Raw genomic sequence first — 144,179 nt, 5'->3', positions numbered from 1 at the left:
CAGCGCCGAACCTTGATGGTCACCTAGTGAAACAGCAGCTACAAACATGCATTCGTGCTTGATATTCCCCCTCAAAACACAAAACAACCTGTATCGCCAGAAGGGAGGTCAAAACACAGTTACCAGATTCACAAGTGCTGCAATGAACGTGGTGGTGTAATAAATGCTTGTGCTCCCGAAGCCTGGGGCAGACTGATCACTGCTGGAGATGAAAGCAGCATTGTTTGGACTCACAGATCTATTTTACAGTACCCGGCAGTGTAAGAGGGTCTTGTGCAACAGAGATTTAATGTTGGGCGGTAGAAGTGCAGTTTCATACGGTACCTTTGCCCGTAAGCTGGCTACATGTGCTTGGTAACTTCAGTGTGATGAAGGACAGTCCTTTGTCACATTGCAGCCTGTGACCATTAGCTAATGAGAACCCAGATGCCTGGACAATATTCAGATTTAAGCATCCCAAATCTTAGTTGAATCAGCGCAAAATCTGTCATCCTTAATATGCTGTAGTTTTGTGTAAGAAGGCTACAAAACCAATTTGAGTTTCTACCAGTTCAAGATTCTTCCTAGATAGTCCGTTTGAAAATTAGTATTTTCTCCAGTATTAGTTGCACTCAGCTATAATATATTTTTCCTACAAGCACAAAAAGGAGCTGATTGTTCCAATGTAGTGGGAACAATTGGAGCTAAGGAAAGAGGGAAGTCATGTGGTAGAGATTATAATTAGGCAAGCTGAAAGCAGTGGCCATTTTAATTATGCACCAATATATTTTTCAGTATAACTAAGACAATATGCCTGTCTTCTCCCAAACAGTTTAAGTATATACTGCCACTTTGTAAGACTTCCACGTACAAAACTGGAGATGAAATTAGGGATGAGAAAACAACTGAAATTCAGTTATTTGGATTTAAAATTTATCTGTCAAGCAACACATGCTAATAGAGAATCTTTTCTAATTTTCCTATTCCATTTGAAAATAAATGCCATAAAAAATTATGAAGCTTTAAAACAATTCACTTCTGTTTTTCTTATTCTGTTTACTTTATTTTCTGACAACCAGACTGGCAAAAATAATGGATGCTGCGATGCCAAGAAAGAGCAATGCTCAAAGATGTACACTGAAGGCACAGCTAAGCACAAAAAAGTGGGTCATTCTGCAATGTCTGGCAGATGGGCAGTGGCTAAAGCTGACATCACCAGGGCATCGTTTGTATTAGAAATGGCTTCAAAGCGGCATCGATATTGACCACATCCTACTAATGGCTGTACTTCTTACGTTTCTCGCACATGTGATCCACTTCTGCCTACCAAGAGCTCTGAATAACTAGCTTCAGCAGCAAAACCATGAAGTACTCTTTAAACTGAGCCACAAAACTGGTCTTGTTCGTAGCTACGTTAATAAAAGAAAGATGTCTTGTGGGTACAGCTCTGATTCAGCAGGGCACTTAAGCACATGCTCACGCCCATCGTGATTTAGGACAGCACTGGTTAAACTTGAGAGAAGCAGAAGAAAAGCTTGCCTTCTTTTGTTGAATCTGAATCTTAATTGTATGTTGAATGTTAGCTCCAGAGGCCAAACTTTGATCAGAAGTTTATCATAGAGGTAAAACCGTGTCATGAAGGGGAAGGGAAGGGAAGGGAAGGGAAGGGAAGGGAAGGGAAGGGAAGGGAAGGGAAGGGAAGGGAAGGGAAGGGAAGGGAAGGGAAGGGAAGGGAAGGGAAGGGAAGGGAAGGGAAGGGAAGGGAAGGGAAGGGAAGGGAAGGGAAGGGAAGGGAAGGGAAGGGAAGGGAAGGGAAGGGAAGGGAAAAGGGACTTTTGTGGAATTATTAATTGTGGAAACTTCTGAAACATATGTCAGAAATCAGATTCCTCCATCAGGTCTGGGCAGATTTAGAAGTGAATTAAATGTAATGTAACGTCCGTCTCCTTTTTCTCTCCCAGTGAACCAATACGCACATTTGGGGATATGCTAAAATAATGAAGACTGATGTTTTCCATTTCTCATTATCCTCCTGCTGGAACAAGTGCAGAGCACAACACGGAAGCACTAGAGGGACTCAGCTGCCTTTGATGGATTAAAAAAAACCTCTGCACATGTTTCCTCTTGAGTCTTTTAATTTATAGTTTTATTTATTTGTGCTTTTAGAGGAATAATAGTTGATATCAGAAATGAGAGCCCCGAGAGTGACATGTGAATTCAGCTCCAGCTGGAGCAGATCCAAGGGGACACTAACAGCTGCCTGGCAGACAAGAAGGTCAGATGCATTAAAGTGTATAAATGTAAAAATCCTGCATAAAATAATTCAGAGTCTGATGTAAGCTAGTAAAAGCCAGGCAATTCAGAGCTAATGCTGCCATTTGCATATGGACAAAAATTTGTATAAGCGTGTTTCCAAAGCTCAGTCTGAAGTAATGGATATTACCCACATAAGGACATTGGCTTTGGTGAGGCTAAGTCATATACTTACAACTTTATTCCAGGTTTTAAATTAGATTCCTGTTGGTCTGACTTTAAAAATCAGTAGATTGCTATTATTTAAGCCTGTGACACAGATGTTCCCAGCACTGCATGATAGCTTTAACTGCGAAGAATGAATGAGCAAGCTCCTGCCTTTGGGGTGTAGGGCAGAGGAGAAGGAGGCAGAGACTGACACTGTCCTGCTGAAGACACCTCCGGTGCTGGGAGGGCTGGAGGCGGGGCTTTGCAACTGGACTCTCCTGCTGGCAGATGGGCTCTTGAGAGTTTGGGGACAAAATGTTCCTGGATGACACGGACCAAATATTTGTTGGGAATTTGACAGGTATGTGAGCGCTTGAAACAGTCTCTGGGTGGCTTACAGCAGTACAGAAATTTCACTTTCTGGTGTTGAGAGGGACATGTAAAGACTTGAAGGAGAAAATGAAGATATTAGCAACATCAGCTAGTTCGAAATAAGCTGGTGACATCATCTTGGTGCCAGCTGTGCTTCGGGGTTTTGCAAAGCAGCCTCTTTAGCCAGGCTCCCCTTCCCCAGCTTCAGGTACTGGCATTTCCCTTGGGCTTCAAGGCCACTGCTGAGCCTCAGACCGATCGAAACCCACTCCGTCGTGGGGCCAAGCACAATCGTACGCTGGCCACAGCCAGAGTGAACCTGATCTGAGCTCAGAGCTATCGAAATAATTTGCATGTTTGGCATCATTGATTCTGCACATTGCTGGTTTCTCTCAAGACACATGTTCTCACTGGTAGCATGCAAATCATTTGTTCAAAGCACAAAAAATAAAGCCAAGGTTTGCACGCTGCATTCCCTAAAGGTACTAGGAGAGAGCTTCCCATTGGAAATGGTTGATCTGATGACCGCAGACTACCTAATGCGGAGCAACAAAGCTGCCTGTAAAGATGAATAGGACATAGCTTCCAAGAAGAGAGATAGCAGGTCCCAGTCATGCAGCTCAAACAGCTTTGCAGTGGCAACACTACAAAGGACCTTGTTAAATCAGGAGGGGGCGAAATCTAGTTTATTATCTCCAGCAGAGACCTGGTTTAGTGACTTGCCCTGAAGAGGAACATTGCGTGAGAGAATAGAAAATACAATTTCATAAGGTTACTGTACTTACTGTCCAGGTGTTTTCTGCTGTTAGTTCTGGGGAAGAATCACTTTTCTTTTTAATGTCAGTGATGATGGAGAGTCCTTTGGCAGAACTGGGTTGAAGAGTGAGGTTTGACCTGGTGTTATCCAGACAGTCCCATGAAGACCCATGAAGATCTGGCCTGTTGTGTAGCAATGCTGGGAGATATGTAGTGGAAAATAAAAAGATGGTGGATTTTTTCAGCTCCAAGAAAATGGATCCTACAATTTGCTTTCAATTTCAGCTGGATGCCAGGAAAGTGCTTCAAAGAATGGAAATCATTTACTACTCAGGACCTGAACTACTAAAAGATAAGTGTTTGGCACATACGTTTTTGGACTCTAGAGGATAATTTTTAACTTACAGGCATGCTGCTTAGCTGCTTTTTGACACAATTCACATGGCCATGGGTTTTTTCATCTACCTGAGTATCTGACATCCTGAATGTCAAGTGGCCTAAAGGTACTTCATGTGGAGCTTGATGTACATTCTAGCCAGCCTGTTCTCTTCTTGCTTCGGGTCTGCCTACGCGTCTGACTAGTGAGAGCTTGTTTGCTTTTGCTAGGGGCTGTTTGACAGACTCATGCAAGACCTGCCCAAGTAAGGCTTGCTCTTAAAAGCATTGCTGGCATAGTAATGTCATTGAAGAACATGGAAAAGAAAAACACAACCCAATTTGTTACAGCTGTAACAGCAAAAAATCCTAATGAAGAGGCATTTATACTGGCCTAAGTCCTTTATTCTATTCTGAGAACTGATCTAAGCTGTACCAACAAGGAAATTTCATTCGCTGATCTAAGTTAGGTTTGCACTTTCACATGTACAGAAATAGCTCCACTGGATAAAGCCATGTTGGCAAACCCAGTTACGTACAGACAAGCATTAAATAGCTTTCTCTTGCGTGCTTTAGGAAATCAGTCTCCCTCTCCTACTTGGTTTTCATGCTGGATGGGAGAAAAAGGGAGGCAATGATTCTGTTCTCTCTACTGCCTCTGCTGCTCAGAGGTGCAGGAGATCACAAGACCAGCGCTCCTGCTTTTCTCCCTCATTTCAAACCACAGTGTGATGAAGCTGCAAAGCAGGCTGGCTGTCACACATCTCCTCTTACATGTCCCCATGCCCCTGCTAGTTATCCACTGCCTTTAAATATTTGGGCCATCAGAAGCCTGGGGGAGATTTCAAATTATTTCAGGAACAGGGTAGCACACAAGGTTTGCTGATGCCTCCACCAAAACTGTCTTAATGGACATAACTTTAGGCAAATAAGCATCCAATATGCAGGAGAGTCAAAATTTCATGTCACTTGCCATTTCAGCTGGCTGAAGATAATAAAACCCACCCCCTACGCTTCTCAGCAGGGTCTGTGATGGGAAAGCTGACAAACTCAGAAGACAAAGCACAGTCAGCAGCCCTTTAAAATCTGAGAATGGCAGCATTATTTTTGGAAACAATAAATGCTATTTTAAAACAATTTAATATTACAGTCCTTTGAAATCCAAATGTGAAGGCCGTGTCATGCAGAAGCAACAGTTACAGCAGTCTCATTTAAGCTTAAATTTAACATCAAATAGTCATTACAGGGGAGCTTTGTTCCCTAGCAATAAGATGTCTGCACATTACAGATGCACGACTTCTTCAAAGAACTGCCAGATTATGGGATTACTCTAAGGAAAATTTCGCAATGGCGTTTGATTCCTTCCTGATGAAGTGATTTTCCACAACACTTTGCTCTTATGGCATATTGGCAGATGAAGATAGACTGGGGAATGAAATGCATTTTTTAGTACTACAAAGTAACGATAAATGCAAACCTCAGCATCTTGGTTAAAGAGTCCAGACCTATGGATACACTTATAACAGTAAAGCCACGTGAGGTCAATGTGATTTCCTTCATAAGCAGAGTAAGGTCAGTCCGTTCCTCTTAGCAAAGTCACAGCAGGGAGGTTTGGGTCCACAACTGTTAAAGTAACAATCATGAATAGAAACACTTATCAAGCAGAGTTTGAAATATTCCAAATCTGTCCAAATTGTATGCAGAGCAACGATGGCACAACCACAGGGAAAAAGCAGGAAAATGCAGAGCTATACCACTTTCGTCCGTCACAGGCAAAAGGAGGCAGCCCCCGCTCTGAGAGAGCTGTGAGGAGCCCAGCGGCTGTTTGGGCAGGCTTCTTCCATGCCAAGGACACAAAACAGCTTTGTTGAGAAGGTGCTCCACATCCCCTGAGGGCAGGAAGTCCTTGGGACAGGGAAGAAGATCCAGCCCGTTCACAGACTCCTTATCCTGCTGAAGGAGAGGAAGCAATGGAAGCTGGGGTCAGAATTTGGCCCATTTATTAGCTTTAATAGTTCGCTAGTATTTAATTATGGGCCATCCCAGCTGAACAAGACTACAGATAAGGCTTTTGACTTGCAAAAATCTTCTCACAGGCAGCTCTGACCAGAGAGACACACAGGGGAGAGAGCTGGTCTCCAGAAAAACCCAGTTCTTAGCACTGACATTTTCTTTGCAGTTAAGTATGGATCAGAGCCTTTTTTCCTCCTGTTTCTCAAACCGAAGGGCTGTTCCCAAGGTAACTCCACTGCTCTGGGGGAATGGCCATGTCCTCGTCTCCCAGCCAGCGACGTGCTGGGGAAGCCATGAACGTGAGCGAGGGTCAGGCATCCCAGGCCAGGAAGTTGCCTGCATCTTCCCTGCTTGGTCCATGCTGATTAGTTTACTGCGACCCAGGTGGCAAATGCAAGAAAAACGTCTTGGAAGAAAAGACTGCGTGGGACATGTTGACTGCAGCCCTGGAATTAGCTGCAGCTGGTTGAATTTGGGGCAGTGGCTTTCTCTTCCTTTCCCTGCAAAATGCTTTGTACTATAGTGCTACAATAATCCAGCTAATTACAGGACAATGTTTGCTGTATGTGATGGAGGTTAAGACACATTGTGATGCAGTCTTTAATTACTAAATTTCCTGCCTTTTGGGTACTTATCTTCACGGCCTTTGTGTTCTTTTATGTGTATAATAAGTGGTGAAATGATGATGTTAGTGAGTTTAAGGTTGAGAGGTAGAGTATTATTTTAAGTGGCTTTATCAGAAACAACTATTTTTGAGAGCAGGAATCTTTCCTTTTTTGTTTGAAATGTAAATATTGTGCAATGGTGCATGTGTTGCAAGTGGCAGAAAGGAATTCTGAAAAGCTGTTAGCAAATGCTAAAAGAAATACCGAATAACCTATTTGTAGTAGCTGGAGTAGAGTAAAGATAAAATATCCCTTATTGTTTATACTAATCTATAACTTTTTTCCATCTCAGTAATTGCACAAATAAGCAAGCATTCTATTTATATTGTGTTTCTTAGTTTAAAATTGGAGAAGGTTATTTTTTTATTTGCCAAGGGCTGAGTAGATCTTTCAAATGTGATGGACTCTACATTAACAAATGTCCTTGTGTTATTCAAGCACGACGGTAGAGCATAAAATCCTGTCTCTGTGTGTTGTACAATAAGCAGCTATAGTATCTGGGCCATATGGTCTGCTCTTTTTTCTCCATTCCCTTTCTGCATTGAAAAGCTTGCTTTCTTTTTATCTTTTTTTTTTCCTTCATCCATGAAATGTGCACTTTTCTTGGGCAGAGAGAGTGCTAGAATAAAAGGAGAGAGAGAACAAGTTAATTTATAGGGTGAGATAATGTGATATATGTTTTGAAACAAAATTCAAACTCCCGGTTGAAATTAAGGATGAGTTTTACTTCAAAATCAATGAGATAACATTAGTCCCTGCAGCCCCCTAGAAGAAATAAGCTTTCATTTTTCTTCCTTGTGTCTTAACCGATCCCACCTCTTACCTTCCACTTTCTCCTGTTCCTGAAAGGAGAAGATGTATTTTCGTTACACAGCTCTGTGCTCTGTAACCCTTCTCCTCCTCCTCCACCACCTGCAATAAATGGTGACCCAGGGACCTAGAGATGGGGTTGGCAGGGCTCTCAGAGAGGGCACCGCTGTTTTTTGTGTGCTCTGCTGGGCCCAGTCCCCTTCGTCCCCTGCCCAGGGAGAAACGGACACGGTGCTGGCATGGGGCTAGTGTCTCGGAGGCGCCCCTGCAGCCACCCCTGCCTGTTCTCCCCTTCTCTTCTCAAAGAGGGTGGACCACCTGGTTTGCTGTAACTCTGTCGAGTCAGGAGGGACAACATCAATCAGGTGAACAGAGACGTGGATGAAGCAAAGAGAACCCAAACGGGCGATACCCACACCAGGATACTCTCCACATCAGCCAAGCCAGGGCTGACTCCTCCTTTGCAACTACGGGCACGTGCACTTTATCTCGTGCTTCAGCAGCCCCAGAGGGAGCAGTGAGCCTGAAGCAGAGGCTGTGCAGAAGTGTCCGAGGGATGTGTTTGGTGGCTCATGCAGCAGGGTGAGGCTGGCTGAGGAGTCAGGGGGCCATTTATGTAATAACCTGAATTAATTAAACCCAGCAGTCAGTTTGCTCTTCAGACAAAAGTATTAACGCAGAGATGTAGGTAACTATCGCAGATGGATGGACATGAAGGACTTTTTTTTTCCTGAACAAAAAATGCTATGGATGTTTAAAAAATTTTAAAATACCTGCGGGACAGAAATTTCCACAAATGCTCCAGAGCAGGATGTGATGCCTGTGAACAAAGAGTTAAATCAGCTGCAGGGTGAGGGGTGTGGGGGGAGGCTCCCTTTCCTCACACAAGCACTGGTGGGAGGATCTAATTAAATGGCTGCTTGGAAAGTGTGGAATAAAAGACGGTTTTGGGGAATCTTATCTATATATTCAGGATTATAAAACAGACTAGGCCTTAATGTGCTGCTTTTCTGTCCATTTTTGTTGATGCTATTTTAGTTTCCTACTAACAGATCTTTCTGTCAGGAGAAAAGCCTTGTTGACAGTGAATACCTTTTGCTTTTCCAGTCTGCAATTTGCACTATGCAGATGGCTAGTGGACATCACCTCTCAGATCTCTTGCAGATACATCTTTACGACTCCAGTCATCTGCTATCCGACATGTACAGTAGGTTCGTTTGAACTTGTTACACGATATTGCCACGTCTCAGGCTCCCTCTGCCAACTTGTATATGGCATTAGTGACATACTCACCGTGGCTCTGAGCAGTGTGCTGAGCGCACCGACAACTTACATGACCATCATAAAATAAATGCTCCAGTTCATCAACCCCAGACTGAGTGGTGCTGGCATACTCATTAGCCTTAGGTCAAATAGCATGAACAGATCTTCGGGACACGGGAATTCCCTTCCTGTGAGAGTACAGCACGTAGCACCGAGATGCCTCAGCCCGTAGCTGGGAAGCTCAAATTGTAGTAAAAATGAAGGTAAAATGTTTGTTGATGCTAAGCACCCATTATGACTGTCCCAGGACATGTAAAACTGAGATTAATTGAGCTTGAAGCCCATGGCTATAGGAGCAAATCAGACTCGATGGTTCACATCTAGGAGCTTAACTCTGGAAAGACAGGTCTGTGTGCCCAAACTGCTGATGAGAACTGCAGGGCACTTTAACGTCTGTACAAAAGAAGGAAAATATAGTGCTTGTTAGAAAACATGGGCTTACCAAACAACCTCTGGATAGTCCTGCCTGTTGAGAAGATGCTGTGAACACCTTCTCAGCAATGTGTTTAGGTGCCTCGTGGAGAACTGCAGTTCCCAGTATGCTCAATGGAGAAAGATGGGCATGTTGGAAGAAGATGGAGGTGGCTGAGGAGGCGTAGTAATTCAAACCATCAAGACTTCTGCTTCCCCTCGTTTATGTCCCCTTTTCCTCAGATCACACTGCTCAGGTAGCTGCAACAGGTAGCTGCCTCCAGTCAAGTTCAGACATGCAAATCCCTGCCTCCTTTCACAGAGAAGGGTCAAACATCGATGCCTCCATGACATTGGACCCCATTCCCCTCTCCTGCTGATATTAAAGGTATGATCTCAGAAGCAAGGGAGAGAGAAATATGACACTGTAGAAAGTCTGAGGGCTGAATTAGGCCATAGTGTCTTCAGTTTCCTTTCCCTAATTCTGCTTGCTTCAAAGGTGTGAAAGTTTGGCAAAATGAATCCTTTTGGAAACAACTGCAGAAAGAACGATTTTTTTAATTGACACATGAAAGCCAAGTTTGTCCCAAAACCTCATGCAAAATACTATGCTCCTTCAAAGACTAACCCCAGTTCTCCTTCTGGTTCAGAGTTGTCTAAAAATAGACAAGCCCATGGAAGGATTGTGGGCAAGCAGTGGGGATTGCACCACGTGTATGGTTAGACAGGGTTTTTTTTTTTCCAGCACTGCTTTCTTTTTCCAGTAAATACTATAAATTAATAATGTGTTAATACTTGTGAAAAGAAACCTTTAAATGACATGAGAGTCTACAAAATAAATCAGACCTGGGAAAGGGAAATGAAAACAATTTTTCACACCTTGTATAATGTGACATGACTTGTAACGTTGTGTCACATCACTCACTACAAAGTCTTAAGCCAATACTGAATGGTTTTTACTGTAAAAACTCTTAAATTTGACTCTTTTTTAGCTAAGTGAAATAAGTAAAAACTAAAAGATATATAGACATGAGTAAGAGACCTCTGAGGTAATCTTAAAGATATATCAGTTATTGTCCTAAGCTTCATTAATAGTATATTTGCTTGATTTAAAGGAATTTTGTCTCCATATTTTTAGATCTAGCTAAACAGCATGAAGTCTACAACATAGGCCAAGCCAGGTATGAGAAGAAAGGCCTTTTCATGGTTCTTATAAAATCTTTCGACTTGCAGTGTCCATGGTGATTTTTTCCTTAAAAGGTACCAGAATTTCCAGCTACAAAGGTTTGTGAAAGGAATGCAGAAAGCTTAGTTACATAATTATTCTCCCCTTACCAGTGCTTATAGAAATTTCTAGCTATTTTCTTCATCACTTGGTCTTCCACAATTTTCCAGTGCATTCATTTTCAAGTAAGCTTCTATCCATGCAGTATGGCAAACTGATTTTTCAAATCTGCATAAAAGCATAGGAAAGTTCAGGGACACAAAATCTATTTATTAACATTTTGCTTGGTAGGCTAAAAAACATGAATAGAAATGAATCTTCTCAGTATCAAGCATGTCCTAAGGCAGCAGCTTGCAGAATAATAAGTTAACCATATCACTGGTTCTAATTTTAGGTAATTGAGTACTTATTTCACAGTCCTCTTCTTCTTGGGTCAGAGTGGCTTGTATGCACACATAGCAGAGAGTCCTTGTAACTCCTTATTCCTTGCCTAAATCCCTTCTCCCACCCAGATGTCTCTGAGGAGGTAAAGAAGGTTCTGCCACCTCTGCCCATGGTGGCTCTCCTTTGCAAGTCCTGTGTATGGTGAAGCCCCATATGTTTTCCCTCCTGCTGTTTGACTGACAGTTTCTGAGCATCCTCTTTCCTGTGCTCCTCTGGCTTTTGCAGTGACTGACCGATTACATTAGAAGTTTTGGTTTTACCCTGTGTTTCAGACAGCAATTTCCATTTTCCCTCTGGATTCTTTGGAGATAAGTAACCAGTGCTTCCTTTGACAGGGCTCATTAAGTGTTATGAATCGATTCAGTGTGTTGTCTGATATTTTAATGAAAATTTGTTTCAGTTTCCACATCTGTGTGTGAAGAAGGAATGAATACATGAGCTGAGGTTTTCTGCTTACAAGTCATCACAGTAGGTTTCCAAAGACCAAATCATGCTTTAGTCACTGAATGCATGTGCCATTCAGGGAGTTCACTCCTTCCCAAATATACATCTAGGCTTTCATACTACTGCCACTGCAGAAAATTCACTCATCTTTTGTGCTTGCATGCTTTCAGGCATGAAGACAGAGATGGAGCTGTTCTCACCCAGTTGCAGTTTGGGAAGCAAGTCTTTTCAATCCTATCCTCCACACATAAACCAAATGAGATAATGGACTTGTAGATGTATCATTTATATCAGTGGTTTCAAGGAACTGTGATGGATCAGCTTCATGTCAGGTGCGCTCAACATCAGAGAAACCAGTTTTTGTTCATATTGAAAGTAAGTGAAGATTTTATTGATGTTGTCTTGGTAGTTTTCAGTAAGGGGATAAATTCTGATCTTGCCTTAGTGTAACTAATATTCACATTTTGGAGGATTACTGTGACATTTGACGTATCTATAGATTTATTTTTAAATTTATCTACTCCTCTCACCAAAGTCCTTCTGGGTTTGTATGTTTGGGGTGGAGAGGGAAGATCATGTCAAAGATTCCAGCAGAGTACTCTTCTATCTACCATGTAGTCCATGCAATATTAATTTGTATCTCTGCAATTTCTGTAAGTTTCAGATGACTACACATTGCTAGATATTATTTCTAACAGAAACAGAGTAATAAATAGTCGACTTGTTGGAATAAGAATACTAGTAAGGACCTCTTAGAGGAGGAAAACTGTCATAACAGCAAAGAAACTCAATAATGATTCAAGTTAACACAAAATAAGGATGTTGACTTTCCCTAAAGTGTATGGGCAGTCTCTGAGGCACAAGAGTCAAGAGGCAGTTATTAAAGAGAAATATGCAGAGAATGGCATTCTCCCTTCACATCTCTTATACAGCTTGAAATTGTTATTTTATGCTTCCTTATGCTAGTTTTTGTTCATTGCTGACCGTCATTTCTCACTGACCTCAGTGTGCCGGCTGGTGTAAAGAGCAGATGGAGGAAGCTGGACTCTGGAGGTCAGGCGTCCTTGTGGATGTTCTCGCTCACGGTCCTCCCTTTGCCCTTTTCTCCATCAATGACCCAGAGTTGTCAGATTACTTCTTAGCTTTTGCAAAATATCTGAAAAGATTTGGAGTAATTGAAACTCCTCTAGACTCTCAAATTTCCACTTTGAAGGTAGGCCTATTATAGACTTCAGTGAGAGAATAACTTATCACTGGCAAAATAAAATTCACAGCCATTGCCTATTGTCTGTAGTGCTATTTTGATTATGTTTTTGAAGATAATGGCTGTCAGTCAGAAAATCTGACAAGTTTCCACAGATCGCGTTTCTTTATCAGCAGCAACACACTCCAGTTCTGTGATTGCATTTTCCTTTGATTTTTGTGGTCTGCAGAGGGAGTGATTCCTGGAACCTTTCCCTATTACCTTTCCATAACCTCATCACTTCTTATGTCCAGCTCTACTTCTGAACATATGTTTATGCTTTGAGATATAACGTGAGAATAGTTGTAGTCATTATTCAGCCCGGGTGAATTTCTTGATAATTAATGTTTTGGTTTTTAGAAGATAAGTTGCCTATGAGGCCATATCTATTTATAAGCTCTCCTCCACCTCAGACTTCCTAAAATTGTTATCATGTGAAAAAGACCCTTCCTTTTGATGTGGTAGCCATGTGCATTAGGGGGAAAGGTTTGTATTTCTGCATTTCCTCTATTTCTGCACCTCTAGTTCCTGAGCCAACTAAGGGTTTCATGTGCAAAATAAATAACTAAATATCTTTTTAAAGGACTAGGGAGTAAAAGTCTTCACTGCTAGTTAACCTTGGGAATAATATCACACAGATACAAGGAAAAGAAATAATTTTCAGTCCAGAAATCTACATGCTCAAATTATGTACTCACAGGACTCATATATGCAAAACCCACTGCTATAAATTATTCATCTCAAGAGAGCACTGTTCTTGGAAGGATTGCTAGACTGGGCTTGCAGTGGCTGATACTTTCTGCTTACCTCACTCTTAATTTCTTCTAGACCAAAAACTTGTATGCTAGCATGCAGATGGCACTAAAACAACTTAAGGGATGAATTCGACTCAGTGGAATACAAGCTTGTATAAGGTCAGTATTACTTTGCTGTACTTGAATGCAACTTCTTTGAGTATGCTGACTGCTGTAATTCTGTTGCTAAGAATGTAACCAAATTCAGGACTAAGATTGTTTAAAAAAAAAGATATGGGGCTTGTAAGGCTTAGGAAGTAGAGTGAGCACTCAGCGTAATACTTTGTTAGATATATAAATGCATTGCAGAGATTTGTTTATTCTAGTATCTCTTATGGTGTTTCTAGTCAAAGAGCAGAAGGTAACAGTTCTCGTAATGTCTGCTTAATGTATTTCATCTGAGCTAGCAAGAAGAGAAGTCCTACCTTGTTTAGGATTATGTTCTTTCTCAATTATTGCAAGGCTGACAGTGACATCCTCAAAAGAGTAGCCATTAGAAGGCTATGAGGTACTATAACAGGCTATATGTTTTACTGCAACAAAAAGTCAACTCAATTTCAGAGGCTACTTATAACTCTATCTGAAAACTGAAAAATCTCATGTATCACCTAGGAAGTGAGTGGGAAAGATGACTAGGGCATATATTAAGAGATAAATGGCATTCAATGACATTTCCTGAATGGTAAGAGTCAGAGAACACCTCTATACCAAGCTGTCTCTCAGAAAATAACCACTTTTAAAATAAATTACAAATTCCAAATAAACTATGGCAGAATGGTCTGTACTACAGTATGTGGCATCTCAATTCATCGCTCTCAAGAGAACCATACTCATTCATAAAGACCCCATCTTATTAATGTTGTGATCCTTCAGTAGTAAAACATGGCATCTGTCGTGTATTATTGTTTCATTCTTACAGCACAATCAATACTCTAATCTGTTATGGTGTTTTCAGATCAGTGTTATTATTTTCTGAATAAGCAAACAGCAAAAATGGAGAGGAAATGGAAGAAGGGAAGTGTTCCACAGAGAGAAACATTTTACAAACAGCAGTGGATCATCCAAGCATGCTCTCTGCTGTGCTTCAGGAAAACAAGTCGTTTACCAGATGTTTCAAATTATGTGTAAAATATAAAAGAGCATATCGGGGAAAACGTATTTAATGCTAGAATACTCTTCTGTCTATTGTAAGAAAACTAAATGTGAAACATGAGCTAGCTCAAAAATATTAAAATGCATCCTATTTTACCCTTGCAATATATAGCTATATCTTTGTCAAATTATTCATTTTCAGGATCTGAGGAGATTTTTAGGATTGCCACATTTTTCTAGCTGTCAAAAATGAGCTTATTCCTTTTTTTCATTTTGCTCTCTTTCTCATTAACTTCCCCCCCCACCCCAATATTTAACATTTTTTTTCTAGGATGGCTCTTTTAAGCAGTTCAGAGATGTGGACATGTACAATAATTTGGAACTAGATGATCTTTGAGGTCTCTTCCAACCCTAACCATTCTATAATGTCTCGGATGAATGTCAAAAGACAGAGATCTTCTGCTGTGCCAGCATGCACAAATGGAGAAGAGTCCAGACTGTGGAGATTACAGAAAGGGTGTCTGCTGCACTGAGTCTACTAAAATCAAGACAGCATAAGTGTAATTTAAACTAGTCCAATCCAATAAATTTATTTTGTAGGGATTCTTCATTACTACAAGAGGGGAGAAACAGGGGTCAGTGTGAAAGCTGCCAAAGAAGTGGGAATGTTATGTCCTGCAGTGCGAATTATTACTTGAGACTCTTTCTTTTTGTTTTGCTATAACTGAATGCAAAATATTTGATTGAAATGGAGGTTTCAGTCCTGTGCACACCTAGCCTACAGCATCTCTGATCACATTTCCCAAGTAACAAGCAAGTTATAACAGCGCACAGCAAAACACCCAAAGTCTGTTTTTGTATAGATTTGTGTCTTGGAAGGTGAGCTCCTGGGTATCTTCTGACGTTCAATAAAGACAACTAGAAATTCACAGTGTTTTTCTGTATATTATACAAGAGACTGGAGAGCAAAGAAGAGAAAGACCATATCATCTCGCTTCTCAAAGTACCAAAAGGATTGCATTAAGATGTTCACCATGTTCTCTCTGAGCAAAACATCAATCCCCACCCACGAAGGACATGGGCATGGGAAGGTGCTGCATGCAAAGAGGCTCAAAGCACTATCTAGACATCACTCTTCACGGTCCCCCGTGAAGTGACATTGCAGTGACATCAGTATGCACGTGCTGAGCAGAGGCTCGAGCACAATGGAAGCTCGTATGATTGCTGTAAAGGCGTGCTGAAATTGCTGTGCTGAAAATGAGAAGACAAACAACATGTCCAAAGGGGCCTCAGCCTGCCTGGGAAAGACGTAACTCCAGTTGAAACTAGGGGAGTAGAAAGAGTGGTAGCAGAGCATCTGGAGGCATTACCAAGTGTCTTCCAGAAACACTGTGTGAGGTGAGTTATGTTTTTTCTTAATCTTTTATAAACCTTTCCTGAAAAGATATTACTTAAAATATGGCTAACATCTCTTGAAGTAATAAACTTTCCTTTTGGCTATATGATTGAGGTACAGCATTTGCTGATTTGCATAGGAGCATTATTTCTTATAAGCGGAGCTGGCAATGCTGCCAGTACTTACATTTGGCCAACAATTTCCCTTGTAAAATCCTGCTTCTGCTGGGGTAAATTATTTTTCAGTGCTCTGAAATTTCTTATGCCAGGCCTCTGCCTCAGGGTGAACACTTGCAGTTTTATTGTACAGTTACTGATGTGTTTTTTTAACATTTCTGCCAAAGAAAAGGTCATCTGTTCTCAAGATAATTGTGGCATGATGTGTTTTCCCATGTCCCTGAATTCTTACAAGTGTTCTACTGGGACAGGACAAGATCATCATGCTTTGTAGCAACAGCTTGACTTCTGGACTGGGAGAGCCATGTGTGTGTCTGTAGAAAAACTGCTTTGCTCATGAAATTTTGCCCAAATGTAGTTAAATGCATAAGCCTTTGAAGCATCACTTTTCTGCTATGCTAATTTGAAACTCACTAGGGTTTCTTGGCGAAAGCTCTGACGCTCCATCTCCATGGTCTCAGAGGTTCAGAGCTGGATGCAACATTGCATCCAGCAGTTTTCAGGGCTTGATGTAGCAGCAGAGCCAGGGCTGGAGCAGCCAATGGCTCTCCTGGGTCTCACAATTGCTCTGTCAGCCCTGGGATCATCTGGCCTCAGGGTGGGGAACACAGGCACAGGCTGGATCAATGGCTCCTGGGCAAGAAAAATGACAGAGCTGGTTTGACAGGGAATTCTGCTTTTTCTGAGTCAAACCAAAGCCTGGAGGCTTTTGAAAAGTTCTAGAATTTAGGAAAAGCTCTAGAATTTAAGAAAGTGAGGATAAAACCATTAGTTTCTCAAACCCCTCTGCGAGGACTAGATTTAAAACCTGGGCTCTGAAAATGCCCAGGTTTAGAATAGCTCAGTTACAGTCCCAGAAATTAAGCGTACTGCTTAAAATCATGTCAGTTCCTGCCTGCCTGCCCAGAAAGGTTATATATTTTTTTCTAATTGCAAGTGCTGGAAGAATTGTTTTACAATGTTTTCAGTTTAATCAGTTCAGTAAATCAGTAAATTTGATTATATTTATCATGGATGCAAGGCAAACTTTACAAGATAAACTTTCTTGCTCTTTGAGGTTATAAAGGACCCTGTGGCTTGAGAGTGAAGGACAGAAGTAAGAATACTCAAGGAAATGGTTCAAGTCCATAAAGATGCTAATAAGTTCTTCTGGGGTTGTTGAAGACCACTGCCCTCACACAGATATGGTAAGGGAAGAAAATTGTCTGTCTGACGTAAATATAAATCACTGAAGAGAGAGCAGGCTGAATCAAAATGTTTTCCAATGTACAAAGATATATATCAAAAAACATATCTAATCAATCCGTCTCATTACATTAGAGATGAAGTAAGTCATATAGTCAGAGGCATTCATAGGCCTGATGGAGAATTTGTCCAGTCTGACAATTTACCATGGATTAATACCCACAGTCCTTGTGGTCCCAGAAGAACCTAATGATTTGTGTCTGAGGGTTTTTTTTTTTTTTGGATGTGAAACAAGTGCAGCGGTACTTCTAACAAACGGGAGATATGTGAGAAGAGTCCAATTGTTTTGGGAAAGGAACTTAGACTGACTTCATATCTGTTTTGTTGTGTCTTTTCAAAAAGGAAAGCAAGAAGACCACCATGTTAGAACGCTTTTGGGGAAGAAAAATGCTTGTATCAAAGGGAACTGCTGGAACAGTTAGCAGAGATAGGACTTGGGCTGTCAGAAACCCCTGGTGTTTGCCCGAGGTCCGTTCAGCTGGCCACCTTGGACAGTGCCACCATTTGCCCTGTGACCTTTTCCACTCTCCCAGGCAACATCAATCCCGGTGAGAAATGGGTGTAAATCAGTGTCCTCTAAAAGAGAATATTGCAAGAAAACAGGCTTCAGGCACAAATTAATTTTAATTTAGCTGTTGTAACCCATTGTTTCAGAGAACATGGGAACTGCTGTGTTACATAGAGACCTGTTCTATTCTGATCACAGCCTGACTGTATAACTCACACTGATAAATAGCTTCTTTTATACTAAACAGCTGTGGGAAAGGCTGCTTCCCATGCTGGCCACATGCCTGCTAAATAAAACCCAGAGGAAATTGGCCAGGCAGTTCTGCATGCCATTGTGAGAGAGGTTAAGGTTCAGCAATGACCTCTGGTCCCTTGCCCCTTGAACTGATGGGGCTAGATGCACCATGAAGTTGGCATACTAAGCCCTTGCTTTGCTATAGGAGTGCCTTGAGCAGTTAAGTTATTCTTTAAAGGGAGTAGCTATCACAACTTTGGAAATGTGTTGGAGATGGCCAGAATTCTGCTTTTCCTTCCCCATCAAAAACAGAGGTTGCGAAAACGCAGAGTAAAAAAAAACCCAAACATTAGAATTGTTACAATCTAGAATCTAGACTGAAATATTTTTTCAAGCTGGTTGATTTATGGAGGGAAGTTTTATTAATAGTAACTTACCAGTTACATAATTGGTTGCATGCAGAAATCTGTAAAATTATAGACCAATAATCTTTTTTAATAAATGTATTCATCCTCATAAAATAACCAATGATCATCTGTGAAGCAAATACTAACTGCGCTCTGAAGACAGATTTCAGTGATGAATGATCCAATTAACCAGACTGCAGAACTCTTTTAAAACCTTTTTTTCACTCTTGGTGAAGTACCTTGGTGGTTTCACAATGTGCTGTATAACAAACCTATCAAAGGGACTGCAAATAGAAAAGTCACATTGCAGTATGATTTTGCAGTTCAGTGTTTGATGGTGGAGAACAATGTGTGCTCAGACACATTCAGTGTACCAGGGAGGATAGAAAGAATTTCAGAGAAGGAAAGAAGTACTGTTGTGAACTTCATGACAACTCAGACCTCTGATTCTTTAAGTACTTTGGGACCCATTTACCTTTATACACAAGTAAATCCATTTAAGACAAAAACGCAATAGCTGGAGCTAAACTTTTGTATAAATTTTGCGATGATTTGGTGTATATCTCTATGTGGCTACTCCTGAAGTTGGGTACTTGGAAGCAGTAAGTGAGAAATTCTGTTTCATTCAACTTGGAAGATGTAAATCGAATTTAATAGTTTATGGCTCTTCAAAGAAAGGACGCCAAAAACTGAGGAAGGGAGTGTCTTATTTGAACAAAACACAGATTTACTTTGCCTGCCCTTGTGCAAACTTTCCTTGACACTTCATATTAGCAAATTGTTTTTCCTGCAGAGAAGTGCAAAGAAACTGAAAATTTTAAAGAGGTTATTTATGGAAAGTAAATACAGAAATCCTTAGTACAAGAGCTTGCTGAGATGCCTGATTTTAAATGTCACTCAAGTCTTAAAAGAAAAGAAAAAGCCTACTTTATATGTCAGCCTAAACACAGACCAAAGAGGGCCGTTAGTCATTGCAAGTAATCTTGTAAGAACTATTTACTTGTGTATTATTGGTGGTAAATTTTATGTATATATGTAAAAAGTGATCGTATTCTAGACAAAAAAAAAAAAAGTCTAACTAGAGCAATTTCAGATCATCACTTGTGTCAGTGTAATGCTTCATTCAGCAATGTTACCCAATTAGTTAGACATCAGAGAATCGCTAGAAATGGGAGTTCTCATGTCCTTCTCCACCTGTCCTTGTTTTTGTGGGTATTAGTCAGACCTTAAACAATGTTTGTGTTTTTTATCAAAGCTAAGCTCTCAGGCAAACAGGAAGAGGGTGTAGTAAAAAGTGAACATAAACCATACACTGGAACTGCTGGCATCCAGAAATTTTATCAGCCTTTTCTTTTTTATTATGTCTGTATTTGCAATATACCTATCATTTTTCCTTTCATTGCTGTCTCTTGGTGCTAGTAAATACTATATAACACAGGGTATCTTCAAGTCCAAATTGAAAATGGTTATGCAGCAATTCTTTTGTTTGCATGTCCTTTATGAATTTGCAGAGTTTGTGTCAGATACAGTCGACTTGCAAGTGATGGCTTCAGGAGAATGAATATCACGAGGAAAACTCAGTCTTCATCTACATTTATCCAGCCAAATAACAAACAAATTTTTCCTCTATATGTGTTTCATGTACATTCTTAGAGTAAAAAAGCTCTACAGTTAATGTGTGTGATATAAGAATTTGAAAGCAAATCAACTGATACAAAAGCAACATTTCGACTTCAAAAAAAAAGTCACTGATTGGCAGAAGCATTCATTGAATCCCTTAGCGAGGCAGCTTTTCACTGTGGTTTTCTCATACAAAATATGGATACTGTAGAGCAGACCAAATTCCCTCGGAGGCTAGAAATAATTTGGGCCTATGAAGAAATTGCTTGGGTAGTAAAGACATTCAGCACTTTGCCATCTCTTAATTTGCCTCTAATTTTGTCTCATCCTATTTCTCTGTGAAGAAAACTATGCAGTCTCCCAGATGCTTTTTGATTTCGATGCAAGACAGACTCTGCCACAGTCTCTTTCTCTGAAGACGAAGCATTATTAGCAATACTTTTCTCGCCCGTTTTGTTTGTTCAGATTTATAACTGATTCTAGGTTTTTTTTTCAGCTCAGTTGAAGCCAGCATATAGCACTGTCATCTAAACAGAGTCCTGCTCCTTCATCAGCATATGTGCAATTACAAACAACCTGCTTTAAGCAGCATTGGAACTTGGTTAAGTTACTAGCATCTCGAAAATCATATTAAAAAGTTGGCCCAAAAATACCACCCACCTCAATTGGCTGAAAACTGTCGTCCTCTCCAGTTTTACATATGCCCTTTTTACCTCAGCGGGAATTGCACTTGGTGACAAATGGCACTCAGAAATGTCTGGAGCGATTTCTCTCGATTTTGTTGTGCTGAAAATGATTTTGCTCTCAAGGATGTGCGTTATTTGCAGGACACCAGATCTGTGCTAGTGTAAGTCCTGAGGTCAGACCTCACGTTACCCTTCATTTTCTCCCAGATGCTTTGCTGTTTTCTCGAGGTTGCTGCTACCACTTTAAAAACAAGCATCCCAGGAATTTTCTTTTGAAACAGCCTTCCCCTCTCCAAATCCAATTATACTATTTCAGCTGGGTCATTTTCAACCCCTGCCGCATTTTTGGGTTTTTTACTTGAATTTATTAAAAAACGTGGCCCTGCCGTGGGGAAAGCGAGGGGAGTTTTCACCACGCTGACTCACGGCTCTGCTCCAGAGACCCTCACGGCTCCGGAGTCTGGCGGGTTCCCTTTGGAAATCATGGGTGGGCGAGACAGAGGCAGCCCCGCACGGGCCCAGACATGGTACCGGCTCCCCTCAGCCGGCCGTGGGCTGTCCAGCTCAGCCCCCGCAGGATGAAGAGCCAGCTGGGCAGACCTCAGCCACCCGGGGCTGGAGGGGAAGAGGTAGCACCAGGAAATCTCCCACCTTCGTTGAGCAGAGCTCACTGGGCTGCTCACAGGGGTGCAGAGAGGCAGTGACAATCCTGAACTGGATTTGTCATCCACGATTCTGGCAGCACCTGAGCCTGGGCTGCACTCTGTGTAGGGATATGGCTGGGAGGACTTGATGGGGCAGACTTGGGGAGAATCCCAACAGGATGAAGGAAAATTATGAAGGATGTGGAAGTGGGAAAATTAACTTTGTTATTCATGTTAATTTAGATAATGGGGTATGTTTCACTTTAGCAACAGGAGAAAAAATTCAGCACAGTAGATGCCCTGGTAACATTGCGACTACCCCACCATCTAAACTTTGAAATTAGCAAAAGCAATTTGGAGTTAAGGTTGACATTTAGTATTGCCCTTTAATCACTTTTGCATCGTTTTGGAGCGGAGGGCACAGTGTCAGTGCAGTAACCCCAGTGCCACAGATGCCATGAAATGTGTCCCACAAGCAGTGACTCTGCCTTGTGACTGTAAAATGGCACACCTGCTCACTTGAGGTGCGCGATCTGCGAGAAAGTACCTTCAGAACTGGCATAAGAATGTCATAGGAAAACATTTCAGTTTAAAAGGAATAAATATGCAAGACTTTATTAATTTTTAAAAAAGCCTCTGAGGCACTTCCATAACAATTTCTCTCTCTAATAATGCCACTCTCAAGTGCCAATTAGCATTTGTGTTGCAGCCATGTGTAAAGACCCTCTCATTATGGATAGTGAACGGGTACAATAACGAACCATGTTGTCTTCTTCAGAAAAGAGGACATCTGTTCTTAGAAAACATTAGGAGATTTTCTAATATAGTAGAATTAAATGCATTCCCTAGCTTCAAAATAAAGTCCAACATATTCTTGTGCAATTTGTGGGTTTGCTATCTGCAAAATGCTGTTATCTGCGTTTAAATGAGGATTATTTAACATGGATTTATTTTTAGTGACACTCTTAAATTTGTCTTTCAAAGACTTCTCAGTCTTTCCTAATTTAGTGCTCTGGGCGGCCACAGTGGATGTCAATGAGGTGCTTCGTGCCACCAGGCATGAAGTCCCTGCCGAGCTCCCTGCGAGCTCCCAGCTGCGCAGGGCGACCATGGGCGCTGCACAGGCGGAGGTTCTGCGGGAGCCTTTCGGTAAGCCTGGAGGCACCAGTGGGCTCCTGCAGAAGGATGTGTAAGTTGGGAGGATGCCATTTCTCTACTCGAGGCGTCTTTTTGTCAGAGAGCACTCGGCAAATGGCTCGTGTAACGTTTTGCGTTGCAGCAGGGCTTTGCAGTCAGCGCTGCCTTGCTCGGCAGAAACAATGAAACAAATCAATCAGAGAGGCTTTCAGAACCAAAACACACGTTCATTTCTGTTGTGAAATCCCGTTTAAATTTCCTTAACAGTTGTGCCACACACAGCGAGGGAGGGCGAAGATGTCTCTTCCTGACAGCTATCACTGTTTCAGCGCAGTGTTTTATCTCTCTACAGCTGGAAAGAGGCTCAAAGTTTATAAAATGCCTGAATCTGGGTCAGGAAATGTTTCTGCTTATTGCAAGCTGATTTTCCTATCTGATATATGCTGGAGGTGTTGGGAGCAAGATGTTGCTGCACAGCTGCTGAGTCGTTGCTCTCCCTTCTGATAATGAGCTGTTTGGAGGCCAAGGAGAAAACTCTGGGGCAAATCTGCTGTGCAGGCGAGCAGCCCACTGTAATGACTGATATTTTCCTGTACTCCTGTTGTCATGTAAGAGTTTAATGTGAAGGAAGAGAACACGCATCACAAACTTGTGTATCTGAAGAGGCACCCGCCAGCACACAGGAGGGAGGAGGACTTCATGCAAGACACCGGGAGTGCAACTGATCAAACAGTTGTGGGTGGGGTTCCTTGGTGTCCAATATTACTTGACCCCTTTCTTCCTCTCATACTACTACATGGCAGCATGATAAGCACCTCTCCCCATTAATGCTAATTCTTACACCACAGGGAGATGGATTTGATCTGACCCTTTGCAAATCCTGGAAAACGGTGCGTTAAATAAGCCCAGGTGGGGGTTTGGGCAGTGGGAAGGAGATACAAGCTCAGCTGTAGCTAGTGGCTGTCTTAGAAATACCTTTCAGGTCATAAGCCCTGTCCTTGGGGGGTCTGACACTCTCTTTGCCAGGAAAGATGGTCACAGTTTTACCCTCTGAGCTGTGGGGAATAAACCCTGGCAGCTTCTCCTGCTGTTTTCCCAGGGAAGACCATGAGGCAGTTTTGCATCTGTGTTCCTCAGCATTTAATCCCTTCTAGACCTTATCAGTGTTGGAGCTGGGGCAGGCGTTGGATGAGGAAGAAGAGCTACAGTTAGTGAGGCATGAAGTTTTCCTCTGCCTCTACACTGCCAGCATTTCGGGTTAGTACTGGGCTTAAGGGAGTCATGCTCAATTCTGTACCATGGAAGCAGACGTTCTCACATACAGCATTTACAGTTTCCCCATCCCTGTTGTCCTCTGAAGTTTGTTCTTATCGTCCCAATCAGTATTTGCTGCTTCCCATCCTAGAGGCAGCTGTATTTCACTACTGAGTGAGCTGCGTGTTTTTATTTCAGTTCATTCTGTACAGCATTTACTCTTGAGATTAAAAATACACCAGAAATCAAGATTTGTAATGTTGTTGTGATTGTCTTCCTTTTCATAAATTGCAAGCGGTAAATCACTTAGTCTCATTTAATAAATCATGTCATCTAAAAATCTGGTTTGTTTATGCTGTTTCTTAGTTCACCTTGGCTCCCTTTTGATTTTAATCATATGAAAATGCTCAAAGTCATATACTGGCTTGAAAATGGGACATTTTTCAAGAAGAAATCTTTATTGCTGAGTCTAACATGAAATACTGCTGCATATGGGTGTTTGGTAGCACATATATTAGAACATCATGTTGAAACAGATATTTTGAACATAAGGGAGTTAAGAGTTGAAATCTAAAAAATCTTTTACTTGTTTTTTATTATTACTTGTAAAGCCAAATTATCTTTTCAAAAGCTGTGGCATGGAAATGCAAGGAATCATGTTTTTTTCCTCTTCCTTTTATTTCCCCCTACTCTTGGATACGGTCACACAAAATCTGTCTTTGGATCAGTCCCCTTCACTGATCTGGTAAGGTTAAAGTATAATACAGGTTACCGGTGCGAGCAAGAAAGCTGTACCAGAGAGCAGCCAAAAGACAGTGAGGGTGCTCACTAGAATTCAGAAAACTCAGATGCACCAAATGTGAGAAGGACATCTGAGCCCCAACTTCCCAGCTGCCCTGCTTTCGGTTGCGGAGGATTGCCTGCAGTTTTGTGAATGGAACGTGAACTGTGTGCGTGTGCCTGTGTGCCTGGGTGTCTGTGTCAGGGTTTTTTGTTTATGAGCTCTGTCACTGTTTCCATTTCAGAAGAAATAAGATAAATCCTTTTGACATTCAGGCTCTTTCTCCTCTTGGCTGTAACTCATGGTGAATACTTCAGATTTGGCAAAGAGTTTTGTCTGCCCTAAAACTACGTTTCTCGACAAATAAATTATTTGCTGGTAGAAGTTTGCCAACACTAGTCAGGACTGCAAAGGTTTTTACACTTTTCAAACCTGAAGAAGAGCCTGTGTGGATTTTTTCCAGCTCTCTATTGTTCTAGTAAAAGATAGGGCTTCTCTCAACAAGCCTTTCCTACTATCATAGATCATCATGGTTCTGCATCTGCATATAAGTAATATTATGCTTGCCTTTATTTCTGTAATGTGACTTGAAAATGTTTATCACACGCTTTACTTCAGCATTTTAGAAGAGTGGAATTTTTTTTTTTTAAGATTTAAGGAATAAATAGGTGATAGTTTATTACCATAATCTGTTAGCCTCGGTAAGCAAATGGCTCTTGAAAAATGATTCCTCTAGGATGTATATGCATTTTATGGTTTTCTGCATGCTTCAGAAAGTTAATGTGAGAGTTGCTCTTTGCATCATTAAAAAGTCAGGGCAGGACCATCCACTTGCCACTGTTAAAATGTTCTACATTGGGCAGCAAATTCTTCGGGCAGGAACACAACAGGGGAAATAGATCTGTGTTACCAATTTCTCATACTTTTTTTTTTCTACTTTCTTTTGAGAATTCTCATTGAAGTCTTTATCCCTTGACAGATGCAACATTTTCCACCTCCATTCTATGTGAGATAGAAGACATGACACATGTGATAGGAGTAAGCTTTCAGAGGAGAAGCTTGTTAGTTATGCAAAGCTGAGGAATCTATGGAGAATGATGATGTATTCTGTGCTAGCTGAGAAAAGCCAGAGGTTGCCTTGATTCTGCCAAACCATGTCGTGTAACAGGCACTAGGCTAGGAATGTGATGGAAGCAGCACAGCAACCAGAGGCATAACTTTTACGAATTTCAAAGGAATGTCCTGCATGGTCATTTTTTTTGTTTTAATTGTGACAGACTAATGTCTCGCTTGCTGTAAGCTGGATGAAGCTACCTGCAGAGTTTTCAAAAGGAGGACCACTACAAGCCTGTCTGTGAAAGAAAACAGAACTGGAAGACAAGAAAAAATGAGAGAGTAAAGAAGCTCAAGTGCTGACTCCTTGGATCTGTTGAGAAATACCCACACATGGACTCATTTTCATTAGCTGTTTCTTTCCCTTTCTTGTGCAGTAACAGGCTTCTTCCAGAACAATCAGTTTGCTGAGATTGTATCCAGGACTTTCTTCTGCTGTTGCCAGAGAAATCTGGGTTCAACAGTAGCAGAAACTCTTAAAAGAATGTCAGGTTCAGGTCCTTAATCAGGCTTTCTGAGCTTTGGGTTGTGGGTTTTGAGGTGGTTTTTTTTCTTTGTTTTAAGTGCATCTTAAAAGGATTCTAACTTTTAGAGTGAAAGCCTTGAGAAATATGTTTCATCTGAAAGGCAAAAATGCATCTGTAGAAATCTGACCAGTGTTTTACTAGACTTCATAATACAGTTATTTACCTGCAGCCAATAACAACATTGTGTATATTATTTTGGATGCGAATATCAAGAGCTCTGAAAGAGCAGAATAGGACATTGAGACAGCATTGAATGTTTTGTGGGGCTTTGGTTGTTGGAGTTTTTTGCTGGGAATAGATAGAAATTAACTGTTTGAGCAGATGCTCTGTTTTCTTAATTTTTTAGATATAGATACTTCTATGTTCAAAAAAAACCCAAAGTCAACTCCGTTCTCTTTTTGAGAGAGTAGAGGGGAAAAAAGAACAAGAGCTGTACCACAGTGTTGTGACAGTCCCTATCATCTCAGTGCTTCTGCTCAGTGACGTTTGTTGGCCATGTTACTGGGCAGTGAGCGTCAAGGGAGACAGCAACACCTCTAGCACAGAAAAGCCCAGTTGCCATAAAGTAATTTATTCACTAACTAATGGAAACTGGGGTGTGAGTTAAAGTCATAGGTGGCCCTTTGTTCAGATGTGAGACAGAGAATGAATGCCTTTACTTTTCTTTCTGACTTCAAAGTACTTCTCAGAAAAAGTGTAAATAAACTGCTCAAAAATTAGATTAAGGCACAGGGGTTCAGGTGATTTTTTGACTTAATTTTCAGACCAAGTGTCGATTTACCACTCACAATGAACTTCAGTAGAACTTAAGTGTCTCGAGCTCACTACTCAAAAGAAGGTTGAGCAAATTTGAAAATGTTGGTTGGTTTCCCATCAGCAGCACTGGGACAGCAAAACCTTCCTTAAGTAATCAATCAAAGCACAGCATGGCCATCATTAGCTGTTCATGTATAGCACCTCATTCAGTAGCACCTTGGTCTCGGGTGAAGTTAGTAACAACAGTGCTGCTGTGGAGAGATTTGTGAGTTCTGAAAGGATCATCTGGGCTTTCTGAGGCAGCGTCATCTGCTATTGCCAAGTAGGAGGTTTGTCAGACTAATCACTACCAGTGATGGATGCTCTTTGTAGCTATTTTTAGCAAAGCGATCTGAACACAGGATATTTGGTAAACATCAGCATCCGATGTTAATTTTATCAAAATAAAAGCTCCTGCATGATTTGTACAACTATAAATAAAGCAAAAGGTTCCTCTGCATTGAAATTTGATTCATTATTTGCTTGAATGACTGCACAAGCAGCGCAAAACCCCTGGCCATGAATAGGAAGCATATGATAAGAAAGACAGATGTTCTATTCACTTCTGCTCATCGGCATCTAATTGCTGAGCTGGTTGCTCTTCAGCCTCTCTTTCAGGTAGTTGCATTGAAAGTTACTGGTAGCAGCATAGCTTTTAAATCAAATACGAAAAAAATACTTTACTTGCAGGGTGGACATCTGGATTTTCCTGCTCAATTTTCATCTAGGCCCCTCAAATTGCTGGCTGGTTGTATATTTTGAAATATCCAGTCACAATTGCATTCTGTTATTTCGACCTGTAACCAGCAAATCACGATAGTGCAATCTCTGCACGGCGAAGAGCAGAAAAGGAAAGTCCAGGGGAGTGCTCAGGACAGACAGGCGGTTCACGGGTAATAAATTCCAGCCCAAGGCATCCACGTGCAATGCACAGAGCTGCTGAAACGCGCCCGGCCGCTGTCTGCTCAAGGGTGGCTGCAAACGGCTGCAAGGCGTTTAGCCATAGGGCAGAAAAAATGGTGGGAAGGCACAGGCGCACACACAGCTCTGTGGCGACGCATTGGCCATTTTAGCCTTCTTCAGCCCGTAGGATCCGCTGCGTGTTACGGCGAACTGAACCCACTCGTTCCTCTAATTATAGCCAGTACGAATTTAATTAATCTTAAGAAACACACACATAAATACAACCTTTATAGGCACACGAGGCACTTCTAGGTAACAGTTTCAGCTTAAGAATTTGACTTTTTGTTGGGTTTTTTTTTTTTTTTTTTTTTTGGAAAGAGTGCACGTGCAGCATTTTTATGCCCCGAAAAGAAGGATGCTGTAGGAGAAGGGTATTAGTTCAGAGTTACGGTGCCGACGTCCCCGGCTCCGCAAGCACTTCGTTAAAATCTCTCTAGAATCGCCGATTAAACACAAAATTCCGACTCCAGGAACGCCGGTCGCCGGGAGCGCACGCGCGGGCGGCTCCGCCAGGGGGCGCTGCGGCCGGCGGCCGCTAGGGGGCAGGCAGCGCGCGCTTCAGCCGCCGCCGCCGCGCGCCGCCGGCCGGGCGGGCTCCGGGTCCCGGCGCCCGCCGCCGGCGGAGAAACACGCCTGTGTTTACTCCGGTCTTATCTACTTCAGCCTTAATTTTGGCTAATAAGTCGAGTGTGACGTGTAAACCGCCTTTAACGTGCCGAGCGTTTCAAAAGGCCGTCGGAGTAATTTTCACTTCAGCTGTTGAAGAAAACTGCGATGAACGTTCCATACGTTGAATAAGTTTAAGTGCACGTTTGCAAAGGGTGAATAAATTAATTGGGGCTTCCAGTTGTATTGAAACATTTAATTCACTCGATGGGAAGGCAATCCGTTCATATATTTTTTCAGCAAATCTTTTCCCACAATACAAAAAAAAAATCTGTGATTTCGGATCTGGTATTGCTGTGTCTCCAGGCACGATAACAAAATCTGGTTTTTATATTACTGTGTACCAAGACAGAAATTAGATAAATCAGTTTTATTGGTGGTTGTCTGATGTGAACGCACCATCTGACTTTGCTGGGGCAGATCTGAGGCCTCGGCTGTAGCTCAAGGCTGGTTTCTGTATTCCCTGCAGGAAGCAAATCCCAGGCTGCTCTGCAGAGGCAGCCCAGCCTCTGCCCCACTGGGTTGGCACAGCCCCACTGGATGAGCAGCGGAGGAAGCCCATGGCCACCCCCAGGCATCTCTGAGCCCAAAACCCGTGGGTCAGGATCTCTGCAGGGTCCTGATTTCAGCTTGCAGTGGTGCAGAGGAGCAAAGCGGAGGAGCATCCCACAATGGAGGCTGGAGAGCAGTTCTCCTCCGCGTCCACTAGACCCTTCTAACCTTTCACTAACTCTTGGCTCCAGGGTTGACGGCCGCTGCTGATGATCCCCACCTCAGATGGCTGATCCCTTCCCTTGACAATGCACCTCAGTAGGGGATAAGGGACAAAGGGATGGGAAGCTCACTTTTCCTCCCTGTTGGGGATGTGGTCCATGGGGCTCAGTGACTTGGCATGTGGCAGGACCAGGCAGAGGCTGGCCACCCCATTGGCTTCTCAAGGACACCTGTCTGGCCCATTGTACAAGCACTAAGCTAACATGAAAGTGTCTGGAAGTGACACAGTCCTGGGTTGTTCCCTGGCACCTTCCCTCCCTCTGGCCTTCCTTCTCCAGTGCCACTCAGTGACAGATAGCTGCCCCTTGGGACACGAGCTGCCTGTCTCTGCAGGATCCAGCCTGGTTCACATCATGCTTGCAGCAATAGGGACCCACCAGGCTGCAGCTTCAAAGAACTGGTTCAAGGAAAACATTTAAAATGGAAAAATAATGCTAAACGACGAGGTGTATTGATTTAAGATAGATTCTGAGATATGCATTTTCAATATCAATGAGGACATTCATGATTAAATAACATGGCCTCCAGTTTAACATAGCCACTGAATTCCTCTGAATTAGCCACTGAATTCCTCTGTATTAATTTGTGCTTCAAGTTCAAAATGAGGTATAATGAGCTATAAAAGTGCATAATTAGATGGCTCATTTCATCTCAGAGAAGCTGGTCCTATCAGCCTCCTTAGCCCAGCTAAATGATTTGTCTAATTAAGTATAATAGCTGATTAGCAGGCATGGACTTTTGGGGGTTTGGTTTACTTGCTCTATAGGGTCACACATAGTAAAAACTTGGGTATTCTATATTCTTTTCAATTTTATTTTGTTTTGGTTTTGTTTGGTTTGGGGTTTTTTTTGAACCACTGGTAGTACTACTGCTGGGGAAAATAGAAGCTTTTAAAAGAATAACAGAGTAAAACATTTAGCAGTATCCCTCTGGGACACCGACAAGGTGCACGTGAGCTTTGAAGGGGCTCCTATTTTGAGTGCTGTGACTGCTCTCTGTAATGTGAAGGCTTAGGAAAGGGTTTAGAGTAAAGGCCCTTCAAAGCTGAGAGGCAACTTTTCCCTCTTTCAGTTTTAGAGTAGATTATGGGTTTATTTATTTGTTTGGTGCATCTATACTGCAAAATAATGCATGGGGGCTTGTTCTATGGTAGTTAAGTTTATGTGAAAGGTTATGCCTTTCTGTCAGTTTATATACACTTTCCCAAGCTCAAATTTCGAGAATGGCGTATAGAAAGGCAGTTCCTTTAAGATTTTCCCATGGGGAAATTAAATCCTAAAACATTGTGTTCTGTCCCTATTCCAATATTTTGTCTATATTTTCTGATCTAGTGAAAGAAGTCCCTGACTGTGGCAGAGGGGGTTTGGACTACCTGATCTTCAAAGGTCCCTTCCAACCCAAACTGCTTTACGATTCCAAGATCTACTTTGTCTTTTTTTTCTTCTTAACTATCATTTTTGAAAATATACTTTTCCAGCTCTTTTTAGACTCAGTTACCATTTGTGCTAAGTCCTTATCTTGTTTGAGCATGCTTCATTGCATGTAGACTAAAGAAATAACCAGATGTTTCGTAGCCATTCTCTGCACTTGTTAGCAGTTCAACATTACCCTTCCAATCCGTTTCAACAGGTGATAGACTTCCTGTAACACGGTAGTTAGCGTCCAGACAGAGTTCATGGCCATCTTAGGTACTACTGCCTATTTTTTAACTGAAGTAAACAAGTAATTCTGTGTATTGAGACACTCTTGTCTTTTAAGAAGCCTGCAGAACAGCAGTAATTCTTTTTGCTCTTGGGTCATCTCGTCTTCTGTCTCTCTAGCTAATGTATGAGCTAGCTTTTGAACTATCCATTATTGTCAGGAGCAAACAGAACTGACTAGAAAAAAATAATCATTGTGTAGCAAATTTCTCTGTCCCCCCATCTCCCCAAAAGTATTTCATGGAGACTTCAAGTATTTCTGAATCCAAAGATGGAAAGGAATACTTTATAATTTGCTTTGACAAACTGAAAATGAAATATTTTGACTTTTCAGTTTGAAACAATATTTGGTAAAATAACCTCAAAATGTTTTGGTTTCACCTTCCCACCCTCACTAACTGGCTGGTAAGGCTGCCCATCAGTCAATCTCTGCCTTTCTTCCCCAACATCTATTCTTGTCTGCAGATGATCTTCTCTGGAGTTGTAGAAGAGGTGGCTGAGTGACAGATGAAACCCACTGTCTTGCTGGAGTGGTGATTTCTTCCATACAAAGACATTCAGGAATAACTTAACATCGGACTAAACAGCTAATTCATCAAAATCCTATTCATCAATCTACATAAGGGCTGTCAGGACCATCTCCATGAAGGTGCTATCAGCATTGACTCAAGGGAAACTGAGAACTCATTGCTGAAATACAAACTTTGTCAATGGAGCTGGGTGTCCCTGGTATATACACAGCAGTGGTAATATTCAGAGGACTGATGTATTCTTTCTGCAGTGCTACAGAAATCTTCAGAAAAAGTTTAGCAATAGGGACGATGGCAAGGACACACCTGAAAGTGTTAGTGGTCTGTTGGGAAGCACCTTTCCCCTGTCCACCTCTCTTCACTGCCAAGAGCAATGCTAGTACTGATTGTCAGTTATGAGAAAATTGTGCAATGAATGTAACTATATTTGTAATGTTCTTAATATTTGGTAATTATAACACCCATTTTCAAGCTTATTACATAGGAGATGTGCCTACAGAAATAAACTGCGTAATCACTTACATGGGACTATACTGACAGACAGATAGTGAAGACTTGGGAGTGTGAAGCTATTTCCTTACTTGCCACCCAGTCAAGAACGTTTGATGCTTGTTGTGTACTCCCAAATGCTTGGTCCGGTCTGTACTGAGAGTACTCTGGTAATGTGTCTCCTTCTTCTTTTTAGGAAATGGCTCTACAGCTCAATAAGATGTTTTAAGTTTTCTCACAATAATTGCTTTCCTCTTCTTGGCACTCCAGTTTCCATCAGCAGAGCTGAGAGAAGTCCTTCCACACGTTTGTATAACTTGGCAAGTGCAAAGAGACGGCTTTGTTCCAAACCGGGAGGAGAAATAAATGCATTGCTTAACCAAAATCTCTTTGCTCAAGGAAGAAATTGGCAGTTTGAAACTGTCAGGTCACATCTAGTCCCATTGAATATTTCAGAGGGTTGCTTATATGACTGACTTCTAAACAAGTGGTTTGATAATACTCCCAGTATAAAATTCTGATGGATGAGCATAGATCGTTTTAAACATAATGAGACGGATGTTAAAGATAAAAATATTTTTGATAGAGAATTTGATGGGATTGTGGAGAAAAGTTAAAACTAATTAATTTGATTCTACTCACATTGAAAATGAATGTAAGGATATTTTCCACAGCTGTTTGTTAGTAAAATGACTGATTAATTTGATCAAAATGGAAAGCTTAGGGAGGGAAAAGGAAATGGAAAAGGTAACATATACTTCTGGGGTACATTTTCAAAGACTATAAGCTGTTTCTCATCGAAAATTCTGCAAAACTCCCTTGCTCATTTCTGAAAATCTTTTCTCCTAGTTTCAGATGAAGGTTGACTTTGCTGTCTTGAAGCCTACACACACAAAAAATGATCCTTGTGTTACAGGAGGGTTATTTTTATAAGCCGAACTACTCTCTCGTGTTCGGCTGATCACAAGAGATGCTGTGCCGAGCCCTGTGGCCTTCCTTGCAGAATGTCTGATATCTGCAACTGCTTTCTTCTGGCAGAGAAAAGCGCAGTAGAAACTGTGGATTTAGTTTTCACTGAGACCAATGAAAACCCTCCCACTGATATCAGGACTAAGGATGAGGCCCTAAATTAGTTCAGTGCAAGAAAAATGAACGCACATTAGTAGGTAGGTATGGTAAATTTAATGCCGTATCGGTGGAGACAAATAAAAAAATCAAGCCTCTTTAATTTCATCAGTTTTCCTTCCTGAAGAGTATACATTTTCCAGCTTCCCTGCAGCAAGGCTGATCTGCTGTGTTTAGCATATTACCCACACCAGTGGATCCATGTATTTGAGCAATAAGGCGACAACATTCAAACCTATTACTGCAGCGATCGATAGAGCATTAAACATCACCTCTTGTTGCAGTGAATGCCGAATAAATACCACGAGTCTGGTGCAACCTCAGCTGGTAAATAGTGACCACTGAATGCCTTCAGGTGAAATGCCTGATCTAAGGGGCTGCTTTAGTTATGGGCATCTCTGCTAGTGGTCAGGGGAAGCAGTCTGATGGGTCAATGGGAGATGAGCAGAGTAGAGCTTTGCTGTAGAGAGCAGAGCTTTGCTGCTGAGCGCCAAGTGCGGGTATGACAGCGCGTACGTGGGCTAAGCATGCACCTGGGCTGTGTGACCGGCCAGGGCAGGGATGTTGAAGACAGATTTCACACTTGCCTCCCACACCTAACCAGTGGCTATGTGATGGGAGGCTGGGAGTGCCACACGTTTTGGTTCCTCAAGCCAAGTAGGAAATCATTTGAAGGCTCTGGTGTTTGTAAATGTTTGCCTGCCTTTCTAGGATGGGTTAACTACAGAGACTACAGCCTAACGGCCTTATGTGAGCAGTGGCAAGGTGTGCCTGCTTGCCTCGGCCATGTCAGCATCTCCATACAGGCAGTCTGCATGACACAGCTTTATCCCATTGCTCTTTCCTGTCTTGTGAGACAGAGAGATTTGCATTCCAGCTGGCAGACTCTGTTTCCAGTGTTTCTACTGCTATAGTTTCTGTCTTTCAAAATAGTCTTTTCTGAAACTATTGTTGTTTCTTTGGAAATAGTTAGACTGATATTATCAACAAGTACTAATATACGTTTGGATTTGGATATTCACTGCATTAAACGAGAGCATTTAATATTCTGTTGATTGTTTCTGAAGATGCAGCTATTCTGTACAGCTATTTCTTTAAAACAGTGTGTTTCTTTGTAGTCACATCATGCACATATTTAATGGCACACGACAGCCTCAAGGTAAACACACGGGGCAGTTTGTGCAATAATTATTGATATATAGCAAAAAATTTTATTACATTACTCATTCAAAAATCTTACAGTTACAAAATGAATCCTTTATAAAATGTGAAGATACTCTTCCCTTTACTGAAATATTGCTGAATGCTTAGTGTTATCTGGCATTGGACTCCAGTGGGAAGCTACTGGACATTTCAGAGAGACTGGCATTTGTTCAGGCTTTAGTGCTTTTGAAAAGCTTCATCGGAAAAGACCCACGTGCTACTTAGCCAGGTGGAGCTGATCCTGTTCTAAAGTTTCTATTCAGAGAGGGCATGAGCAGAATCAAGTTAGAGCCACTTGTTTTGGGTACCTACTACTGTATTGAGGTATTTACACACCTACCATAGCATGTGTATTGTTGGAGTTCTTTCATTTTCCGTGTGCTTCACTTTATTTACACTGTCATCTACCCTACTCAAAATTTTTAAAAAACCCTTATTAATCTTAATATTGATACAGTTCTCCTGAGTGATAGGTGACATTAAGTGAGACAATTAGGGCACTAGATTGTAGCCCTGGCAACTGGTGCTAGGTGATAAGGTAGCCCTGAGCAGGCTCTTGCTCCAATTGTTCTCCAGAGAGCCCTTCCAACTCAAATTATTCTGTTTTTGTGATCTTATGTTTATTTTCCCCATGGACAAATTTTATTCTGACCTCTGATTTAGGATTTTTGTTTATGTTTAAGCATTGTGATTATTAAGCACTTTATATTTCTTTCTAAGTATTGCTGATTTTCTACAATTTAAGGAGAAGATTCATTACTTCTACATATAGGTAAAATTGACATCTTAAATATAGACATTATTAATAAGAAACTTAAAGCAGTTAAACTGTAGCAAAACTACAGTTGAAAAATCCCAGGTTGGTTTGAAACTCAGAGACTTCTTTGTGTTCTGTTGTGTGTTGGAAAACCAAAGGTTTTTCAGCATATAGAGAACCATTTTTACAAATCAGATGGACTGTACAAGCACAATGACAGTCTTTGTTTCTTAACAAAGGAAACTGATGTCGATATTCACTTAGACTAAAAGTATCTGAAAACTTACCTGGCAAACACTGGGAATCTGGTGCCAAGTTTCTCCCTCCTTCCTTCTTGGGAAGGTGAAACTACTCCCAAAAATCCCCAAGGGACTTTTGCACAGTCTGCTGCTACATTGCCTGAGAAAGTAGACAGCAAGGAGCTAGCCTTTCTAGCTAGGAGAGAACAGGTAGAAGAAAGATACTTCAACTATGATTCATTTCCTGGATCTCCAGCAGGTTGTTTTAAGGTCCTTTTCTTTCTGTACACCTTCTCCCTTCCCAGGAGTGCTGAAGGGTAGGTACATGAGGCTCAGGACCCATGAACCAGAGCAAATTGCCTGGGGAGGTGGTCATTCTGAACCCATACCATTTACTCTGAGTTAACTGCCAAACTTCTGGTGAAGACACTGACTTTAAGGCTAGGCACGCATTCATGCCTGCAGGGAGACACGTGCCTTCCTGTCTTGCAGCGATATTTTTCTGTAGTTTGTTGGTAAACTCTGAGTATGGGACGTCTGCAGAGCAGAAGGGTATCTATACTGCATTGCGTATCAGGCTCCCTGATTATTTTTTGAAATTATTTGATAATGACATTTTAATTTCACTGGTGTGCCTTAGCTCTTCTTATGACTTTTTTTTTTAATTCCATATTCACTTTGCCTGTGAGTTTACAGACTTTTATTATATTGCCTTCCAGTCACCTCTCCTCTAAGCTGTGCTTCCTCTCTCCAGTGATGTCAACAGTACCATAGCAGTGTCCTCTCGTTTTGTTCTACCTTCTTTCCTGAAATTTTCTGATGGTGTAATCACATTTTGATCAATGTGCAGCAATGAGATATATTTAGAGAAACTTCTGTACCATTTATAAGGTCTCCATGAAATGACTATTTCTTTCTTGAGGACCTATCATTACATATGTACTGTTTGACACGTACATTTGACATGTACTTTGCTTTATTTGCATTGAATGCCATCTGCCATTTTTTAAAATCACTATACTATGGGATTTCTCTGCTGCTCTTTAACTACATCAAAGTTGATTTTTATATCTTTAATGAACATTGTCACTTTACTATTCGGTCTCTTTTCAGGTCTCTTACCTCCGTGTTGAACTTCACAGAGTCTCCGCATTTAAGCTTGCTAGGCTCGGCTGGCTACAGAGTGTCTTGTGGAGGAGAGTCCATTTAGGCTACTTGAAGGAGTAAAGAAACATTTTATTAATTCCATATTGAAGAACTTTTCTGGCCCTTTTCTCTGTTTTACCTGAACATCAACAAAATGAATTTAGCAACTTCATATTTGAAGGGAAATTAAACATTGTAATCTGCAAACATTTGGAATATTTGCTAACAGGGGAAGTGCAGTGGTTGTTGCATGCTGCTCCTTTAGTGTCATCAAACAGCATCCCTTCAATCACACGACTACATCCCTTTTTCTTGGCTGGCTGTGAGCCTTGAACCCTCTCCCTCCTTGGCTGGGCTGCACCTTCCTCCTCCCCACTTGCAGTTTCCAGCCAGGATGAGTTCAGCTGGTCCAGCCTCAGCTGCAGGTCCTCCCTTGGGAGCTACGACAATCAGTCAGGTGTGGCCTAGACAGCTTCTTCAAAACAGGACAATAAAATCAGCATGAAGTGAAAGACCAAGGTTAATAACTTCTTTTTCCTAAGCTGAACTTTATAGCAACAGCTAAGGCAGATTTGCCTTGTCCCTCTTCTGCCTCCAAGCTTGCCACTGTCTCCCCTGGCAAAACCTCTCCAGCCTTCTGGGTTATACCTGCAGCCTCCTCTTTTCTGCAGAGCCAGTTTTTAACAGATCACTTTGACCTTCTTTCTCTCAGGTAAATCAGGAGTCACAGGGCAAGACTGAGGCTTCCTCTGTGGTTATAAACATCGAGTTATTAGACAAAGGGGAAGGGTCCTTGTGGAGTCCATTGTTTTACCTTCCCTAGGGGGGTCATGCAGGCAATCCTGTACAGCTGCCTTTCATTTAACTCATTTCATTTTGGCAAAGGGTTCTGCAACACTTGACAATGCAATCAGACCAGACACACTATTCCTAAAAGTGCCAGAGATTCAGAGCACACTTTCTTGGTTCACCTCAGTGCATTCAGGAAATCACGCTTTAGTTTTGTAAGCATATCCGCTGTTTGGTTGACAGTACTGTGATTGATTCCATCAATTTTACTGAGTTTCATGGCTTCACTTTTCGCTTTTTTATCATACCTCCCGGATGATGTGGATATGAGAATCACATTTATAAAAATGAAAATTTCCAAACCTCATGAGTCTGGAAGGAAACTGGAAAGTAAGAACACATTTCAATGTGTAAAAGGAAACAGAAAGACCAGAAAGTTACTAATATACCTAAAATAATCACGTTTTCCTTCATGCAATAAAAGCATGTGGCCATAGGAACATACAAATTCACAACTTGGAATTCGCAAGACTGAAATAAGATGTTTCTTCGAGCTGGGTGTTGGGCTTCGTTTGCCTGTTCAGAAGACAAAAAGAAAGTGAGATATTTGGCAATGCAAAGCTCTATTACGGAGGGGATTTTGTTTGGGTTTTGTTTTTTTTTTTTTTTACAGTTCATGTTGGTCTTATGCAGACAGCCCGAGATGAATTAAACATAGGATTATTTTTATTCCTTTAGTGAGAGATGTATCTGAGGAGACTGGAAAGAGAAGTACTTCAGGAGGCTACAGAAAGAGGGCATTGCAATGTCTGTCGATTGATAGCCAGTCCAGAAAGTAATTGCATTGAATGCTCATAAACCTCCTCAAAATATCACTTGAACAGAGGGAAGAGACAATAATGATTAACATTTGGTTGTCCAGACTACTATTTCACTGTGGCTTCTTCAGTATTTTCTTGGGAGGTCTTACCTGTATTGGCTTAGGTTAAGGTATTGAAAATGTTTCAGACATGCAAGTTATTACTTCTGCTAAAGGAAAATTGACTCTATTATTTGAAGGCTCCTTCCTATTACTTTTTTACCAGTCATTAAAGAAAAATACAGGCAGAAGAATTTAAAGAAAAATACTCAGGAATACAGCTCCAGAATACAAAACCGAATCTAAACATTTGAATGAACAGAATTAGATGTTATGATCTCATTTTTTAGCTGTATGTGGATATCTCTATAATAAATAGTCCATCAAACTATTTTCAAAACCTATACTTTTTTACAAGCATTGTAATATGGATTTTTTTTTTGTAAACACACTAGCAGTGTAATATAATAAAGTGCAGTAATATGTGCAGATTATTGAAGACTTTTCGTAACTGGACACACATAGAGCTTTTGGAGAAAGTCAGTGGTGTCACAGCCATGTCAGAATTCACTGGTCTGTCTCTTAATTTTTATCTAAGAAATCAATTTTATAGACAATAAGAAAATCCTTGCAGCATACATTTGTGGTAGTATGTGCACTGTGCTAGTGGCAAAAGCCAGCCTCTAGTCTTACAGTAGGATAGTATCAGAAGCATTATTTGATTTTTCTGAAGTGCCTCTGTATATCATCCCTTGATGTCCAAGTCTAACATAGCCATTTATGGCATTGCACACTTTTTCCAGGAGATACTTTTCCTGCAGAGAACTCTCTCTGGCATTATAATGCAATGATAGATTAACGACCTTCCATAGTGTTTCTGCAAGTCACAGTCAATGTAGTTTCAAATATGGAGAACTGATATTATCCAACCTCCCGCTTCTTGTCAGTTCAGGGAAATTTTGTTGTTGGTTATTTATGAGGACTTGCATAATCAGGGTGAAAAGGAAAGGAATTGAGTATCTGTGTGAATGCAAAGCAGGAACAAGAAATATTGGGTTTTCACTGGACTCCACCTGTGAAATGATGTACGACAAAGGGGTACTCATGTTTTAGTTTGTGATCAGGGTTCTTGTATGCCATGGCTTTGGCAATTTCTCTAAATAGGGCTATACATACATCTTGCATTTCAGATAGCAACCAGTCACTTCTCGAAATTCAGAGGGAAGGAGGAGGCTGTTTCTCTGCCATTTCTTCTTGCTTTTTCTGCCATGCCTCTTTTCTTTTTCTTATTTTGCTGTGGAAATTAAGAGAAAGTGAGGTAGAAGGGAAACAATAAAAATGAACCTCTGCATAGCTAGCACAAAAAACTTGGAAATTCATTCTGTGGTAGCATTTTCCCCCCTAAAATGTTCACAAAGATTAGATTTAAAAGGATTTATTTACAAAACCATGAAAAAATCGGCACTCTCAGTTCTGTCTACTGTGTTATGGAGTATTGATATTGTACTCCATAGCCCCTTCTGAGGGGTTTTGATAAAAATTCTTTAACAATCTACTACAATCAAATACACAGATCTTTTCAGAAGAGAGGGAAGAATGCAACTTGTGTGATATTGTTATGCTCTTACAGTCCCAGTGCCCTCCTCTCAGAGCAATTCACTTCCATCAAACAAAGAAAGTAAGAGTCAAATAGGTAAGGTGATGTGGAGTTTCAAGCCACTGATGTCCACATCTTTCTACCCATTCCCTTCAAAGGTCTTGTGTGGAGACAAACTGGAAATCATAAAAAGGCCTGAATGGACCTATGGACACATTTGTCAGTCCCCAGAGCTGTGTAGCAACTCTTGATATGCTCCAGATCTCCATCACCGACATCACTGGTGTCCATATGGATGAGCACCATGTAATATCAATGGGCAAACCTCAACAACATCCCAGATCAGAGCTTCCAGCAAGAGCTTACCAAGACAGGAAGTCAGGTCAACAAAGGAGTGGCTGTGTGTGCCTAACTATTATTACTTTACATGACTGAAAATGTAAAGTTCCTAAAGCTTTTAAAAAGCTATGGAAAGAGAAAGACAGCATTTCTAGGCACTTATTTAATTGGAGTCAGGAAGGGAAAGAAAGTTTCTTATACAATAAGGACTTAATTTATTTCTAATTTTTGCTCACATTATTTTTAAAATAGAGCCAAAACTGGGACAGTTATACAAAGTAAAACTATACAAGGCCACTACAACATGGATAGAAATAGTAAGGCAGTCAGAGAAAATTAGTTTTTTATCTGATTACTCTTTTTTCCCTCAGCTGGGTCAGGTTGTCACTATAATTCTGTTTCTCCCTTTCTCTCTCACAAAAAAGGGCTTTGCTGATCACGTGTGATAGGATCATAAAACTTGTGAAACAGAATTGTGTGAAGTTGTACTATCTGCCGATAAATTTTACTTGAACCTGAAATGCTCCTTAAACAACCTCGGAAAGTCAGTAGGCACTGGATACGAATAGGTCAAGAAGTGTCTGATAAGAGCTTAATAAATCATAGTTAGCTCATAGATGAAGCTTGATCTTAGACAGAACTCTTCAGCCCTTCAAGTAAAATATTTCATGCTGGTCCAATAAGACTTCAGTGAAAATCAGCTCTTGTGCTCCTTAGGTGTTGTTCCATCCTAAAAATGAGGCAATGTTGAAAATATAAATTTTCTTTTCAAGTTCTGCCATTCTGCACTTCTCAAGTGGCCGAGTTCTAAGGAAAAAACATCATGTTTTACCTTACAGCCTCACCTTGCTGACTCATCAGTTCTTGAGAAAAAGAGGGATTGATTTTAAATTTCCAGATAACAAGTAGTTAAAAGCAGAACTGAAAGCTGATTGGAAGCTTCCAATTCAGTTTCCTAAGAAGACAAACTTTAAGTGAATGCCAATTGGCTTGCAGGAGTTGCTGACAAAAATCTGTAAATCACTGATTAGAAATGTATAGGTTAGGATTTTTTGTTTTTTATGTCTGCATCTCATACTCAGAAATTTTCATGTTCTGCCTGTCTGGGCAAGATGAAATATCTTTATGCCATGTAATAAATGATGAAGAGATGTTATAGAGCCTAATTTCTTTTCTGTTCCTCCCACTCACAAACCAATAAACAGAGAAAAAAAGATATAAAAAATAATCACATCTGTCCTGGTTTCAGCTGGGACAGAGTTAGCTCTTCTTTTTAACACAGGTCTCTTTTTCTTTTCTCCTTTCGTTCCCTTCTTCACCCCCAGAGGGTGGGGGAGGGTGAGTGAGCGGCTGTGTGGAGTTTAGTTGCCAGAGCAGCCTAAACCACGACAAATGGTTATCAAATGCCGTAAATGATAAAAACAGAATTTATGAAGAGGGATTGATGACCCTAATGTGAAACCATGTGCTGCTAAGGCAATTTGCAAACCCAGAACAAGCAAACAGAAGGATCAGTTGAGTGCCATTTACAGTAAAACAACCTGGTTTCACGTTGCTCAATATGGTGCCATTTGCTTTGGATTTTGTTTTTTCCAGCCTTTAAATAGCTCACATATTCTGTTTGAATTGTCTAGGGTTCTTGTTTCACTTTTTCTTTTATCAAGAGCTTTTAATTTAGGTCATTTAGTATAGCTTGTACTGAAAAAAAAGATACTGACAAATGAAATGCATTGTTGCTGTAGGATAGTGCTTGCTGTGTGATCTTTTCTGAAATTAGTATCATAATTATTATTTGTGGTATCATGCCGTGTTCGACAAACAAAAGTGTTTTAAGGCTTAGTTGTCTGCATGACAGTGGCATAAGTGAGTGTCAGGCACTACGTTCTTTTACGACTTACATGAATACAACAGAAGGGTAATGAGTATAAGCAGGGAAGAAAAGACTCAGATGTGAAGATGCAGCATTACAGTGTTTCTTCTTTTTTCGTTTTTCTCTCTAAACCACTGTGACAGAGGTTACAGCACCAGCAGATACTCACACAGTTATCTAGCCTATGCAAGGCCAAACTGTAAGCTAGACAAAATTTTGCATGTAGTCATAATGAGAAATAAAGATTAGTTGCTTAATGTCAAGTCTGTGCAAATTTCTAACTCTTTGCCGAAGAAATAATTTGACTGGTTAGAGATTTAATCTGCTTAACAAGAAAGAGAAACTGATAAATAAGCATTTTTATTTTATTCCCTGCACCAAGAACAGCACACAGGAAAACCAGAGCTAAGCACCCTCCTGCTGTTCCTCTAACGTCTGCCTCAGAAGTAATTTCTTTCACTTTTCTTTCTTTCCCCTACTGCCCTTTCTTACCCCTGTGCTATTATCGTTTCCTATTGTTCTGCCTTCCTCTTACTGTAGCCACCCATGGGCTCTAATTGGTGCTGGGGACAACATGAATACAGGTAAAGGGCACTAACAAGTTGATCCTTGCACTGAAAAAATTCCAGTGTGTAGAGCTATCTGTTCTCTATTTCTCTTCCTGACTTCATTCACTTAAGAATAAAAGTGATAGGCTGTTAAGGATACGTGAGATGAGTTCAGCCCCATATCATCTATAAGAGATTTTAGAAATTTCCCGTACACTGCTGGAACTCTCCTATGAATGCAAGAGTAGAAGTAGCCTTTTTAAGCAGGCTTTTACAGAAAATCATGATCATAATAAATCATCTTCCGCATCTTTGTTGATATACCTTTCTTTTTCTAGGCTGTCTTCCCCATTTTTATTCCTGTCTGATATGGCTATAAACTTTCAAGGTATGGTTAGCATGATGGCGTAGGGGGCTGTGTGAGGTGCTTTGCTTATGTAGCATGGAACAGATACTTGCTAGTAATAAAGTTAATGGCATCATCCATGGTCAAAAAGCGCTAGCTTGAGAATTTTCAAAACAATCAAAGGAAAAAACAGTGAAAAGCAGATTTTGCTACATGTTTTTTGAAATTTGTATTCAGGCATTGGTAATATGTGTGGAAGGCAGGTGTGGCCAAAAGAATAATTTCTTCATTCTCCAACTCTACAGTTTAAATGTCAGTTAGAAGGGAAAAACACTCCTCTCAAAGGGAACTTCACACAGGGAAAGTGTCCTTGTCTGTATCTCTCTGCACTCAGCCTATGGTTCTCTCAGATACATAAAGCAGCACAAGGGCCGCATTGAGCCAATAGCTAAGAAAGCAAATAAAAATCAGATTATTAAAATTACTTCTAGTTGCTCCTGAAGTCCCAGCTGAGAGAAAAGGATTCCCGTTGTGGCTGGTTCCAGACCACAATATGGCAAAGAACCAGGACCCACACATGTCCCCACAATGACATCTTCTGGCATTTGTAATGCCATTTTCCTGATGGCCATGGACAACTTCCTGGAGATGCTCTGATCAGGTGTCTCACACAGCAGAGGTATTTTGGGACCACTTCTTGCCAGCTGGGCTCAGCACAGTTGGGACACATGCCAAAGCTTCTGGCTAAGCTTGCCGTGACACAGACTCACCTTTGGCCAGGAATGGCCAAGACCCCTCTCAGGCAGGATCACAGCAGAAGCGGATGAAAGTGTGCTTAATTAACACTAAATTTTGATTCCTTTTTCTTATAACCAGTCCCTTCTACCTGAATGATCTTCTTGCCACAGGAGATCAGACAGACACCCTTATGATAAGATATCTGCCCACCCACCCAAATGCCTCCCTTGGCCAGGGCTGGTAGCTTCCGTAGGGCTTCTTGCCCTCCGTCCTCAGCTGTCTGTGCATCAGAGGTGTTGACTGTTTCAGCTTTGCTTTTTGCCCAAGTAATCAAACTAACTTTAAAGTAACTCACACAAAATGTCACATAGAACCAAAGACATTTGACCACCATAAAGCTGAGACACAACAAGCAAACAAAGTGAAGGGGCAGATATATAGGAGAAGATGATATGGCAATAATACAAATGTGTTAATCAGCAAGAATAGGTATGGGCAGGAAGTGACGCTCTTCCCACCTCGCTCAAGGGAAGATCTCCTTGAAGCCATACTTTCGCACTATTGCAGGACCAGTTCATGCCTGCCTCACTCTAAGGTTAGAGACATTCCGTTCCAAGCTATTAAGTAGGATCTTTTAAGAGATTTTAGTATTTTAGCTCTTATGTTTCCTACGTAGTTATTAAAGTCCCTGTAACAGATTTAATGGGAGAAGAGAGTCATCAACTTCAATTTTGAGGTACAAATGCTGAGTTTCCTCCCACTTCTCTTAATGCTGCACAGTGCAGTGATTGGCATGCTTTACTTAGTAGAGAGGGCTACCTTCCAGTGATAAGGAGAGATTAGCCAATGGCAATGGTCTGGGACCTTCTAGGATGAATGGTAAGATTAAACTAAAACATTGTGACACGATTCTTAAAAAGTACATATGGCCTGTAATGATTTTATCAGATTCATCAGTAATGTCATGGAGGCCAGGGATGTAAAAGAAAGAAAAATGTATTTGTAAATTACATCTTATTCTGGAAAAGATATCAATACTCAACACTGTTGTGTTGCAAGGTCTGTGGTAAAGCTTGTGCCGAACTAGAACCCACTGACAAAGCTGACAAAGAAAGATGATTAAGAAGAGAAGAAATTTAGTCGACTTTACAACTTTCCTTAGTCAGAAACACCTTAGGATACATTCAGTTCTTTAATTTGTGGGTGAGGGGTGTGAGAATAGGTTTGAAAGCAAAGGTCATCCTCGCACTGACTGCCTGACTGATGCTCAGATTGATTTCAGTAAACATAGTAAGCCTGTGGGAGAAGAGGTGAAGTCAGGTATGACTAATCTGAATGTATAGAGATAATAACTTGTCCCTACTTAGAGGAGTATGCTTTATCCAGTCCTGCCTATGTGATGTTTCTACATCCACCATTACGATTTATTGTTATTATTATTATTATTATTATGCTTTTGTATGTCTGGAAATGTACATGGCACCTTATGCTAGTAAACCTGTAAGTTGCTGCTTCTTGCCAATTCAACTGTGAAACACAAAGTAATAATATCAGTGATATAAAAATTATATGATGTTTTCTATAATTCATTTATATGGAAGAATAAATATCTTCATATAAATATTCTGCTCTGTTCCTTCAAAAGACTATGAGGATTTGTAGCAAGAGGAACGAACTTGCATTAATCAAACAGGAGAAAGCGATAATTTTTAAGATTCACTATTTTAGCCATCTAATTTTATTATTTTTGAAGTGAGAGAAAGGAAAAAAGATATTGAAAATGGAAGTAAGAATGGAATTCATAGCTCCTGAATTGGTTAATATAGCTTTTAGATGTTTTTAATGAGGTGGCACCTTTAGAGACATGGCCCCTGTCTTCCTTCCTTCCCTCACATCCCTCACATCCATAGGAATTGGCTTTTCCCTAACAGCTGAGGCCTTTCCTTGTATAACAGCAGTACATTCATCTGCGTGTGGTGCAGGCCTGGAGCCTTGCCCAGCAAAGAGGTGTAAGGAGAAGAAAGGGCAGGAGCCATTTACTCACCATTCTCATAAGCTGGGAGTTCGGAAGTAAATGTGGCATGCAAAACTCTCTTGTGTAGATTAAAAGCACCAAGCCAGCTGCTGATTGATCACTTTAGTTTTCCCATCTGTGAGATACCAAATATTTCAGTGCTTATTCATGGACAAATTACTGAATGGAAGACCTGGGAAAATGGCTTTTAAAAACCAAATGGCTTTACCTGCATTCAGACATTTGCAGCCCTGAATATTCTAGCAAATGGATTTACAAGTGGGAACAATCACTGCAGCATTATGATTATATGCAGTTATAGAAGATATCCACAAAAATGATGTTTGAATTCATAAACATCATCAAAAAGTTGAACAATTACATTCATCAAACACATAAGAGCAAAGAGTCCCTGAGGATACACATCCAGTCTGGACCAAATAGTTCATGCCTTCATCCTGCATTCAAGTCTCTGCAGCCACAAATGTTCACCCAAGTGGTTTCAGTAGTGAGATCCAGCACAACTGACTGAATTTTAATTGTGAGAGTCACAAGAGACTGCTTATAGACTGTCTGAGGGAAAGCTGAATAATGAACAGTCAAGCAAATAGCATGCTGCTCTTAAGAAAATGAACCATGGCCTCCAAGCTAAGGTACCCTTGTGGCCAATGTTGCTTTCCCTCGGCACTGCAGAAAAAAAAAAAATAAAAAGACAGAAGGCGCTGGCCACAGATGTTAATCAGTTAAATTATTCCATGTTATTTTTACACTACTTTACGAATAGATTTTATTATTTCAGAGATATCAATATTTCTAAAATAATATCAGGGCTCTTTCCTTTATCATGTTCTTGTAAACTTCCCTGTGTCTCTCCTATTATAACTCCAGCAAAATTGTCATTGATCGCAGCGCGAGTCTCAGTAAGATCCTCTACATTTATTACTTAGGGTTTCATCTGTGCTCTTAGAAATAAATATGTTCATTTGCCCTTCAGGTAATTAGTCTCAGATTGAAAGTCGCAAGTAATTTTGAATTTACCATAGGAGAATGCATTTAACAGTATGGTTACCAAAAAACGTGTAGATGTGGTGCTTAGGGACATGGTTTAGTGGTGGACTTGGCAGTGTTGGGTTAACAACTGGACTTGATGATCCTAAAAGTCTTTTCCCACCTGAACAATTCTATGATTCTATGTCAAATCTGAAATACTAGAACCTGAAATTTTATAACATAGGCATGATTCATAGCCTTGTCTACACTCATCTACATGTTAGTTCATATCGATACGACATTCAAAGATGCTGCAGGCTTCTGGTGTCATAACTCTGTGAAAAGTGTATCATCTGGCTCTTCAGTCGCAAAAATGCAACAAATTAATGCTGCATTTGTTCATTTGCCATTTTGTTGCTTCTTTCAGTAATGAAGAAGTGTCAGGGTGTGTGTGGTGTTTTTAGTTAGACATAGCCATGCATGCAAACTGATTAAGAAAACAGGATACCATGGAAATGTATAACAAGTATATGACCCACTCTGAACTACCAAATTGGAAGTGTTTCTGGCATCCTGATGTGATCACACCTGAGCCATGTTTTCTAGCTCTACTCAAGAATCCCATGCGCTAGGGATGCACTCCCAGCCTGAAGGAACAGAAAAAAGGCCAGTTGCTAAATATAGCCGGCCCTGTCTCCTGCCAGCTGTACTCTAGTCTCAGAGTCTTGCCTGACCTGGGATGGCTGATATGGTAAAAGAAAGGTGCTTGCTTCTGATTCTGCAGGAACATTGCAGTTGAACAAAGAAATCAAATGTTATGAATGTAGTTGACTTAAACAAAATGATGATTCTGACCTTCTTTGTAAAACTCCCTATGATCCTAGGAGGAAAATTATGAAACAGCCTACAAAAAATGGCTAGAGTGCCACTAACACTTCTGGCCTATGTTCTGTCCCCATCTGTTCTTCATTCTGAGATACTGAAAATCAAATCCTGCACACACACTAGCATCTGGTTCAATGTACAGTGAGGAAAGGGTTAGTTTAATTGTTATTCAAAACTTTGATGGTGGCACTGATGATGCCACATAAAATGCTCTGCCCATGCTAACCATGGAGCTGGGCAACCAGGGGAGCAAGAGACCATGACGCCTGAAGTGGCATCCCTGAATATAATCCAGTTCAAGTCTAAGCAGACATTTTTATTTGCTGCTTGTCTCAATTAAGGTGCCACATTGTGCCTTAATTATCACTCTTTCACACCACACTGGTACAGCTGTAATATCTTTATAGCTCACATGAGCTGTAACTGTTCTTAAATGTAGCTGTGTTTAAATGGGCAGTATTTGCCTATGAGAAGAAACAGCCTGAAAATGATGCTAAAGTAGTCTTTCAAAGTAAAGGAAGCAAACATTTTTAAATGCTTATATTATATTATTTTTAGTCACTAAGCATAAACATACAAGCAACAAGATTGTGCTGTCCCCGATGTGCTGCTGCTTGCTTAGTTATGACAGCCACTCAGTAGGAACTGTGTGGGGTGTGTACAGTGAAACCATTTCTTAGAAAAGATAGATCGTGATGATTTTTAGGTTCATTAGGAGGCATGTACCTTTGAGGTGTAGGAAAAAGTTAAACTGAAGAAGCTTCTGCAGTGGCAGAGGCAGAACAATTCCCATAGGATGGTGCATTGCAATAAAGAAGCGTCAGAATTATTCCTGTCTGTCCTTGTTCAGCTAAGCTAGTTGATTTAACAGTTCATAGGATAAGCTTGTAGGCCTTGTACAGCTTTATGCACTCATAATGTGGGAAAGACCATGAAGGGCCATGGCTATTTCAAAGCCTTCCTAGTCTCAGTCACAGAGTCTTAAAATATAACCGACAGATCACAATAATTCCAACTGAACTGATGCCTGCAAGTGATGCCTGTTCAGCAACTATCCTCAGAGATGGGGCCTGGCCCAAGATGTCCACTGTCCCAGTTGGAGCACCCTTAGTGCAAGGGGTTCCTTCTGCATTGGTCTGAGATCTGCAGCCTCTGCCCACAGGTCCAGGGAGAAGGTGGTGGTGTAGGAGCTGGAAGTGGCCTCTCTTGGGCAGGCAGCACCGCTCTCTGACTGCAGCAGAGCAGCATTTCCTTGTCTTTTTAGTGCCACCTACTTCCTTTCAACTCCGAAAGGAGAATGGGCATGACCATGTTGAAAAAAAGTCATTCTCAAAAGTTATGCTGACAGGGGTGTTAAAAATATAGTGCAAATAGGCTGAACACAGAAAAGCAAAACGAATGAGGCGGACAGCTTAGTATTTTTATTTTTCAACTAGTCACTCCTAGGTGGTTATGTTACAAACAAGCCCAAGTTTGATCCTAGGATAGGCAGACCCATGAGCTCTTCTTCCAAGGCATTAGTTGCAGATTGTTTTCCTTTGAATGCACCCAGAGGCACGTTTTGTAGGGACAAACCAGCAGGGCTCTGGCACTCTTCTTTGATGGCTGGATTCCATACTTTACTTATCTCAGTAGTCCCAGTGATGGATCAGGGCTTTAAACACTTTTGCTTCAGCTAAAGGTTCATTGGGCACCTAAAAGACACATTAAATGATTAATATACACCCTTCCCTTCATGTCTTAAGGGTAGCAGTGCATAATGTTATTAGCATGGGTCTGTAATATTAAGTGTAGTTTTAACTTTGATGGACTTGCACCATTAACATTTAGTGGAATTTTATAAGCACTTTATCAGCTCATATACAGGAGGGTGATAGGGCCTTTTTACACCCAGGTCGACATTTTTAACTCACTATTTCCCATGTTTTTGTGTCACTCACTGACCTTGTAAGCACAAGTAATGTAGAGAGTCCTCAGCTGTGAACAACAAACGATGTGTCACCAGTTTCAGCAAGAGTGGCATTTTTGTTGGACAGTTTTGTTTCTTTCATTCCATAAATGTTCAGTTTGGCAGATTTGGATTTGCAGTCAAAAACAAAAGAGAAGGGAGAAAAAAGGCTCAAGCATGGTAGTAGGCAATGTGTCTGGGTTAAAAAGCAAGCAGAGGATGGTAGGAAGCCTTAGATTTCTTTCATTTTATGGCTTTTTCATTCTTTGCTGCAGAGTTCAAGGCAAGCAGGGGATATCAAAAGCTGTATTTTGTTGTCTTATAGTAAATTTTAACAAGAACCTGGAAAGCGCCACAGAGCAAAATGTTGCTTCAGAAAATCCTGTATTGGAAGTAGCAGCTGAAAACAAGACTCACCTGGCAGCTGGAGTTATGAGAAGGGTGCTGGGAGGATTAGTTCATTTCTAAGATGAGGCACAAAACAATTTCACCTCCTAACCTCCCTTCTCCTTCCTCTCCTTTCAGTGAAGAATAAGGAAGAAAATAGGAGGAGGCAGAGAAAGGAGATCAATAACTTTTTTTTTAATTGCTGTTAGGACCAGATAGAAGAGAGTGAGCACTGTAAGTAGGTACTTTCTATGCCTCGCTATATTTGCTCCCTGGTTTTCAAGCAGAATGTACTCCATGCAATTTCTATCGTAATTCATGTGACAGGAATAAATGCAGCTGTGCCTAGCAATGAGGAGGCCTGTGCTGTACTGCTATTCTTTCCCGGGTCCATGCTCAGCACCAACTAGTCCTCTCTTTTAACTAAGGCCTTTTAGTTCCTTAATTCACGTGACTACGTGAAATATACATCTTTTTTTTTTCTTAATTTTATAAATAAGAGCTTTTTTTTGAGAGTGATATTTGATGTCTGGATAGTGGAAATAAAAAACAGAAGGTGAATAAAATAATGCCATATTTATTTTATTGTTTAAACTTTTACATTCTTGTGGAAGTGTCTTTAAGATGCCTGAATAATTGGGATCATAAAAGCAAGAAAACAATGATTTTGAATTCTTGCCTATTGCCTCTAGCCTGACTTTCCAAGTATTCTCTACTTTCCAAGTGCGATCTATATGACAAAAGATCACAGGACTGAATGGCGACTTGACATGTGTGGTATGACCTGTTACTTCAAATAGAAATGTACCCAGGTGAATCGTGGAGAGAACTGGATTCTTTGGGAGGCTTTCTTTGTCAGCCCTATATAGGGTAGTAATTAAAAGCCATGTTGAACTATGTGGACTCTCCAAGCATGAGCCATCCCCATCCACTCTCATGGCTGACACTAAGGGAGGTGCTAGCCTTCATTTCCTGGTCATTGGCCTCCTAAGAAGTGGCTAACGCTGACCCATACGAATCCTAGTACCCCATCCAGACACTGAGTCTGCTATAGTGAATATTTCACCCTTCACATCTGGCCTCATCAACAATGTTCTTCCTTTCTTCACTCCTGCCCAGTCCTTCCTCAGTTTTAGTCCCAGGCTTCTTCTGTGCCAGTCTTTCCCCTCCCTCAGTCCTAACCCACTTCTTTGTGAGCCATTAGGCAGGTGAGCATTGCTGGGACCCGGGTGGGGATCGCTAAGCAAGCAGAGCAAGCACTTGTGTTGCCTCCAAGCTGTAGTGGGGAGTTTTGTGCAGCCCTTGAAGGAACTACACTAGGGCATAATCCACAGCAGATGGAATGAACAGAGGTTAAGAGCTGCCAGATGCTCTGATGAGCAATATGAACTGAAGTTTCCAAATGCTCATTATTTGGCCAAATTTGAGTAAGACTTCACAGGGGACAATCCACAGCATATGAATCCTTCTAGCCACATTTGAACTTGTAGCTCCAAAAATACTAGGGCTGTCACAGGCAGTATTCTATAGGAAATTTTTAGTATAAGATAAGCAACACGTTTGTTCTTAATCTCCTTAGAAATAACTAAGTGATTCTAAATGATGAAGTGTAGGGGACAGGTACACGGCACAGCATAGTTCAGTCCAGTATGTTTAAATATGCCAATACTGTGATGTATTTTACCTTATACTTGAAAATCTACCTGCCTCCAACACCTGGATGACTGAGATTCCAGTTCTTTACCTAATTACAATCTTTATCTACAGAATCTTTCTGCAGATAAAAAGTATTAATGTTTAGGAAACTGATCTAGTCCCTTGATGTTCCCTGGGGTAAGATCCATCTGTTTGACTGTCTAGGAGTTACGCATTGAACCTCAGGTAGTCAAGGGAGAAACAGGGAGACAGGCATCCTCTAGCATTATGTTATGTCTCCACAGCCAGAATCTCAGTCACGTGGAGTAAATCATCCCTGCGCACCCCCTATCTCTATCAACTGACCACAGTAGGAGCAGCGGGTACAGTTAAACATCTAATGTGTAAGTATCTGAAGTGAGGTAAGATAAATCCTGGCAGAGGAAGCTTTCTATTAACAAATTAGAATTGGAACCAGCACTATAATACATTCTGGCTCTTCATCTAAGCTTATAACACTTTGGATCTCAGTTTCATAACTAACCGCAGTAAAACCCGAAGCAGATTTTGAGAGGAGAGTGGAGGAGGCAGCCTTTCTGTAGCAGAAGAAGCCTGATACCATCTTGTGTGATGATAAGCCCAAGCCAAGATCTCTATCAGTCCTGACGGTTTGGCAGGGAAAGCGTGGAGAGGATGTAGAGACCCATTTTTCACTCTTCCACTAAAGAAGCTAGTGTGACTGAACCAACAGGAGATCGTTACATTTTTCTCCTGGTATAGAGCCAAAGCAAATTACCTTTCCTCAAGCAAGTGAGAAAGCAAGAAAAGAAGTTTAGGATTAGCTCCAAGAAGATAGTCACCACCCTCCACCCTTCCCACACAATTGTCACTGTGGAAAAAGTGCCGGTCTGTAGGGCTTCAGGGTTCAGGTGCGATCAGGATGCTAAGATGAAAAAGACCCAGTAGGTTAACATATATTCTGAGTGAACTATAATATTCTACTTCTCAAACAAGTCATTTTTCTATTTTGGGTTTTGATCTATTTTTGAAGTTCAAGGCATTATGAAAGAACGTTAATTGAGTCTAGAATACTTAATCTCTGCAAGAGGGTATACGAGTCATGTTTATTTCCGACTAAGAGAAGCTCAGTCTCACTATGACCAAAGATCAAGTGGTCTCAAATGCAATGCAGGAAATATCACCTTAGTCCAAGCTTTTTGGACAGGTTAAAGTTGGTTTAATATGTAATATATTTTGAACACTCCCAAAGACTGTGAAGGGTATTCTTGCCTTCTAGTTTTTTTATTCAGATTTCAAAAGAGACATGAATTGTAAGCATAATGGATCTATCAAGGTTTGTGTTGGACTCTTCAAAAAATTCAGCCCCACGTTTATGCATTGTATTGTAACAAGCAGTGCCTCAGCTAACATCTAGTAGGCAATTCTTTCCTTTAGATTTATTACAGTTTGAGGATTACAGGCCATCAGACATGGACCACTCATGTGCAACAGGCTGAATGTCTTGCTGATGTTTAGTGGCAGACAGTATCTTCAAATAGTAAAACATGATGACATCAACATGACTGTGATACAGTTGACTGAGCTGAGCACTTAAGCATGCTAAGCTAGAATCAAGGGCAGACAGTTTTCACTAGAGCAAGGTCAATTATCACTAATAATCTTTCCTAGAGGTTTAACTACTATAAACTGATTCATAGGGATCCTAGGGTTTGGATCAGAAAGATCCGGGATTACTATCCTGAGATTTTTTATTTTTTAAGATGAGAAGCTAAGATCAGTGCTTTGAGTATATTCTCTGCTGTGCCTCGTATATATATGGCTAGAAAACCAGTATAAATGAGGCCCTTGCTGCAACAGTGATACTAAGTAAGGTAGAGAGACTGGCAAGAGTGTGGGAGGTGTGCATTATCTTCCACTGCCTCTGGTGGGTAATCTCTAAAGGAATATTGTATTTGCCATGTTCTGAGAGTACAAAAGAGGGGAAGTTCCTCATAGCTCTAATGATTTTTACTCCTATTCTCTTAAGGAGCTCTAAGGAATATGTTCAAAAGTAGAGGGCTGTTGTCCTTCCCAAGAATCTCCCCTACATTCAGGCAGATCATTTGAATTCTTGCCTAAGAAGAAAAGAAATAGTTGTTAGCAGTAGCTAGTTCTTTTCCTCTGTGTGTGTCACTGGCTGGGTATGAATAAGTTTTGGTTTATTTGTTGTGGTTTTTTTTTTTTGATATGCATGTTAATTTCTTCTAAATTCCAGAATTCTGCTTCACTTTATTTTGTAGGCCAGACTGATTCATCTTTTCCCTGCTGTGTTATTGCAGACCATGTCTAAATGGATTGATTTGAATTTTGAACATCGTTATACTTAAAGTGTATGAACTTAACACTTTCCTTTAGAATTTATTTTACCATTTTGCAAGGAAATACACAGTTCTGAAGGCAAGTGGTGACTCCCCCTGCAGTCTTCGATGGAAGAGAAGATTTACAATATCCTCCATTCACAGCATTAATACAGTAACATGACAGGTAGTTTTCAGTAAGGTAGGTCAGATTCTTGAAGCAGGCGACCATGGTAGCACAGAGGTTCATGTGTTTCAACTGAGTTGTTTCCTGTTTAGAAACAGCTAGTGTGTCTCAACATTCTCAAAATTTGAAATCTGAACTCCTTGCAAGATTTCTATATCTCAAAATCAGATACAGTAAATCTGTATTTCCTTATAGTTTTTAGAATTTAGTTCTAATCTACAAAATCAAGAAAAGATTGCCATCTCAATACAAGATATAGTTTGTGTTAATAAAGCAGTTAATAGGGTGCTTTGTTATACCAGTTGGAATAGTTTTGGTTGTTCGGTGGGTTTTTTTCTTCTCAGTTGGATTTTGGAAGTTGTTGGGTAAGAAATTGTATTTTTTTCTAGGTTGATATTAAAAGAAGAATTACAGGGAAAAAGAGTGTTAATAATAATTAAACTAGACCTATATGTCTTACATGTAATTCCTAGAGTTTCAGAACTGAAATGAGAGCAGCGAGTCCAGACAAGACAATTTAATATAATGAATTCAAAACATCATTATTTTCTCTCTGGATTGCAGTTCTGTACTTCAGCAGATTAATAGGAAATATATAACGAAAATTAATCTCAAACTATTGAAAATGGGTTATGAACTTTTATATCCAGTAAACTGTAATGTTTCACACTTCAATCTAACTTGCATTTTGGTGAAAGCCTGGAATCTTTTGCAATTTGCTATATATCAAGGGATTTGAGACAGTAAATATGCAAGAAATCTTTTTGAGTCTTCATCCCCCTTCTTATGACAATTAATAAATTTATTATGTTTTAATTTATATTCCATGAGGAAATTTGATCATCCAAATGTATAGTGACTTGTTTTTGTTTTCAACCAGTTAAGGAGCATTAATCAAAACTACTCAGAATCTCTTTTCTTGTTTTCAACCAGTTAAGGAGCATTAATCAAAACTATTCAGAATCTCTTAACCTGCAGCAGCAATAAGCACCATATTCATAATGAGTCAGTGGGCGTCAGCAGATTTCCCCATGACAGCACATGTATGGGTGTTTCGGCAGGACTGAGGATTGCATGGTTCTAATTCTTTGAAATATGCCATTCTAGTTATGGAAAAAAATTACAACAGATTCTGAACTTTCAGCCCAACACATGCAAAAGTAATAGGGTAGGAAAGAACACAAGCTTCCTTCCTTTCCTATAAAAGTTTCTCTAGCCCCAGTGTTGTGGAGGATGTTTCTGAGACACTGACTGCTCTTCCTGCCTCATTTGGCAGGCTGCCAATGCAGACTTGCATTGCTGTAATTATGGACAGAAAGCCAGAACAGGTGATTTTCGTACAAAACACCTATCGGGACTTAATGCCGGGTGATGTTCACTTTGATTGCTTTTTGCTCTAAATTTTGAAAGAATGCTGGGTAAATAATACCATTTTAGAAAGTGTGTTGAGAAAACAAGGTTGTAAGTTACAAACCCTGGCTTCTATTTCTGGATCTGTTATTGATTTTGCTTATTACCTCAGTTATTATGTAATACTTGGATCTTCCATTTTTCTGCATAGTTACTTGAGATATTAAAGCATAACTCAGAAAGATATGTAAGGTTAGAGTACTTTTGAGATCCCTGCCAAGATGGTGCTGAAAAGCTTGTAGCTATTGTTAAGGCCCACTGGCCTATTCCTGCTTCATTGCTAAGATGCTATGAAATTCCCATCTGTTCTTTTGTGGTCTAACAATCTGTTGTTATGGTGGAGGTACATAATTCTTTGAATCTATAACTGTGTAGTTTCCGTTTCAGTCTCTGAATTTCCCTCTCTTCTGGTTTTCTCTTCTGCTCATGAGGTAGACAGTCTGTCCTCATCCCAACTGCCTTAAAGTCATCTTGTGACTCCACCTCCCTGTTCAAACATAACATCTTCTCATTGACAATTTAACATCAGTTTCGCTTTCATACTTGATTAGCCCTGCATGATTGTGTTTTTTCTCTTTTCCTGTCTTCCTCTCTTCTTCCATCCTCAACCATCCTTGTTGATGTTCTTCATAACAGCCTTTGGTAGGCATAACAGTCTGATTCCATATTATAACTACGGGAATTTAGTTAATGGCTTCATAATTTTTTCTTTAATCTGTGAGGAATCAATTCCTTGTTTCCTGAAACACAATACGTTAGGAAGAGAATAAGAAATTTATTGATTTGGAGCGGAAAAGTTGCTATCTATTCCCTCCCTGGAACCACCTCGAAAGATGCAGAGGTGATGAAGACTGGCAATACATGGGTGTTTCCTGTCTAACAGAAGGAATTCACCATGGGGAAAAGGGCACCATGCTGAATTCTCAAAATAACAGGGCAGCATATGTGTTTGTAATGTGGAAGCTCTGTTAGGCATTTCCCTCTCTGAAGTTGCATGTTCCACACCAAGCACACAATGAGTAAACAAACAAAGCGTGTGACTCCACGCTAAAATCATGCAGTGTTCCCACAAGCGAATTTCATTTCCCACAAGTGAATGTTACAGGACCAACCTGTGTGGAGAAATGTAGTGCAGTGTAGCAAATGTTCTCGTTCCATTTACATGTTTAGGCTTTGCTTAATGGTATTCTTGAATATAACGTTTGTGGTTGTTTTTCTCACTCAGACATCTACCCTGCACTGTGGTTTTCATCCAGCTGAAGTAACACATCATTGACCACAAGTTTGCTATTAGGTCTTTTACTACATGGATGCTTGTCATTTTATTAACAAATCCATTGCAGCATTAGCTTCCAGACAATACTCTGCCCACACAAAGTCTTCCCTTTAAACCATTATACACTTATTTGATTCATGGAAAGACTAATACATAAAGTTAGAAATCGCTGAGCTATTGAATATGCCCTGTGAAAACCTTTTCCTTCTCTCCAGGGAACTATAAATCTGTGGTGAAGGGAGAAGTTATTCCAAACAGAGTTTAGACCTTATGAAGATTAATATTCTAATAAGAGTCTGCTGTCTATGTAATCACAACTGTTCTGCAGGAGATTTTCCTTTCTTTATGTGTCTCTGGCTTACTGTCAAAGATTTTTGTTGAGGAATACGTTTTACTGTGGGTTTCAGTTGGGGAAAAGGGGATCCCTCTGGCACAGCTCTGCAGCAACAATTCCAGAGCCCGCTCTGCTGTCACCACATGCACGCGTGTGAGCACACACATCTCAGCAATGCGGCACAAACTTCTGTTTACACGTTTCATGGCTGAGACATTAGATTTCTCCCAACATGCACAGCATTTGCATGATCTATCAGAATAAGTACGCTTATTAAGAGACCGAAAAACAGCCTAGTTGGATTTCCCTAGAGAGTTTGAAGTAAGACTTAGAGAGACTACATCTTTTTCCAGATTTGTAGTTTCAACAGTTCAGTAGCGATGAAAAATTTATGCAAATCTTCCTTAACTTTGAAATCTGACCAAAAATTGCTTTTATTACAGAACTTTTGTTCAGAAAGTTGAGTCTGGGCTGACATCATCAGGGCTCTGCCTGAGTGGTCAGATCCCTGGGGACCGGGGCACTGGGAATGGCGGGGGCTCCCCTGGGATGGCAGGGCACATCCCGCTGCCCTGGCCAGGATCAGGGCAGCCGGAGGCCATGGAGCAGCCCCAGCCCCAGGCATCGGGCACCTCCCTGGGGACAGGAACTTGGGGACCCATGGCCAGGCAGAGCAGGGCTGTGGGCAGCTGGAGACCGGCCCTGCTGCGGAGTCGCTGCAGCAGGGGCTGATGGCCCCGGGGTGCTGAGATGGGGCCCTGGGTCCTGGGCAGGCGAGGGGAGCTCCAGGGGAGCCAGGCAGGGACAGCCAGGGCCAAAAGTGCCCGTGGGGTCTGGATGTGCACTTCATGAGCGACCACCAACAGGGCTTGTCCAGTACCTCTCCTGGATTTGAGTTGGAGTGGTTTTAAACAGCAGGATTGCGAGTGGAATGGCTCGTGGCTTTACCTGCAGCAGGCAAGATTGTGAATCATTAGGTAAACTAGTCCAAAAGGCTGCTGTGACAAACCTGTATTAAAGGAACAGACACAATCACGGCAATCCCAGTTGCTTCAAAACTTTCATCAGAAGGAGCAATCTCTTTCTAATCGTTGCAGTGTGACTCAGTTTTCTGCATTTCATCTCCTTTGGAATTGCGTCAAAGAGATTTTACTCCCACTAAAAATAGAACCGCGGGGCTTTCTCAGTGTTGTTGTTCTCACGATTCTCCTCTTGACACATACTGATGCTGTATCTGATATGACAACAGCTTTGTGATAAAAGCACATAATGTTAGCCCTAAAATTGCATTTCTTCAGCAGTGTACCACACTGCTCAAGGACCGTGCTAAAGCCATAGTGGGCAGACCTCTCAGCTGGAGGAAATTGTCATAGCTGTTTTGATTAGCAATTAACTCAAACTGAAAACTTGATTCTCAACTTTTAGGAAAAAAAAAAAAAGCAAACAAAATCCATCAGCTTTCTTCATCTATAGAAACACGCTAATGTCCTGTCCATCTCTGCTGGTACTGACTCACAGTCTTTTATGAATATGCTTCCTGTCCATCTCATTACAAGAAAGGTGCTGAAAGGCCTCTAGACCTATGTGGAGCCAGGTGTTACAAATAAGGCAAATTTGATGGGTTTTCTGAGTTTGGTTGTTGGTACTACAACTGGAGCTGTCTTTGCTTAGCACTCTGCCAACAAAAGAGAGGCAATGTTTGTATCTTACTTGCACGACTGGGAAACCAAGACACAGGAAGATTCAGTGAGATTCCCAAAGCCTCCAAAGCTGGGCAAAAACAGATAGGAAGTTCAAATCTGCATCCAAGACTAGTCTTTCAAGCACCCAAAGGCAAGAGAACAGCATGGTGTTACAGTAAGACCTGTATTTTCTTCTTCCCAACCCTGTTTTTCACAATTATGGGAGAATCAAGTGAAGAAAATGTTTGGGATGGCTTCTGAATTATGCCACAGTGCTGAACAGCTGTAATAAAACAAACCAGAAACTTTGTGGTCTGATAGCCTAATTTAGATAGATACAGGGATTTGTGTCTGGCTGTCCTGTGCTGTCAGCATGAGGGAAAGTTTTCATATATCCTAGTCTGTGACCCATAAAATACAAAAAGATAATGCATTAGAAAAGGATAACAGCATGCTGTCAGAATTGAACTGGCTGTTAAAAGTAATTTTGAAATAAGCATTGTACGATCTTTGTGATTAATAGAAATGAGGGGAGAAGAGAGCTTAAAAAAGACTTCTCTGGGAACATTAGAAATTCAGCTCTAATCCTTCTGGGTTCTGTGGATGACTTGGAACATTCAGAGGTGTATTTAGCTGTGTATGTTCTCACTGCTTTTAAGCCAATCAAATAAAATACACTGAAACTCAATTGGCAACATTATTCTGTTATTGTTTTTTCATTGTCAGTGTTTTACACTACTCAGTGGCTGCTCAAAAGGAAATTCTTCCTTGAATCTTGGAATAAGATCTTCCCGTGCCACAGGGACTTGACTCTGCTATTTGTCAGATCCAGCACTCTCCATCATCCTCAGCATCAGAGACTGCACAACTGGACCCAAGCAGTGGGATTGATTACACATGTTTCTGAAAGCCTCTGCGATGAAAGCAATCCTGTTTATTTCAGTGAGAGTGTTTACCAGAGCAGGCAGCTGAAGAACAGGATCCTGTTGGGGCAGACAATATACTCAATATACTTCTCAGTCATTTACTCCATGAACAGTCCATTTTGTTCTACTAAAGTACCAATTTCCTTCCTAGAAAATAAAAAGATCTAATTGCCAAAGAAAGAAGCAGTTAATGGGGAGATTCATGGTGTGAAGAGCAAACACCAGGAGGAAACTAATCTCATTTTTCGTTGTGGAAGGTCCTCATTTTAAAGCTGTAAAACATGGTCCATAGCTTTGGGAAAACGTAAGATCCATATTGCATTTGTATCTGCCTGTCAGTATTGTTAGCTATTAGAAACTGATTTTATCATTATATTTTCTATCATAATAGTTGTTTCTGCCTCAGTGAGTGCTTTGCTCCTGTCTTTTGAAAAAAATTTGATGCTGTAAAAGAAATCAAGCAGCATTAGGAAATTTGCATTGTTTGATTTTTAAAGCACATAATATATAAGCTTCAGCAGATAATTTCAGAGATGTTCCTCAGCTATTTAAATTTGAGGGTAGGGGCAGGGACAGAAAAGTTTAGAAGGAAGCTTGATGGTTTTCTGAGAATTGACCCATCAAGAAAAAAACCTGTTATACCAGTGATACACCAGACATTTCTACTTCTTGTTGGGCAGGTAAAGGGTTATTACTGTCATATACTTTCAAAACAATAGTTCAAATACCATGTGCATTCATATAATTTTACTATTTAGAACTAGATCCTGATATTTTTTTCTTGCATTGAGTGTGCTCTTAATCTGTGAATTTCTCATGATTTCAAGTAAATGCTTGAAGAATAAAGTCTGAGTGTGACTGAAGGTAACAGAATTGGGATTATACTTTTTGAAATGCAAAACCAAAATATCCTAGATCTTTCAGACAACTGCTCCATGTTTGGGAGCTTATTACAGGTGTTTACCACAAAGTGATACCGGACAAAATACAAATACTTCAGTAGGAACACTGTCTTTAACCCATACCAAAAAAAATGTGCTATATCTGTTATGTTTCTTTGAAGTTACGACATAGCACACCAGCCTATACACATCTATTTCTTAAAGAAACCTTTTAGGACATTATAAATATCATTAATAAATGGAACACGCGGAGATAATGTATTTAAGCTTGTGCAGTTTGCCTGAGAGGACACTATTCAGTTTTCTGGTGAAGAAATTAGAATGGTTCAAAATCAACCTGGTATTCACTAAATGGATCTAAACTGGCTTAAGTGACATTATCTCAAAATGTAATTATAAAAAAGGACGAGCCATGGGGTTGCTGGCTCTCTCTGAAGACCTCTCTATTGCTGGTCTTGGGTTTGTGCTGTTTAACATTGGAAGTGTGACCTGCAAGGCTCTATAAAATCATTGCTAACAAAGTTTGCAGTGAACATGAGTGCTAAGACAGCAGCCAACATCAGAAAGGATGAAGCCACTGATTCAGTGTTGTCCAGGTAAGCGGGAGGCAAGCTAGCAAACCACCTTCCACTCGATACGGCATAGGGCAGCCACACATCTGGGAGCGGGGACTGGAGGTCACACTGCTGTGAGAGGAGACTGTCACAGGAAGATTTAGGAGGCCGTGGCAGCAGATGGTCGCATGACCGATGTAGCCAATGCAATCTTTGAGGGTAGAGAGGAGTAGGAGATACACCTCATTTCTGGGTTTTGCTTTAATGCCCAGTTTTTGTGTCAACGAGGTCTGCAAACCTGCGATGCTTCTTCCTGATCAGAAATAAAAAAGCCAGGCTTTACAGTCAGGGAGCTGAATACCGTGGGTTTTTTTTTACATTTAAAAAAGAAAAAGCAGTGGGTAACTTCAATATTCTCAGTCGACCTCTGCATGGGGAAGAAGCGGGGATGTGGGGCCAGCAGGGCAGTGCTGTGCCAGCCTTCTCCAGCCAAGTCCCATCCCCCAGGCCCCACCAGGGCATGTCCAGCCTGGCTGGGACACCAGCGTCCCCAAGGGCAGAATGACAAACAGTAACAGCACACGAAGGCGGATATTTTCCACTGCGGGGCATTTGCAGTGGTCAGCAACATTCCCGACTCTCTAAAACATATGGTGTGCCAACATACGGAATTGTGCAGGATAACTTCCCTCAGGATCAGACTGATAGCAGAGTGAAGTTAGGCGTCGCGCACATAGCATAAACCACATAAGGAACAAAATGGTGCTTCAGGCAAGTCTTTCTTGGTCTTTCTGCAGTCCCATCTGACACTGATTTGTCACAGCAGCCTGTATGGCAGCTCAGGTTTCTTGCTCACTAAGTAAAATTTGGCTGCTGACATGAGCTTCCTTTTAAAGTGCAGTAGTGTTACCTGGGCATTTGCAGTGTAATTGCCAACAGGCTACTTGGGCACTGGTACCAAGCGGCAATGGTAGCCAAAAACTCTTGCTTCTCCTTTCTGTTCAACTTCTGTAAGCCAAAAATAACACAGAATGAATTATACCCCAAATTGTGCTCACCGCCTGCAATGTTTGGACAACAAATGCTGCTAACAACCTTTCTGCCTAAACACATGACAAGAAGATCTGCTTCCATTGACAACATTTTTCTATAAGTGAAAATGAAATCTTAAAACTCTTGTCAGTAAAATACTCTGAGATAGAAAAGACTGTCCTATCTCTTATTCCACATAGGTGATTGTAGCTCGTCTCACTAGAGGTGCCAGGCACTCTGTGGCTGCCTCCGTTTGTTTACCAGATCATTTTGTAATCACTTTCAAGAGCATTCTGCAAATTAAGACTGAAGAACCCTTAGAAATTAACCCAAAGGTGAAATGAAAATACAAGGCATGTACATTTTCAGTGAGAGCTGGTTTAAGACAAAATGTGGACAGGTTCCAGAAATTGGAATCCGATGTTTTAAGTTTCTTAATGGCTACACCAGAAGAACATCAAGAGCAGACACAAGCTGTATCTCTTGGTGTCAAATTATGGTTACCTCAACAACATTCCAGTCACAGAGACACAGTCATGGATGCAGAGACACTCCTCCCTCTCTCTCTGTCTTTCTCGTGCTTACCACCAAATGTTTCTATGGAGAATGTAGCTATAATATTAGAGTCCAACACATCTAATGCAGCCCCGCGTGGAGAGGTCTGACAGCTCCCATCTCCTAGAAAGGTTTGTTTCCAGCCTTTCTGTGCTCTTCCCTTTCCATTGATGCAGCCCATGTAGGGTTCCACTCAGATAGCACGAGGCACCCCTCTGGGGCCATCCGGCTGACAAGAACTGCTATGAAGACAAGGCGCAGTGTGCCAGGCTCATCATCTGTGGGCACATCTCATCTACCAATTTACCCATAACATGAGAGCAGGTTTCCAGTTAAACAAGGTGCTCTATAAGGTACAGAATAAAGGATCACTCTTTCAGTCTTAACGGACAGGAGGAATAAGAGGTTAAAAAGAGGAGGATGAGAACAGATTCGCTGATGGACAGGGAACTCCAGCCCAGTGTCCTCAAGGTCTTCAGGCACCTCTGTTCACTGTATGTCAAGTCCTTGAAAACCCTTTGAGTACATGGGTGCCAAGAAGCAACAGAGGGAGCTAGAAATTGAGATCACATCCTCTCTTTTCTAGTCCAGGCCTTTCTCAAAAGGCTTCTCGTTAAGGTCCAACTGTTGCAGGGGAGCAGAAGAGGTATGTCCTCTGAAAATGTGTTTTTACCCATAGCCTGTTGGTTGTGCTCTGCTCATCGCAGTGCTGTGGCTTGGTCTGGCCTCTCCTAACAGTATGTCAGAAGTGACTGCTACTCCTGCAGTCTGTTTCCTTTAAAGTCTACTTGACAGCTTCATTGTAGGTGTAAAACTGAACCATGTGTTGAAGGGAAAGCTGAGGTTTGCTTACCTCAATTATTCTCACAAAAATAAAGTTACAAGGACTGAGTTACATGGCTTTTATCAGCAGCTATTTCTCCTGTATTTCTACTTCAAAAATAGCAGAGAGAATTCAAGCATACAGGTGAAAAAACACATCTTGTGACTGCTGGAAGCTCTACTGAGTATCAGATGGAATATCAAAGAGTTTGAAAGGTGATATTTTCTATGTTTTATACAGTTGTCCTTAAATTCTGTCTGATTTGTACCTTAGTGTATGTCTCCATGAATTAAAAAAGACCATTAAGTTAAGTTCAGCATGAGAGACTATCTTTCAGCATTTGAGCTGAGTTAATTAACAGGAATTGAGAACATATATTTCTACTGACAGAACACCCTGGAATATATAAAAACAGAAATAACATGGGTTTTTTTTGTTGGTAGACAGTCTAATGGTTGTTTATTTCAAATTTTTAGGTGAAAAGCTAGAAGTGTAGAATTTTTACAGAACCTTGCTGATTTATACAGAATGTGAAGTGCTGAAATTAAATAGGTGTTAACAAAAGCAAAACAAAAATTACTTTTAATCAATTGTGTTGAAACCCTTTTGCCTTATAATAGCTCATTTTCTTGTCTCTCATGCTGTCGTGATTTTGTTAGTTATGCAGTGAAACAAATTATCCAGTCCAGGCAGGATCTGAATCTCTAATGATAGACAGGATGGAAGGAAAAAACTAAGTGGCCTTAATATATAAAGCAGCCTATCTTTGGTCCAGCCTTGGAGAGCATCCCAAATGTAAATAAAGAATTATATAGAATTGCAAGAGAATCTTTCCTCTAACTTAAAGCCAACATCCCTTTCTTCATTCAATAGCTCTTACATATGTAGCTTTACTTCTTTTCAAAGCATTACATTGTCAACGCAACATGTTGCGTTTGGTGATAATCTCCAAACAACAATACGTTTACTTCTGCAGTGGCAGGTAAAGGAAATTTTCCAGGTCAGATTTTTGTACGTTGGGTGACTATTAAGCTATCAATTAATTAAAGACACATTTTCACATCATAGGTGAAAAATTATTGTTGATACTTCAAGGAGGAGAAGTGGTGGAGGGGAGCTGCCATTTTATAATTCATCATGTTTCTGCCTTTCCTCCTGCTTGGTATGCATCATACTGCAAGTAGCTGCTATTGTGTTGTTACTGATGCATTTTTCACACAGCTGTAATCTCAGTCTTTGCTTCCAGCAGCGAACACTGTATTTCCATATTTTCTGCATTGTTTCAGGGGTCAGGAGACTGCAGATTTACATGCCTTGCTCTGTTACACAAAGCATGCGTATTCACTAGAAAAAAAAAGAAGTAGGCAAAAAAGAAGAGACTGTCTTGTAACTCTCATGCAGATAAAAGGAGCTGAATTCTTCTACATTAATTACACCACTATTCAAGGATAAGAAGTCTCCATGGCAACCTTATTGTCATATGGCATGCATAAAGCTCCAAGTATCCTGTGAAACTACTATTTACCTTTTTAAAATAGTGAAGGACAGGGGAAAAGACATATTAAGGTGTGCTTCAGTAAACACCAATACATAGTTGTGTCCATAAATAACCAGAACAAATCTGAGGTCTTTACTGGTGGGATATCTTTAATCAGTCTTTGCATGTGCAAACCGTTTATTCATGACAGTGCTGTTTAGGATCTGCATGAGGACTCCAAGGTCAGCCATGTGGTTGCATGAGGAGCTTCCCCATTCTTCTCATTAACTACATCTCAGATTATCATTGTAAGGGGAGAATAGCTATTGTAGGACCCTATCATACACTGTAGCAGGCAGTATATCTACTGGGACAGAGAACTCATCAGAGGTGAGTCAGAGCAGAAAAAAAATCATGGCCACTTCCTTTCCCCAACAGCTTTCAGCAGCATCATTTTTGTTGTTTCTTCTTTTTATATTGGCAAATGAAGACCTGTAGGCCTGATATTAGTGTAGGGCAAACTGACAGAAACTGCACTAAAGAACCAAATTCATAGATGCACAGATCAATGTGACACTGGGGAAGATTACATTATTTTTTTGTAGAGACAAGTCATGCCCCACAAATCCACGAGTCCTCTGAAGTGGATTGAGTGGACTGAGCACACAGACAAGCGTCGTAGGCTCATGGTCTACAGGCTTGTGGTCTACTTCATCTCCAGAAGGCTTTCAGCAAGATTTCTTCCTCCTCCCCAAGCAGAAAGCTCTTTGAGAGACTCAGTTGCTACAGACTAAAAGGAGAAAGTCCTCTCATGGATTAGTACTTTACTAAAAAGCAGGAAACAAAAGTTAGGAACCAATGATGTTTTTGCAAAAGGGGAGAGATTGCAGAAATTAGTGCTAGGACCTATGCTGTCTAACATATCCCTAAAAAATCCAAAAATCAGCAGCGAGTGCAGTGACAATTTGCAGATGATATTAAATTTTTTGGGGCAATGATCAAAAGAAAAGAAAAAAGTCAACTGTGATAGGCTGCAGAAGGTTCTTAGAAGAATGACGGGTGAATAAAATGGCATATGAATTTCACTGTTTCTGAGGTGATTCACAAGAAGAAAAACAATCCTCACTTTGCATATAGAATGATGGGCTCTGAACCAGCAATTACCATTCAGAAAAGAGATCTTGGAATTATAATAAATAGTTCTGTGAAAATGTCAGCTCAAAGCTTGGCAGCGGTCAAAAAAGCAAATAGAATGGAGAACAAAAGAACAAACATCACTAGGCTGCTGTATAGATATAGATGGTAGCTGCACCCTTAGTAGGATGCATAACCTTCATCTCTCCATCTCAAGAGAATACAGCACTATCAGAAAAGGTGCAGCAAAAGGTAACGCAGATGGTTAAGGTGTGGGGCTCCCATACAAGAAGAGATTAAGCAGAGTAGAACACTTCAGGCTGGAAGATAACGACCTTTATGATATCTATAAAGTCATGATAATGCAGAGGTAAATAGAGGATGATTATTCACTGCTCCTCAGTACAAGGACAAAGGGGCATCAAATGAATCATAAAAGCAACAGGCTCAAAGCTAACAAAAGGAGTCACCTTCTTATTCAATCCATAGCTCAGGTGCGGAATCCCTTACTGCTGGAGGCAGAGTGCCATAAGCTTTCTCAGGAGTTCAAAAAGAAATTCAGACACATTCATACAAAAAAGGTCCTTCAAGGATTATCAAACAAAACAAGTTTGAGTCTCAGGCTGAAGAATTACAGTGTGGTTTTGTCTCTTCCTTATGCTCCATCCTACGCATCCCTTCTTAGTCACCATCAGAGACACAGTATTGAATAAAGTGGACATCCACCCTGGCATTCTTATGTTAAGCTACATTAGAAGTGGGATAAGACGCACATTCAGCAAGTTTTCCTCTGTAGCATGGGTCTGTGCTTCCTATAGAGACAGTTAGGCTGTCTCTATCTCAGTTTTGTATATGATTGCTCTTAAAAGATATCAGCCTTCCCTAAAGAGGCTTGGTCCTTGAGCAACAAATCTAGCCTATTCCCTTTCTGACCACTGAAGGGTATTCCTGAGCTCCTGATGCAATTCTTGATCAAAACAAGGGAAGAATTACTTTCAGCTTCAAATTCTCAACAGGTCAGTTGCCAGTGGAGAAGCCAATCCTCCATCTGTTGCCTCTAATCAGCTACTGTCAGTATTATACATGCCATTCCATAGCAAACTCTTGGGAAAAAATAGTGAAAAGCCAGTTGCAAATACACTCCTTGTATAAAAGGAGTAAATATACCTTAGACTTCGCACAGTCTAGATTTGGATCAGAAGAGGGATTAAAAAAACTTAATGTATGCCTTCCTGATGATGATGGAGGGTCATTTTCATCATTCCAAGCTTCTGTGCAGGAACTCACGCTCTTGGTCATGCAGCAGTGTAGTTTTTCATCAGAAAAAATGACATATGTCCAAGGGTGTGCACTTAAATAGGGAAATGTACTGAATGTGTAGGGAGGATGGCAAGCTGCATTCTGCAATTATGGATTGCTGTAAGGATCATTTCTTTCTCTCTCTTTCCATTCCACATCTGTATGAAGTCACAGCATGGACTCAGCGTAATAAAGTGCAAAAAACATTTATTATTTCTCATCCTTATAGTTAATTTGAAGAGTATAAAGCAGGTGGGTGGACTGCAAAATGGGAGAAAAGCTGGCAAGAGCATTGGGCTCAAATAATAGTACTCAGTAGTTCAAAAATCTAGCAAGCAGCTGATTACTGTCAGCATTCCTCAGAACTGAGTACTGAGCCCAATCATCTGACATCTCCACCTGTGACCTGGGCAATGTGACAAAATTCAACTTTGTGGATAACACCAAACCAAGAGTAAGTGGCTGACAAGGCAGTGAGGGCAGCTGCATTCAGAGACCTCAACAGCTGGAGAAACGGGCTGAAAAAATCCTCCTGAAGTTCAGCAAAAACGAATGGAGTCTTTCACCTGGGACTGAGCAATCCTGTCAAGCAGCACGGCCTGAGAGCTGACCGGTCAGGAGGAAACTTTGCAGAGAAGGAGCTGGAGGTGCTGGTGGTCGACAAGTCGATCATGAGCAGCAGTGCATCGTTAGAAAGAATGTAACCAGCAGGTTGAGGGAAGTGATGCTTCTCCTATACGCAGCTCTCTTAAGACCTCTCTTAAGACCTTGGCGAGAGAAACACCAACACACTGAAGTCTGGGGACAGATCGCTAGGACATTAAGAGGCTGGTGCACATGATGTGCAAGGAGAGGCTGAGGGAACTTAGTTTGTTCAGACTGGTGAAGAGATGACTTCAGGGTGGCCAGGGAATCAATTGCCTTCTTCAGCTAACTTCTGGGGTTTATGGTTCTCAGAATGGTTGGAGATGCACAGCAAAAGAACAGGAGGCCATGTTCACAAGTTCCAATGAGGGAAATTCCAATCGTAAGGTAAAAAGATCACAATTATGGTGTTTACACATTGGCTTAAGTTGCCCAGTGAATTTTCAGAACCTCCATCCTTGGCAATATTCGAAATGTGACTGTACAAAGACTGACCGACCTAAGCTGACTTTGAAGCTAGACCTGCTTGGAGCAGGGTGTTGAATTAGACTCACAGTACCTAGCTGTCCTGGGATGCAAAGGGATGCTGGGCGTTTCTCTAGCAAATTCAAAGAGAAATGGGTGCACCTGCTCACGTGTGCTGAACAGGTTGCTGTGGAGCTGCTCACGCAGCTGCTCAGAGCATCTGGAAAGACTGTCTCCTCAAGGTCTCTATTGATGCCTACCAAGCCCCACAGAACGTAAATACCTCCCAGCTGGCAGGACCATGTATTCTCTGTAGCACAATTTGTCCTACAAGGAGGGAAATTACTATATGGCTGTTGGCATTTTAAAGATGTGAGGGGAGTTGCCTTCTCACCTGTGGATATTTACAGCTGGTGAGACACTGGAAAAGTGTTACTTTAATGCTTAATTGTCTGTGAAATCATTTTCATGTATTTATTTTTATGAAGTTATTTTAGTAGGTAAAAATACCTTATTGTGGCCTTTTTCTGTTATTGGATTTCTTTTAATTATTATTCTTTCATGTTTGGGTAGAAACTAACAATTCTTACCTTTCATTCAGGAGACTCAGAAGGCTCCATCTTGGGTAAATACATATTTATTCATACTTAATAGAGCAAAATTACTCCCACTGGAGCTATTAGTCTATCATCTAAGTATGTAATTAAGCTTTTTTAAAGCATATTATGTACTCAGCAGACCAGAATGACAATACAGAAGTTACTCTAGTCTATCTGGTAAATAGGCAATTATACCTTTTATTCAAATTTTTATTTACCATTTAAGAAAGTCATTCAAGTCCATTAAACTTTCTATAGACAGTACTCTTGTTCATCTTTGTATGTAACAATTTTTCATTTAAACGGAATTGAATATATATTTTGAGTTGTTAGTGGAGTGTGCATGAAGAAATTTATGTTATCTAATATGTCATGAAAGTCTTAGTCATAGAAAAAATAGTATCTAGGGTGCATCACTTACCTTCTCTCTGTTGCTGCCTTTCTTAGGGCTTCTCCAAGCTTCACAAATCCCTACCATGAAGCCTATGTCAACATTTTGAGAGTTATAAAAATCTGCCACAAAAATAATTTGCCTTAGCTTGAGAATGATATATAAATAGATGGTACTCCTGTCCTGACTAATGACGGGATAAACATGCAATACAGCTAATAGTAGCTAGATGTGAAAGCCTTACACTACAGCAAAGGAACATCCCAGCTTTTTCACTGAGCTTTTCCATTTGTTTTCAGGACCAACTCATGGAAGCTTTTATGAATTAAGCTCATCCTTATTTAGCAAATCCTTACACACGTTTTCTTCCTTTGAAGTGAACAACATTAAGGATGAGTTTGAGCACCCTGCTTAAGCAGGTTCTCAGTTTATATCAATTTTTAAATCATCAACACTGAAGAGTGATCTCTTTTAAATAATTTCTAGAGACTTCTAAAATGTTTTTATTATGCTTTTATGTGTTATGTATGCAATTTAAAATGTCTTAAAATGCCACTTAAACAGTGTAATTTTCTGTAAAATATGCAGGAATACCAATGGTAAATGGATTGATCCATGAGCAGCGATATGCGAAAGTAAACAATCTGGTAGAAGGTACAACTTTTAGATGTTGATCCAGCAATGTTCTTAAGCACAAGCTTAACTTTATCAAACAGGTAATCCCATACCAGTGGAAGTAATGACACCGTTCCTAGAAATAAAAAAAAAAAAAAAAAAGAAAAAAAAAGAGGCTTTTTCATCTTTTTACTTCTATACAGAATAAGAGCATGTCCAAACAGATGGATGCCCAGATCCGTCATATCCTAGATACCTGTAAATGGCTTACAATAATTAGACAAGTCGTTTAGTGTTGGAAGGAAGGAAAGTGGTTATTTTTGACAAATAAATAAAATACCATTGTAGATTTTTAATATTGCCCTCTCTCAGCATAACCAACTGCATTTTTACAGGGCTTTTTTAAAGGTTTATGCAGAATACAAAATTTAGGCAAGCATTTTTGAAACTAGGAAGATGGTGGTGGTGGTCTTTGTTGTAGAATTTGAAGAAGTGACTGAGCAGGAATCCCTGAGCTCAAAGTAATGCTTCTTTTTTCTTTACTCAACAGAGAGAATGGCAATAATAAAGGAACTCCTGCAGACATTAAAATCCAAGCCTATTAAAATCCGTAAAATTACCTCTGTTCTGGAAAACGTGGATGATGCTGACTCTCTTTCTTCCTTCAAATAACAAACGGCCTTGGATATTCTCAGCTACATTCCAGCCTTCAGATGTGGATGTTACCATGAACTATGAATTCACTTGCACAGCATATTAGTAAAGACTTCTTTTATCCTGGTATAATAATGGAACAAACAATAAGAAAAGTTTTCAAAACCTCATTTTTACATTCTCTGTTGGCAAGTGACCAACATTTTTCTTCTCTGAAATTTATTTATGATGTTTCTTACTATAGCAACAAGTTCATCAGCAATCTTTGTGTTACCAAAAAAATTCTTTTTTCTTTTACTGTCATGATGACAATGCAAAAAATGTCACACATTTAAATGTATTACTTATTGATTTATTATACCTGTGGAATTTGAACCATAAGATATAACTTACCTTCTGTTGCATGGTTGTCCATGCATCTCACAAAACAATAGTGAACTAAGCACTTTGTGGGCAGCTGTTATTGTCTAATTTGTGGTTTGATAAACAAAGAATACAAAGGTTAGGGAGCTTGCTAAGGAAATCCTTGCCACGTCTGAGAATAACTCTCAATTTTTGCTTTCAGTCCTCTGTTCCTATTATTCCTTCTGTTTCTTTTTGTGGCTTCCAAAAAGTAATTGGTATTAGATCCTATGTTTCAATACCTGCCCAGTTTACGAGTTTGCCTTTATGTTTTCCTGCAGTTTGCACCTTCTACAAGCTTTGTGCATAAACATCATGAGCCAGATCCTTATTTGCTGTAGACTGGTGTAACTGCTCAGATTTCAGTGGCTCTACGGCAGTTTACAACAGCAGAGGCTCTAGTCACAAATTCCAAACATAAATGGCATGTTTCAAATATCTTTCATGAATTTAGTGGGGTTTTTTTAATCTGAATGTTAAAGCAGGATTTACCTAATCCTCAAGAACACTGTTTTTTTATGGATATTTTCTTTTTTTTTTTTTTTTTTTTATTATCCCATGTGCCATCATGCCCTGTAAGGATATCTCTGTCAAACAGCAGTTAGAATATCACTGTTTCCTGAAGAGGTCACTCCTTGACTGCTTGTCACACGGATGCAGATGTTATTGACCAATAGTATTGCCTTTAGGAACCCCAAACATTATTTCTTTTGAGAATTATGGTTATGAACACATATATATTATATTTGTCAACTTCTTTTTTTAATGTTCTAGTAAAACTGCATGTGGCCAGCTGGTGTAATACAGTGGTTATAATTAAGATGTCAGCTTTTTTTATAGGTAGAAATATTTTCAGTTCTGAATAGGGAAAATATCAATTACAGGGTGGTAACTGTCTGCAAATTCTAATTTTCATTGACAATCATTTTATTGTAACTAATGACATGTAAACTTATGCATAAGCTGTGAAACATCTTTAAGATTGCTTATATTCATTGCTACTTTTTTTTTTTTTTAATCAGTGTTGCATTACTAGATGAGTATACAATCAAAAGTAAGAGACCTTTGGAGAAGATTTTCAGGAGAGGAACTGATTAAAAATGACCTTTTGTAGCTTCAGTTTTCCAGCCGATTTCCCTGAAGTGACCCTCATCGGTCATCAACTAGTTACAATAATTACCTCTGACCACTGTAAACAGGTGAATGGAACTTTAAACTCATGCTTTATGATAGGAATGTCTAACAGGAAGAGAAATAATGAACACAATGCAGAAGGCTGGTATCTTAAATAGACAAGGACTCCAGATAGAACAAAGGAAATGGAAAGGATATACTCATTATGTGTGTTGTGTCTTGCATAGATATTTGGCCCAATTTTGTGCTCAGAAAAGCACCCAACCAGAAAAGTTTAAATAAAAAAGGAAGTGATGGTTAACTCAGAGCAGTTTCCCAGTCCTCCTCACCAGGCAATCCCACCAATTCCCAAGCTGGAACAAGAGAGAGGGATACCAGGAGCAGAATGGGAGCATAGGTGCATAATGAGGTGGCTTCTTTTGGAGGAAATTGTAGTGTAAGGTGTTTGCAGGACTGAGCTCAGTTACAGCTGTCCATATTGACATAATGCCATTGGATTTCATGGGAATTGCTCCTAGCTGGTAGGAAAGTCTAGGCAGCTCTCCTGTAAGTGAATTACATAATTGCATTGGTGTGTTGTTGGTAAAATCCTATACCTATCAAATTTGGCTGATGGACAAGCTACGTGCTGAAGAGCTGTAGAGACACAATTTTCCAAAATAACAGATTTTTAGCTACTCAGCATCAATATATGGATATACAGTTTTCCTATGTCTCTTCCTCCTGCATGGATCACCCACCTTCCTGGGACTCTAAATAAGTCTGCACAGTGTTGCTTTCATGACATGGTGAGGACAAAGTCCTGTGCTGCAAAAATTTTCACAAGTTTACCCATTCTGATGTCTAAGTGGGATCTTCAGAAAGAAAGACTCTAAGGGTAAGGGCTGAAGTACCTGATAAAATGTTGCCCCTACTGCATCCAGTGCACATGGATTAATACAGGAGGGAAGAGCTCACTTTTTCCCTACCCTTTATAACAAATAGTTGCTAATTGTATACTGGGTAATCCATTGTGTGATCCATTATAAAAGGATAATTCTGGATAGACACAATGAAATCTAAATGTACATGGAGATGCCTTCTCTTCTGATTGAGTTAGTAATCTCTTGGCTTAACTCCTACAATCCATTTTACCAAGTCTTTCATCACTCTGAAAAGAGAACTTTTTCAGTTCCAAAACAGAATGTATATGGCTTGATTATAACAGCCCCCCCCCTTATGATTATACGCCTGTGCTGTTCCAGCCCTTTGCTTTTCAGTTCCGCATCTTGTGTCACCACATGACGAACTCTGCAGAATACAATTAACAGCTGTTGTGCTGCTGGCAAGGGTGACATTGCATGCAAGCTGCCTCCCAATCAAAAAGTAAAACCTTAAAAAAATGTTAAGAGATTGAAAACCTTCCACATTCAAAGTTAAGGCATACCATGAAAAGTGAGACATTGCTTGGAAATGGATCACTTGAACCATTATGGTAGCTGGCAATGAAATCTCTTGAGAATGTTTTCCTCTTCAAAAATTATTCCTTAAACAAAAGACTGAGCTTTGATCTCTGTAGGAGAGAGCAGGACCTCCAAAGACCCCAGTGCCTCAGAAGAATAAAGAAGGTGCATTTGTCACTTGTTAAACATATTATCGATGGTATTTTTTATTTGTGTTATCAGCTCTTTGATTCCAGTAAGTCCTTCTTATGGCAAGAAGTCATTGTGAGATGTCTGTGGGGCATTTCTCAGAAGGGTGAGCTTTAATTTTCCACTTATTAGTCCTTGGCACTTTCTTCTGAATTCCCTGTGCTTTTTCTCTGACTCTAGCCCCAGGATGTGGAGACTGTCAGATCTCAGGGTCTGAGCAGGAAGCCTGTGGCTGCCTTGCATGAGGGCCAGAACACAGTGCCACCATGGAAGAGCATGGGGAGGGCCTTTGACAACTGCCATTTCCTCCTCCGAATCCAGTGCCTCCTATGGACATTGCCTCCTAGCCTTAGCCAGAAGCACTGATTCTTCATGACAAGCATTTTGTCTTGCTCTTGTACCCAAAGGCCAGACAGTCAAGAACCAGACCAAACAGCTCTGTTTTTCCGTGCTGTCTGCTACAGAGGAGACTTACCACCACTCTTCTGAAATCCTGCTGTAACGTCTTGTGAGGCTTGGAAGTGAGGGGTAAGGCTTGGGGTTACCCACTGCCTAGCTAACAGAACGACAATAACGTTAAGAGAATAGCTTTAGGCTGGGTTCCTTCTCCTCTTTCTGCAGTGTCCAACCACCCTCCAGTTATAACACAGTGACATGTATGAATTCTGCACTGCACTTCAGTTTCCTTCCTCCAGCTTCACTGAACTTTCAAATCACCGGGTTTCTCTGTATGCTTGTTTACAGAACACAGGCTCTTTGCCTATTTAGATATATGCACATGCAAATATATGCGTGTGTGTCTATGAATGTAAAAATATTTATATACACACACACATATATATAAGCATGTATATGTGCATTTAGCATGTTACTAGGAAAAAGAGCAACATGTTTATAACTTTTACATCGGGTTACACAATCTCTGCATTTTGAACCAGAGAAGAGCTGTAGTTCTTGAAGCAGCTTTTTTCATTTATGTGTGTGGCCAGAGTGTAATATGGGCAGTTAACATATGGGCAGTTTTGTCTTAACTTTCTCATCAGAACCTGTTGATGAAACCAGTCTACCTAAAATTTCTAGTGCTATATTTCAGGTATCATTCATGATTGCACTTGCAGGAGGAGCTTAGGATCATTTAGATTCAAATCTTGATTCCATCACTGACTTCTCATAGTGGATTCAAAAAGTCATGTAGTATCTCTACCTTAGTCCCTTACAGACCGGGGAGCAGAATGCTACTGTAAAAATACTGACAATATTTTTATTCTAACATCCTCCACTTCATGGGGATTGATACGAAGACACTTGCATAGGGCACTGAAAATAAGAGACACAAGTTGTTCAATCGAGCTTTTTTGGGAAGCTGAAAAACATCTAGCAATTCTGAGGATGTGTTTTTTTTCCTGCAGTTTATTAGTACAAATCACTTGTTTCTATTGCCAGTTCTAGCGAACTAGCAAGCTGCCAAGGTGCTAATGAGCATACAGTCTGAATAGTAATTCCAGTGCCAGTGGCCATGATGATTAGGAACACTGCTGAATATAGATGATGTTGTCTTGACCCTTCTCCCTGCCTCTACCTTGAATGAGTTCTACCCTGCTCCAAAGCATTTGTTATCTTCTTTAACCAAAAAGTTTAGAACATTTTGTTTTGTTTTTCAAGGAAAGCACATGCCACTTGTGAAAGTATCCTTATGTAAGACAGAGAAATAGCCAAAGATTTGCTTCCACATCCTGAAGTTGCTCAAGGAAGAGCAATGGCATTTTGACTAGAGCAATTCTAATACTGAAGCTAGTAAAAGCGGCCTCCTTCAGACATGTGGCTTTGAGCCTTTTCATAGTTGTAGAATTGTGATTATAGTAGTTAGGTTTCTTTCTCTTCCCTGTCTCAACAACTTCTCATCTACCATTGCTGTCCCTCATACCAATTTAAGAAAGAATTTGAGGTGTAGACATACAGGCCAAAGTAATTTTGAAAGGCAAGGCACTGAGTCCAGCTAACAGAGACTGGGTTCTTTCTTGTGTGAGAGTTTAATAAAACAATGTTATCAAATACCACTTTCCTGTTTCAATCCATGGAAACAGGACACTGAAGGGAATGACCAGGGCCCATTAGCATAGGATATCTGTTGGGCTAGCAACGTTCCACCACCATTTCCATGAGCAGCATGTCGGACTCCCATCCTTTCAGATCAGCTATGTCTATGCTCCCTTAGGCTTCAAAAGGAAGAGTTAAGCTTTCTCCAATGCAATGGAGAAATGACTTGCTCCTGTCAAGTCATGCAATGTTGACAAGCTTTCGGAGCCACATATATTTTGTTGCAACCATGAGGATTAAAAGGATGTTATACAAAAGATGGCCTTTCAAAAATAGAAAATAGCTATTTTTGCCCAAGCAAATATATAAGAACATAGTACTACAGACGACTACCTGTTTCAACCCTTATAATTGCAGGCCAGGGACTAAAGGATCAGCAGAATAACTATTTCCTCCCTCCTAAATATAGAATAGCTATTTCTTCCCTCTTAAATACAACAAGCTACGATTCCTACCCAGCGTGCTTCTCTTCATGTGCCACCAGTCTAAGCTGGTTTCTGCTACTTGCTATTTTATCTTTATTCAAGTAAATAAGTGTATTAATTTGTAATACAGTTTACCAGCAGACTGAAATGAATAATCTATAGTCTGGTGTCTGTTTCTAGAAAACATTTTCTTATATAGATCTGTTTAGCAAAGAAGAAAAGTAAATTTAGCGATATTTTTCACGAAGATAAAGTTCTGAAGGTCACAAATACCAGCCAAGCATCAGTAATTACAATGGACACTGATACAGGAACTTGAGGCTACTCACCCTATGTGCTGGATGCTGCAGAAAAAGGTGACATTTGGCTGTTTGCACTGTACATTTCTTAGAAAAAACAATTTCAATAGGCTCATTACAAGAGAGGGGGAATATCCCAAAACACAGAGACCTTCCTACCACCCCTTCATTCTGCTTTTATCATAGGTGCTAAATAACAAACTGAGATAATATATTATGTGTTGGGAAAGCACAAGATAGAGTAGACTTTGGAAGAGAAAACGTACCATATCACACAGAGCTGTTCTTTGGACTCTAACACATCCTTCACCAGCAACTACGGATCCAATGAAACCTTCATCTCACTATCCCTGACATAAGCTTTTAAAATCCCACTCAGCATTGAATGGTGAAGGCATCATGACTGTGCTCTGAATGATGCCGTTTAAAACTGAGAGAGTGTTCTGTTGGCAGCAGAAACTTGAAGTTCACCGAGCTCATTGTTTCTTAAGTGGGGATATTCATCTGCTTCTCATAAATAGCTCTTTAATTTTCACCTCTGCCATGTCTTCAGAGGTCTTGCTTTGTTTGCATTGAATGTGACAGAGGCCAGCACTTCCTATGTATTTACAGCACAGTAATATATGCTTGTAAAGAATCAACTTCATTAAAGAGAAAATAATATTTAGTATTTTCTAGATATTTTCTACAAGTATTTTATATAATTTAAAAATTCCAAGCCAAATTCTCAGGTGTGGCATCCCTGAATCAACATGAGAGAGCTTTAAGTCATATTCATGGTTCCCTGCATCCTGAGCTGCTGGATTTTTCCTAAGGCACAAAACTAAGTATTAAAATAATGCTAAATCTTGGCTGCTGGTAATAGCCTCTGACAAATTGTAAGGATATATTGCTTTCTGGGGTACATCACTTTTCCTGGCACTGAGATAATTTGTTACAGAGCTCTCCATACTATTTCAATGCTTTCCAACATAATTGAAGGTTTGGCTGATCATTTAAAATGCTCTGTAGAAGGAATGTGAAAAATAACAGTGACCAGGACATTGATACCACATTTTATCTTTGTAATCTCCAGCTTGTTGCTCATCCCCTTACATACATTCCTCACTGACTGTCATTCTAAAAAAGGATGCTGTTCACAAAAACTTACCATTGTCCCCTAAAACCATGTGCAGGATAAAATTTTCAAAATAAAATCCCTGAAATTAAAAGAAAAAAAAAAAAAGAGGATTGTTAGTCAGGTGATAAGCTAGCTCTCCCAGTACCTTTTACTCTGCCAGTTAACTCACTTCTACCACAGATTTTATGTCAGGAGTGTTTAACAGCTAATGCTTAGTTTCAAAATGAAACAAAAATCAAGTCTGGATTAAGTTCTTCTATTTCTGATTTGGATCCAGTCAAATCATACATCCTTAAAAGCAACACAGATATTTAAGGAAGACTATTTCATTACTCAGATTCTGAATTCTCATACTGAATTATGAAAAAAAAAAAACTACTATTATTTGGGAAGGAGGGGGTTTGGAAGAGAAAAACCAGCAACGTTAACACCTAAACCCAAGACTGCTGTGGTCAGTGAATTTTCCCTAGATGTTATTACTGTTTGCTAAGCCTCACCTAACCTAACTATTGGTTAGTTTATTAAATAAATATTTCATTAAGGAAACAAAGAAAGCACACAATTGTCTGTATTTTTAAATAGTGTTTATCAAGTCTGAATGAAATTCAGCCATTCAGCAGATGTCTACTGTCAGCATAGGTTTATAAATCACTGTCTGGTGCTCTATCAGAAAGGATACAGTGTTTTTGAGACACTCCTTGCTCTTAACAGAAGTAATGCCGAAGGTGTTCCTCCATTTCCCTTCCTGCAGGCAAATGCATGAAGAGGGTAAGAACAGGGAAACTTCTGACTTGCAAATAATTAAAAAACATCCACCTGTCTTCTTCTCTGCTGCCTTGAGCTTTTTTCTGTAGGCAAAATGTAGAGATTTCAATAGCTTTTACACATTCACAAAAATAATGTACTCCTACCTGTAGAATGATTCTATTCTGTAGAATATAACTGCTATACTGCAGAGTATACTTACATCTACCTTAACATGGTAGATATAACCGAAGGGGCCAGGAGGTATGGTTTTTGCTGCCTAGGAATAATGGCATTCCTGCATTATGCTTTTTGTGAGCTTTGTATGGCAACAGGCAGGAGTGTTGAGTAGTACATTCCTCATGTGACACAGACGGGCAGGCTGTGCAGAGAAGAACAAGACTGTCTCGTAGCCTTCTCTTTGCTGCGATCAGTTCTCCAGTGTCAAAGATACTGGAAGAAATCAGAAATCCTGAAGGAGATAATGAAGTGGCTTGTGTGGAGATAAGTAGCAATATAATCATAGACAACTTTTTTGAAAAAGAAAGCAAGCATGTATTTTTTTTGTGTTATAGTCATTAATAGTGTACGTGTAACTATCTGACAATACTACAATAGACCTAATGCGTGCCAATGGAGTGGTCAGGAAAGGACATGGCATTCTGTCAAAGCAGGACAGAGTTTGATATTGAAAATCCATTTTAAATGTTGCATTTAGGATTCAGGCCATCCTCAGAAAAACACGTGGCAGAAAGAGTATCCCAAAGTGGCAGTGAAAAGTGACTAGAAATGTGAAGAGATTTATCTTTAAAGGAGGAGAAAAGATTAAGTCTTTTTGACTAGTGATTAGATTAGTAAGGGGAGACAGGAGGGAATCAGAAACTAAAAGCACAGTCCAGCTAACAGTGAAGTTGTTGGGAAGCCTTTCATGACCTTCAGCAGAGGGTGGAGTATGCTAATCCTGGTGGTTCTTTCATGGTGGAGAAGAAAAGAAGATACTAAATGAAATGTATAATTAAATTATATTTGCCATCTTAAGTAGCATATCTATTTTACTCCCTACCTCTGGACATTGACACGAGGAACCTACAGGAAAATAAGGGTAAGATTCACACTTCTCCCAGGTACCAGAGCAGATACAAGCACCATTCCTGACTGCGAACCATGCACCTGAATCTTGCACAGCCAGGAGGAGAAGGTGGTGCTCAGAGGTGGCTAACACTCAGAAGAGTTATAGGATGACATGGGGCAGAGGTGAAAAGACATCTTCCCAGCCTCTCCTCTTTCCAGAACCAGGGGTTTGCCCAATTCAGCAGCTCCCCTGCTGCCACGACGTATGTCTGGGCTCTTTTGGAGGTGCTCTGAAGTTGGTTGGCTGGTTACACGGTGGAAAACATGTAGAAGATTTATCTTTCCTCACATTCAGCCAGATAGCAGCTTGAGTTGAACGAGAGACATCTTCAGTTATGTATATAAAATATGCTGTTAATTGTTTTGAAGTGATTTCTCTAGAGGAAGTCTAGAGGTAAAGTAGTTTAAATGCTTGTCTTAAGCATGTGCCTTTTTCCCTATTAAGTTTCTTCTAGTGCTCTACGTGTGATAATTACTGTTTCTAAACTGCTAATTAAGCTTCTGGAGACAGAGATGCCTGATTATAGTGAGTTTCAAAACACTAGTGCACTGGGAGCGGGATTTTCTCCTTGAACTGTGCCTGAAGATTAGCACTTCAGGGCTTGTACGCTTAACATAATCTTATCAATCCTTCATGCTTTTCGAAACCATCTTTCAAAAAAACATTTTCAATAAGATATGATTTTGTCATCATGTGGTGCTGATATGGAGTTTTCTAAGGAGTATCGTTGTGGCTAGGAGTCTCCTTTATCTGTTAAATTCTTCTCCTTTACTACCAAGGCAATCTATTGGCAAAACCATATTATTTTTTTCAGAGATTTGTTCAGGGACAAACTATGGCCTGTGACCAGATGAAGATACAGGGAACAGATGTAATTCCTTTGAAATTAAGTTACCCACCTGGTCTGAGTCTCACTCTCAGCAGCTAACACATAACTGAAGTTTTCTGTCATATGTTTCATTCAGGCTGTTGCATAAACTAAGGGATACACACTGCAGGGTAGTTAAAAACAAGAAAAGTTTCTTTTCTTTGTCGGTGGTCAAAATCTGGTGTACATTTAAAAAAACACTCAGTTGTGCGTTGATAAACAAATCAACCAGCTTTCAAGTGACTTGGCTTGGTGCTTTGGGGTTTTGTTGTCGTTAGTGTAGAATAGCTAAATGCTTTAAAAAAAAATTCATTGTATGTTTCTGTGTCAGCCTTCCCCTCTTAAGCTTCCAGCAGCAGGAAGCCCTTTATGAGCAGAAACACCTGTGGATGTTTCTCATTTTTGTGTGCATACTTCAACCTTTCAAAGGGCATTCCTCGACTTGCAGCTCTTCATTGCAAAGTCAGAGCTAACCCTTTTGTTTTGTGAAACCACAGGGTATTTCAGCCTCTGGGCCCTGGCTGTGGGAACTCTTGCACAGAGTTAATTATGGCGGCATTTAAACAGTTATCAAAAGTGATTCTTGAAAAACGCCTCAGAGAGGATATTGTTCTGGCAGTGTCAGGGAGAATCTTTAATACTGAAGAAAGCGGACAAGCGCGTTTGGGGTGTTCAGCCATCGGCACGGTAACGCAGTGGCTCCCCGCGGCAGGAGGCTGCCGAGGTCGCTCCGGCAGAGACCGACGGGCACGGGCAGCCACGCTGGAAGCAGCCCGGTTTTGCCGCCGCTACAGCCGCCAGTTCGGCCGGCACCCCGCCTTGGCCACAGCGCACCCGTCCCACACACTGGTTCTGCTCGTGCGCTGGCAAGCAACTCACAATTTTAATCCCAGTTTACAAACAACCACGATTTTAATCCCATCGGAAAACCCCTCGAACACAGCTCCTGACCGAGGCAGGGGGAGGAAGACGGGCGCGGCCTTCCGCACCCCCGCGAACCCGGGCCGGCACGGACAAAGGCGCCGGGGGGCGGGGAAGCGTGAGGGGGCCGTGCCGCGACGGGGCGGCCCCGCCGCCGCCACCCACGGCGCCGCCGGGACAGCCCGGGGGGCGGCCCCGGCACGGCGGGGGGCAGCGGGCCCGGCCCGGCCCCGACGGCACCACCCGCCACCGCCACCCTCCCCACCCCGGCACCGCCGCCGCGGCCGTCCCGCCTCCGCGCCGCGACGGGGCGGTCGGCGGCTCCGCGCCCGCCGCCGGCATGGAGGGAGCGGGGCGGCGAGGCCGGGCCGAGGGGCGTCCCGGATGGGGGGTGCCGCTCCGCTTTTTCTTTTTCCTCCTCCTCCTCCTGGCAGGTCAGCAGGGCCGGGCGGGTGCGTGGGGCAGGGGGAGGCGCGAAGCCGCAGGCAGCGGGTGCGAGCGGGGTGAGAGGGCGGCGAGGGTCGGCGCCCGGCGGTGGCCGCCGCGGGTAGCGGGGCCGGGCGGTTTGAGGCGAACGCAGGGTCTTTTCCTTCGTGTCGGCGATCGAATTGGCAGCCGGGGTTGGACGAGGCTCTGCGGGGTGTCTCAGCAGACCTCTCTCGGGCAGGGGGTGAGGTGTGCGGGTCCCTCTCGGGCTGCAGGGAGGTTAAACCCCCGCCCTTCGGGAGAGGTGCCGTGAGGTGTCCCGGCACCGCCACCCCGGGCAGGGTGAGGGCACCCGTCGTGCCGCCGGGTGAGGTGAGCGAATGGGAGCCATGGGCGACGTAGCTGCGCTCGCCGGGCGTGTTGGGGGCACAGCCGGAGACCTAAGCGCCGGTGGCAAAAATGGGTAACAGTGCAAAAGCCTGAAGGTGCTGGTGTGGGGAGTCGTGCAGCGGTAACAGTGCAGAAGCCCTGTTGTGGGGAGCCCCGCACACAGGCTCGGCGGTTGCCCCCTGTTGCTGCTCCTTCACAGCAGGGCCCGTGCCAGCCATGGGCCTCCCCTCGCCTTCTGGAGATTGCCGGCCCTCCGGCTGCCCCGATTCACTTGTTGGGGGGCTGGTCTGTAGATCGATGGATCAGTTGTTCCACTTTGTGCATGGGCGTTTCTTTAATATAGGGGTGATTGCACAGGTTTAGGGAGCAGCGGTGTGAGCTGATGCACGTCCTGCGTTGCAAACACCTCTCCGGCCCTCACCCTCAGTTGGTGCTTGTAGTTAAGCAGAGGCCAAGCGTCAGTGAGTTCAGAGAGCTGTCTTGCTAAAATCCGATGAGCAAGATTAAGGTTTTGGGATGGACCAGCAGCACCAGCCGCTCGCTACATGGCCAGTGTGCAAAGGAGCCTCGGTGCGAGGTGGGAACTTGCAGCCAGAGGTGGGGCAGAAACGGGAGCGTGGCAGCAGCCGAGACGAGGTAATGCTGAAAATTGAGCCAGCACGGATGAAAGGTGGTAACGGGAGAGCAGGAACCCCTTAGTGTGATCAGCCGCCTGGAGAACGGGAGCCACAGCGTATCAGGAATGCAGAAGCACAGTTTGTCGTCTTCACTTTCAGGTCTCCACTGTGGCAGCGTGTGTTTGCGTGACCGAAGAGGTGACTAAAGGTGATGGTGTGTGGGGCAGGGAGTCCGTTTGGGTACATCCAGGCTGCAGCTGAGGTCCTGACAGTGGGGAAGGAAAGACCAGAATGAGGTTTGGGAAGAGTGGGACTCGCAAGGACGCTTTTACAGTGCGTTGGCAGTACACAGAGACAAGAGGTCGATAGCTTTAAAATAGCTTCTCATGGTAATAAAACGGTGCATGTTCTTCCATGTTTCTTAATTGTAAAAAACTCTCTTACTGTTGTTTCACAGTTTGTATTGTTCCTTAGTCCAGCAGAACATCGCTGCTGGAAACGTTTGTGGCCCCGGCTAGGCAGGACAGACTTTGGCAGTGGGGTAGAGAGGGCACTGCTGGCTCCCGTGCTGGGCGCTGCAGTGCCATGCTGGCCATGGCCCTGGAGCTGGAGGGAGCGAAGGGAGCTGCTGCCAGCTGGCAAGGGTTGAGGGAGCCCCAGACAGCTCTAATTTACACCCTGGGCTGAGGCTGGGCAGGGACTGGGGGAGAAAGCCCATTCCCAGACAGCTTCCTTCTCCTGTCCTGCCACCCTGCAGCTCAGCAAGATAGGCAGCCCAGCCTCAGATTTCCCTCTGGACTCCTTGCTGGAAGGGAAAAAGGTGATCCGTGGTGTCTTGATGTATCAAAATGCTCTTTTTTATTTTTAATGGTTAAATATGAGTAGGAACTGATACGGCTAGCTACAAAATACCTGTACACAAAGCACCTAGCTCTGAACTTCCTACTGAAATGCAGAATGAGTGGGAATGAGCTGCTGGGGATTACAGGGTCAGGTCACACCTCGAGTGAAGTCCTGCGATTGTATAAAACTGTTAGATTGCATTTTTTTAAAGCTGTGCTGTACAGCATTTTGTTGTTGCTGCCATTTGACCGCATGAATGTTATTTTTATTCAGCAGAAGATTGTCTGGCTCAGTGTGATAATGACTGCAAAGCTTACTGCTGTGATGGGACGACTCCCTACTGCTGTTCATATTATGCCTACATTGGGAATGTCCTTTCGTAAGTATATTTGCGCTTTAGAAAAAAACTGATGTACTCTGTTCATGGACTTGATGTAAAATCGGGTTGTGGGAAACTTTGTTTTGTCGATAAACAATGGCAAAGTTTGGGATTTTTTGGTTTTGTTTTTTTTGCTTGCTGGTAACAAACGTTGGTATTCCCTCTAAAGTCTCATGTTGCATATATTTTGAAGCATACCAGAAAGCTTGATGAAATTGAGGGTTATGGCCTTAGCTTGTGTGCAGTTACATAATTTGCGGATGTAAGCCTTGGCGGTGGTGAGAACTTTGTTTCAAGCTCTTCAGATGAAAAGGACTGTGAATTGAAATCTTGTGGTTTTTATTGAAATGCTTTGTTACAATACCTGAGTCAAACCACTATTCAAATGACTTGGATTTGAGATTCTTTTTGCTTGGAGTACTTTTTTTTGTCCTTTTTATTGACTTGTTTGTTTTTGTCAAATGATGTTTTGACTTTTGGTGGAATTTATTAAATAGATTCTAGGTGAGGGCAATCTGACCCTTTAACACTGCAGTATGAATAGCATGCTTCACAGTGCTTAAAAAAACACAGCAGGTGAAATGGGGTGGGTATGAATATTTCCTATCTAGAGAAAAATAGAGGACTAAACTGTTCATTAAAAACTTAGGCTCCAGCGCAGCTGTTAGCTCTACATTGGTGAGGAAGAAGAGAAGCCTGTGTAATAGTGGACCTGACTCTAGGCTCTGGGCTTAATTTAAGTGACAATCCATAAGTATCACATCCATGTGTGAGGACAAACCTAAACAAAACATAAAATATTGTTCTTCAAGATAGGGCATCTTACCTTCTGTTTCATCAGCCCCACCACTAATTTACTCAAAGTTTAGCATGCAGTCCATGACGTACTTTTGGTTTGTATTCTTGACTAAAACCAGAAAATGAAAAAGAGGTACATCGTATGAACTGCGCAGTGCTTGGGAGGGAGTGAGTGGGAAGGTGGTAGTTGCTTTTTCTAAAAAGACTCCTCTGTTGCAGCTTTTGTTTTAGCCATGGTACCTGGGGAACATGCCAGTGCTCCCTTCAGCATATTTTATGGCACTTTGAAGTAGCAGGCAGAGTGATGGTATTTTAATACAGAATTGATCCACAGTTTTTAAAGCAGATCAGACACTTCCTGGGCTAAAGTAAATAAAATGATGATGGAGCACCAGAATCCTTCATTCCTCTGGAAATAAAAAAGCATGTACTTAAGATTGATTACTATTGGAGAATGACAAGGGATTTTTTTTTTCCCCTGCTCACCTAGGGAATGTCTGCTTTCATTTTTTTTTTTCTTTTCTCATTCCAAAGTTGCTTTCTCATTTACATGCATGGAAGGAGGTGCAGTTTTTGAAAACCTTATTCCAGCTCACATGCGGTTAGGAATGATGGACATAATAGCATAGGATATCACATTATAAGAAGGAGGCTTCACATAGAGCAACAATCAAGTGAATATCATGTCCTACTTCCACGTGCACATCGCTGGCATTTGCCTAGCCTAGTGTCAGAGCTCTGCTTTGGAAGGATCAACTAGGAGCTTGTTTAAAGTGACCAGGGGATTGTTTGAAGTGACAGCCAAACTGTTCAAACCCTGCCTTCAGCATCAGGTTGACATCTAGTCCTTTGTATGTTTATTTAACAAATGTAAACAGCTATGGAATTAGAGCTAAGTGTGAGTGGCTCTGACACATTGCAAGAGTTTGTGTGTATCTGGATGGTTTTGAATATTGGAGGGACTCGTGCTGTTTGCCACAACATGGTTTGAAGGAGACATTTGATTCTTCTAAGTTTTTATGGTTAAGTACTCCAGTTCATAGCCTTGAAGACCAGTCAGGAATCATTATACTCCTCTGACCTGCCATTTTACAGAATTGAGCCATAGATTTTATTTTTTTTTTCCCTAAAAGCTGTTTGGGTGTGTCTTCTTTCAAAATAAGATTGCACATGTTTAAAACTTCAGGCATTAATTGGTTGACCATCTGTCCTGGTAAACTGTTCTATAGCTCATTTACTAACATTGCTGGGAAATTTTGCTGGGAAATGAAGGCTGAAATTCCTACTGTCAGCTCTTAACTTATCTGTAAGTTTGAAATGTGGCCCTAAATAGTCATCATGACAGCACTCAACCTTATCGCTGAGCTGGGTGAACTCTTGTCAGCCTCACATGTAAGATGTGCTTTGTTTTACTTTGCCCTGCCCAGGGGTCAATTCTTTGGCCTTCCTTTGAGCTCCCTCTAGTATTTCCGCTTCCTTCTTGAAGTGTGGCTCGCAGGGCTGAGCACAGGGTTTTGACAGAAGACTTGCTAAGATTATTTTTTCCTGAATCTTTCTTTGGGTACCTATTTTGAAGCAGATATCTGTGATGATCACAGAAGACATGAATGAACTTAGCAATTTGTTACAGCTCTAAGTCCTTAAGTCACAGTCTTCAAAGCGTGTCAACTGCTTTAAGCCTGCGAACTGTTCTTTGCAGGGTTACTACCTCGTATTCAGTTGCATTGCAAAAGATGCTATTGTGACTTGCTCCGTAAGAATAACCTTCACCTTTCATTGTTTGGGACTATATTGGTCTTTTTGTTTCATGTACAAGCTTTTCCTGCAGAAGCTTCATGTTGCCTCACCCCCAACTGACAAACTGATGACATTGCATTAGAAGAAGACACAAACCCTAGAGTTTGGAAATGGCCACTAGCAACCTGCCCGCTTATGTCTTTCTAGTAACAGCTGTGTATTGAAATCTTCTAAACAACCATTTTTGATCCAACAAACTATGTGTCCTGATAATTTCTTCAAATATCCTTTTCCCATGTCATTGTTTTTGATCCTACTGTCTGCACCAAACAGTGGTCTTGATCTGTGTGCGTGTGTTCAGAAGTGCCTTTTTACTGTCTTAAACAGCATTAGTAGTCCTCAGCGTTGTGCTGGCTCCTCTGCTTCTTTAGAGGTTGCCTGTTCTTTATTTGTTTGCCACTAATTTATCTGCTCTCTCCATTCTTTATAAATCTGCATGTCTTTCTGAAGTTTCTGCTCTCTATCTTCTCCAGGGTGGTTTTTTTTTTTTAGAAGAGTGATTCTCTCTTGCAGTTTTGGAAAAGCCTTTTTGCATGAAGTAGGTTCTTTTTAAACAATTCTCTGTTTTGTTTCATGCCTCTCTCTCTTCACTTTCTAGACCCATATGCCAGCAATTGTACAAACAGATTATGAACACCAGGCAATAGTGTATATATGGATTTTAAAACAAAGTCAGTGTGCCTAGATCATGATCATTGATACTTAAGTTGCTTGTAGTTTTTAAGTGATTAATTGGCTCTCTTCACTCATTAAAATGAGATTCAACATTGAGATATTCCGTGTAGAGTTTTAGAATTTGCTGTTTTAAGAAATTGTCATCTTTTTATGACACCGGGGAATTTTTTTTCTTTAGTCAGATGAGGTTTTCAGCAAACATCCTCCAGGCTGTGTGCATCTGTGATTAGCCTGTTTTTCTTTCCACACATGAAGAACAGATGCAGAGTTACTGGCTCACTCTAGTATTAGGATTTCAGGGCCTGTAAGAGATGTTTCAGTAACCTCATCTTTAGCTGGACTACAGGTATAATCTGTAAGCATTCAAGGTCTGTGATTGAGCCATCTGTAATCTCATGAGCATCTCTAATGTAAAGTAACGAATCTTCCCTCCTCCTCTCCCTGCCCCCCATGATACCCTTTCAGAGCAAGTTGTTACAGCATTAATGTTCCAGCTATATTTCCCTTCCTACTGGTTTTCAATAGCTACAGCCTGTCATTATTTCCTCTGATGCATATGCATTTCCTCCTGCTTATTTGCTTGGCATCTAGTGCTTAATAGTTAGCTCTTCTAAAAATATTTTTTTCTTGGACAAATTACAAATTTATGTTTGGACTTGTGCAACATAATGGAGCTGTGTCAGTGGGATGAAGGGAAAGGTGCAGGGATGCTTGAGTGCTTGGACTGTTCCTTTTCACTGCCCAGCAGAAGAAAGGTTGGAGGCACCCTTCCCAGCCTTCAGCATCATCCCAGCCCTTTGAGTCAAGAAACTCAAACTGTCCTCCTCCTCAGAAGCTGGTTTCTAAGCTATTTAATTGTTTGTGACTGACCTTTTATCATCTTCCCTGTGCCACGTCTGTGTCTTCAGCTTGCTACCAGGCTAGGGACTGTGAGGACTGCAGCATGTTTTCTCTGTGCCAGATGACCCAGGTTTGCCCACAACAACAGTATCTCCCTAACTAACCAACCAGCAGCATTTTGCCTTCTGTCACTCAGAGGAATTGGAGACATCTGGTTATTGCCTTGAGCTCCAGCCTCGAACTCCAGAGCTGTTCAGAGGTGGCAGTCAGTGCAAAAGGAGTTTCTTCTGCTGAACTCAAATTGGTATGTGTGAGTGTTTCTGACAATGCTCTTTGTATTTGCCTCTGAGAGGCCCCAAATTGTTTGGCCTTTGTGCTTATCCTGGTGGATTTTCTGTGGGCTAATTTCCAGTTCATTTTTTTCCACCACGTTGTGCCTTGTGTTTATCATTGCCCACAGGTAACTTCTGGGCTGCAGGGAGCTCTCTGGACAGATGTCAGTAGTTGCATGCCGTCCAGGGTGGTTCTGGATGCTGCCTTTGCTCTTTCACATCACTTCACAGCGAGCAGCTGAGTTGGTGTGAAATAATCCCAGATTCCAGATAAATAATGGCGCAAAGAGGACAAATAGTCCAGCTGTTCTTTCAGATGAATACTGCAGGGCCAGATGAATCAGTCCGTTCAATGGAAGCGAAGGGACTTACACCCAGATTTGGCCCATGGTATTCAAGAAAACTCACTGATAAAACATTCAGCTCTGGTGATTAGTTTGTATTTCCCTGGGTGTTTGTATTTTCTTTTAAGGGTAGTAAACTGGAATGTTAGCTTAAGCAGAAGGAGAAGGCTAAGATGTGGTGATGCTACATTACATTGTAAAGTATATGAAGTTTCTTGGGAAATGTCTTCAGAATGACTTACTCTAAGGCAACTTTTGTTTAGAAAAAGAAAACAAAATAAACCAAAACACGTGATACCGAGGACTTCAAAAGTAACTGGAGGAAAAAGTAAATAAAAGCTTCAGAGAACTGTGATCTCATTACAGGTGGTGGATGGTGATTTGCAAGAGAGTAGGTGGAAAAAATCTTACCAGAGATAATGAGGAAGCAACAGCCTGTGACTGATGAAATATCAGGTGTTATTTACATGAACTTAATGTATGTTAGCGGGGGTGAGTTTTTTTGGATTTTTTTTTTGTTTTAAGTCTAGAGGTTGCACAATGTGGCCAGGAAGGAAGGAAGGCAGACAGAGAGAATGGGAGGAAAAGAGGCAGAGAATACATTTGGTATAAAAATTGTGTGCATGCCTCAGCCTGCAAAACTGAAGAAAAAGCCATGTGCCGTGTATCTAAGTGTGGCATTTGACGTGAAGTACTTTATATCCAGTAGTACTTTTGAGAAAAGCAGCTGACCTCAGAGAATGCCATTTTCGTTCATGAAAGGAAGAATGTCCCTTAAGCCAATTCACTTGATATGAGAATATGGGATGGATGGTGGGTATGGAGGAGGAGTGCATCAAGGGACAGAATTAACATTTTAAGAATTAGGAATATAGAGATGTAGCCTCTGGAGTTCATAGTGAATAAAAAAAAAAAATCAGGAAGCTTGGCATTTGCTGTAGATCCAAATAATTAAAATTAAACACTTTCAGGCATCCCACAGTAAATATGTAAAGCAGCATATGGGTTGGGGATGGTTCTATGTCTGCACTACAATTGTGTGGTACTCTGCTTAAAATAAAATTGTGGTTCTCTTCCTCAATATAATGTTCAAAATTTCCCAGAATTGAAGCACTTTGGGACAATATATAAAAGTGCAATTTACCTGGCAGTTGCCGTTTCATGACTCTGGCTCTGTGACGTCTGATGTGATACCAGAGATGTGCCAAAGGCCTGGGTCAATGATTATTTTTTCTGTTTGACTTGAGTTGTGGCTTCTGATCAAGAGAGTCTCCCCTGAATGAGCACATGGAGCAGAGCCTGGGGATGCTTGTGCTGAGTACTGGGAGCTGGCTATAAATGTATCATTGGCAAGGGCAAGACTCTAATAATTAGATGAAAACCATTTCCCTTTCATTGTGTCAAAGAGGTGAATAGCAGTTCAGCCTCTTAAACTTTGGTCTTCCAACATCTGGAGTACCTGTGGAAGCATGCTGACTGTGCTTCAGCCTGGGAAAACCTCCGCAAGATAGGCATCCAACTCTGTGCAGGGGGTTGATTAACCACAGCTTAGAGAGAGATCTAGGACCACATTTTCATTGTAGGATCTGCTGGAGAGAGAACTGGTATTTGAAATGTGACCTTTGTGAAGTGTTTGAACTTCCAGTTGTTTTTTGTTCCATGCCTATTGTCCCAGTTCATATCCTTCAGTGGAGAATGTGTGATCAGATTTATGACCAGAGCAGTATCTGCTCTTGACGATGGCTGCAGAGGAAACCTTTGTCAGCACCAGAATTAAAACACAGGGCACCTCTTCTTTAGCCCTTTGTGTTTTCATTTCTGACCCAATGTTGTGACAAGCAGCTCAAAATCGGAAAAACTGTTTCACTTTCCCGACAGCAGCTCTCAAAAGATAGCTCCTGCTTTAAGCTCCCACCTCTTTTTTTCTTTTTTTTTTTTGATGTCTGACTAATTGTTTTGAAATGTTTGGGACTAACAGGACTGGTTTCTTTTGTTTGTTTGATCGTTTTTGGAAGTGTATTTTTTTTTTTTATTTTAGTAGATAGCCATAAGAACTAGAATACTTTTTTTTTAGTGAAAACTGGGAGTCTTTGTAAACATGCGAGTTCAGTTGTTCTTAACAAAAAAGGCTAGCATGGTTTTGTGCTAAAACTTGAGTTGTTGACATCTCTGTGGATCATCTGTTTTTCATCATTTGGAAGATTGTTAGAATTTGGCCTGAAAATGAAAGCATTAAGGTATAAATCACTGAAATGCTCTCTGTGGCTTACAGAAAACTCTAAGGGGGGAAAAATAAACATTCATCAGGAATTCAGTGAAATTAGCTTGCTTATACTGCACTGTTTATTTTGAAAAGATTTTTTAGTGAAAAGGAGAGATAATTTTGTGTTTATCACTTGCAGTGGTCTGTTTTGGAAGCCTGTAGGATTTTCCCATAAAGTTTGGTCATGTAAAAGATAAATGTTTTCTTAATACTTAGTAGTAAGACTGATGTGAAGGCTGAGCCTGAGGATTGTGTCTATCACAAGAAGACTCTCCTTTCTTCATATGAATTTTACCTTCTGTCTGTTATTTTATACCTCCACACCCCTTTCCCTTTTTTAAGTTGGGGAAAGGTTCACCTCTGAATTTGAAAAGAATCTGTAACTTTGTTCAGTCTTCAGTACATCTAAAGCTTTCAAGAGAATTCAGATAGTCTGCTAGGCACCAGTTCAGCAAAGTAGTTAAATGCATTTGTAACTTCAAGGCAGCGAGTAGATGTGAGTCCTCATCCTGTTGAAATCAATAAGTTAATTACTTCAGAGAGGGTTTCATGCACTGCCTCTAATGGGACAAGTTGTGAGCTCAAGTACCTTGTTGAATCCAAGTGTTAGAAAAAAACATCTTTTTCTTTCTTTTTAATCACCATGGTACCTTCTGTGTTCACTGCCACTTCATGCTCCCTTGCTCCCAGTTTAAGTACTGCTTAATGAGGTGTGTCACTCCTGGAGGGTCAGGAGATGCACAGGACAAATCCCACCTCAGCTGACTCATCCACTTGCCTGCATATCCAATGCATACATGCCTCCTCTACACCCAGCAGGAGAATTTCTGGTTTATTGGCTAATTCTGAGATTTCACTGAGCTCAGGGGATTCTCGGAGGATTAGTCTGTTGCATTTTGTACTGGTTGCTCTGTAGTAAGTAGTATCACACCAACTCAGAGCAGGGTTATTAATGAAGATACTTCTGGGTCAAAAGCTGTGCAAGAGGACCATTTGGTGCTGTGCACAGTGTAATTGCAGCCAATCCAAATAATTGGAGCACTAATTCAATATTTGAACAATATTGTCCTAGAAAGATAAACTCTCGTTCTAATCTTAGTGCGCCTCTTTAAGGGACAGAAACAATGTTCAGCATATGTGAGTGAGTTATTAAAAATTAAAGGAAATGAACTAGTAATTCACAGGGCAGCCGCAAGTTCCTTCGAGATTTATAACCACAACTAGATAGAAATTTCACAGTTAATACAATCTTTAGAAATTCAATGAAGTTTTCTCAATGATTTTTCTCTATTTAAAAAAGAAAAAAGTTGTGGCATTTGCTTTCAGAATCACTTCCACTATCATGAAAACTTTTTCTTTCTCTGTAATGAATTATTTTTGTAAAATACAAGATTTCTCCTGGGACTCACTCCATACATAAGTATTTAGTATGGAATGGAGAGGCACTAATACTACAAACTGGGCAGGCATGTTTCATCATCTTGTCTCCCTCCGTTGGCTCATCCACACAGATGAGAGATTTTTACTGCTATCATTAAATGGAGTTATTCCTTTTGCTCACAAGGGAGGCTTGGTTTAATGCTGAATGTTCCAGCTCCTCTCCCTTTATTGAGGCCCATGGTACAGTTTGTCACAAGCACAAGAGGTACTAAGGATCTACAGCTATTGTTGAAACATCTGTTCATCAGCCAAGACGCAGTGAACCTTATTTTTAGGTGCCTTGTGGCCTTGCTATGCTGCTATTGAAGCGTGAAGGGACTGTGCAAACTCTCTCTACTCCAGTCCATGGTATAGTCCATGGTCAAGGTGATCTAATAGAGGTATAATTAGGGTACTGCTGCCCTGTAACTATTTCCAGCTTCTGAGCAGCCCATAGGGCACCAGTGTTAGTAAACTAGGAATAACATATAAAATGCAGTCCCAAATGTCTGTGTTTATGCTATCACATTAACTGCAGTTTTGATCTCTGATACTCTGTACTGCTTATTCCTGTTGTGCCTGTGCGTTTGACTTTTTCCTTCCAACAGCAGGGTTAGAGAGGGCCTAGATGTAAGCAGTGTTCCTTCCTCCTCTTTCCTTTCCTTCCCCCCCTCACCACTAGTAATCCCTCCTCCTCCCCAGAAAAAGGAACAGAATAGAAATAATCATCTGGGACAAGAGGGAAGCAGTTATCCTTGGAGAGTGGCATATTCGACCATGGAGAGTGGTGCAAGCGGATGTCTTGCGCTTCAAAGGACAGAGTTCCCCAGGAACAGTTTGCAGCCCACTGAGTAAGGTAACATAAACTGGGAAGAACAAGAAGGTTGCCAAGGAGAGGGCAGGGAATTGCAGCTGTTGCCTATGTGTACATATGTATGTGTGTGTGTATATATACACACAATTATTATCTTATAATCAATTTTATTTTGAAATTCTACTTTGCCGTTTTCCTGTGACACTAAACCCGTCTAGAGTACTGGCTGGCATTACGATCCTCTTCTGATATCTGTGTGGTTGAAGCACCACATTGGTGGTGCCCGTAGGCAGCACTTGTCGTTCAGAGTTCAGGGACTGTGGGGCCAGTGAGACCCCCCTTGCCAGGGGCGCTCCCGGCCCACCAGCCTCTGTGACTTTGGTTGGAGTGGTGAACGGGGAGGAAGGAAGGAAGAGCGTTGCAGAGTGCTTGTTCCTGTATCGCGATGCCTCTGCAATAGACCGCTAAGCGTGGAGAAACAGCGGAACAGAAATATTCTGATTGGAGACTGAGGAGAATTCAGAAATGGAAGACAAGCATTGGAGAGTCCCAAAATTAATTACTTACGTATAAGTAGCACTTATAACGTGATGGTGTTTAAATGATACATGACAGCCGCTCTTAATTCTTTTGTTTGGATCAAATCCTTCGAGTCCCTGAGCTTTTGGGCTGCTCCTCATCTGCTGCTTTGTGAATGTAAACCAAGAGGAGAGAAAATAAGCAGCTAGCATAAGTTTAACACTTAACTTTTCATTCTTGGGACTAAAACAACTCTTAATAGTATTTTGTACAAGACCTTGTTGAAATACATCTCTTGAAATCTTTGAGATTTTCCTGGAAGAGTAACAAGAATTTTGTTAGTGCAGTGTTTTGTGTAAAGAATAGAGCTTCTTTGTAATTATCTTTGCTTTCCACTTGTGTAGCATATTACCTTCTGAGGGTTTCAGAACACTTATGGTTGTGAGTTATTTCGGTCTCATGCTCAGGCAAGGCAACAGTGTCAGGGCATCGCCTGTCTGCCATCCACATAGAGTGTGCTCCTGCTGGCGATGGGCTCCTCAGTTCTAAAAGCAGTATAAACTACCACAAATAAAGATGAATTATTTGGGCAGAATTTTGATTTTTTGGAGCCAAAGTTTGACATCTGAATATAGACATTAAATATGCCATGAATAAGTATATTCAGATGAAAACCTCTTGGGATGGAGAACGGTCTTGTGTGTGGATTCTTTGCATGCCGTGTCCAGCACAAAAGCTTTTTCGGTTGTGAGTGAGATGCCTTGGTGTTGATCTGATCTAAGTAACTAGTAACCTTCCTGTAAAACTCTTCTGTCAGAAAATCTTATGTGCAAATGTGGCATTCTTTTAAGACAACAGTTATTTTTGTCTGCCTTTCTGTTTGCCAACATCTCTGCTCTGGGGCACAGCTTCTCCCACACTGCAGTGTGCCAGGCACTTGCTGTGCTGCGTGGTCCTAGTCTCCGGAGACGTCAGTGAGGTTGTGTCCGATGGTAGCTAATATATTTACATGGCTGAAAGTTAATAGTGTTTGTTCAGTCCACAACGGTAACCCTGTGTTTGGCTTGGAAATCAATGGCCTATTTACATAAACTGAAATTATGAAAATGGATGGCAGGATCGCCAATCTGCTTACCTTGCATTGCTTTCCTCTGGTGGCTCCTTGCAGGGATAATTTGATATTAAATTCCAGTGAAGAGCGAAAGAATAGAGCTTCAAGGGGATGGGGGATGGATGAAAAGTTATGGCCCTCATTCTCCATTTTCAACATTTAAAATTGTCTGAAGAAAAGCACAATATGTCTTCGTTCCTGAGCCTTCACGATTGTTGAACAAAACTTAATGATTGAATTAGTATATTTCCAGAAATGTAATAAAATGTCAGCTTGACAGTAATGCTCTCAAAATTGCTATATGACAGGGGTGTTGTAAACATAGTGGCATGTCTGCTGCATGTTTTGAATAATATGCTACATTAATGTGCTGAGGTTAGGAGGGGAGCTGTGGTGTTTAACGTCTGTATTTGGTACAAGCTTACATTGTCACATAATTTATTTTGCATTAAAATTCCATATTCTCCTTCAGGAGAGGAAATTTTTCCTGCTTGCTCCTCTCACGCCCCTCCCCAGTCATCCTTTCTTCTGCAGTAGGTGTGTGATGAAGCGTAATCAGCTCATGTCCTCTATGGTGCGGCTGCCTGTGCTGGCAGGGGATGGATTTGATGAAATAAGAAGGTCCTTTCGTATTAGCCACAGAAGTGAAAATTTGTTCTGTTTTGGGTCTGAACTGTTCAAACATTTTGAAGCTCTCGGCAAGCTGGTAGGTACCAGGTCTCTCTCCCGTATTCCTCTGTAGTCACGGCCTGACAGCAGGTGCTTACAATCTGGGCTGGCGTTTGCGCAACAGAAGGTGACCAGTATTGTTTATCCAGCGGGGACAGTCACCTCTGTGTGTGAACTGGCCCGTGCACTGCCAGGGCAAGAGCCCTGTTTGACATCACTCCAATTTGGCAAGTTAGGAAGTGACTTTGTTTTGATTTTTTGAGCTGCAAATCCTTGTCTAAAGGAGGGAGGGTGTTTTTTTTACCTGCGGTTTTGTTCTGCGTAGCTGTGAGTAGTTGCCCAGAAGGACGCCCCAGTAGGCACCTGAACAGCCCTGCGATCCCTCCGAAGGGCTGAAAAGCCATGCCAGGGGATCCCACTTGGGCAGGTGCGTGGTGGGAGGCTGCAGGGAGGCTCCTGTGATTGCCCACCCAGACCTTCTCCCTGTGCTCTGTGCTGAGTATCCACTAGATCATCAGATATTTTTATGAGTCTAGAAAAATAGCGCCTGTAGTTTATGTCACTTGAAATCTGTCAGGTACAGGTACAGTCAGGTAACTTTGAGACAGCACAAGTTAAGTTGTATACTGTATACTTCTGGTTTATTTTCTTTCCAGAGATTTATCGTCATCACTGAGCTACTTGCAATCCCAAATTACCCCAGGAACTTGCAATGACTAGGTTATACTCTCATTAAAGGTCGCCCGATTTCTTGCATGAAGAAGTTGTGTTACTTGGAAGTTCTTGTTGCTTGAAGGGTGAGGAGGTTAAACCTGGGGGGGAAGGCTTGCTGGTTCATCCAGAAAATCACCAGGACTCCCTCTGAGGAGCTTCCACCTGCCTGGACTGCGTAGGGCAGAGCAGGTCTGTGTGGAAGATGGAAAACTGCTGCTTTATACTCTCTTGCTATGCTTCGCCGTATGCTAGAGTTTAAAGGAGAATTGCCCATGGCAGTTATGCTCCATAGTTGAAGGAAAAGGGTAGGTTGTACCTTGGTGCCATGAGCTCTTCCTCCAAGTGTGCTTACTTGGTAGGGGTCTGACCCAGCTGCCCGTCACTGTTAGACACCTGCATTTCGTCTTCCCTGTCCTGCCCATGGTGCCATGCTCCGGGGAGTGCATGGTGTTGGGTGCATTGGTCCAGCCTTGTGCTCAGCCTTGCCTTGGCTTGGCGGAATGGGGCAGCTGGAGGTACCTGCCCAGGAGAGGCTGGGACCTTGCAGGGGAGATGTGGAGCCCTTGTGGGTGGCGAGGACATGCTCTTGCTGCACGGGTGCCTTTTCGCACCTTCCCAGTTGGCTCGCAGGGCCACCCCACTGGGATATAGCCCTTGTGTTGAGGGTAAAAACAGTACCTCTTTAGCTAATATAAAAGCAATTACTGCTCTGTGAGACCAGTAACTAGAAAGAAAGTTACCAGTTATCAGCCATTGTTTAAATCTGAAGGAGCTACGGCTCAAGTCAGGGCTTGCACTTTGGCTTTATTATGTGTCAATAATTGAATGTATGTTGCAGTTGCTGATAGGGCTTTGTAATGAGATGCTGTTGTTTTTCCAGGCTGAATACTTACTGTGCTCACAGAAAACACTGGATGTGTGGATATGTGAAACAAGTCAGCTGATTTATTACTGGTATCTGTCACTTGCGTTGAATGGTTTTAATAACTGCCAGAACTAACAGCTCCTTCGTAACTGCCAGTAGCACCACTATAGCTGTTGCTATGTTTTTATCACTCTTTTTTTTTTTTTCCAACTTGTGTCAGGAGATACAAACTGTCAATTAACTGGGCAAAATCCTCAAGTCACTTGATTTATACTGACATGCACTGGCTGAAAATATGGTCCAGCATGAGAAGAGCTATGAGATTTTCCTCCAAAACTGGCAAACAAAATCTTTTGAGCTGCCTCTGGCTCATCCAGAAGAGCGTATTAGCAGCTCTGCTGCTGTAAGGATTCCCTGTGCTCCACTGGCCATGCTCAGGTGTGAGAAGTACCTTTTTCCTTGGTATTGTCAGCAAAATCCTCATACTGGCTTTGCATAAACAACGCACACCTTTCTGTCCAGGTGCCTATGCCATAAAACGGGGACTGGAAATTTCTTTCGCTGTGAATTCAAATCTTCAGCGTTGGGTTTTGTGCTCTGACCTACTTAAGAAGTTGCTTGAGGCTGAACTTCAAACTGGCCCCTGTTTTCTAGCCAAGTGTTTCCAGTCCTGTTTTATTCTTGTGGTTTTTAGCTGCTGCTTCCTCAGAAAATAGCCAGCTGATTTTACTTGTCTCTGTCCCACCTGCCTGGCTTGCCAGTGGGCTTGGAAAGCCCTCATGACAACTGCAGCAGCACAAAAGCCTCGGCCACAAGCACGTCGCTTGGAAGAGCTCCCCTCACCAGGCATTTGCTCTTCTGCTGTAGCAGCTCCAAACAGGCCCAGGAGCCAAATAAAACCAGTTTGGACTAGAAAGTGCAGCTTATCACCACAGGACCGTAACGGTTTGGAGGAAAAGGATCTCCTTTTAGTTCTTCACGTAGTTTCAGCATTGTCGCTGCTATTCACCGGGGAGATGATGCCATGCCTCTCGTGCTGTAGGGAGGGATGCACGTGGGCACGGATCAGCTGTCCCGAGGCAGGTCAGGCTGCAGCCTTCCCCCTCCGCCTGGGAAGCCAAGCGGACATCTCTTCAGAGGAAATTATGCATTGCAGTAGTGTTGCTCCTCAGCCCTAAATTCCTGCTTCTCCCAGGCTGGGAGCCCATCCTCCCAGAAGGTACGTGCCCCAGTGCTGTCTGTCCCCATGAGCAGGATCCCATCCCTTTTCTGCATGCCATCTGCCAAGGAAGCACTCCCAAGGGACAGATCACTGACCTTCCACAGGACGCCACCATTGTGTAACTGCTCCTTCGTTAAGAAGTTAAAAGGATTAAGAACTGGCTGACATGTCAAAAAGTGGAGGCGGCAAAGAATTATTGTGTAATGAGGGTTGTTTGCAGTGAGGTTCTTTAGGGATTAGTACTAGCACTTAAAATTTTCCAATTCCAATCAGGACCTAGGATGCAAATGCAAAATCCCTGGTCCTAAATGTGTGTGTGTGAGAAAGATACATTTTAAATGAAAGCACTTTGGAAGTTCTCAGATGACAGATTTAAGGGGGTTTCTGTGACCTTAATTTGTTCTTTTGTGTACTCGTGGTGCAGCCTTCAATTACACGGTTATCACAGAGCAGTGGGATTTTAACATTTGTATATGTCTTCCAAGGAGATGTTTTCAATGTATGAGTCATGTATATCTCTACACAGATTTAAATTTAGCTCCTTAATGCATATTGCATGCAGTAGTGCAAAAGATCCCCTCTCTGATCTTGCTGAGGGAGGTTTCAGACCTGTAAGTGGCTTGGGCCTTGGATGCCCAAATTCTTTACCAGCTCATATGAAGTATGTTGCTGGCCTTTTTCCAGCTGTTACTGATTCATCATAGCTTATGTCAGGCAAAATATTAGTTGGATAGCTCAAACCAGAAGCACAAGGGCCAGAGAATAGTGTGCCTTTTCCTTGCAGAAGTGGTATCTGCTGGCAGTGCAGGAATGCTTTTTTCTTGTTTTCTGTGGCGTAATGTTTCTGAACACAAACAAGATGTGTTCTCCTGTGATGTTAGCACATTTAGAAAAGGCAATAAAAATTTCAGTGTTCTCATTCAGTGTCATTTTTCTTGTGCCATTTCAGAAATGCAGTGACAATATAATGAGAAATGTTCTGTGCAACCTAATTAAAAACATAACAAAGTGCTTTACAGCCCCTGTGTCCAACAGTGTTTGGGGATCCCAGATCCCATTTTCATATGTCCAGCAAGGAGCTCACTTCCAGAGGAAAGGCTCTGGGAGGCCTCAAAAGACTCAGATCTTGTGCAGGCGGTCTTCTGTGGAGTCACTTCTCGCTTTTGGGGTGCTTGGTTTCCAGGACCAGAATTTTACCCCCTGTGTCAGAAAGTTGCATGTCTTTGTGTACGCTGACTTCCGTGCACCTACTTCCTGACTGTTCAGTCTTGGCACCATGGCTCTTTCCTGTTCCTTTTTTTTTTAAAAAAAAAGAAAACGCACACGCACACCTCAAAAAGCCCTTGCATTCTCTGCTTCCTCAATTACTCTGATTCTTGATCCTTCCATACTTTCCACTAACACCTTTACATTATTTCTGCTAAACCATGAAATATAGTAAATAAACTCTTAATCAAATATGACTGCATTCCTATTTTGAAAGCTGTCCAAGATGGTGAATTAAATGGGGAGGGAGGGATGGGTTTGGACTGCACTGTGATCTTTGATAGTTGAATATAGGTTGAAAACTCCTTTGAATTAGTGCCATCAGATGTAATAGAAAATACCTAGAGTTTCAGGGCATCTTCTCATTTAAAGGTCAAGAAGAGAGTGAAAATAAGCTCTATCCTGTTTGAAATAGATTTTAGTAACAATATATTCATTCTCTTAAGCTACTTAGCATATTTTTCCTGGCAGTGTTATATTTAAGCTACGAAACACGATTTTTTTAGTTGTATTTTTATCAAGATACTTTCAAAACTGTCTTTTTAAAAAAAATAAAAATCTGCCTTTACGTATCTGTCTCGGGCTTAGTTTCTGCAATCTGAAAAAAAATCTCCAATACTCATGAAGATGCCAACTTGATTTATCTTGAAGTCAACAGGAATCTTGTTGAGGCTGTAGAACTGAACTGGTAGGTCCACGTGCACAATGATGGTTGGTGCATGGTTCATGTGTGCCATTTTAATCTCTGAAATAAAATAGATGGAAATGATGGTTGGAGCCTAATCATCATAGCAGTGCATTATCAGTGTAGTGTCTTTGTGGCATTCTTCCATCTCTCTGTGAACCAAGATGTTGTACCATCCAACTTCATACAGTAAATGGGGTCTAGAAATGTGTCCAGAGACTGTCCACTGAAGGAGACTACCTTCCCCATGGTTTACTGCACAGATCCAGCAATTTTAAGAAGCCATCGCCTTGATTTAAGGCCTCTCCCACTGTTTTGCTTCTTTTTAAGTTCTCAAAGTGTCTGATAATTCCCTGGCAAATGAATTGTTGCCTGCATCTTGTAATTTAAAGTGATCAGTTTGGTTTGCTTCATGGAATTGTATTAAGTAAGCTGTCTATCTAGAGGAGCTCACAAAGGTTACCGCAGGGCTCAGTGGGCAGGTATGAGAAACAAGGGGTGATGGTGGAACGTATCTGCTCCCTCCAGAGGTGCTTCGTGTTTTGAGGAGAGGCAGGAAAGGCGTGGCAAAGGTTGTCATCCTCCATATGTAAGTGCCAGTTCCCAGGGATGTTTCTTCTGTCTTGCAGAGCGACCTGCAGATAGTGGGAGCTGAAAGGGGTTGTGGAGGAACATCATCCACCTCATCCCTCTCTTTCCAGAAGCCTGGCCTGTTTTCAGGATATTTCAAGCCATTTTGTGAATCATCTCTTTGCCAGGGTACAGGCACTCTGGCTGCATGAGCAGCACACGTGGAAAGGTAGCTCACTCTGTGTGCCTGGCTCACCCGTGAGCACCCATCCCCAAGGTCTCCCACCCCACCTCACCAGGGCACTAGGGAGGAAGAGGAGGAGAAGGCAGCATTTTACTCTAGTGGGGTCAGGAAGGCAGAAGGGGATGTGCTTTCAGATAGCCCACTGAGAAGGTTCGCGCAAGTAACAGGGCATAAGAAAGAAGCACCTACTGTGAAACAGATGGTGATGTCTGTACATAAGTGGCCTTTCCAATGCTGGTAGAAGTTTCTGAAAGCCTTTGAGTTTAGTGGGAACCAGGGTAGTTTTATGCTAAGGCGTGTTGTAACATTTCTTGAATCGTTTTACAAGGGCCAAAGTGATGTTTAAAATACTGTGGATTTTTAAGTACAAGTGATTGTGCTGAGAGTTTATGGATTTGCTGTAACCCATATAGATGGTTTCTTTTTTGTTGTTGTTGTTTGATTTGTAATTCACTTCTTTTAAAATCTTCTTGGTTTGTAACCTGGGTCCCAGTTCAGCTCCCAAGGAATCAGCGGAAAGTTTCACACTGTATTTCATGGGCTGTGGTGGAGAAGATTGGAAGACTGTCACCTTCCTAGTGGTAATACTGTCCTCTCCTCCTCTATCTGAGCAGAAATGGCATTTACTTTTCAGTCCTACTGCTGACTCAACCAGTCAGCGTCATGACTGGTGTCGGTCATGGCAGCTTAATAGCCAGTTATGGTTATTGGGAGCTGGATCCGGTTCAGTTCAAAAGGTGCACTGAAGCTATCAAATTGTTTCACTACTGATCTTACAGCAGTATTTCTGAACTGATCACATGGATGTAAATTGTATTACAGCTCCCCTGAATGTCTCAAGCTCATATTTAAAAATCAGTGTAATCACCATTTAGAACCTGAAGCAAAGTCATATACTAAACACAAGACTGCAGAGTTTGTCTTCAAGAGAGGTGCTTTGATGTAAAGCCGATACATTTTGAATCTATTCACTTAATGCCAGGGAGCAGGACAGTGAATATTGCAACGTACAGTCCATGTCTGGCAGTTTCCAGTGAATTAGTTATATTGCCACGAAGAAGGCAGTGCCTAACAGAGACAACGTCTGCAAAAATAGCTAAAGTGCTGTCAGCTTTAGGGCAGGGTGATAATGGAAGCACACATAATGTTGCTCAGACATGAATGCCTGCTGCCGTGGTCTGCAGGTCATGCTATAACTGCTCTCTAAATTTAAACAGGTACTTACTGTGTGCATCTGCACCAGATGGCACAGGTTTAGCACAGCCTGTGCTGCACTGAGTAAAATGGAGCCTTTTTTGGTTGTGGCGGTAAGGATATGTCCAGCAAGATAGAAATAGATTAAATACAGACTTTTGTTCCCCATGTAGTACCTTTCACTGCAGTATCTGCCAGGGAAGCAGATGATGCTCTGTAGGGATGAATGGCCAAAGGGGAGTGATGACCCCAGGTGGGAAAAAAGATCTCAACTTGAGCAAATGGTCAGTTTCCTGGAAGATTCCTTCAAGTGAGATAAGTGGTTAAAGCCTGCTCAGCTACCCTTAGTAAAATAAAGGTGGAATCTTTTTAGCAACTCACTTTAGTGCTCTCCTATTATCACTTTGGTAAGGGATGCAAATGTCTTGTCTTCAGAGGATTTGCATCTGCTAACTTAACTGTGATGCATCTGTCCTGATGTTTAAACAATGCAGTTTCCAAACTAGGAATTTAAAATTCCACAGATAATCCAAGTTATAACTAATTATTAATGTTCTGTTACTGGATTTAAGATTTTTTTTGTGGTCTATTTAAACCAGGACGCTTAGGAATTGCCCATTCACTCTGAAAGCTGTGCTCCCCTTAGCTGACAGAGGCTGGGTGGCATGCTCGGTTGCTCAGCTCCATGCACATCTCTTGGTTCCCTGGGATGGATTCACGGTGGTCCTGGCATTTTTAAGTATCGGTTTACGCAGTACCTGTGTAGAAGTTTATTTATAGTGCAGGCTTGAAGAAAATATAAGTTAAGGCGTACACTATCAGGTGACAGAGATAGGATATGTTTTAGGGCTGAGTGGAAGGCAGGTCAGTTAACCTTTGTTGTGCCAAATAGGAAATACAAAACATATATATGAAATCACTCTGTGGTTCCTGAAAAATAACAGTAATTAATTATTCTGTAGTCAGATGACTCCAGAAATGCTAGGTAGTAACAACTGCTATATTCCTGCTTGCAAGGTGCTACGCATCTGGAATTATTTTCCTAATGTTTCAAAGGAAGTAAAATTGGGTTTGTTCTCCTGAGAGTCAATTAGTTCTCTGCTGGTAAATATTTCTAAATCTGCAGGTTAAAAAAGAGTAAAGCTTCATCAGTGCTACAGAGAACAGGTCAATTGTGTAAGTGCTTCTGCAGAATTCGTTAGCAGAGTAACACGTCAAAGCAGAAGGTTAATTTGCAGAGATTTGTGCTCTTCAGCTCCAAGTCTTCCAAGCTGTAAGACTGCTGCACTCGCTGAGGACCCCGGTGCCCACAGGAGACCAATTTACCTGAGGCTTTTTTGAAGTCCCACCTTCTGGTTTCCAAATAAAACAGGAGTTACATTTTACAGATGTAATCTGCAGAGCGAGAGGATCTACCTGTCAGTGGCTTTTTCCACCGACTGCTTTGTATTATGGGAATACTGGGTTGGCCCTTAAGTCGTCAGATTTGCTACCGTCAGTCCCCTGTGGATTTCCAAGGACCAGTTTTGTGACTGTGTCATTGTAGACTGTGACCACCATTTTAATTACAGAGTACAGACTGCTGCCAGGAGAAGGATAATTATGATGCAAATACTGTTATTTTTTCTTTTCTACAAAAAAATGTGCAGGTGTGGTGTTGAGAGCTAATATAAACAATAGCAAAACTGGCCCTAGGACATAAAAATATCTGCTTATTCTAAGCTCAATTTTTAAAGGTGAATCGGTTATGAGGTTAAATCTCGGCTCCTTTTGTATGGATGAGGAGTGAGGACCGGAGTATTAAACCCAGGATGACAAACAAGTTGCAGATTCTTACAAGCTGTGCTCATACATTTAAAAAAAATTTCATTATACTTTTTAAAGCAGGAGCCTGCCCCTGTTCTCCAGTTTATAAATATTTCATGCTGAAATAATGCATGAAGTAGCAGAGCTCACACCACACTGCAGGGCTGGAATCGCTCTTTTCAGATTCTGATTGAAGTGGATCACTGGGGAACTGCACATATGCTGAAGCCAGCGTACCCAAATCTGCCACTGCAGGGTTTGCTTCTCAGCAGAGGCGTATGAGGGAAACCATTTGGCTAGCAGGGACTGAGTGTGGTCTGGGTTGTTTGCCCTCTAGGTTGGTACAGAGCTTGAGCTTTAAGAAAACAGGAAAAAAAAGTAATGTTATGTCTCATGTTATTCTATAATACAGTTACAAATTCATTGCCCTTTTCACTGGGTAGCGGGTAAGTGAAATCAGTGCTTAACTCATTAAGAAAAAAGCTGCCTTTTTTTCTTTTTTTTTTTTTTCTTTTTCCCTTTTCTGGCCCATACGTTCAGATTTGGGGCTGCTGGTGGTTAAGTAGGGTAATTAAAGAGTTGGTCTCAGGAGGCAGTTGTGGGAAAGAAGGAGAAAACCTCCTTTCCTTTTTGTGGCTGTGGGGAGGAAAGGTAGATTCCCTGGGGATCCAGTCAGAAGTGCTTCGTGGAAATGGGGTTTGGCTGGAGCAGCATGTGGCGGGGAAAACCATGGGCGAGTGAGCAGCCCCCAGCCTGAGCATCGAGGTGGAGTTGAGGAGTCCGATGGCCAGTGCTCCCTTGGCAGAGCTGCCCCTGGACTCTCCGGGAAGTGATGGAAGCGATGGCTGTTGGCCTCTAAGCAAGACATGGGGAGAAGCGAAATGAAGTTCGGGGGATGCTGTGCAAGGAAAGCATGAATGCCCATTACAGGTCGTCATTTATCATGGAAATTAGGTGTACAGGGCAGACCATATAGTGTAATTTAGTACTGTTTGTATTCCCCAAGTCAGCTCATTTTATCTACATAAAACGCTTAATTTCCTGTGCTCTGTCTCTCCTAATACTCAATTTTGTCATGAGCCCCACAGAATATGGGGATTCCTGGAGGTCATGTGTTTCTAGTTATCTGAGGGGGAAAGATTGTAAAAGAACTGGACCTGAAATAAACATTGTGTCATTAAAATGTTATATGCTTCCTTTTCTGAATCACTAGTAATTTGCATGATCTGATGAGAACTACTGGGAAGAAGCCCTTGGAGAAATGTTACAAAATGCCCAGATGATTTGCATATTTAAACAATTTATTCAGCAATCTGTTAAATCTTAAACGATCTGTTGAAACAGAAAATATAAATCACCCAATATTTTAGTACAAATGAGGTTTCTTTGTTGAAAGATAAAACTTAATTGTACATTATGCTGCTCTGTTAGCAGGATTTTTTTATCCTGTTAAACCTTTATAAGGTCAGTAATTAATTGTTTTACCAAGCCAGTGGTTTGTTGGGGATTATCCGCATCGTCCTTGTTTCTGACGCATGGGAGAGAAACACATGTTCCAGCCAGACTGTAGTTCTTCTGATTCATCAGAATTATCTCTGCTAATACTGGGATTTCCTCCCTTTTGGTTCATTTGGTGAAAGTATCATGGAGAGAATTCAGGTTGAAGTGCTGGATTAGGACTAGTGAAAATCACAGGTAAATTCTTGGCTCTGACACTGACATCCCAGGCAGCCTTTGGCAAGCTGTCATCAGCTCGGCCTATAAATGCATTGAAGGAATTAAGTGTTCCCAAATCTGCGAGCGTGTGTCTACAGTCTTTTTTATTTTCTTTTTTTCCTGGCTGAATAGGTTCATAGTCTTGGTTGAAACCCTGTGGTACTGTTAGTCATAATAAAGAATATTCCCTGTTTACTGGATGCACTTTGACAGAATTTAAGAGTGAAATTAAGTCAGAATTACCTCCACATTTTATACTGCCTGCAATCCCAGAGCTGCTAGAAACCAGATATTGCTTTACAGCTCCTTTTGGAAGTAGCTGGAAATCATTTCTTCCCCCTCTGTGTTTGCAGTGAGGCACCATGAGATGCAGCCAGTTGTCTAAACATTTTAAATGAGCAGGGGATGGAATTATATCACCACTCGCAACCCCTTTCTCCTGACACCTGGTCCCTTGCTCCACTAGCTGCATCTCTATGCATATCTTTTCCAGATGCGGATCGGCAGGGCCTGGCATAGCTCATGGACTCGGTCCCTGATCTTACCCTGCAGACAGTTGGCCCTAAAGTTGGAATTTGGTTTCTTTAAATGTCATTTTCATTGTTCGAAAAGAAACAGGCTGTTCTTGCTGCTGACACGGAAGACTTAGAAACTGATTGGCAAATTTGAATGCATAAACCAGACTCTGGTTAAAATCCAAGTTCATATGTGATACCTGTTGTTTTTATCGTTACTGTAATCAACTCATTTCTTGTGGATAATTAAGTACTTGGAATTCTTTTATCTTGCGTTAGCTGTTTCAGACATCAGGAACAGGGTGGTGGTTGTTCTTCTCTAAAATCTCAATTAACAAGTAAAAATACTGACAGACTGATGAAGAATAATTACGAAATGTGGAACTTTAGTCATGGAAAAAGGATAGCACAGGTGCTGCTACCTCAGCAGCCTGAATTGTGCCAACACCTCCTGTGTTTCTGTGGTGGGTTGACTTTGGCCGGCTGCCAGGCGCCCACCCAGCCACTCTCTCACTCCTGCTCTTCAACAGGTGGGCAAGTGGAAGAAAATAAGATTAAAAAGCTTGTGGGTCGACATGAGGACAAGGAGATCACTTGCCAGTTACCGTCATGGGCAAAATAGACTTGACCTGGGGAAAAATAATTTAATTTATTGCCAGTTATAATAGAGTTGGATGGTGACAAGCAACAACAAAAACTAAAACATGTTATCCCTGCTACCCCCCTTTTTCCCAGGCTGAACTTCATTCCTTCATCCCCAACTCCTCCGCCTCCCTGCTCCTCTGAGCAGCGCAGGGGGATTTTGGGGGATGGGGGGATTACAGTTGGTCCATAGGAGCACCTCTCTGCCACTCCTTCCTCTGCAAACTCTTCCCCTGCTCCCGTGTGGGCTCTCCATGGGCTGCAGTCCTTCAGGACAAACCTGCTCCAGAATGGATCCTTCCCATGGGCTGGACCTTCTCTCAGGGAATATTCTGCTCCAGTGTGGGGTTCTCCGTGGGCACAGTGTGGCTACTTGCTCCATCGCAGTCTCTCCAGAGGCTGCAGGGGATCTCTGCTTGGGTGCCTGGAACACCTCCTCTCCCTCCTCCCCCTATCTGCTGGGTGCTCGCAGGGCTGTGTCTCACACCGTTCCCCTCACCGCTGGGCAGTTTTCCCCCGCCTCACACAGCTTTCCCTGCAGTGCCGCCGTCGTGGCCGCGGGGCTCAGCCGTGCCCTGCCATGGGTTGTGTCATGTCTCCGTGGTAGGCAGCTGAGGCTTTTCTAGACAACCTTGCCCAATGGCAGGGCACCCTTACTGTTCCAGTGGCTCTCACTGATGAGGATGTGACATGGTTCAAAATTTGGGGGGCAGGGTTGCCTGATTTTTAGTCATGACATTAAAATTACATTAATTGGATTTACCATACAAAAATCCTCAAAAGCTTTTATAAGTGAGAAATTAGATTTGCAAATCCTTCCATGGCCTTTACAGTACAAATCCTGCCAATAAATCCTAAATACACTTTCAAATACAAATCCTTTCTTTACCCTTGGGATGGAAATCACTGATTTATGAATCAGAACAGTAAAAATCCTGAGGTTCTATCAGGTTTACAAATCCTGGCATAATTTTTGAATGGAAAACTCTCGTCTTGCATTTCTAGATTTTGTGTCACTTTATCCCTGGAAGAACGGTGCATGGTTTGCATCTGCTTCTACTTCTGCATGTGCTGGCACAGGTCCTGGTGTTTTATTTCAGCCTGGGTCGTCAGTAAGGAACGTCCTACTGGATATGGTAGAAAGGAGAGGATTTTTTCTTTCTCTGGAGACTTCAAACAGTTACAGGTGAGAGGCAATGGAGTGTGATTTGTTGCTGGCCCTTCTCGGCAGTGCCATGGCTCCTTCTGGTTGTTGCATTTAAAGGCTGGCTTTTCCTGGGGCTGGCTGTCCAGGCCACCCTCTTGCTCCTGATCCTGATGTGAGAGACAGGACTGGTCAAGGTCCTGTGAGGATCAGAGGGGTGGGGAGCTCAGCAGCAGCCCTTGGCAGGAGATCAGCCTGGCCAAATGTGGCAACCAGCAGGACAAAAATAATCCTGAAAGGCTGCTCAGAAGGAAAAGTCACTTTTGCCAGAATGAGTAGTGGAGACTGTCACATATTTAAAATGATTTCTGATACAAGACTAAACCTAGCTCTGAATAGAATGGAAAATAACTTTTGCATGGAAGTTCTTTTCTTCTCTTTTGGCAGTCATGTTTGTGTCTTTGTGGAGACTGCGCTGGTCTCCATGTCCACTGTTTTCCTTCATCCGTGCTCCCCAAGGCAGGTTGTTCAGGTCCTGACAAAGAGACAAGAAAACGTAACTATGACAAATAGCTACAACCAAATGTTCACTCTGTGCTGATGCAAGCTGTTGCTCAGGGTTGCATGGCCGCCCTTCTCCATGTGTCCATCGTACTGGGTGGTTTTCCTTTGGAAAGTTTGCTCCCCGCAGCCAAGGGCACAGCCGCAGCTCGGGTAACGTGACTGGGGGATACTGACTCAGCAGTAGCAGCACTCACTTGGTTGCTTCTCACTTTGAAAAACTGAGTAACTTTCCGGAACAGCTCTAGAGGCTCTCCACATGAAACTGTTTCCTGAGGTGTTGCAGAGGTAGCAGGTGCCTCGGTCCACAGTGGTTTTTATTGCAGCCCATGCCTGTGCAGGAGCTGATGCTTTCAGACGCTGACTGCCTTCCTGTTCGGTTTAACACCACTATCCCACGACCCTCGCAAAACTGAGCACAGGAGTTTCCAGGGCAGGCAGCACTGTTGCAGCACCATTGCAGCCTGCAAACTCACCTTACCTGCCGCTGCTCTGGTGCAGACACAGCCCTCCATGGCTCTGATATGCGGACCCAAGATTGCCCTCACTGAGGAGCTGCCAAGAAACAGCCATATCATCTTTGCGTCTTAGGCTTTAGCTGAGCAAACACCTGTGCACAGGGATATAAACTAGGAGGAAGGGTGTGTAGTGAAAGAAATTAGAACTTAAAGCAAGAAGGAAATCTTTGAGCCCTGTCATTTGAGATTCTGAAGTGAAAGCAGACTGGATTTTGTCAATTACTCTGTTTAAAAAAATCACAGTAGTGAGATGGGAAAGCCAAATTTGTGACTTACTGTCACTAACGGAAAGCTACACATAAGACCTCATAGCTCTATTTCCTTATTTTGAAACTGCCAAGAAATTGTCACAGGATATTTTGCATGATTTGCTAGTATGAATGTTGTCATTGTACTCCTTGTACTACTATTGTACTCCATGTAATCCTTGAAAGAAATATTGACTCGAGTGTGATTGACAGTGGGAAGAACCTGATACACCTGGATTGGAGGCTTGAATGTTTGGTAGGTCCATTCCAGCAGCCGTTGCCAGCTTGACTTCTGCTCCACAATTTAGTTCTGCGTATTTATCATGCTCACTGTGCTATTATCTAGTACAAAGCCAAGAGTTTAAATCATACTGACTTCCTCAAAACACCTTCTTGGAAATACCTTAAAAATAAATTTGATCAGGTGAATAGTCACACTGTCAAGTGGCCAGTGGGACAACTTAAAAGAACATAGTTACAGACTGTCTTTAATTATCTCAAAGGCTGAATTTCTTTTAGATTCGACCCGCTGCTAGCTCCTAGAAATTGTTTGAATGATTTTAAACTAATAGAGGATAGATTCAGACAAGATACAAGGCAGACATTTTTTACAATGAGAATGGTGAAACACAGCAACAGGTTGCCCAGAGAGCTGGTAGACACCCCATCCCTGAAAACATTCAAGATCAGTTTGGACGGGGCTCTGAGCAACCTGATCTGGTTGTAGATATCCCTGCTCATTGCAGGAGGGGTTGGACTATGTGACCTTTAAAGATCTCTTCCAACCCAAGCCATTCTATGATTCTATGATCTGTCAAAGCCGCCTTTGGCCATTCTTCTGTCGTGCTTATGGAGATGAGGGGTAGGGAAGGGCCGTCTTAGTGCAGACCTGATGCCGGGTCCTGGGACCTCCTGTAGCAAGGAGGATTTCCATTGTGAACACCCTGTGGGTCAGACTCTGATCATCTGTGCCCAGAGGTGAGAACTGCACACAGTAAGGCCAAAATTTCCAGTCTGCAAACCTCATGAGCAGGCATTATACCATTGACACAGAGACAGCCTGGCATGGTTCGAAGCTGTTTTTCCTGACTATCTGCAGCCCTGTTGAATCCAGAATGCACTGCCCTTACCACATGTGTGCAACACAGTGCATATGCACGTATTTCTTCCTGGGAGCAAGTACTTGTTTTGAAGGTGGTTAATGAGAAGCTTAGGTTCAAAAAGTTGACACAGCAAAGCTCAAATGTGACACTGTGTTGCCTTACAACAGTGTGAAGAATATTAGCAGAATGTAGACTTATGGCTTTCAGAGGAAAATTATAGGCTTACCTCAGAGTTGCTTCATTTTTTTTATTTTGTTACAGCTAGAATTACCCCAAGAATGACTAATACATACCTTCTTCATAACACATGCTGTTACTTGTACTGTGGTTGTGTTTGTTGTAAAGCATGCTCTCTCTTAGTGTCAGTTTGAAGGTAGTTTATGAACAATGCAAACAATTCAAAACTTTATGGAAAGGAAGAACAGGAGTAACTCTTACACTGATGCCAAACTTTGAGTCAGTGCTCAGAAATGGTAAATAAAAACATAGTTGAGAGGGCTTTCTTTATGAGAGATGTAAGATTTTTTTTTTTTTTCTGTTTGCCACGAATGCAAAGCTTCCACAACAAAGGAAATGGGGAGTAATATAATGTCAGTAATCTTGTGTCCAACTCCAAGATATGTATTATGCATGAATAGTTTTGCCTGGCAGGCAATGAATTTCAAAAAAGGTTGGATTTACACCACATGTATAACGCTGAAAGAATTATGTTGCCAATGCCATCGTGACTTCCAAAGCATTTGCAGACTCAATGCTGAGGTAAAATAACTGTTTCCAATCACCAAGTCCTGAGCCAAAAGCCTGACTGTTTCCTGAAGTGAAAGAAAATGCATTAATAGTTCCTGGTTTACTTGAAACATGGGCAAGTTGATGCAAAGATTAAAAGAACTGGAGTGTTTAAGGGGGGGAAACACATTGGTGGGGATTTTGATCATACTTGTTCTACAAAAGCTCACTTATATTTTATTACATACCTTCTTGACTTTTCTGCCTGGTTCAAAAGTGCACATCAGTGCCATCAAGATTCCTAGGGGGTGAGTACTGTCTTCCTGTATTACATTTGTGCCACCATTTCACTCCTGCTTTTTGAGGTCTAAGCATGTAATAGTGATCTGAGAAATTCACACTGCATGTCAAATAACGTACCCTCTGCTACAACACCAGTTGTGTGAAAGAAAGAGTGTCACAGAGATTGACAGGGGCTTAGGGCCATGCGTAGCCCATAGGGCATGACGGGCTCCCAGCATAGCAAGGTCTCAGTGTTGTGCTCAAAAGGCTCTTCTACAGTCTGCCATGAGGATTTCATGGAAGCATTACAATCTCCTTTTTCCTACCACTTTTACCGTCAATGCCTGATTCAATTTTTCCCCTCCTCCACTGCTTTTCATCTTGCATGTTTATGCAGGAGAGAAGTGGGTGTAAACTCCTACCCTTCTAATCTGCAGACTTTTTACTGTCATTTTGTGTGAATGTAGATGGCCACGCTAAAGTGGAAAACACGATAAAGAATGGGGTGTGCTACCAGATTTTCTCCTGTTTATTAACAGTTAGATGAGAAGACCTGTATCTTTCTCCTGCGGAGTGACTTCATTCCACCCAGCTGCTTGGCCCATGACTTAGTGCCAAATAAAAGAAGTGTTCTGCATTTATCTGGACCTCAGGAAAGCTGGAGGCCTTCCCTTCTACACAACAAGCAAACCTACAAAACTCTTTGCCTTGGATTCCCTCATTCCATTCATCCTCCAGTCAAAGGAGAAAAAGTCTTGAGAGTTACTGTACAAAAGAGGGGAAATGCCTGAAGTTTACTACTTCCATCAGCTACACTTGGTTTATCTGCAGCCCTCAATGCTGATGTATTGAGCACATCAAGGATTGGTGTTTCAGTAAGTGTCATGTTTGCTGCAGTGCCTGAGGCAGGAGAAGCACCCAATAAACCCAAAGTCTGTTTTTGAGTGGAGATGCCTGGATGAGATTGAAACTACCTGTAGTATGCTCCAGGGCTGCACTTTTCCATTTATTGCCAGCCTTGCTTATATATCAGTGCCCTGACCTGTAACTTGTTCAGCCTCAGTTCATATTTAGCCCACATCCAAACTAATGGATCATGGAAATTTGCTGCTAGCCACAAACCACTGTATATTTATCACTTCCAGCCTCCTTGGATGAGAGCTCCTTGCCAATAGTGAAGGAAATTCAAGCCTGGAGTCAGATTGAATCACTGGAGGGCTCTTAAGCTCCACACCAATTTCTGGAGCATGTTCTCTATGTTAGACCCTTTGAATGTGTATACTAAGAGAAAGGAAAGGATCCTACAGCCTGCATCAAACTCGGTGTTTCTATACAAATCTTCTGTTGAGGAAGCCTCTAGCACTGCTTTTCAGTATCTCCATATCAATGCATCACTTGGAAATTATAAAGCTTTATTTTGAAATAGGGAGATGGGTGCCTGTGGGAAGCAGCTAATGTGTATGAGGATTTGAAATCCTGGGTTCTTTTTCAGGAACTGCTGCAGTTTAACCTCTCTTACTTCCTCTTCTTTCATAAAGCAGGGTTGTTGTTTACTTACCTTACAGGAGTGCTTTTATAAAGCTAATTTGCTGTCCTAACAAGATGTGTAAAACCCAGTTAAAGACACCAGCATCAACTTCTACAACTTAAAAAATGTGACTTCTAGTGCTTATCTTGGCAAAGCAAACGTGCTACATAGGAGTGAATGTATAAAGAATCCATTTGTCTTTTCAGATAGTGAAGAGAAGACAGACACTGGAGGCAAAATCCAGCCTGTGACCTCTGGTTTGTCCAGTCATGCTGTCTCTTCCAGCATGACATCTCCATTTTATTTGATTGCTTCAGTCAGACTTACTCAGATCCTGTCCCCAGGAGCAGAGACTGATAGGGTGGGAAAGAACTAAATATCATCCACTTCTCGTTAGCCCCAGGACAGCAGCAAATCTGCTTTCTGCCACCACTGTAACTTCTATGCTATGATTTTCTCGGCTGCATTTCCCAGCTTTGCCCTTCTAGCACTGACTAATTTCCTTACAGCTCCACATAACAGGATGCTGCCTACATCCTAAAAAAAGCACCTAAGGTTTCCCTGTGGAAGGTTAGTAGGGTGGGCACAGGTATTTGTGAGAGGTGTGATCTCACTTTATCTTCATACATTTAGATGATACACAGGTGTTTGCTGAGTTTAGCCTTAAAGACAGAGAATGCGTTTCCTTTTCCTTTATAGTGTTGGGGTTGTCTTTATTTTTCTCATTCCAAATTAAATCATGGAGATTTTTGTTTTTTCTGGAAATGATGGTTAACCAGCTACCGTCAAGTCTTTTTAAATGTTACTGGACTGCTAAACAGTTTTGGGTTTTTTTGCCCCTCATTCTATTTTTGCTTTCTTTTTAAACTTTTGTCACTTACCTCCAGTTCTTCAGTGTGACATTTTAATGAATGGCCTGTTCCCTCAGCTTGGTTCACAAAAGCTGTTCTACCTCTGATTTTATGTCATGTCAGCTTGAGACCAGAATAGGTGAGCTTAACCTCTGAGCACCTGTGTGTTACATTTTTAAATATAATGTATTCTTTGCCAGTCTGTGCCAGTTCTGATATCTCTATAGTGAATTGCTTTGTATTTGCTCTCACCAAGCAGAAAATTTTGGAAGAGGCAGTACTTTCTACTGCCTTGATTTGGAGGTCACATTAACATTTCCAAAATAAAAAAAAAAAAGCCCAGACATTCAATGAAAAATTATGTCCCACTCTTCAACAGCTGGACAGGTTGAAGAAAATAAGATGAAAAAGCTTGTGGGTCAAGATAAGGACAGAGAGATCAAGTATCAGTTACCGTCATGGGCAAAACAGACTTGACTGGGGAAAACTGGTTTAATTTTTTTCCAATTAAATATAGAGTTGGATGGTGAGAAACAAAGACAAAAACAAAACACCTTCGCCTTACCTCACCCCTCACCTTCATCCTAGGCTCAACTTCACTCCATCATCCACAGCTCCTCTGCCTCCCTATCCTGAGTGGTGCAGGGAAGATGGGGAATGGGGGACGTGATCTGTCCATAACAGCTTGTTTCTCATCCCTTTTCCCCTGCCCCAGCATACGCTTCTCAGTGGGCTGCAGTGTGGATACCTACTTGGTACAGTGCTGTAGGAGTTGGAGAAACTATTTTTTCTGTCATTGACCATAGTTTTACACGGAGGAAGTACAGTAAGGGTCGTTTGAATGTTACTCGAGAAAAATTATTCTAAAACCCAGCTAGGTCCTTGGTTGCTGAATATCCGCATTAATATTTGTCAGCTTTCAAAGACCTATATCCTCTTAAGCCAGCTGGGGATCTGAAGCAGCTTTATTGTCCTCTGGAAAGAAAGGAGAAGCTATTTTCCATATTGTGAATATTGTTACATGTGCATGGTGTCGGCTAATTAAAAACAGGTGATGCTCTTGAGGAAGCCGGGAAAGAGATCTCCTCTCTCCCCATCTCCTGCTTTCCCTTACCTTGAGATGGCTTGTTCGCCTGAGGCTGGAGGTTAGAGTGATGGGACCAGAAGCACAGTGCAAAATGCCAGTCAAAAGCAGCCAAAATCCATATCTTGGTGTGCATCTCTGAAAATCCAGCAAAGCTGTAAAGCTGGGAAAAGCAAAGTATTTGATCATGACTTCTCAATCAAATATGCATTTAAACTCTCTCTTACTTCAAGTCAGACCTAACTGCTTGCTGGTAGTCTAAACTGTCAATGATTAAGCATGATTTACGTTTTGGTTTTGTAGAGTTTAATTCTGTAAGGAACTAAATAAGCTAAACAAAACAGCTTTCAGTGCAATTAGTAAATGAGGAAAAGGCAAAATTAAAACATGGCTATTCCCTTTGACAATTAAATAGGAGGAAAGGAACACTGTGGTTTAAATTATATGAGCTTTCAGCTAAGCCTGTCATTAGTGGTGAAAACCTTTTTCTCTGAAATCTCCTGAACCCTGTTTTTGAGGGGGGGGAAAGAGGAAAAAATGCACTTTATCAAATTGCTGTTTTGAGATGGAAGGATTTAATTTATCTGTTTCTCTGTTTCCCAAAAGTTAGTGTTTACAACAGGGTCTCCAGACCACTTGTAATCTGGTAATGGGTCTAGCACAACCTTCAGTCTCTGAACAGATGTTTATCTGAGCATTATCTGATTCCCTTGTGATGGGAGGGTCTGTTCATAATCCCCAAACCTATTAAAGAAATTAGGAGGTTGTAAAACCATTTTGAAATAGATGAAACACTTTTCAAGATAAGTTGCTGATAAAGGAAAGCAAAAGCACAGTGGGACTGGAATGATTCCTTCGATACGTCATGCCACTTCTTTGGCAGCTGCGGTATTTATGTCTTACTGTGGTGACTGTTCTGTGAGGCGTGTACTGAACAGTAGTTCCGAAATAAGTGTCTTAGATGTTAGAAATATGGAGAGACTACTTTTTAATTTACTTTCTTCCACTCACTTTAAAAAAATTCAAACTGCTGCTTAAAAATAATGGGGTTTTGTCATTGGTGCAGTCCTGCTAGAAGTTTTCTTGTCTTTGGTGAGTGCAGGACATGAAAGCAGGATATCAAGTGATATCTTGGTGTTTGAAATTAAAGTTTTATAAAACATGCAAGCATGTATGTCACTTTATCCACATGAGTTCTCTATCAGAAAAAAAAGAAGCTGTAAATCTCTTTCTTTGTAATTATCTATGTGATAGATAATTACAGGGTAGAAACACAATGTGGAGGAAAGGATTATTAAATAATTTCTAGGCAAAACCAAACTACAGAAACAGTACAATAATTAAGTAGCTAGAAGATCACATACTTCATTACTCACAAGCTGGCAGGTCGTAAGAAAGGCACAAGTGCATTTTTATGGCAGGAAATACGTCCATTAAATTATACCGTCAAGTCATATACACCGGTCATGGTATTCTCTTGATTTATGGGATCTGTATCGACTTTACCTTCCATTCAGTGCTGTAGACAAGAGAGTAGCATTAAAGACAGGAAGATAAAAATGCATTTACTTGATTGTTAAGTCATGGTTTTTGTTCAGGCAGACACATAAAGCTGAAGTATGAAATAGTGAAACTGCAAAAAAGCCACTTAGAGTGTAAGCTGTCTGTTGCAAAAGCCTGAAAATGAGAACTGTATGATAAAACACCATCATATTTTTCACTGTTTTATCTAGGTTCTTCACTATACGCAGTAATGTTTTGCTTTGCTCTGTTTTTTGAAGTCTTACAATTTTTCTTTATTGTTCCTGGTGGTGCTTTGCTTTTGTGCAGTGATTGAATTTCCTCAAATACGAGAGTGGCTAATTTGATAATTAATGCACCTGACACCTTACTCAACTGCTGTTCTTATTCTCCGTCACCCTTTTTGCAATTCGTGTCTGGGTATATCTTCATTGTGTGGCCAGAACGTGGTGGCGCCCATGACACGGTCTCATTCTGTGATGGGAGTATGTGTGTGCCAGGTGATACAGCCACAGGTTTCTGGTGCATTTCTCATACTTTTGGATGCTCTCATGTCAGGCGACTAGAATTTCGACCCCCTCATCGCCCCCACCTTGCTTACTCCCATGTTCTGTGTATGCCGTTGCTGCCCTGTTCCTAAAGCATGCTTGTCCCAAACCTTCAGTCCGGTTGAAATGGTCATTATTCATTTGAAGGGTGAGAAGCAGCAAGGCCATTGTTTGAAAAGTAAAGCACAATCCAAAGGTAGAGCACCACCACTCATAAAACAGTGATCCTGATCTGTTCTAGAGAAATCAGTGTGCCTCATTAGCTTCACTTCAGGATGAGACCTTCTCAGCCATTATGTCATCTAGGCTGTTGGCACTTAAAACCCTGTTATTTCTTGACTCTGTTTCCAGCCGCCTTCTGTTTCAGCTCACGTCACGTATTAGATGAGTGTGTTCTGCTGCTTCTGCCATTTCCAACATACTGCCACTGATTTTTCTGTTCCTGCTTTCCTCATTCCCCTTAAGCACTGGAGTCCCAGTGCCACAAAGCATTTAATCATATGTTTCACTTTAAGTGATGAAGTGTTTTGTTGAGTCAGGACCTTCGCATTCAACTTGGCCTGTTTGAATGCGAGTAGCCTTTGAAGTTTGAAAGGCACAAGGAGAGATCCTCAGCAGCACAGAGGGGATCAATTAATACTTTCTTTTATTAGTCTCTTTGATTCTTCAATGTAGTTACTCTTAGATTCCCCTTTGCCTTGTTGTACCATCTGTGTTTGCTTCACATCACTCTGTTCTTTCGTTTACCACTTGTCTTCCTCAGAGTCGGGAAACCTAATTTGCACCTCAGAAAGTTTGCTATACAATACAATTAGTTTAATCGAGGTGGCAGTTCAGCTTGGCTGGTCTGTAACATGCTTCTGGTACCGTCAGGCATGTGAGTAAGAATGCCACTACCGCGTCATGACGAGACCTGTCTGAGGGCGCTCTCTTACCTTTGTTTGTCCTGATGGGATATAAATATCTATGCTGGACTAAATGTTTGCTTAATACAAGAGTCTTCCTGTCTTTTGTATGGGAACAGTTGATGCATGCAGCTGCTCCAGAAAGAAAAGAACTGAAAATTTGGAGAAGTTTGGAAGGGAGACTGCCAGTTAGATCCCTCTCTCAGTCTCTGAGCCCAGAGCTTTCCCAGAGCTTTGGTGACTTAGCAGTGACTCAGAGAGACATGAGGCCTTTTGATGTCTTTGCATATTTTCTTTTTTAAACCTACTGCAGCTTAGCTTTGAATTCAGAAGTTTGCTTGCATTGCACTCCTGGGTCACTGCGACCGGGCTCTCGCTATCACAGGCAACCCATCGTCTGATTGCTTTCATAAATGTGCCAAGCTCAATATTCACACCTCTCAAGTCACTAACCCTTGCTGCATCTTCTGGAAAGCAGTTCAAAGCCATAACCTTCTAATAATTGAAAATCTTTTCTTTTGCAAGCTTCCTCTGCAAGTGTGCTAATTCTAGTAGTACGTTTCTAAATTGACCCTGATACGCCATTTTGATATAAAACTGTGAAATTGCTTTTTTGATCCCTTCTTGAGTGATGGTGTTTCCAGACTGGAGTTGTTTTGGGGGGGCTGCTGTGTGGCTGAGTAGATGTCCGTGCATGTATCACAACATTTCTATTCGGTACATTAGTTAACTGTGTAGGCTGAAGTGCGTTTCTGGATTCAGGAGTGTAACTCTTGTTTAGTTGGTGGTGTGCATGATTCGCTTACACCAAGGGACAGAATTCAGTCCGTTTTCCTGGGGAAACGTTTTGCTGTGTTACTTCTCTGCACTGTTGACCAACTTGTCTGCTCCTTCCAGCAGCTGCATGTATGTCTGAAGTGACTGTAATGGGCTGTGACACTTGAAAAAAAATTGACCCTGTGAGCATATCTTAATGGAGACTGTATCAATATGTGGTTTAATGGTTGTGGATGCTTTTGATATTGAGTATTATGCAAGCCATATAGCAGCATTCAGTCACTTCCTTCACACTGTTGCAAAATGGTGTAGTTTACATTAGTAACAGGTCGTGACATAACAGCAGTACTTAAAGCCTCAAGGAAACTTTGCAAAATGTTATGTTTACAGATCGTTCTGTCAAAATGGCTCAGCTCATCACTACATCTCTATTTTTGCTGCCAGAGATATTTGCATGGATATGAGCCCTTCTGGCTTGCAGATGCCGTTGTTGTTTCACAGAGCCATGACGAGTGCTCAGCCCTGTTAAAGAGCACGAACCTACTAGAGCATGCAGTATGGCAAAGGACTCCTGAAGGTTGGCTGCGCTCTGGTGTTCCCAGTTGTGTTTAACTACTGTCAAATGTGATAATCACAGCATGGGAGAGCCTTCTGCCAGGCTTCCTCGCGTTTCCGAGAGGAGAGAGCAGAACGTTTCTTTTCAAATAGTCGAGCGAGCGTCAAAGCTGTTACCTTAGGCAAAACTAAAATGGAAGGATAACATTTTAATTGTCTGACAGGCAGTGGATTTAGGCTTTTATTCAGCAAAGTACACAAAGTCTGTTGACTTCATTGGGAGTGTGATATTTAAGCCTAAGCATATGTTTAAGTTCATTCCTGAGGTTTCCAAGCGAGGCCCTCAGGGAAAGTGCTTCTCACCTTCCCTGCACAGGAGGGGAAAAAGGCACTGGGCTCTGTGCCAAAAGAAATCAAGGCAGTTAAATTGCTACATCTCATTAGCGTAAAAAGCAAGATAAAGTGGCACCAAAACCTGTGAGGAAGGGACCAGGGCAAAAGGGTGTCTCTTCTGCACAGCTCTACAGAAATAAGCCATGTCCTGTCTCCTGGGAAAGCGGAGGAAGGGACTGGATCTTCGGTTGGCTCTCCCTCACTGCTTGGTGGGTTTTCCCTGTCATTTGTCCAAGCTGTGCAGGCAGATGAGCAAGGATTCCATGCACTTGCAGGGGAAGTTGTTGCTGATTCATCAGTAACTGGCTCTTCTCCAGCCCCCAAACAGCTCCTGAGGTGGAAGAGGTCAAATCTAGCTCAATGTTACTTAATGTAGCATGTGCGCACGTGTTTATCTTGCGGTGACTTCTGCATTCTCAGCATAGCTGCCTTCAGATAAAACGACTTTCATCATTTTATGGAATCTGTAAGAGCCACAGCATGTTTTTGTAACTACAGTTTAATTTTCAGGTTTTTTTAGTTTTCTGACTCATAGTCCTTTTCTCCAGAAACACAAAATGATTCATATAGTCAAGCACTTAACTCCTTTTACATTTGTAAATGGCACTTCATGCATGCTTAACAAGGATATTCCAAACCACTAAAACCATAATTTGCTTATGCTACATAATAAGGTTCGAATCCTGCAAAGACTTATGTAAATACTTGCAGGTTCATTGTAGGTTTTTGTAAATGGTGACTTAGAGCCAGAATGTCCACTGGCTTAGACTCGGTGGGTCTTTGTGGTCCTCATAAGCTCTAACACAGCACCTAGGAAGAGACAATAAGAAAGAAAAATGGAATTGGTGCTATAAATCTGATGCAGAAAAGAATGCAGAAGAGGCTCTTTTATTGCTTTCACAGGGTAAGAATTGAATATTAAAGCACATTAGAAAAAAGAGATGGAAAGAGAAGATGAAAAACCAGTTTTTTTCTTTCACTCTGCTCCAGAATTTCTAAAATTAAACTCTCAATGTCTTATTATTTTTATTGGAAGATATGAGGGAAAAATCCCTATGTTGGGTAATTCAAAGCCCAGATAGATTTATTTAGACTCAAAACATACAGTACTAGCTAGCACTGCCTTTTTAAAAAGCTATTGCACCGTTACTCAGGCAATGCACATAACTTATTATTTTCTTTTAAAAATGGAATCAAATAATTTATGATATTTAGTTTTTAATCTCTTAATCCAATTTTTTCTTCCAGATGTTCCAGGAACCACTTCGGATTATTCAGTGTCAAAAAAAACCTACATCTTTTTCATTTGTCTGTCTAACAGAATTCTAAAAGTAGTAAAATCTTTCGAGTTGAAATTTAATAAATTATAAATGCATTTTGAGGCCACGGTTTATGTTCTGAGAATCAGGTTTCTGAAAAAGTCAAAAACCTTTTTTTCAAGTCCATAAAGTAGTGTTGTTTGCAGGCATCTGTTCATTTTCAGGTATTTTATTGCTTTGTCTTGTTCTGTGTTATTTTCACTTTGTAGTTGCAGTGAATAAGGGTTTTTGGTTACAGTCTTCCTCTTTGTTGCATAAAAAGGCAAAATTCTCTCCTTCCTCTCTCAATCTCCAAGAAGGTTAAAAAAAAAAAAAAAAGAAGAGTTAATAAGCTTCTTCTCTAGCAGTAATTTATAGCTTACTAATGCCAGTGAAAGAGTACAAATGAAACAGTATGGTTAGTTAGGGAAGGACGGTGAACTGCACGTCACATGCATTGAGCTTTGCAGGAACCGGAAGGGGCTTGGCTTTTCGCCATCAAAGCTGTTTTCTAGTTGCAGATGTAGTCACTGGGTAACTGGCACCAGCCCTGGCACTGCTTCAGCAAGCAGGTCCTGGTGCTCCCTCCCTCGTGGTGCTGGTATCTGCGCGGCATTCGTTTAAAAGGACCAGGAGCTGTCATGGTTTGATGTGGGGGGGGGGGTGGTTCTGGTGGCAGGAGAGGGGTTTTGCTCCCTGTGACCTCCCCGGTTTTGGAACCGGGTTAGGCTGAGTTCCGGCCACCAGATCAGACTGCCATCCCCCTCGGGGTTGAGCCAATAGGGCGCCTCTGCGAATTGCCCTATTTAAGGAACCGGAAAAGGTGCTTCGCCCAGGATCGAGCAGAGAAGGGAGGAGGGCACTGCCCCCGCTCCCTGGCTCCCGGCCGGGCAGCTGCCTGCGTCGGGCCGGCGCTGCCCACGGAGAATGGCGGCGGCGGAGCCAGCTGGGGAGCTCGGGGGCACCCCACTCCCGGGGTGCCCACTGGGCTGAGTTCACCTGGAGAGGACTGAGATCTGAGAGAAACAGCCGCATCAACAGCAGGTCAGTGAGGACGGAGCAGGAGGAGGTGTGCCGGAGCCGAGTTTCCCCTGCGGCTGATGGTGAGATAGCAGGCGGCCCCCCTGCAACCAGGACGGCCTCAGTGGAGCAGAAACCCACTCGCAGCCCGTGGGGAGAAGATGCCTGAGCCTGAGGATGGTCGTGTTGGGGTGCACGGCAAGGCAGAGAGGCATCTGGAGTCTTCGTGACAACCCACGCCGGAGCGAGTGGCTACAGCTCCCTAAGTACCCGAGACTGTGGTAAAGCCCACACTGGAGCAATCTGTGGGGAAGGATTGTTTCCAGTGGGCTGGACTCACGTTGGAGAAGTTTGTGGATTTTTCCTCGTGGGTAGGGGATCCATTGGAGCAGGGGAAAAGGGTGTAAGGACTCCTTCGCCTTTAAGAAAGAAGCAGCAGTAACAGCACGGAATGAACTGACCTGCACTCCCCCAGTCCCTGCCCCCTGTGCTGCTGGGGGGAGGAGGTAGAGCCGGGAGGAAAAGGAAGGGGGGGGGGAAGGTGTCGGTTTTAAGATCTGGTTTTGTTTCTTTCTGTCCTCTCAAGAAATCGGTTTTTGTTTCCCTTTGTCCTTCTAAGTAATCATTAATAAACTGTTTTGCTTTGAGAAAAGCTCTGCCTGTTTTGCCCAGGACCATGGTTGGTGGGTGCTCCCTCTGTTCTTGTCTCAACCCTCAGTCCCTTTGTTTTTTTTTTCTCTCCTCTCTACTTTACTGGAGAAGGAGAGACTGTGTGAGTTTTAGTTGCTGGATCAGCCTAAAACCACTACAGGAGCCTTGCTGGTCTTTCCAGGAGGTGCAATGGGGAGCCAAAGCCTCCAATTAGTTTTCACTCTTCAGATGCTTTTCCAGTGATGTTGTGGATAAATACAGTTTACACTCCTGGCGTTGCTGTGTTCGGGTGTTTGCTGATCTCTCCCAAGACAGTACTTACTTCAGAGAGAGGCAATTTATGAAGAAACAGTGTTTCCCTGGAAAGAAGTTACTCTGAAGGATCTGAGGTCCCGTGCAACTTTTAAATAGGTGATGAGGATATATCCTAAGATGCCAGAGGGAATATCTGTGCTTCGCCTTCAGGGTGAACGAACGGTGGACTCCTGAAAAATGGGTTGAATGAGCAGAGAGCATTTCAGGGTTGAGGGTCTCTATGGTGCTCTTCCAGTTCAGTTTGCACACGGAAGAGCTGCAGTCAGTTTTTTAATATGTCTGTGGCATTTGCTTGGTGTCTTCTGCCTCTGCGCTCTGTGGCCTTCATTCCTCTGAAAGCTCTTACTGGGCTTGTGCTCTCTCTGTTGGGAGCTGATAGCGCAGTTCTTTGCAGTGAGTCACCACCTGTGTGTTTAGGGGCTACATTGCATCCAGGCAGAAATCTTTCAATATTAAAAGTGTGTCTTACTTAGCAATTTACATAAGCTACTAGATTGCCATCGAGGTTACTTTTTGTCTTCAGAGCTGACCACCAAGAAGGAAAAATTGTTCCTATTGGCCTCTATTTTTCCATAATTGGGAAAGAGATCTTGAGTCAGCAACATGCAGTTTTTTATATGAAGCACGAAGTGAATACAAGGTACCAAGTTTGGGCTTCTGCCTCTGTTAGAGTGTTTTGAGACTGAATGCTTGAAGCATGCCCTCTTCAGGAGCTCCTGAGGGGAACCTAGAAAGGCCAGGGTTGCAACCTAGAAGAGCCATATTTACATAATACAAAGAGATTTCTCATTAGTAAACCAAATAATAACCTTATCTTAGAGTTATATTCAGTGGCATTTTGCTTCTCAGAGACAACTCTGTCATGGAAAGGATTTAACTGGCAGGGAAATAACGTGTTGTTACCTTGATTCACTCAGTCACTGAGTTTTGGTCCAGAGGTGCATGGTCACTTGAGTTTGGCATGAGTTTGTGCTCCCACTGGGAATGGGCAGGGGAGGTCTTTTCCAGCACTGCCCTCCTGAGCCACGCAGTGCTGGTCTCTGCTGTGCCAGCGCGACCACTTGTGGGAAAGCCTGGAGGATGCCTTGTCCAGGAATCAGGTCCCAGTGTGACCTGAGTGTGGCAGAGCTCTCCTTTGGTTTCCACATCTAGCGTTTATTTCTCTGTTTAGCCAATTGCCTTGGAAATAGTGAGGAGCTGTTCTTTTTAATTACAATCATCACAATTCTTTCTCTTTTAAAATTGATTAATCTGTGGGTTACCTCCATCCTGCCTTGGTGCTCCTCTGCCTCATGGAGCAAAAGTTAAGAGCCCTGTCTTTTGACCCTTTCCCTTAGTTCCTGCTCACTTGTTTCACTTACCAAAAAATAGCTCTGTGCAGGATGATCCTTGGCACATCAAAATGACATCACACGTGTCTGGCTTCGGGCTTTGTACAGACACAGAGCAGGCAGCAGGTATGCTAAAAGGTGCCGAACTATCAACCTTTTCTGGCAACGTGACTCTACAGGCTTGGCCTCAGGCTGGGTCAAAATACGCTCTAGATGCATGCATGGGGAAAAACTAGGCAGGTTTGACTGTTGATTGCTCAGAGATTTCAAGATGTGACAAGCAAGAGGTCCAGAAGTCAGAATATTAAGTCAGGCTCCTACAGCAAGAGCTTCCCAGGGGGCAGCTGTGGGATTCTCCAGCACTGAGCTCATGGAGCATGCAAAGTCAAGCGTCTGTAGAAGCTGGTGTAAATAAAATTACCATCAGAAAGAGTTATGTTAAGAACTACCAGAAAGATAATATTCCTGGGATTCTTCTAAGTGTTTATACCCAATAACCTGGCTGCCAAAAGTGAACTATTACTGGGGGTTACTAACTTCATGATCTTCTTGGAAGTCCACCGTATTGTCCTGACCTCTTGCACTAGGATGATCAAAGGGCTGGAATTTGAGCATCAATTTCAGCCTCTCCCCTTACTGTTGATTCAGAAAGTGTTTTAAATGGCAGGCTCAGCTAGCAATGCAAACTGCAGGCATAAAAAAGAATAAAAAATCCCTAAATTAAAGCAAAGGCTACATTAGGTACAAGTGTGCTGTAATTTTCTGTTTAAGTCAACGTCAGGTAGGGCCTTGGATTAATAAGCACAGTAAGGATCGTTTTGGAAAGTGGAAATTGCATTACAGCTTCTGTTTCCTTTCCAGGCGAGCATGTGAAGCACATTACAGAGCAAGGGAAGGTCATGACTGCAGGGAACAGCACAGGATGTCTGAGAGGGAAAGGTGGGGCGAGAGGAGCTGCTGCAAAGCAAGGACAGAGAAGCAGCAGCAGAGCATAAGGGTAAAGAGTGGTCACTGGAAACCTTAGAGTATCTTAATCAGAATTCTTTCACGTAAAAGGTCAAAAAAAAAAGCTTCCCCTTCCCCCAATTACGTTTATATTTCTGATTTTTTTTTATTCTCTTGTTTTAATTTAAATATGCGTTGTTGGGTTCTTTTTCACATCCTGGCAGTGTTCCGAAATTTTTGAACTGCCAGACAGATAGACTTAATGTTTCAAAACCAGCATCTGCATGTGTGCATGTATTAGTCTGCTGAAAATGCTGGACAGGCTGGGACTGATCAAAATGAATTTGCTTAGCCGTGATCAGTTAATAACATCACTGTGTATTAACCATCACATGTGGTCTGAAATATCACTTCGATCAGTTGGGGTCAGCTGTCCCGGCTGTGTCCTCTCTCAGCTTTTGTGCACCCTCAGCCCACTCACTGGTGGGGTGGTGTGAGAAGCAGAAAAGGCCTTGACTCTGTGTGAGCACTGCCCAGCGCTAACAAAAACATCCCCGTGTTATCAACACTGCTTCCAGGACAGATCCAAAACATAGTCCCATAGTAGCCACTGTGAAGAAAATGAACTCTGTCCCAGCCAAAACCAGCACAGCAAGGGTGCCAGTTACGCTTCAGTGGCTCAGCAGCCTTTTAACAAGCCATAGAAGGTACACTATTGCTCAGGCACTGGCAATACTAAAAGACAGAATGTAATATTGAAGATGATAAGAGGGCTGGAGCACCTTTCCTATGAGGACAGGCTGAAAGAGTTGGGGCTGTTCAGCCTGGAGAAAAGGAGGCTCCAGGGTGACCTTATAGCGGTCTTCCAGTACCTCAAGGGGGCCTACAAGAAAGATGGGGAGAGGCTGTTCAGGAGGGCAGTTGTGATAGGACAAGGGGTAATGGTTTTAAAATAGAGGGAGGTAGATTCAGGTTGGATATTAGGAAAAAATTTTTTACCATGAGAGTTGTAGAACACTGGAACAGGTTGCCCAGAGAGGTGGTGGATGCTCCATCCCTGGAAACGTTCAAGGCCCGGTTGGATGAGGCCCTGAGCAACCTGATCTAGTTGGAGATATCCCTGTTCCTTGCAGGGGGGTTGGACTAGATGACCTTTGAAGGTCCCTTCCAGCCCTAACAGTTCTATGATTCTATGATTCTAATATCTTTTAACCCTTTGCAAGATTATGTAGCTTAACAATATAGAGTAGTCTCAAAGTGATGACCTGTCCGCAAGGAGCTCAGAGAAGGAGGTCAGGAATTGGGATGGTTACCCACTACTTTTCATTGTACAGCTGTTACTCAGGATATTTTGATGCTTGAGTTAATAATCTTGCAAATATAACAAAGTAAAGAGAGGACGGCACAGAGGAAACTATTTGGGAGGAATTAAACATTAACAACACACCTCTAAATGCAGCTGAGTAGGAGCGAAAGAAAGGAAATACTGTTCAAGTACAGTCTGTACCCGGTTTTAACAGGCAGGCGGGATTTGTTTACAGAAGCAGGCAATCATCTCCTTCCTCCCTGCGGTAAAATGTGTATTTAAAGGAAGCACTAGTAGGAATTTTGTCTAAGTACAACTTGCAAAGTAAAGCCTCAAAGTCAAGCCTGGTCCATTTGAGTTGCTACTCTGTAAACTAATTAACTTAAAATGGGAGGCAGCAGCTAGCTCACTATTTAACTGATTCCCAAGTTGGATGGCTTTTCAGTCCACGCTACCCTGGTGTCTGCATTCCAGAGCTGTAAAACTGTGTGGTGAGAAGGCTGCTGGCTCAGCCATGGGGTATCCCAGCTGATGCAGTTGCTTCTCCATCAGCTTTGCCATGGGGTTCTCAAGATACCCCAGCCATAAAGCCAAAACACCCTGGACAGCAAAGCTGGTCTCAGAGGATCACTCACTACATGGTTTTGTCCTTATGAAAATAAAGGGACAGTCATGGAGAGGGACAAACCCCCCAGAGCAGGTCTGCCTGCACCGGCGGAGGTGGGAGAAAAAGGCACGTGAGACTGCTGCACTTCTGCTGTCAGTCCAAGTAAACCACCATTTGCCAACTTTATTAAATAAATAGCCCAACACTCCCTCCCTCCAAATAACATCAAGTCTGATTAAGAATCCAAAGAGTACGTTTTTCACAATGTCAATGGCTGGATCAGAAGATCAAAGATCATTGATTTTTTTTGTTTTATGAGAGAATGAGTTTTAAAAAATCACTTATCAGCTTCTTTTTGAATGCCTGGAAGGGAAGAACATTAAAGGGTATTTATTAGTATTAGCAGTAGTATTCCAAAATGTATTGCATGCATTATTATTAATATTATTCTAGAGATGCAGTGCCAGCAAATCATAGATGCAGAGAGTTGGCAATAAATTAATTGGAGAACTAAAAAAGTGCTGGAAATTAGGAAAGATGATGAGATGGAAGAGATCAGCTGAGCAAAGTGAAGACTGAGAGTGAAACGTCTTTCTTGCACTAATATGGTAATGAAACATAGTGAAGGCAGAGTGAGGATACTGATCTTCACATGCTTCTAACAACTTCTTGCCATACTTGGTCAAATTTCTGTAAAATTGCTGACATGAGCTATTGCAGGATGAAAAGACCTTTATGCCGATATAAATGCATCTCTGCTGTGGAGCTCTATCACTTCTGCAATGATAGTTTCTAAATTGATATAGTATTGCAGAGTGAGCTGGGCTTTGGAAAAACTGATGGCTTAAGTTCACTTGTGCTAGCTTTAGCCTGTGTCCAGGCAGGAAATCCAGGGCCCATTGACACTATGTAATGCATACAGGGAAAAACAACCCAAACTCCCACACAAATTGAGGAGCTCCGGGCTGATATTACCTCTCAGAAATGAGGCTTGATATTATGGTAAAAAGTGTCATAAAATCTTAGTTCCTGACTGTTTGACAGTCAAGAAAAACAGATCATCCCAAGCACAAGTACAGGCTGGGTGGAGAATGGATTGAGAGCAGCCCTGAGGAAAAGGACTTGGGAGTGCTGGTGGATGAGAAGCTCAACATGAGCCAGCAATGTGTGCTGGCAGCCCAGAAAGCAAATCGTATCCTGGGCTGTATCAAAAGGAGTGTGGCCAGCAGGTTGAGGGAAGTGATTCTGCCCCTCTACTCTGCTCTCGTGAGACCCCACCTGGAATACTGTGTTCAGCTCTGGAGTCCCCAACAGAAGAAGGACATGAAGCTACTGGAACGAGTCCAGAGGAGGGCCACGAAGATGATCAGAGGGCTGGAGCACCTCTCCTCTGAAGACAGGCTGAGAGAGTTGGGGCTGCTCAGCCTGGAGAAGAGAAGGCTCCGGGGTGACCTTATAGCAGCTTTCCAGTACCTAGAGGGGGCCTACAGGAAAGCTGGAGAGGGACTTTTTACAAGGGCGTGTAGTGATAGGACAAGGGGAAATGGATTCAAACTGAAAGAGGGGAGATTTAGATTAGATATAAGGAAGAAATTTTTAACATTGAGGGTGGTGAGGCCCTGGAACAGGTTGCCCAGAGAAGTTGTGGATGCCCCATCCCTGGAAGTGTTCAAGGCCAGATTAGATGAGGCTTTGGGCAACCTGGTGTAGTGGAGGCTTTCTCTGCCCATGGCAGGGGGGTTGGAACTAGATGATCTTTAAAGTCCCTTCCAACCCTAACTATTCTATGATTCTATGATTCTATCTAATACCGTGGATTATTTAACAACAAAACAGAGAAGTAAATGTTATTGTGCCTCTGTGTCATACGTGCTTCTGCTGCGGTTCTCAGAAAACAACTGAATAGGATGGGAAAAAGTGCAAGGATGGGTGGCTGGGCTGTTCAAAGGAATGAAGCCGCTCCTGTATGCAGTACAGCCAAGTAGGACGGGGCTCCTGCAGGATGGAGAGGAATTGACTGCCGGGTGTGATGCTAAAGGTCAGTGAAATCATGGAATCACAGAATCGTTTAGGTTGGAAAAGAGCTTTAAGATCATCAAGTCCACCCACTAACCTAACACTGCCAACTCCACCACTAAAGTGTGTCTATAAGTGCCACATTTACACGTCTTTCAAATACCTCCTGGGATGGTGACTCAACCACTTCCCTGGGCAGCCTGTTCCAATGCATGACAACCCTTTCAGTAAAGAAATTTTTACAAATACCCAATCTAAACCTCCCCTGGTGCAACTTGAGACCATTTCCTCTTGTCCTACCACCTGTTACTTGGGAGAAGAGACCAACACCAACCTTGCTCCAGCCTCCCTTCGGGTAGTTGTAGAGAGCGATAAAGTCTCCCGTCAGCCTCCTTTACTCCAGGCTAAGTAACTCCAGTTCCTTCAGCTGCTCCTTATAAGACTTGCACTTGAGATCCTTCACCAACTTAGGTGCTTTACTCTGGATGCGCTCCAGCACCTCAATGTCTTTCTTGTAGCGAGGGGCCCAAAACTGAACACAGTATTCATAGAATGGTGTGGGTTGGAAGGGACCTTAAAGATCATCTTGTCCAACCCCCCTGCCATGGGCAGGGACACCTTCCACTAGATCAAGTTTCTGAAAGCCTCATCCAACCTGGCTTCCAGGGATGGGGCATCCACAGCTTCTCAGGGCAACTAGTTCCAGTGCCTCACCAACCTCATAGTGAAGAATTTAAGGTGTGTGAAACATTGAAGGAGGCCAGGAGAGAAACACAGGTTTTCTCCTGTTTCTTATGGTCTTCCCTGGGTGTCTTTTTGGCTACTTGCCCCTAGTGGCTTCCCCAGTTTACAAAAGCCTTTAGAGGTGTTCCAGGGAGGGGAGGGATAAAGGAAAATAGGAATCAAGAGAAACCACCTGCTTGTGAAGGACAACAAATGCAAGAAAGGCTGGGATGTGAGAGTCACACAACTAAAAGCTGAAGAGTTGGGCATGTGGGACAGCAATCAGTGCTAGGTAGCACGCACTGCCTCTGAGGCACCCAGAGGGCAGGGGGGTGCTGCCCAGTGGGGACATGGAAGGACGTGCAAATGGAAATCAAAAGAAGTGTGGCCAGCAGATGGAGGGAGATGATTCTGCCCCTGTACTTTGCTCTCATGAGACCCCACCTGGAACACTGCATTCAGCTCTGGAGTCCCCAACAGAGGAAGGACATGGAGCTACTGAATCGAGTCCAGAGGAGGGCCATGAAGATGATCCGAGGGCGGGAGCACCTCTCCTCTGAAGACAGGCTGAGAGAGTTGGGGCTGTTCAGCCTGGAGAAGAGAAGGCTCCGGGGTGATCTTATTGCAGCCTTCCAGTACTTAAAGGGGGCCTACAGGAAAGCTGGAGAGGGACTTTTTACAAGGGCGTGTAGTGATAGGACAAGGGGAAATGGCTTTAAACTGAAAGAGGGGAGATTTAGATTAGCTCTAAGGAAGAAATTCTTCACTATGAGGTTGGTGAGGCAGTGGAACAGGTTGCCTAGAGACGGTGTGGATGCCCCATCCCTGGAAGTGTTCAAGGCCAGGTTGGATGAGGCTTTGGGCAACCTGGTGTAGTGGAGGGTTTCCCTGCCCATGGCAGGGGAGTTGGAACTAGATGAACTTTGAGGTCCCTTCCAACCCAAACCATTCTATAATTCTATGATTCTATGATCAGCCTCACAGCATCCTCAGAGGAGAATGGTGCCAGCGGCTGGGGTTGTCTCAGCACATGGAGGAGAGGCAGGTATGGAGGAGAGGCAGGTGTGGAGGCATGAGTGTGAGTGGAGGAGGGCAGCCCAAGCCTCAGCAGCAGGGTTTTGGGGGGAGGCTGAAGCAGCATTGGGATGTGAGGACATGGCTGGAGGTTACTGATGCAGTGAAGCTGGGCTGGCATCTGTCCCCTTGCCTGGTTTGCCCTGACCTGGAGCCAGATCTGTGCGTGCCCCCGTGGTGAGGATGCCTGAGAGGCAGGAGGAAGCCAGGGAGACATGCTATGCATCATCCCACAGTTGCGGTGACACGGGTTGTTTGGGGACCTACACTTCGCTGGGGGTCCCTGGGTGGGAAATGAGGGTGAACAGTCTCACGAGGAACTCAGGGATTAAGACATTTTGCATTACAGTCTGTGGGCTTTCTGGAAAACCTGACTGAAAGGTTTTTTCTTTTCCTTGCAGTTTTGTGCTAGTAAACCAGTCCCCGGCAAAGTTTCATGCTCCACGTGATACCATGTGTGAAGTTAGGGCTGAATGTGAGAAGGAAAAATAGGCAATATAATGCCAACGGGCTACAAAGTCCCTGCCATATAGCAGTGTGAGCCATGGAGACTTGGCTCCCGAATTTTGGCAATGCATTTGAAAATGGATATCTACTCAGTAATCATTCTTCCTTCAGGAAACACTAACCTATTGAGCCATAAGATTTTTAGGCCACCAAGATCCACTGTCCCCAAAGCAGAGATGACCACAGGGGCAATATTTGTCTCGAGCAGATTTGACATCCACTTTGCTTGCTTAACTCCCAAATTAGTAGCCTTCTGGAGGGGGAAAGGAGTGCTACATGAGCTCCATTCCCACTCATTAAGACCTGAAGGATCAGGGTTACTCTTCAGCCTCTCTCCTTTTCTCCAGTCATCTCAACCCCAGCAGTCGCAGTCTGGAGCAACCGCTGGTGACGCCTCTGCTACTTGGGTAAAACGCTTAAGCTTCCAGTTCCACTGATGGACTGGTTCTCTGACCCTGGCTCTCTCGGCCGCGCCATCTGCAAGAGTGATGAAAGCCCTGCCTGGCTCTGGCATTGCCACGGCCGTGGTGCCACCCAGCAGAAGGCCTGATCTCCTGCACAGGGCTCTCTCTGGCGGGCTGGAAGTGTTAAGCTGTAAATAAGGTGGAAAGCTGTTTCTTTGAATAGCTGATTTTTACCTCGGCAATTTCTCTTGACATTTCCACTGCTTTAAATTTATTTTCCCCCTCTCCATCTTTACTTTTCTGTGCATTGTTTTTCTGTGGCAGTCTTCTTCTTGTCATTGGCTTTGCTTCCGTGAAGTACTTTGCATAATGTTTTCCTTCAAATTGTTCCATTTCAAAGTTTTCCCTTTATTTTAAACTTCCTAGTTGCTATGTGACTCTGCTGTGTGGTTTCTAGGTCTTCTTTTGCTTTACAGTGTCCTTTTTCTCTTAGGCAGTTTCCCTTGAACAGCTCTACAGTGGTGATAGCATGAAAAATCTCAGTATGCCTCTGTGTCTCTATACGGAAGTCTAAAATATCAGTGAGAGAAAGGCAGACAAAGCAAGGTTTAATATAAAATAAAGGATATTTATTTATAGGATTTCTTTTTCAAAAATTCCCTAAGCATGAAGAGAAACCTTGCCATTTTATAAAAAATACATGCTTATTTTTCTTCATATGTTCTAGTCATGCCACAGGCTTTCCACAAAAAGAACAAGCATTTATTTTTGTGCTGTGTGCCCAGAACAGCTACTGCACGACCATTGTCCCGCCAGGATTTGGTGCTAAGAAGGTGCAGCCTGATGTTTAGAGGCAGAGTGCTCCTAGTTCTACTGGAGGCTATTGTGAGTGTCAGGGGCTGCAAGTCTCTGAATCAGGATGGGTTTACTCTTTGACTCGCTGTCAGAGAGTGGTATAGCATTATATATATTCTGTTACATATATTTGGGAGAGTACCTCTCCTGAAGTCCTCTCAAACAGATCCTTTTCAACTCAAACACTCGATTCCTGGTAGAGTTCTGCGTGCGTGGCACTGGGTCTGATCCAAAGCCCACTGAGACCAGCAAGCGCCTTTCTGCTGGTGCTCGGTCAAGCTGTAACCGGATTTAAAAAGTGACCTACATCTTTTGCTCTGTATCTCAGGCTCCCTTTGCGTAACCATCCATAGGTGGTCTAAATTTAGCCCTGCAGTGTGAAAACCTGAATCCATGAGCAGTGGTGAGTCTAACTATTTAAACTGCTTTTTGTCCTGATTTCAGAACTATGAGCAAGACTTGCACTTAACCAGTTTTACCGGCAGAGCTAAGCTGGTGAATATTTTCTTTCGTGACCATTTTTGCTTCTGGTTCATGGTTCATGCTTCTGGTTCTATACCAGCAGGAGCTATGGTGGGGACCAGCAAAAGAAGACTTTAGTGGATGTTCCTTATTTTGCTTACTGACTTGGGTTTGCTAGCCAGGCAGAAGTGGTTTTGCTTCCCAGTATAGTCGTGTTTAGACTGAGAGGCCTTTTCAAACTTGGAAATTTTGCCAGTGGATTTCAGCCCTTTTTTGAATTTCAGATGCAGGCAGATACAGAGGGGCTTTCTACAGCTGTGTCTTGCCCTGCCACTGTTTCTTTGCAGAAGCAAAATAGTGCCAGTCAGCCAATACAGCCAAGGGATCAGTAGGAAAAGCTACAGGACTGCAACTGCTTGGATCTCAGTTCTGTGACCCAAAGCAAGCTGGCATGTGTATAAGTATCTGCTTAATATCTCAGGAAAGGTGGAAACTGCGTTTGAAGATCGTTTCTTCAGTCTGTGGGTAGTGAGGCACTGAAACAGGTTGCCCAGAGAAGTTATGGATGCCCCAGCCCTGGAGGTGTTGAAGGCCAGGTTGGATGAGGCTTTGAGCAACCTGATCTAGAGGAAGGTGTCCCTGCCCATGGCAGGGGAGTTGGAACTAGATGGTCTTTAAGGTCCCTTCCAACCCAAACAGTTCTATGATTCCGTGATTCTATGATATCAGACCTTTTGTCATCTATTTTCCTTTCCTTGTGAATACTTTTGCTTCTTATGCAAAGTGTCACAGAATCAGCATTTAAATAATGGAGAGATATTGCTTTGGAGTAGTTGCTGTTTATGTAGAAGGGGAGAGTGGGCTTTGGGTGTGAGGCTGGGGTGTCCAGTAGGCACCGGCGCATGAAGAGTGCAAGCCCTCACTAAGGGCAGATGACCGAATGGCATCTGGCTGACCACTTCTGGAACAAATGGGACACCTTTGTCTTTGGAGATAGCTGAGACAAGATCTATTTAAACTGTGTTTAAAACGGGCTTTGTTAATATAGAACTTTTATTTTAGCACTGGCAAGGTAACGTATGCTAAGTGTGTTACCCACTTCTGTCAGCCTTTAGGATGGAAGTTGGATTTTCCTCAGGGTGCAGCTGGTTAGGAGTGCATAAGCTGTTGTGGCTTCTGGGATTTGAGCAGATCAGCCAGGCAGAGCATACCTGGGATGCAGGAGCTGGGCAGCAGAAGACCATGTACAAAGCAGAAATGCAATGCAGGACCTGAGGCCACTGGTCCACAGTGGATCGTTCTGCTTCTTCCGTCTGGGAAAGGGATTATTTCAGCATAACAGAGTTCCTGTGACTCTGCGATGTGGCCATCCCAGCGAAGAGCACTGTGATTCATCCACTAAGTGGATGTAGCAAAAGCAGTAGCGATTCCCTGTTGTTTATAACAGGGGTACCGTGCATGATGCCTGATTTTTTAATTGTGGTGTTATAAGAAAACTTTCTGGAATGAAGATAAAATTGTGTTAAAGTGTGTCCTGAATCCAACTGTTCTCTCATGTGGCAGTTTCTCTCAAGGTAGAGATAATGTTCCCAGAGAGAGCAGGATGGCAAATCTGGAAATCCCTCGATCATGTCTTCCAAGAGCATCAGACTATCTTCTTTTTAGGGGGAGGAGTTGTTTCGCAGTTACTCATGGTGATGAATACCAAAGCATTTGATCACATCACTGTTTTGAGCTACTGGTTTTACAGCCAGGTGCTTGCTGCCGTGAGTTAGGGTTTCATAAAATTAGACCTTTATATATTCTGCAAGATATTAACAGGTTTACTCTCCCTGCACACTCTTCATTCATTGCTACATAATAGCAGAGAGCAATTTAGTTCCCTGGCAGTGTATTTTAGTAAGACAGCAAATTGTCTGTGTTTACTTATGCTATATAATTCAGTAATTGTACTGCAAATCTTGGCCAAGTTCCTCAATAGTTGGGGCCTAAAAACAAGCTCTTAAATTCATATTCAGGTTCCTAAATAGAAGGTCTGTTTTCTCAAGTATTGAGTCCATCCTGACTCTTGCTGACTTTTTGGAAGCCAGTAGTAGGCTCTCAGTATTTTGAAAATCAGACCTGCTGCGTACCCTCACACTTGTATGGGGAAGCCAAATTATGGTTTAGACTCCTTTTAATATTTGTCTTTGTAGAACTGCAGTGCCTGTTTTATTCTCTGCATTGCAATAATTCCTAGTGGAGCTTATTCACGTTGACCAGCTATCAGTTTGGATTGATTAGAATGTCCAGTAAAAAAGTTGCCAGCAAGATTGCTATGTGAAATCTTTGCTGGAAGATGAAGAGATGCACAGAGTAAGAATATTTCTGGCAAGTCACTGTTTTTTTTTTTCATAAAAGGGCAGGCTATAAATACCATCTTTCATATAACATATGCTTCACTGCCTGTGCCTGACAACAAACCTGAGTGAACTAGGGTTCATCAGAAAGGCTGATTTTGCCCTCAGTATTGTTGGGAGCTCTTCGGTGCCTCTTGGTGAGGTTTTTCTCCCATATGTCAGTGCAATAAGGCATCCTTTCCTTTCTCTATATAATTTCAAGGAAAGTCTGATTCATTACTTCAGGGGCTGAGCTAAATTCTTTCCTCTGGACCGTTTTAAAAGAAATCGTTTAAGCCTCAAATACTTGTGCTGGCTGCAGCAGCAGATGTGTGAAAGAGTGGGCATTTGCTTTGCTTTTTGCTGCTCATCCTCAAGAAGAGGAGGCTTTCCTTAATCTATGGGCTCAGAAGGACAGCAAAAGGACTTTTTGACCTAAGATAAAACAATGACAAAACCGTTCCTGTGGAAGCACAACATGCAGGTTCTTCGGAATGCTTCTGGAATATATTACTAGGGATAACTTACTCTTTCTTTTCAAAAGAAAATCATACCAATGCTTTCAGGAAAACAAAAGTCTTGTGTGATGAGAGGAAAGGAAAGAAATTATTCTTGGTATTATATAAAAGTTGTTAAATTCAGAAGGTCCTGGAATGGGAGGATTTAACAAAGGGTAGATCAGCAGAGTGATCTGGCACAATTGCAAAGTCGACCTTGAAAGAGTTTCTCATTTGGGTCTCTGAGATCTTTCATTTCTTCTATTCAAATGCCTTGATGGTTCAAAATTTGCAGCATTTTCAGTAATCAATATGCACTTTTTTTCTCAAATGTGGGCCGCTCCTGAGGAAAGAATTTTGTTTTGTAGATGTGATTTGGCTGAGACTGACTGCATGTTTCCATTCCCCTTGCAGAGGAACAGCGATAGCTGGAATTGTTTTTGGTATAGTATTTATAATGGGAGTGATTGCCGGGATTGCCATCTGTATCTGCATGTGCATGAAGAACAACCGTGGGACTCGAGTAGGGGTCATCCGAACGACACACATCAACACTATCAGCACATACCCAGGTAAGGAAGTGAAATGACACCCCTGCAAGAGTGCCGGCGTCCATGGTAGGAGCATATCTTTGGATAGTTATGGCTCTGCACTAAATGGGAGATGTGAATACAGCGGGCAGCTCTTCTCAGTCCAGAGGGAAACAGCACAACTGCCTGCTGAGAAACGCAAGACAGCTCAGCGTGCGCAGTGTTCATCAGTGCAGCTCTCTGCCTGGGCTAATTTATTCAGCTACTCAGTGGGCTAATGAGGTCTGGCCAGGTGCCACGCTCACGCAGCTGTATGGCTTGCGGTGCCCGCAGTAGCGCGTTGAGAGCTCGCTCAGGGCAATGCTGCATTGTGCAGGGTAGACCTTCTCCCCATGCCAGAAGCTTTTTGGCGATGGATCAGTTGTTCTTCTTTTGTGTTCTGGTTCTTGTATTTGCTCTTGTTCACGTGCAGTCAGCTCCCTTTCATTGCCCGATACAATGGGGGCCTGACATACCACAGAGAGGGAAAATCCTGGACAACGAGGTCTGTGGATCATAGCACAAGGACTTTGAGTGGTGTCATGTGGAGTCTAATGTGGCCTCGGCTGGCTGGTACTTGGCTAGAGCTCATAAGCCCTGCTGGATGCTGCAGGATCCCAGGTGACTTCTACAAAGGCATACGGCGGTCTTTGCAGGGCATTCTCTGCCATGTGTCTCAGGAGGGACTGCTGGCTGGCAAGAGGCACTGGATCCAAGCTAGCTCTCTGCATCCACCTGGCACCATGCCTGAACTCATAGGAACTTGGAGCATGGTGCAGCGATGCCTGTTGTGCCTTGGTCAAAGTTAGCTGAGATCTGGAGGTGCTCGTTAGCTCAAGTTTAAAGTTGGACGTGCTCCATGCAGGCTTGTCTGTGGGTTTACATTGTTTTGGTATCATGTTTTTATAGGTGCAGAGCAGCACCAGGGGAGGCACAGAGCCTAAGTCAGATCTGGCACTGAGCTCTGGGACATCCCAGGGGACGGAGGTACCCCTCATGGATCTGCTCCAGTGCAGTTGTGCCCATAGTGAGTGGGAGCTGGTACACCAGGCTGTACCTGAGCTAGCTCAGTGCAGAGCCACTCTACACCATGCTTGTCAACTCACACCAGTTTAGAATTGGGGTACAGGAGGACTAAAGGTGGATCCGCATCGAGCCAGCTGGGGTCTGCAAGGCTCATTTTTCTGGGTTCCCCACCACCTGAAAGTAACCACATTGTTGAAGAGCAAAGCTGACCCTGGAAGCAGCATAACGGTGTTTATACAATGCAGCTATGTCTCTGCTTCAGTGGCATTGTTAATTACAAATCCAGGAGCGATTGCCTTGGGATAACTTGAGAGTTCATTGTAATAAAAGGCAATAGTGTTTCACGGATGAAGTCCCTTCATCCGACTCTTAGAGAGCCCCTGCCTTTATATTCCCTCCTGTTGCAAAGGTTGCAGCAAACCCCAGGTGCATTATGTATACTTATAGGCAAGCTATGCAATATTTATTGTGTTCCTTTATCGCATTCACTGCTCTGAGTGTCTGCTTTCTCCCTCATGCTCTTACTTTCCAGTTAAACTAAAACCATCTTTGCATAGAGGGATGAGTAATGAAAGAAAACCACAATATCCTCAACCACGAATTGCTGAAGAGCTGCTTCAGAATCTCATAGTCACTGCAAGCTGTAAAAACAAGAGCAAAATGAAGAGTCCAGGGCTGTAGTCCTTTTGTCTCCAAGTCTGCTCCTGCAATGACTCACTCCTGTCTCTCCACCTCTATCTAGACAGTTTGACTCTGCATGCTCCCCATTCCTGGTGCAAACATTAGTTCAAGCAGTTCTTCCTCTCAGCAGCAGTTTTTTTGAGGATGGGGAAGCTCTGAAATTATTTCTGTGTTCCCCGCTGTCATGAACACTTATGGAGTAATGACTGACCTGACTTTGGCTGCAGGGTTTGTGACCAGCCCTCCTCCCTGCCATTACCTGTTTTGGATAGGAATGGCAAATGAGATGATGTCCTTTCTTTGGCCTCAGCCACAGCAGCAGCCGGGTTTTCAGAGACCAGGGAGTGCTTTTCATGGCACACTGGGATTTGAGTCTCTTCCCCCAATCACAAACATCCTACGTTTCTGTTTCCTCTCTATTCAAGTGCTATTTCACTGCCAGTCTGCCTGAGACATCTAGGGAGGGGATAAGAAAGCGTCTGTGGTGACATGAACAGAGAAGCCGGCTCTGGGTCTTAAAATTTGTAGAGATTACTCTAATGGGGTCTTGATATGGAGCCTTTTGTTCCTACCATGCTGTTGTTCTACAGCATTTACTGTCTTTATGATCACTGAATTAATCCTTCCTCTGTAAGGTTATTAGAAGTAGTTGAGAAAATGTTTTCAGCTGTTTGTGAATATTTTTGTTGTTTTCTAAATGCCTGACCCAGTTTACAAATGCAGGGCTCTCCTCAGATATCTCTGTTGTGGGGGTGAACAAGGTGAAAGCTTTGTTCTTCCTTAGCCCGAGCCCTGGGAACATCCTGGGAAGACGTCCAGCATTTGCCCTGGAAGGTGTGATGATGCTGCGCAGTGAGCAGCTTTCAGCTGTGTTTTGCATGGCATGGCATGGCATGGCACGGCACACATCTCTTGGGGATCCAGAGGGTGGTTGAGAGGTCTGTGGAAGCCCTGGTGATGCTGTCAGTTTGAGATGACATAAGTCCATGTCGCTGCTGAAGGGGGTGAAAAGGAATGGATCTGATAAAAACACAGCCTTCCTCCCATGAAAAAGTTTAGCTCTGCTGCATCACCCTGGTATCGCCTGTCATGTGGCCACTCAAACATTGTTACTGGCACGACCTGTCAGTGGACACACAGCTAAGCAGTGAAAGAAAGGGCAATAAGCAAGGACTTGCATTGACATAAAGTGACTGTATAATGACAGTCTGAAAAAAAAGTGAGCGCATTGCCAGGAGACTTTACATCTGTTGTATGGAAGTCTGAATGTCAACTAGAAAATGCTTGGGAGCCTGCATCTGAAAAAAAGATTTTTAACTATGTCTTTTTTTTTCTCCTATTTCAGTGTCTCCACCACCATATAGTTACGAATACGAAATGGAGTACCCAGCTGACCTACCTCCACCTTATACTCCAACTCCACAGACTTCGATACAGTATCCCCCACCCCCTCCTTACCCTGGATATTCAGGGAAATAATTACATGGCTTCACATGGATATTAACTGCCTGTTGAAACAGCCAGCACTGTTGGAACAAATACTGTCAGCTCAGGGACAAATAGGATGGGGTCTGCATCAACACATGGCCAGGTGTTGAGATAACCTGGGAGGGTTGCCATGGCTCGAGATGAAGAAAAATGCTGTCCACTCTGGACCATCATGTTTCATGATTAAACAACGCGTGACCAAAGAAACAGTTCCCGTAAGTTCGTGCCTGATGAACAGTGCTTAGCACCAGTGCTTAGCTGCAGCTGCAGGCTGTTACAGTGCATGGGAGTGGGGGTCTTCCCGTGTAAGAACATGCAAGTGGTGCAAATTGTTCAACAAGCTGTTTCGAAAGCACGAGAGGCAGTTGCTGGGGCTTATTTTGGGGGAAACCTCCAACTGTTGTCTTCAAGTACCTGTTATGGCTTTCCTTGAAATGAGGGAAATAAGGAAGAACAAGGATGACTGAAGCTGTTTTCAGTTTCTACTTCAGGCTGATAGTACCCGATGATCAGCTGTGCGTGTTGGTCTGATGAGCATATCACAAAGAGAAGCGCTGTCAGAGCTATTCAGTAAACAAAAAATGGTGGATATTCTTTTTGGCCAAGTGCAGGTTGTTTTAAGTGCCTACTTTTAAACAGTTTGAGACTATTTTGTGGCCTAAAATGTAAACATAAAGATCATTTTTCTATGTGAAATACACTAATTTATAGCTGATTTACTTTTACCTGGACTTAAATACTGTATACATTGGAAATATGCTACAATGCCTTTTTTATCAGCAAATGATACTTTGATTTTTTTAAAGACTACTGGATCGGGAAAACTCATGAGTGGGAGAGGAAATACAAACCAAATATTAAAACATGATAGATCTGTCTTCAATTGGATTGCATAAAGACTATTTTTTTTAAATATTGTTTACCAGTAATAATGATATTCAGCATTCTCTAACCAAAGAGATGAACATAGAGACAGTGAGCACCAGATTACTTTTGAATGTTGTCTTGGGCGTTTTAAAACGGTAAGTCACCAAATAATACTTTTTACATGTCACACATGTTGTCCAAAATTACTTAATCTCTACTATGTAAAGTACAGATCTTTATGATTTAAAATGTTTCATATACTTATAGGGCTAACTGTAATTCAGCAGCAGCTATTTGACTTCAGAACAGAGTATCCCATTACCTAAAGCATCATCCTTCAATAGTAAGACTAATATTTTTCTCAGTTTTATATGCAAACCACAAAGACAGTGGTTCTCTTTTGGGCCTTTAAAAATGCTGAATGCCCTTAGCTTGAGTAGGGTGGCTGGCCAGTTTGAGAACGTTACAGCCGAAATAGCAGAAAGTGACAAAAACACGACACCTAAGAGTTCAGGACAGTTGTGGCATTGTGTCCTTTTCAGAGGGAACGACTTCAGGTTACTGCTGATTCCCAGAGATCAGAACGCATTTAAATGCTTTCCAATGTAGCCCTTATCTTCTTTTCAGGTGTATCAGTGTATTAATGAACAAAAAAGCAGCTGGCAAAAGGTGGTACCATATTGCCGTGAAGTCAACTGACAACCTCTCGTCACGTCCTAAGTCTGGTATTTTTGGCGTTCAGTCCTGATTCAGGGAAGAACTCAAGCAACCTTTTAGCTTTGAGCACAAAAGTTATCCAGAGGCTTTCTTGTAAACAAGACCTTATTGACTGTTCTTGCGCGGATTCTGTAATTTTGTTTGTCCTTTCCAGGGTGACTAAGCTTATCCTCTTGAAACCCCACTTGAAAGTGCAAATGGCCTCAGTCCTCACTGCTGTTAAGTTCAGAAGATCTGTGTTGTGGCCCTTGGCCAAACTGAGCCTTGAGTCACAGGCCCATTAGCTACCTAGGTGTTTGTAACCCAGTCAGAGGAAAATTAAGCTGTGTCACAGGTTTTGGTTTCTGCTGGTTCCTTGGATTCGTCTCTAAGGAAGGAAAGTTGTATTCTCATTTCTGCCCTGAACATGTTATCTTTACAATTGCTTCTGCTCTGGGCTATGCCCTGTGACATTTCAGCTGCTACCATGACCTCTCAAGAGATGGATGCTCCTCAACTGAAATCCTCCCATGAAGGGCAGCCTTCTGCGTGCGGTGTTTCGGCAGTCCCTACTCAAAACCATCTGCTGCGGTATTGATGTGCCTGCCAACATGGTGGCCTGCGTGAAGAACAGAATAAGCCTAGTTTTCTCTGCAGGAAATCCTGATTCTGCCACATTGTTCTACACTAGTACCTCAGCACTTTCCAGTTGATCACACTGTATGATATTTCTGTGCCAAGAAGTTACCTATAGATAAAGAGTATTGTCATTTTTCCCGTTCTTGTATTTCATTTCTTTGTGCTGAACATGCAGACACACAAATCAAAGAGCAGTTTGTATTTGATGAATCCAGTCCCCTGAAAAATACAGAGAAAGAAAACTATCCTATAGATCGTAAATCTTTTCTTAGAGGAAGAATTTCTCCAGCCGTGACATTTGTCAGAACAAGTTATAAAGCAGACTTCTTAAATAAAAAGGCATTTCTGGAAAATAACTAAAAGTCTTTGATCACAGAGTCCTCTGTTTTTCAGCTTTGTGATTGTGTGTTGCCTCTGATGATGTTGCATAATGGTCATAGTGACTGAAGTACTTACAGTGTATACCTGGCTTATTCCAGGGGGAAATTATGGAAATAGGAAATCAAGAATTTCATAGCGATAGAGAGCTATTTGTTTGCTATGAAAACACTAGTGAGGATGTTGATTTTAGTATGTTAATCAATGTTCTGCAGATTCACCTATATTGGGCCATACCAGGCAATGATTTTAATTTCAAAGGACACCGTATCTCTTGTCCTTGCTAAGAGCATAAAACATCAAGGTGTTGCCCTTCCAGCAAACCAGGTGAAACTAATACAGAGTAGCCTATTTTCAGAAAGAGGTGGTGATTCCATTGAAAAATAAGCAAGCAAACTGAGACAGCCAAAGAGGAGGAGGGAGACAAAAAGATTTATAAAAGTAAAGGAATAGAACAAAGAAGTTGCTGCATAAACAAATGGGAACATTTGCTAATGCTGAAGTTTTATTAGTTGAATTTAGTTGAAAAAGTTGAAATGTTATACCTTAAGCGTTATTTTCTTTGTGTGGAAACACTTAATTTGTTCAACACCTCCATATTCAAAGTTCCTGCAGTGTAGATACTGCTGACCACTAGTCATTTATTCTGTTTCACATGAATAGCTTGCAGGTGAGTGGGTTGGTACGAAGAGTTTTTACTTAGTCATGCCGAATTATTTCAGTCTAATGCCTTCCATCATATTTTAAAATAAGAAAAAAAAATACAAAAATGTAATCTATGGCTAGGAAAGGCCAAATGATCTTTCGCTTTTCTCTCATGGCAGTGGACAATATTACTAATTTGGTCGGTGAATGTGGCGTTGCCCTGGGCAGTTCATATACTTGGACCGGATGCTGCTGGTTTTCTTGTGGTCCCGGGTTGCTCTGCCTTTGGCTCACGATTTTTTGGTTGAGCTGGGGAGGCAGACTGGAAACGTCACCGTGCCAGGAGTACAGGGCCTGGCCCCATGAGCCTTTCTCCTTGGTTTCCTAGTTTAGCACATTAGATGGCTGCCTGGTTGCACGAGTGCTGTTACGGATTGGAAGCAGCAGGAGTTGCAGGTGCTTACAAGGGCACATATGCTTGCATACGCTCTGATGCCAGTCCTCTTTTGTGGAAAAAAATAAATTCTGTGTGATGTCTTAGTTAATCATGTATCGGGGATATTTCAAGCCATGATTCATTCCGCAAACTTTATTTAATCTGGCATTTCTTTAACTTTTTCTTCCCAGAAAGAGCTACTTCCAAACCAGTTATCTCTCTGACAGCCTACTGTTTCTAGGGTATATACCAAACAGCAGGAGAAATGTGTTTAAGAGCTAATGACCCATTTGGGAGACTTTACAAATTAGGCAATAATCAGTTGGAGGAGTTAAAAGGCCACGGCAAAGCCAAGGGAAGTTAATGTGCTAGGCTGCCATTGCCTAAATG

General features: G+C 42.1%; 1 protein-coding gene across 2 annotated transcripts; it reads left to right on the top strand.

Moving 5' to 3' along the window:
• Positions 1-81,896: 81,896 nt before the first annotated feature.
• CYYR1 (cysteine and tyrosine rich 1) lies at positions 81,897-140,119 on the top strand. 2 transcript variants are annotated; one of them, XM_086631570.1, is made up of 4 exons: positions 81,897-81,990; positions 84,109-84,211; positions 136,779-136,936; positions 139,986-140,119. In XM_086631570.1, exons 1-4 carry the CDS (start codon positions 81,897-81,899, stop codon positions 140,117-140,119), a joined length of 489 nt encoding a protein of 162 aa, XP_086487696.1. The 2 variants fall into 2 exon arrangements, with proteins under 2 accessions (XP_086487696.1, XP_086487690.1); XM_086631564.1 differs by having other exon boundaries at positions 84,106-84,211.
• The last annotated feature ends 4,060 nt before the right edge of the window (positions 140,120-144,179 follow it).

The sequence above is a fragment of the Tauraco erythrolophus genome, chromosome 1 (genome assembly GCF_009769465.1).
Source record: "Tauraco erythrolophus isolate bTauEry1 chromosome 1, bTauEry1.pri, whole genome shotgun sequence".
NCBI lineage: Eukaryota > Metazoa > Chordata > Aves > Musophagiformes > Musophagidae > Tauraco > Tauraco erythrolophus.
The sequence above is the reverse complement of the archived record's forward strand: the minus strand, read 5'-3'. Positions and strand labels throughout refer to the sequence as shown.

Excerpts from the sequence above, each read along its gene's own strand:
- CYYR1 (XM_086631564.1), top strand. The coding sequence starts at position 81,897 with ATGGAGGGAGCGGGGCGGCGAGGCCGGGCCGAGGGGCGTCCCGGATGG. Across the intron at positions 81,991-84,105 it reads CCTCCTCCTCCTCCTGGCAG|CAGAAGATTGTCTGGCTCAG; the intron begins GTCAGCAGGGCC and ends ATTTTTATTCAG. Across the intron at positions 84,212-136,778 it reads TACATTGGGAATGTCCTTTC|AGGAACAGCGATAGCTGGAA; the intron begins GTAAGTATATTT and ends TTCCCCTTGCAG.